This window comes from Embiotoca jacksoni, unplaced genomic scaffold (assembly GCF_022577435.1).
Source record: "Embiotoca jacksoni isolate LCO1_2020_lvr unplaced genomic scaffold, fEmbJac1.0.p SCAF_12, whole genome shotgun sequence".
Lineage (NCBI taxonomy): Eukaryota > Metazoa > Chordata > Actinopteri > Embiotocidae > Embiotoca > Embiotoca jacksoni.
In genome coordinates, this window is record NW_027185252.1 from 13,429,455 (window position 1) to 13,556,762 (window position 127,308).

A 127,308-nucleotide genomic window follows, 5' to 3' on the forward strand; every position below is an offset into this window, starting at 1 on the left:
ATCCTGGTGAAGAACGCACAAAATCTCCTGCAGACAGTCCTGCGTGGAGTCCATGCTGCAGAAACAGCCTGCATTACAGTAAATCTAACTCCACAAACACGCAGTAACAAATTTGCAATCACTGCAGGTCTTCTCCTCATGAGATAAAGCTGCAACTTATTTGTTGTCGTGTACTATTGCACTGTTATGTCAGGGTCTGAAGCAGCCTGAGCCGAACTCAGATGGTGCAGAGGCTACAGCTTTGTGTTTCCAGTGGAAGAGGAACCTGGAGATCCATCGAGCCCAGCAGACAACTAACCCAGAGACAGACGAGCTGGGTTTGAGGAAGACGTCTTCGCACCCTTTGGCACCCAGTCTCGCACCCCACGTTAATGTGCAGAACAGCTGCAAGTGACCAAAACACGTGTCTGAAGAAACACATAATATTACACTGATTGAGTGAAACCCACAAGACACATCAGCAGAGTGGATCCCATGAAGCATTTTGTATTACAAGGTACTTGATGCACTACTGGACTCGCACACTAAGATGAGGCTTTGAAACTTTGGTGTGATTTCAGAAATTATAACTTGTAGCCGTTTCATCTTTTTATTTCAGATATTTATAATAAAATCACTGAAATTATGGACATACGTGTTGTTAAAATGTCATACAGTATTTTTACAACCGTAACCACCACCGTACTGACCCATAGAGACATGGAGAAAAAAATAAAGCATCGTACATTAAAGCACTCAAAAACACTCTGTACATGTGATACAAAATAAGCATTTACAATGCAAATCTTGAAAACAATAATTAGAAAAGTAAATAGCTTAGTTTAAGTCAAGCAAGAGTAGAGCTCACGTTACGTCGCTTCAAACAAACTGCCAAGCAATATGCCACCTTTGGTCTTCAACATTCACCCTTTGTAGCACACACAACCCCCATATAAGCTCATCTACAGTCAAAAAGTCCAAATAAATGTCAACAGTAGAAAGAGTCAGAAAGGTCCCATTTGTTACATCTTTACATACACCTGCATGTCATCAAGATAATACTTCTCTCTCTCTCTGCACAATACTTTTCATTGATCTCATATACTGATTATTACACGTGTTGATAAATCAAATGAAATATTAATTTGTCCCATTAGTTCGAAAGGTTTCCAACAGTAACATTTTAGAAGCATTTAGACCAATTAAAAGCTAAAATTTTTCCAACAATGTTTTTAAGAAAGACTGTTATACTCCTCAACCTCAACATCAGCATATAAATGCGTTATATGCAGTAAAAAAAAAAAAAAAACGGGCTTGCAGAGATTCTGTTTAGATTTTCTCACCCGATTATGTCAGCAGTTGACAAATCACGATCTCATAACAGGGTGTGTGGTAAAAAAATTAAAATGTTCAAGAAAATCCCTCATCGTCGAGGTGAGCATAAACATATAGATCTCATCATATAAAAGTGTCTTAGAATAAATATGTAGATACAAAATGTCTCAAAGAAATTCTTACGTTTGTTGTTTGATTATTTCGCATCATCTCTCTGTATGTAGAGTGAATCAATTCTTTTTTTTGACAGGGCCCAGAGTTTAGTGAACTACATGTGGGTCAGTCCTCAGTGAAAACTATACAAGTGAACATAATTGATTGTTTAAAATGTGAAAATTACACAATAATAAAAGACTGTAACATACACACATTCAAAACACACATTTCAGCATTAATACAAGTAGTAATAAAAGCAACTACACTCTGTGTCTGTGCATATATCCCGAACTGATCCCATACTGACTACCATATGTCCATACTGACCAAAGTGTGGTGTGGTGTTTGATTCTATACAAGATTATATACAGAAATAAATAGATTCATGTAACGCTAAATAAAGATGAAAAGATATGTCCAGTCCATCTTCAAATCGAATGAAACTTCTCCACAGTAGAGTGTTTACTGACAAAAAGGGGAGGCAGTGGGATCAAAAGTCTTGAACACATCTTTAAGTGTCCTGTCGTCTTCCTCCTCTGCCACTTCCTGTTTGGCTTCGTCCTTCACCACCTCCTTCTCCTTCTTCTCCTCTGCCTCTTCCTGTGCTCCGGTAGAGCCCTGTCCTCCTGGTTTAGCCTGCCTGGGGTCAGTGTACTGGGGTCGGATTAGCCCGGCCAGTGCCTGGATAGGGAGGTTATGAACTGCGGGGGGTTTTACGGGCGAGGACGGAGGCACTGTGGGAGAAGTGGGAAGTGGAGTCTGATCTGAGGCCACGTCTGTGCTTTTCACCTCTTCGAAAGAGCCACTTCGCTGCATTGGTGAGAGTGACGGCGCCGAAGCGCTGTCTTTCTTAGCCGGCTGTTTCAGAACCCCCGTCTTTTTAAGAGGCTCCACCTGCTCCTTCTGAGCCTGCTCGGTCTGAGTACGAGGATCGTACAGGCTGATGCCCCCTAGGATCGCAGTGGGACTCTCCAGCCCTCCGCCAGAGGACGCCAGGCGAGGGGCATACGGTGGCAGCCTCTCAGGCTCTGGTTTGGCTCGGGCAGCATGAGGAGAGCAGCTGGCACTGGCCTTCTGCAGCCTGGGGTCCACAAGTCCTCCCCCCGAGGAGGGCTCTTTCTGCCCCAGCAGCTTCGAGTCCAAGCTTCCCGTGCGCTTGAGTCTGGGGTCCAGAGACTTCTGCTGTCGCGGATCTACAGGTCTCTCCGTGGAGGGTCGTGACTCCAGTGATCCAGAGGGCAATCGACTCATACGCTGCTCCTTCAAACGTGCAGCTGCCAGTCTGGGGTCAGACGGTGTGGGGCAGGAGACCGGAGGATGGTCGGGCAGGCTTGTTCGGTTCATCTGAGCATCGGCGATCAGGGGCGGAAGAGGCAGGTTGATGGAGTGTTCCTGTTTGGGCACCAGGGAAGGGATGAGATCCTCAGGGGCCCACACCACTGTCTGAGCGAAGGCAGGCCGCTGCAGCAGGATGTCCACCCGGATGTGACTGAACTGCTTCAACTGGCAGCGAGGATCCCGCAGCACCACGCCAGGACTGGCATCCAGAGGGATGAGAACAGCTCTGTCCCTGAGCTCCCGCTCTCCTTCCTCATCCTCCTCTCCTGTCTGAGGCTTTTGAGGAACAGGATGGCTCTGCTGGCGATAGGAACTTGGCTCCATTGGTCTCATCTTCCGGGGGTCTCTGGAGAGCCTTGGATCTGCACCTCCATCTGACTCTTTTTTCATATCTGGGGGTCGCTGTCTAGGGTCAGTCTTCACGCGGGGGTCACTGGGTGGAGCCCTTTCCTTCACAAGCCGAGGGTCGCCCAGTGCTGGAGCCGCCGGGGCAGCCTGGAGGGGCTTGGACTGAGACTGCTGCATCTCATTCTGCTTCTTCAGAGATTTAAGGATGGAGGAAACACAGCTCCCGTCCTCGTCATCGCTCGAGTACCAGTTTGTAGTTTCATCTGCAAAAAAAAAAAAGATTGAATCAACTATAAAGGTTTGTTCTCTCAGAGTTTGTAAATGATCTGTGCATCAACACCTTTTCAGAGCGGAGGCTTGAGCATGTTTACTGAGGTTTTTGGATAATTTTGTTTTATTTTATTCTAATTAAATTAGCACAGCTGCCGCCTTGCCCCTGGACACCTACCTCTGTTTGCACTGTTATCCTCCTGGCCGTCTGCTCTCTGAGGCTCACTCCCCTGTGGATGTGACTCTTGTTGCTGCTGCTGTGTCAGGTGTAAAAAGATGGCTTTCTGCACTGCTGGTGGTAAAGACTGGATCTGTGACTCTGCGCCCATCTGCTGCTGGAGGTTCTGTGTGAGGGCCACACTCGGGTCTACTATGTTGAAAATGAAGCAAAAACATACCATTTCAGTGACAATTTCAAAAGTACGGCACCTATTGGATAACCATGTGGCTATTTCACTGACCTCCTTGTTGACCGACGGCCTGGTTTCGGAGGAAGCTTCCAAAGAACTCTGCTGGGTTCTGACCCAGTGACGGAAAAGGGAAGAGACTTTGCAGCATCTGTAGATCTGGTAGAGGGGAGAATGGAGGTCTCTGCATGTTCATATTCGGTCGATTTCCGTGGAAAGGAGGAGGTTGACCTGGCGGGATTGGTGGCAGCATTGGAAATCCGTGCGGTGGGTGCTGTCCCGGGGGGCTCTGTGACATGGGTGGTCCAGTGGGGTGACCCATGGGAACGGGAGACCCCGGCGGAGGGATAGTAGGAGCCGAAGGGCCCGAAGCCACCAAGCTTCCACTTTGCGTGTCCTCCGAGCCGCTACTGAACTGAGTGGTGCCATCGCCTTGATTCTGGGAGAAGTTGGATCCACTGAAAAATAAAGAGTGCGATTAAGCTGAGGAGAAGATCCAAGCACACTTTAGAGTTTGATTGGAGTTTGATGACAGTTTTTTTCTGCTTACCTCAGACCAATTTTTTGTGCCAAATCTACTGTAGGTTGAACCTTGATTTCAAACAGGGAGGGGATCTTCTTCCCCGCTTGTCCACAGGCTCCATCGGTAGGACTGCTCTGACCCGGAGTAGGCAGCAACCCCACTCCAGGAGGAGGTTTGGGCAGCGGGGCAATACCCTGCTTTCTCAGATCCTCCAGCTCTAACTCGTCCTCGCGGGCGTTCTCCTCTTCGGTGTTAATTATCTGATAGATGAGTCCGAAACAAGAAACGAGATGACTGTTAAGTATCAGAGCTGAAAATTAGTGTTGGAAATCGACTTCACTTTTCTGTTTTTTACCTTATTGAGCAACTCTTTGGTCACATCAGTCAAAGCCTCGTGGGAGAATTTGCAGTTGTCCCCTTGATAACATTTGGCTCCAGTGTGAAAGAACTTGCACGGGTATTCATGTGCGGTCAGAGGTTAAGGAAGAGGACTAATTAAAAAGTACAACCTGCTGTCAGTTAATTATACCATGTAATTACACAGATGTAATTAAGAACACTCGGAGAAGGATATTATGCATGTAAATGCAGTTATCTCCTTTGCTGCAGTATCCTTGTAGGTAAAATTTACAAAGTTCTTTCTTCTTATCAGGTACAACGAGCTCATGTTCAAACTTGCACTGTTCCCCCTGAATAAAGACAAAACAAAGTGTTTTCATCTTTAAGTTAGTCAGGAAAGTCATTATTTTTTTCCCATAATTTTAGCAGAAGTATAACAGTATAAAAACAAGCTAAAGAACATTTATGCCACCATACCTTGATGCATCGACCCTCCAGGAAATACTTGCAGATGTATCTACCGTTGTGTTCGACCGTGTGCTGATTGATGAACTCCTTGCTCATAATGGGCCGTTTCTTCTGAAAACCGGATGAATTTTTTCCTTCCTACGACACAAAATAAACAAAAAATAATGAATGGTACAATTTAAAACTAATCCCTGTCCCTGTGCTTGAGCAAGACACTGACCCTGAAGTTGTTCCTGATGGCCTTGCATGGCTTCTTTCTCACCATCAGTGTGTGTGTCATGTGCAAAGGTACAAGAAAGACATTATACCTAATGCAAAATACAACGCTAATACAGTACATTGTTATGAATTTCCAGGGGCATGTTTACCGGCATCATGTCTTCCATGCCCTGGTCTCCTCCTCGACCTCGTCCACGTCCTCCCCAGGGTTTGCCCTTCAGCTTCTTGTTCTTGTTGAGCATCCCACGTCCTCTTCCCGGCCCGCTCCCTCTGCCGCGTCCCCTCTGCCCGACTGAAAATGAAAGAAGTGCTCAGACTCAGTTCATCCTGACATGCACGCAACACAGCAGTATTGACTCTTCGATTGAGGCCCTTCTCGTCACATAAAAAAACCCCACATAAATAGATCAATTACTGCAGGAACTATCTGGTATCAAAAGTGATTTTAATTTGAAAAGCATCCATACACTGTTGTTGCTTCATCCCCCTCATGCTCCCTCTGTTCATCTGGTCCTTAGCGTGGCGTCCCTTTCCCTGACTTGAGTCTTTTGACTGCTGGTACTCGGACATGTCCTCTCCGTAATCATCCTCCTCTTCGTCGTAGTCATATTTATCATCGCTGTAGTCGCTGTATTTGTCGAAGTCGTTGCTCTTGTGCGGCGGGGACTTCTGGGAATTGCCGTGACCTCCCTTTGAATGCTGACAGTCAAACCAGAGAGAATGATAATCAACAAATGACGCTCATATGAATATTAACACAGCAGCTGTGATGAACTCACCTGAGAGGACTGAGCGTCACACTCTCGACTGGACCCCTGGATCTTCCTGTTTTTGGGCCTTTCTGGTCGGTCGTAGTCAGAGTCATAACTGTCCGAGCTGGAGCTGCTGGAAGGGGAGTGATGCTGAAGAGAGAATTTTAATGAATTTACATTGTTAAGATTCATGCCTCCAGTAGCAATACGAGATGTTATGGTGTAATAACAAGTAGATTAGCATCTTACTTTCTGTCTGTCACGTCTCCTTCTTTTAGACCTCCTCTTCTCTCTGGTCTTTTTGTACCTTTTCCTGGAGTGTCTGTGAGCCTTTTCTTCTCTGTCTTTGCCTTTTTCTTTTTCTTTCTCCCTTTCCTTCTCTTTTTCTTTCTCCTCATTCACCTCTGGAGCCTCTTTGTTTTCCTCTTCGATTCCAATCCCTTCGTCATCGATTTCTCCATCCTCCAGTTCGCCATCCTCTCTAGAAAATAAAAATAGGGCAACAGTTGGTACAGTGAGTGTAAAAGAGTTCACAGCCTGTATTTTTTTCAGCGTCAAATACATGAGAAATTGATCAAGAATCACCTGCAGGAATAATATAATAATAAATAAAAAATATCATAGTGTCTTTCCCCTTTACTTAGAACAACCAACTATCATGTCAAACAGTTTCCAATACACCCTAAACCTTTCCTGTACTTATTTGCTATGAACCCGTGTGGAGCAATTTTATGAAACCCATATTAAATTCAACCTCAAGGTGAGTAAAAAAAATATGAAAACCTCTAATTTCTAGAAGCAAGTTATTTCAAATACTTTACATCGTGAAAGCCCGGAGTCCCATATGTTTCCTAGTCACAAACCTTCATGACAAAGGACCACTATTACTGTGAAGTAGAAGTAAACTATTGAAACATATCGGTGGCATTTCAACAAAATCTGTCTGGCTGAAAGGTCTGAGCAGTCAAAGGAATAATCACACTGAATAACTAACAAATAATAACCAGGGACATCATCACAGGAGTGCTCAAGCTGGACACTGCGGTCGACAGTGTAATGTTTAAAGACATTCTGTTGTGGTACGATCAGGTGCTTTCTTTCGAGAAGTCTGCTGCATCACTCGTGACTCCTGTTAGTGCAGACGAGTTGTATGACCAGTTATGACCAGGTTACTACTTCACAGACTGTACATGTGACTTTTATGACCAGTCATGTTTCAGACAAGGATGGTCAGGGTACATTTTGTTGTCCACACTACAGCTTGGCAGTTAAAAAAACAGCTTTTATAACATATAACATAACACCAAACTCAAATTTATGACAGGATTCACTGTGATTCAAATATTTTAAACTGAAATTAACCCACTGTGTTAAAGCAGATAACCAACACCGGTTACATATTACATGTAAAGCTATACTGTATAGATTTTTTTTAAGAACACAGTCCATATGAAACAATTTCCCATCAAACATACTGTATGACACTTGTATAAATATCCATTTCAGTGTTGATATTCCTATCATATCATGTAATGTCAGCTTCTTTAAATACGTGGGCTCGGCACGAGCGTGAAACAAAAACACCATGAAATGGGAAAGTCTGTCCATTCCACTGATCCCTGTCGGTTTTCACACACTAGCTACCTCTTCCTCTCACACCACAGCAGATTGGGCTTCAACGCGACATCCCACCACACCCACAGCTACCACCATACTGTTCATAAACTTTTAAAGCAGCAGACACCTTTAAGAATCAAACGAAATATACTATGAGGAAAAATGGCACACCTTTCACTAAACTATAACATTTGTCAGAAATGACGTACTTAAGTGAGGACTGACAGCAAATGAAGGAAAATACTACCATCGCTGTTCTAATGCTGTTTTTAAGAACGGTATACAAATAACTGCATAAATAAAAGTGTATTTTCCAGTGAAATCATAGCAATAAAGTACAAAAAAATGCAAATAGATCACAATCCTGTGCTCTTCAACCACACCTAAAGTCCTTATTGGCTGATTTTTCTGCCCATTTTAAGAACTTAAAGCAGCAGTCTAAGTCTGGAGAGGACACACACGTCTCAGAATGAGGCACGGGCAGTAAGCCATCAAGCTTTTTTTTCCACCACAACCAAACCCTACGCCAGCCTGATCTTCTTCTTTTTGATAGAAAACAGCAAACTCTTTGCCCTCTTTGTTCACATGCTCTGACATCCAAGGACACAGACATGGCCTCAAACCCAGCAGCAGCAGCAGCAGCAGCACATAATCTCAACCCTGCATGAACCCTGTATCGGCAGTACCAGCACGTGGCCGCCAGGGGGAGCACAGGAAGAGGATGGGCGTGGCGTTTACATCATCAGTCATTTGCATAGTCTCCTGCAGATGGCAACAATGAAGCCATGAATCCCACAACAACACGACGAGGTCTGCTACTTTGCATGGAAATGATCATGAATGTGTCTCATCGACGCGGCGATGTGAAATCTAGGCTATTTGAACCAAATTGCACCAAAAAGAGGCATGCAATAAAAAGCAAAAAAAAAAAAAAAATGTTTAGAGGGGGAGCCCGTGGAAATGTATCTTCACCCCGCAATTCATGGTTAAAAAGAGAAAAAAACAAAACAAGTAACACAAGCACCCACAGCACTGAAACGCACAGATGAGCGTATTAAGAATTGCATAAGAATGTTACTCGACCTTTCATCCCCTGCAAGCTCAGAGTCTGTCATGTTTTTGTCAAGAACAGGGGCTGGGGGACTGGAAACAAGGCTCACAGAAGCCATTGGAAAACGGATGTGCCTCCCTTCTCCCCGGTTACCAGAGTGAGTTAACTCAAGTCACTCAAGGAGACGTTGGTTTGTGAGAGATGCTGGAAGATTTCAGACTGGAAAAGACTCACGGTGTTACATGTCTCGACAGAGACAGTAAACAGATACTCTCCTCTTTCATATCAATGTCGTTTTAACTCTGTGAGCACAGCTCGGTACCCCGCTTTGCTAATGTCCCGTCGGTTGACAGCTGCCATGGTGAGATAGAGGAGACGGAGGGAGGAACAGACAGAAATGTAACCATGTTCGTTGAGTTCAGCATCTTCATAGGTTTTCTGAACAGGGACATCGTCTCAAAATGGCTTCTGAGTTCTGCAGCACACATTCCTCGATCATGTATTCTCCGCATATTTATACTCCCGTCGGATCTATCTAACTTGCACACACCAAACCCCGCTCAGCGATTGGTTTAACGTCACACGGGAAAAGAATGCTGCGATTCCTATTGGCCATCAGCACCGTCAGTCAAATTCACCCTCTGCAATAAGGAATTGCATATCTCTCTCAGTTTTGTCCTTCGCTGATGTTTTAATTTGGGACTTCGTGCCGAGTTTGTGGTATTTTTTTTTAAAGACAATAGAACTAAATGTATTTATCCATTTATTAACGTCATGTATTTCTTACCTCGCGTGCGCGCGCTTGCATTTCGCGCACAACCGTATGAGCGCGACATCAGGCGCTCTTGCAGCTTGGTCGTTGAACAGCAGATGTCGCTCCGAATCCACAAAACAAGCCCAACAAACACAATGTACTTTGTCTAGTCGTCTGTGCATAACAATAGACTAATATCACATATTGTTATTTTCATTTTACACATAGTATTTGGGGTATGAGCTCAGTCAATCAGACCTGTTTTGTAATGAATGTTCTGTTGAAGGTCTTATTCTAAGGATGATCATTCATTGGGTTTATAAGATAAAATAAACAACTATTTTAATGCTTAACAGACGCGTAACTAAATGTAAAAGCTACTCTGCAATTTGCCAGATCTAGCTGTATTGTGTGAAATTTCCCTGTCACCAGAGATGTAGGGAGAAAAGCTTGTCTCGGTGGGAGGGATTCTTGCTGCAGGAACCCTGCACTGGGCAGCGTGCAGAGCTCGGACACAACACTTTCCAAGAGTGCAGATAAAGAGACGGGGAGCGCATCTCTGTCTCAGGCACCTCATGAGCATCTTCCACGCTCTAGAAACAAGTGGACGGAGCTTCAAAACGGTCTTAGCGGGGATTTTATCGAAGCGCCCCAAAAAAAAAAAAGAATCCAACTGAATACTTGAGCACATTAAAAGGAAATAGTATTACTCTGCAGGACTTTCAGAGATGGAACTGTCTTTTCGACGCAGGTGTTTTCTTTTGCTGTGTCTGACAGCTTTTCACAGTGGTCATGCCACCGTTCAGGTAGGAGCACTTTACTTTACGCACGTCCAGTATGAACAAACTGGTTTAATAAAGTATGTTATTGTAACTCAAACCCTAACCAAACCATATTTTGGAAATATTCAAACATCTCGCGAAAAGTAAACAATTAATCCAATTGTCTACAGTGTCGCCCAACAAGCACTTGAAGCACTGGAGCAGTTTAATCCAGCTTTCATCCAGCATCATTTGTGATATTGTCTAGGACATGTGTGTCTTTTAAAGTTGTGCCACTTTTGTGACCACGGTCTACAGTTTCCACTGGAGAAATGACTTCATACTTTTAGAATTTTCAAAAAACAAAAAACTATTGCATCTGGATATGAATCCTCTCATGTCATATCAGCTGGTGGTATTTCCCCTTTGCCTGGGGCAGGTAAAGTGAGCACAGGACAGTCTTGCTGCTGCACAGGTCCAAACTATGTGCACTATGAATTTCAATGTATTGAGGTTAGTTGTTATTGTACAAAAGACCTCCAAATGCCAGTGCAGGAATTTAAGGTATGCTGCTCAGAGAAATTGTTCCAATGAGCATGTGATTAATAAACCCTCCTGAAAGGATTAGAGGCACTTTCTCCGAGGAACCTTGTTATGGCTTGACAAGCTTCTCCCCAAAGTAACTGCCTGTGGCACCCATGCTATTTTGAGTCTGCCCATTCAGGATTATCCAATGAGCGTGTGCCTTCCTACCGCCATGCAAAATATACAGAGGAACAGCATTTTGGACTTAGGTCACTCTGACATCTGCCAGACAGCTTTTGTCCAGCTGTGTCTGGTGCTGGAGGTGTGGTAGAACGAGTGAGAAGGGAAGAGAAGAAGAGAGATAGTGGGCCTTGAATATGTCCCATGTAAATGCAATGAGGTCTAACGGAAAACAGTGGAAATCAATAAGTAAAATAAATCATGAGGTGTTCCTGTATCAACAGGTACAGTAAAAAACATCTCACTAATATGTCCTGTTACAATTCAAAATGAGTGAAAAGTCTTTGTATCCATAACAATGTGCCCACCAATAACATGGTTTTAGTGACAATTACATCATTCTCCACAGCTGCACAATAATGTTTATTCACTTCTCATGTTTTACATTTTAAAACCATTAAACTGAGGTAACTGGTAATCCTGCACTCATTTTCTTGCTGGAAAGTCAATACATTTGGAAGTGTTTTGCCAGGCCTCTTTTACAACTCCTAATTCTTCTCATAATCCTAATGCTTTATTGACAGACGTGCATGGATAAGCACCAGGTGGTTGGAGTGCTGCGTCAAATGGAGAAGTTTCTGAAGGGCCAGGAGATGCGGTTCACAGAGGGCCTCAGGATCATGAAGTCAAAGCTGGCGACGCTGCAGAACTCTGTGTCCAAGTTACCTCAAGCAGATCAGTCAGCTGGTGAGTAAACAGATAACCAACACACACCAATTCATATTAATTATCATCATCATTTTAATCTTCATAGGTCCTTCAAAGACATAGGAGAGGCTGTAAGGCTGTTTACCATACATTTACTGTAATTAACTGGCAGCAGATTCACCTGCAATTTATAATTTTTACAGTTTCTTAATGTATTTTAGAATTACAGTATATTATTAGAAATAAATGTCCAATTCTTTACAATTTTTTTGTAAAAGTACAACACAATACTAGTCCCAGCCTTGTCAGTGAATGTATTTAAACCTGCTGTATGTATCTTGTATTTAAAAAGAATTGAAGAGTGTTATTATACTACTACTACTAGTAGTAGTAGTACTACTACTACTGCTCCTACTACTACTACTACTACTATGACTACTACGACTACTATGACTACTACGACTACTATGACTACTACTTCTACTACTACTACTACTACTACTAGAACTACTAAGGCTCTGTTCTATTCAAGTGTCCCAGTCAGCTGTGACAGAGTGACAGTGAGCCAACATGAACATTACCAGGAGTCTGACACTGAAACAGCTTAATGGAACTCAGCCAACAGGGAATGTATTATTTACACTTGTGCTTTTTGTAATGTAATAAGTAAAAATGTCCTCGGTGAAAGAGGAATTTTGTTCTTAGTCATCATCTTCATCAACTTGTTGTTCTATACAACAGAATCTACTGTGAATCTACTAAGTAGATGATGAGTCCTAAATCCAGCTTGTAACTTTATAGTGACATAAAAAAGTTATCCCCATCATTATGTAGCTTTTTTTGAATGAGAAAAGACTAATGAAAGTGTTTTCATACATATCCATTAGGTGTAAAAATCAACAGACTTGATAACAGGCAGCTAAAAATACAGTACAGATGTCAAGACTTTTCTCCACCAATCCTGTGTCACGTGGCATATGGTTGGCTGCTATAAGCAGGGAATCATTTCATCTGTAATTCATTTGATTATTTTACTCACCAATTTCACAGAAAAATTGTATTTAATTCATTTAATTTGCAGTACATGCTGGATAAAGTTCCCTATGCATGCATGATGTGGCTGACGTTTCTTTCAGTAAGGACTTTTAAGTTAAAACCCGAAAAAGTATCATATTTACAACATTTTGGAAAAATGTACTTGTTTGAAGTCGATCTTCAAACACTGTTTTCCTCAATGAGTGACAACAGAGAGCCAAACATGGCTTCTTTTATTATGGGATTATATATTCATCCAACAGTGCAAGGCCATCTCAGTTACAGAACTGGGTACTTGACAAGGGAAGTGGATTTGTGGAATTGTGTTGTTTGGCAGGAGACACCGGGACCAATTTGTTAGTGATGGACCAGTGCAGTCCATAACTCTGTGGAGAGTATTTGGCAGGACAGGAAGAGGCTGATGTCTTACATTTATTGCAATAAAGGCCCAACAAAATAAAAAGACAAAATAAAAATGTATATTATGCCACCTGCTTCAAATGCTCAGATCAGGATCAAATGATGTCAATTTTTGAATGGAAATATAATGATTCATTCCTTACTGCTATCTGACACAAAAACTGGACAGTAATTGGCTCATTGGGACAAGATCGGCGGTTGTTAGGCTACAAACATGAGCAGGACATGACTGAGGTCCGAAATTTGCTCTTTTTACATGGAGCAGAGGAAACATTTTCCTGTAAGTTAGAGGAAGTATAAAAGTCTCATAAAAGTAAAAACGTAATCCATTCTTAATATTATATAATGTAATTATATACTAGTCAATCATGAAACTTTCCAGAGCTTACAACATAGTACAACATTCGACTGTTAGTGCAATTCTGACTTATAAAAATGTCCAGTCCAACGCCGGTTGACTGTAAATGAGGCATTTGAACCGTCCTTTCCCATGAAGGCTCTGTACTGCCCTGTGACACGTGTATATCCCCAGGCAGAGAATGCCAGAGGATGTTGGGAGGCTTATTCCACATGTGACCAGCCTTCCTCTCGTGCTCTCTTTCTCTCACAGCTCCCACCACCTGCCCCTCCCTGGAAGCCCCTGCTCATGGAACCAAGTTTGGCTCAAAATACTTTGTCGGACATGAGGTCCATTTCACTTGTTCCCAGGGCTACCATCTTGTTGGTTCGGCCACTCGGGTCTGCCGGGACAATGGCACCTGGACTGGCATCCGTGCGATCTGTAAAGGTGAGAATCACTGAGTTGTTGAGAAAGATACAGCAAATCCAGACTTATTAACGCACCACAGATCCTCAGTTCTGACCAGAGACCAGCATTAGATTCAGGTGAGGAATGTCGTCTCACTTCAGCTACAGCTTTCATCACAGGATGTTTCACCCTTATGACTTTCTCCTCATAAAAACACATCCACGACCACTTATGTATATTTGGTGAAATATCTTTTATTTTCCTGGACTTCTATATTATTCACTGTAAAACAAAAACTTCCACACCCATTTAAGGTGACCTTCCCTCAGCAATGTCTGAATGTCAGGCTGAAAGCAACAGCAGCTCAGAAGCCAAACTGAGCTCCTCACACACACAGATAACAGGCAAAGAAAAGAGCCATTCTTTAAAGTGTCCAGAGCTCCTCAGTACAGTGAATGAAGCCCTCGTTAAAATGGCATTAAATGTCTCTGAAGACAGAAAAGCACCTGTACTGCATTCCACTGTGGGGTGCTTTCCCCTCCAGGTCTCCACTCCTCATTAACAGCACTGCTGTAAGATACCCCTCCTTCCCCTTGCTCATGTTTCCCTGGTTCTTTGACTGGAGTCCCACTGGACGGGGTTAGGTCCAGGCATTATACCCGCACCATGGTCTGATAGCACAGAAGTATGCTAAGCATGCTATTGATAGCCCCTTCAGCCTGCACTGGTGGCGCTCTTCCAAAAAATTCCTAGTGGCACACTCAGTTGAACATGTGCATACGTTTATTGACATTCATGGTTTAAACAACACGAGGGCTCGACTCCGCACAGTATTATCCCTGTTCAGTATTATCCCTGTTCGCATTCTTCGGCCACAGCAGAAGAGGTCTAAATTTAGTAATGCTCAAAAAGCAGTATTGACAGAATGTGGAAAACTTTAAAGCAAAGAAGAGTTTTAAAATATCTAGCAGAGTGAAGTGGGCCTTTTCATGTTATGGCCACAGGGGAAGCCAAATAAAAATTAAAGGAACTTGTCATCCAGTTTACCGTAGCCTCAGCGCTGGACCTCAAAGGGCAGTCTGTGTGTACATCTGCTCTCAGAGACAAAAACCAAGATCATAAGGCCTAATGCCTGTTTGTCCACTTCTTTCCTAACCATATAGCGACATGGCAAAATTTAGTTCTGTCAGGGTCATCCTACCTTCTACTATTGTCAAAACTTGCTTTTTTTGTATTTCTGTATCAAAATATTCATTTTCAAAATCATTACATACATTATTATCCTTACAGTTTGAGGATTAATAAATCTATTTGCCGCAAAGACTTACTGAGATGTCTCCAGTTAGGTACAAGTATTTTACCCAACCTTTTGCAATGCAATATTGGCCATCCCTGACACGACTGTCCTCTTACTCACAGCCACAGGCCTTTATAGCCATATCCGTTTTCATATTTTAGTAGAGGCAACAGAAACACTACGCATGAAAATATAATGAAGTTAGAATTTTGTGGGAGAGTACTAACATCAAAGTATTGATGTCAAAGGTTTAAAACAACAAAGGATTTCATGTCTTTATTTTTGTTTCACAATGCGAGAGAGGCACGAGTAAAACTTAGTATTTGTTCACGTAGTCTAACACTAATAATTCAGACGTTTAACTTTGAAAATGCAGATGGATTTTACAGAATGACACTTTAATAAGAACCATTATTAGATTTCATCAAGGTAAATAGTACTTTTCCACAAATGGAACAGATAAAAGGGCACCACTGACTTACTGGTGACACACTGTGCCCATAATTACAATACCAGCCCTCAATCGTAAGTATAAGTTATCAGACTGGGTGGACACTCATTGCTGCACTACAGAGAGTTTCAAACAGGTCCTTCTCTTACGATCCCTTTCTCCTCATGTCTCATAGCTCAGGCTGAACACATGATTTCTTATTTAGTCCTCAATGTCTTTGACTTGGTGTTGCATTGTACTATAAGCTTCATTATAAAACCTTTATCAATAGTGTTCTGTGTTGTCATCATTGAGAGAAGCATACATGTAGACTTTTAAGAAATCTCTGATTCAACTTTTCAACACTTTACGCAGCTGCACAGATCTTCAGTCTCGGAGAAAGATTATATTAGGAATTAAAACAGCAACATTAAAATTGAAAAAAGTTGTTTTGTTCATTTTCATCTCAGAAATATGTACCTCAGAGGGAAATAGTAATGTGCCCAACCATGTGTGTGCATCATGATCATGTGAAAATCTGAACACGTGGTTCAGACTGAAAATTACTTGACACTAGTGAAGAAGCTGCACATTTCTAAACATGATGACTACAGTTATGGTAATTCCCTCCTTCATCCACAGATATAAGCGAGTGTGCAAGTAATCCCTGCCAAAATGGAGGTACCTGTGTGGAAGGTGTCAACCAGTACAAATGCACCTGCCCCCAAAACTGGAGTGGCTCCCACTGCCAGCATCAAACCCAGACAGGTCTGTCGCAAAGAAGTCATGTCTAAGTCTTTTGATTTGTTTGCGTCACATTCAAGATTTTGCTCTCAGTCCAAACCAACGTTCATATTTTTTTCCCTCATGCAGCACCACCTGAGTGGAGTGTTATGAATGATCCAGCGTTTAGCCGGAGACCTCGCTGTGCCCAAGTCAACCAAGCCCAACACTGCAGCTGCGATGCAGGCTTCCACATGAGTGGCACCTCTGACAACAGTATCTGTCAGGGTGAGCTGTAATTATGCGTTAACTTAATGGATCCCCGGGGGGAAATTCTCCTTTTGCTGCTCCACCTCGTGGGGAGGTAAGGTCAGCCACGGAGCAGCTCCCTTGAGCCGGTGTGCTGCTCAAAGACATCTCCAAACAGCAGATGTTGTAGAAACTTTACTGCTGTAACTTTCCTGAATCTTTAAGTCCTCTGGTGATTAATAAGGTTGCAAATGAGAGTAATCTGTGGAACCAGTCTGTGACAAACAAAATAATCCTCTTGAGAGGTCACAAGATGATTAGCATCCATTTAGGCTGCAGTTCAGTTACTTTTAAGTTGTAATTGCTTGAGTAACATTTCAAAATGAGTGTTTTCGTACAGTTGCCCCAAGATTCACAAAGGGCAAAAGTGTGCAGCCTAAATACTCATGACGTCCTGGAGAAAGCAGTATATCATCACTGATATTCAGACTGCCTTGGCCTGGTCGCGTGATGCATGTCTAAGGCAGACTTGTATGACATGCATTTACTTTTCTCTTTCTTGACAGATGTAAATGAGTGTGAAGTTTACCGGCTAGACCAAGGAGGGAAACTGTGTATCTACGAGTGCGTGAACGTCCCGGGCTCGTACCACTGCTCTTGTCCCAGCGGTTACAAGTTGCTCCCAGATGGGCGGAGCTGCGAGGGTGAGTGACAAGGGGGAACGGAGGACAAAGGCTCATTCACAGGACCCTTGGCTGCAGATCTGGCTGGGTATGTAGCTCCACAGAGGAATACCTGTGATTTAGAAAGACGAGGAGCCTTCAGCTGCGGACATTTTAGTCTCTGCAGTGGTGTCTGTCAAGCCCCAAACCTCGCCACTACTTTGATTTTCACCCCTGAAGCTTACAATGCTTGCCAATGGAATGAATGACCTCACCCTTTCCCAGCAGAAGGGATCTTTAGGACATCAGGCGTTTGTGGGAGACTAAACTAAAAAACCAAATAAAGAGCAGAGCACCCCCCTCCCCCCGCCCCTGCTTTGACTGTGGTAACCAGGAAGCAGGGAGTCAGTCTGGCAAGTTTCTCTCCCTGCTTCTCATTCTTACATGCCTATGCCGGTTTGTCTTCCAGATGTGGATGAATGTTTGAGCCAGCAGCACAACTGTAGCCGAGGGACAACTTGTATCAACACGGGGGGAGGCTTTCAGTGTGTCAACCCAGAGTGTCCCCGTTCCCATGGCAACATCAGCTATGTCAAGACGTCTCCCTTGTAAGTGAATACACCCCAATGCGACCCAGTTGTTTTCTGCGTCATTTTAGAACAGTTGTAGAAACAGTTTAACTATAATTACATGTCTTTGCAAACTTTGCATACTAAATCAGACCCAACTGTGAGACACTAATGAGCCCTTGGTGGATGTTTTCACAAGCAAGAAAAGCTGAAGTCAAACAAATGATTGCTGTGTTCAGGTGTGCCAGTTACTCATGCCAGTGGGCCTGCATGCACAATAAATGTATCTGTGGGGAGAAATGTCTGTCACTGAGGAGGTACACTGGAGCAAGGTGTGACCACCTCAGAGTTCTCCAGCTAAACTAATTAAAAGGAAAACTCAGATTTCATACAAGTTGGCTTCACTGTTAGAAATAACATTAAACACTCTATGGTAACCAAGTTTTATTAGGAGAAAGTGAAGGCTGCCAGTGAAACCATTACTAAAACTGGTCACAGTTTACCTACCCGCCTCCTGGTTCAACTTAGACCATCTGTGCTCGCTTTTGTTGTGTGTTCATAGAATTCCTGCGCGGTGAGAGATTGTTACAAACAGTTTGAGTCCACTCTCTTTTCAGTTTTCCTCTCAAAGAAAGTGGTTTAGATCATCCAGCTAAAGTGTTGACTGGTGTAGTGATTCTCTTGTGTTCCCACATCTTACTTTTGTGAGTCCAATGTTATCATAACCAACAGAAATGGTGACGATAACAAAATAAGAGTTGTGACTAGATTTATATTACAGTCATTAAAAATCATGTGACAAAAAGAATTCATATTCAGCAGAACAACTTCATCAGATGGCTTTTTTTTCCTTTCAAATCTTGTCAAATGTCTCTGTATTCGGAGAAGTTACAGCTTTGCCGGTTATCATCAAGCTGCCTCATTTAAGATCATGAAACAATGCTCTGTGTGCTTCCACTGAATCATCAATGTGGTGAAAAACTGCTCCAATGCCGGAGAACGGGATGGAGAAATGTTTGGGAAAATACTTGTAACAAGGGAGAAAGCAGGGAATCGAGTAAGACAGTAGCTGTGTACCATTTCCAAACTACATTCTCACGATAAGCACACTTTGACTTTGTGAGAAAGTGAGTGACCGAATTAAGCAGAGGGGTAGATGTTTGTGTGCATATTAAATCTACTTGATTTTTCATATGTCTCACAATGCAGGGCTTAAAGGAAATAGGCACTCATGGCAGCAACGAATTAAAACAAATTGAATATAATGGTGAGACAGGTTTGGCAAAATCTCAGAGGCTAAAACAAAAATTTCAATTATAAATTTGGAAAATAGTTATTTTATTTTCTATAACATAAGTTTGTATTTTACAGCCTAATTGCTGTTTATTAGTGTATGTTTTGTATCATTTCCTGTTAGGACAAAATGGAAAAATGCTCTGATGTCTTGAATACTAGGTGCACAGCAGTATATTTTGAAAGTTATTGTATACTTTAGTACATTATTGTATGTATCATGGAATTGAACTGTGGCAAAACTACTGTTTGTGAAAGGGTAAAATTGTGACATACAGAGAACACAGACAGAAAAGTTTACAGGCAGGCTCTTGTTGTTCCAACATGTACTTTACACTACCGTTCACAGCTTGCTACAATCCCAGATCTCTGTGATCCTACTGTTTTCTGTATGTGTGTCACCTCTCTCTGTAATGAACAGAGGATAAATTCATTATGTAACTATTTCATTAGTTTCAAAATATCTGCATTTGGTTACAGCTGTCAAACACACAGAGAATGGAAAACCTTCTCATTTCTGCATGTCTGTCCTGCAGTCAGTGTGAGAGAAACCCCTGCCCCATGGACAGCCGTTCCTGCCACCTGGCTCCCAAGACCGTGTCTTTCCACTACCTGTCCCTGCCCTCCAGCCTGCAGACTCCCGCCACGCTCTTCCGCATGGCGACCGCTGCCGCGCCAGGTCGCGCCGGGCCAGACAGCCTGCGCTTCGGCATAGTGGGCGGAAACACCCGAGGCATCTTCGTCATGCAGCGTTCAGACAGACAGACTGGTGAGCTGATACTGGTCCAGCAGCTGCGCGGCCCGCAGGAGATCAGCGTTGACGTGGACATGTCCGAGTACACCGACCGCACCTTTCAGGCCAAGCATGTGGCCAAAGTCCACGTCCTGGTTTCACCTTATAACTTCTGAGAGGGAACCTTGAGAGGAAGAAGACTAGAGACTGAAAACTGAAGAGGAACAAGGCAGGGTGCATTGTGGGCACTGAGTTTATTGAAACAGTTTTTTCACCCCCTTCAGATTTGGCAGGTGCAGTCAGCATTTGTTCGATGGCAAAATTAGTGACATAGTGACAAGCCAAAAATTGATAGTGATAATATGAATCCAACAATATTTGGCAAAACACACCATAAATGAGTCAGTGTGGCCTATATGAATTATATATTTGGCTCAGTCTGTTCTGTTTTTTAAAATCAAGTTAAAATGAATGGGATGGGAGGAAGAGCTGGCTAATTGGTTGTGTTGCTGTTGTGTTATATTTGTATTTTTTATATCCATCATAGATAACGTCTGGAATGGATGCACTGCCCACGCTGAATCCCTATCAGACATTAGTGCTCCTGCGGCTCTAATTTATTGGAAATATTGTTTCTGGTTTTTACAATGTACCATACTGGACGCCACATGTTTATCTTTGATCATATTCTGTATATTTGTTTTTTGTACTAGCTTGCTTTTTTTAAGGCACCATTCATTATACTAAGGGAGTTTATTTTTTTTTTTTTTAAACAGTAGCTGCAATACTGTACCTGGTCTGTTTTCCTCTATTCCTTTTATTCTGTATGTCACCCAGAAATAGTCTTGTTCTATTTTATGATGATTTGGCAAGTTTGCCAATGTACTACACAATTTATCTGGAATTTTATTTGTCTCTACATAACTGAAATAAAGTCACTCCAACATTTCAGTATTTGTTAGACCCACCTCACTTGATACCGAGCAGTGGACTATTAAATGTCCTTGTAAGTGAGTTTTAATGGCTGAAATACAAACCCATGCATAGTTGACAAATGAACGCTGGATGGCTGTAAAAGGTTTTCTGAATGACAGGATGAAAGGGAAGAGGAGAAGAATGTGTGTTCAATAATACAACCCCTGGAGCAGACGTTCACGGGCAGTACGAGTCAAAGCATTTCCCACATGTCTCAGAAACAAAAGGATTCTCGTGGTATTTTTATTTGACTTTGATACAAGGAGCAGTAACTATCACATTTTAAAAACATATCTCAGTGTGTCTGTTTGGTAGAGGAAAAAAAGAGCCTAATGCTCCCCACATGTGTTGGTTTAACTTCCTTCACTCTGTCCTCCTCTAATGTCTCCATCCAGGGTTTTACGTTGCCATAAAAGGGGGCCACAAGAGTTGCATGCTTCCAGACAGGAGTGGATGGCAAGAATCCAAACACATGCCCTGATGGTACACATACTGCTCTGCAAAATGACAATGTGCCTTAATGGGAGGTGTAATTTCCTCTGGTAACCATACCAGGAGCATTAACATTGCAGCCTTTGTTTGATTCTTGTGCTCAGGCTGTTTGATGTTCAAATGTTTCATCCACTCTGAGGCAGAAAGATATCACCAGAGACAACAGCAGAGCAGTGAGCTGCATAACACAAGCCATTTGCCGGAGAGCAATGAAGATACACAGAAAGAGCCCTGAGGTAAAGTCAGCACAGTGTTGTTTACACTAGTTTTACATTAGAGACAGAAACAAGGTGACCTCAGTGCTGTGCTAAGTCTTCATGGATTATTTTAGCTCATGACCACGAAGACCACCTTCGTGGTCATGGTGAAATTAATGCACCATCCATAGGGGATGGACAAAATAAGTGTAATGGGAGATATGCACAATGATACAGTGGCCTCCATAAATATTTGATGTGGCTTATAATGTGTTCTTTTCTTATCTCATTTCACTTTTTGAAAGCCTGTTCTGTCTTCCTTTATTGTTGGTAAGAATCTACCTGTGACCATTGTTCACTTTTACCAATGCAAGTTTCCTGTGCCTTGTTACAGTCAATTCTGAATAGCTAAATTAATGAAAGGCACACAAAAACAACAACACTGTGGCAAGTCTCAGAAATCATAACTAAGCAAAACAGGTGAAAAGTAAAGACTCAGCAGCACTTACTGAATGACACTAAACACTTAAACAAAAAAAGATAGTCATGAGGTACATGGTACATGTCATATAATTAACCAAATACTGAAGAAGCTTATGGCAGTTTGACACTTTAAAAAAAGACAAGACTCTAAACATCATCTATTTTAATTTGATATGAAGTGATGTCCATGTTCGACCAGCAAAGACTGTACTTTAATTTACACGGGAGGTAAAATTAGTTCAGTGCCAATAATACTGCTGTTATGTTAATATCAAAAATGGTTGTCTATGGATTTGATGTTGTTCAGCCCTCCTTGTGTCAGGCATACTAAGGGCTAATGGCTTGGAAAAAACTCAAGGTTTATATTTTCAGAAACTGGACTTTATCCACTCTCCTCTCATTTTATTCGGTCATTACCATTCATCATAATTTTGCTCACAATAGCCCATTCATTCAACACTTCCTTCTCCTCTTTCTTGAATCTGGCATTTGCAAGACAGCCTTAAGAAGAAACACATTTGAAGTGATGTAACACATTAACAACTGTGGTAAAATAGGTATTTTTATTGCCAAATTAATACTGAAAATCAGATGTCAGGAAACAAACATTCTCCTGAATTCAAATAATATTTAATCTGAATGTACCCACTTCCTGAGAAGGAAGAGAGAAGAGAACCACCGTTACAAAAAGTTCAGACAGTTCTTCATGACACCCATGAAAAAGAAAAAGAGAGGAGTTACATTATCCAGACACCTCTCCACCTGTGGAATTATTAAATAACAGGAATCAGCTAAAACCCATCTGTACAAATAATCGAGGTCCGCTGTAAGTGTCTGCAGTTTTATATAACAGGACAGTCTGCCATCATAAGCACAATTATTCCAGCTTTCCAACCAGTAAAAAAAAAAGAATGGAGCAGTGACATTATAAACCCATTCAGGTGATCGGCTTGTACTTACCACATAACTCATCTGGCGTGTTATAATATTGGATGGCCTCAACATACAGCATTACAAGTCCGTCATACATTGACTGGAGACGACATGAACGAGAACGACGGTGTTCCAACTCCAAAACAACGCAGTCAGAAACAGGCCAGCCTTTTTCAAACATAATAAAAATATTAAGACTTATTTAAAAGAACATGAACATTATTAAGGTATCTGTGAAACCAAGAGTAATTTTAACGGTAAAGAAATAACAAAACAAGCTGCAGTTTTCATTGTGCGGGGTCCAAATGGTTAAAAAAAAATAAAAAATAAAAATGGAAGCACACATTGTAAACACACTTAGAGTAAACACACACTTGAACAACTTATAAGTACACTTGGAAACACAAATAAATAATAAAATGACTTAACTCCATATTAACAAACATATAGCATACTGCGCCTTGTTTTGGGCCCACCCACGCTTATACAGTAGATTCAAAACATGACTGCAAACCCTAATTCTATAAAGACTTAACTAACTCAGTTACATTTAAACTCTAATTGTACAAATGACGTGTTTGTGCTTTGCCCCACTCACACTCATTCACCAGTACTCAGGATGCCGGGTGGTTTCAATCAGAGCTGTGAACAACATTTCCATACATATTGTTCTCAATTACCGGAACACATTAGGCCGCATACAAGAACTACGTGGAGGCACAGCTTTGATCTTCAAAGTGCAAAAGAGCGAATATTCAAAGTTTACAGTGTTTAAATTTCATCTTTGTCTTAGATTTGAATGCTGCTGACAAAACAGTGTGCTTCAGACACTCACAGTTACATGAAAAATACATACTGTTTACTGAATTCCTCAACTTTTGCAAAATTCAAAATTCTGTGTGTATGTGTATATATATATATAAAAATCAATAAACCCACTAAGTCCAATTCTGTCTTCTGGCTGCAAAAATAACTGAGATAAATAATTTTCACATAATTACTTTTCAGTGTTTTCCTATCATATATAATTATCTTAACCCACCAATAATATCTAGATATTCTCCAAAACTAATTTAACATATATTTGTGAGTGTGTTCATGCATGAGGCCCACTGTTAATTCTCTGGTAAAATAAATTCATATAAACATAAATAAATACAGCACTCGATATAAAATGAAACATTCTCTTTGGAAAGACAGGCTCAAAACGGATCGTATGAAGGAAATAGTGAACCTGTTGGTCGATGAAAAGACTTTTTCTCTGGTAGTCCTTAAGAAGTTAAGGGAAATTAGCAGAGGTCCACCTGAAGTTGTGGCCTGCACCACCCTGTGAAGTAGCAGCCATCCAAGAGGATCCCCTGAAAAATTAAATGGCAATCCACCACCCGACTGGAAATCGTGGAGACAACCCTGCTTCAGGGTCAGGGACGGCTACCATGTCCTCCCTCCATGTCAGCAGATGACTGGAAATGTTCTGCCTCACTCCAGCTTCGACATCTCATACCTGGTTGTCATGATTTCCTGGGAAAATTATATGCATACTTAAACTACACATTTTCTTTCAGACACAGATTTTCTAAAAAACAATGCTATTGCCTGTTATTATTTTGACTGCAGAGGTCACAATAGACCATTTACTGAGCCTCACCTTCTTAATTAAGCCTGTCAAACTTTCCATTCAGCTGCATCACAAAAAATTAACTGTACTTTTTGAATCAATGAGTCCTTATTTGCAGACAGAGACAGACAAAAGTCGACTTCTCATTTCAAGCCAACAACCACTGGATTTTACCGGCTGAAATGAACACAGCCGTGAATACGTTTTATCAGCTGTAGCAAACTAATTACTTGTACTTATGACCCCACCCAGCTGTGACATAATGTGGTATTATAGTAGTGCGATACATCACTGCTGCACAGGGTGTGGAAGAAGCATATAGTCACCACTAGTTGGCAGGGCAAGCCAGATTGTTTGACTGGGTGCAGCGAATGCAGGGTATTACTCTTCCGTACGACACCAACCCACAAACACCATTTTACAGTTGGAGAAACCCAAAGTGGGAAAGCCCTGTTCAGGGGAAAGGTTTGGCAAATGGTCATTTAGTACATGCTTGATTTTTTTTTTTTTTTTATGTAGTACTATTATGAAAAGAACATATGCCTTAAATACACACAAGATTCAGTGTGGGTCCTGTCCTAACTCAGTAATGCTGAAACGAGTCCCTGACATCATCCAACAAGGCTTTGTTTCTTGTTGTTGTGCAAAGTGATCAAATCTCCACACAAGACTAATGCAAATATTGGTTGAACAAATATTATGTGAAAAGTGAATCCTGATTTTTGTCATGTAATTCATACCTCGTCTGAGTCGAGTAGGACTGGTAGAGCTCTGCAGTGACAAACGGACAAAGGAAAACTGTTAGAGTCACACTTGCCTCATATGAACGTATAGATTTTAGAGGATACTTACACATCACTAAGAGAGCTAGGAATGTTATCCTCCACCCATTTCAAGTCTTCATCCTGGAGAAGTAGAAAAAGAGGATAAACAGGGTAAACACTGCCATCTGCTGAAATTTGGACAGCTGCATTTTCCAAACTTAATCAAATGTACAGATTTAACTGATTAACACAAAGCTTAGTTGTGTTACTTACATGGTTTGGTTCTGCAGGTCTCACTGAGCCATTCATCTCAGTTTTAGTTGCTCTCAACTTTATACCATCAGCTGTGAGTAAAAAAAATAAAAAATAAATACACTGCTCAAAAAAAATAAAGGGAACACTTAAACGACACAATGTAACTCCAAGTCAATCACACTTCTGGGAAATCAACCTGTCCAGTTAGGAAGCAACACTGATTGTGAACCAATTTCACCTGCTGTTGTGCAAATGGAACAGACAACAGGTGGAAATGAGGCTATTATCAAGACAACCCCTATAAAGGAACGGTTCTGCAGGTGGTGACCACAGACCATTTCTCTGTCCTCGTCCTTTCTGGCTGATTTTTGGTCACTTTTGCATTTTGCCAGTGCCCTCACCACCAGAGGTAGCATGAGGCGGTGTCTACAACCCACAGAGGTTGCTCAGGTAGTGCAGCTCATCCAGGATGGCACATCAATGCACGCTGTGGCAAGAAGGTTTGCTGTGTCTGTCAGCACAGTGTCAAGAGCACGGAGGAGGTGCCAGGAGACAGGCCGATCCACCAGGAGACATGGAGGGGGCCGTAGGAGGACAACAACCCAGCAGCAGGATCGCTATCTGCTCCTTTGTGCAAGGAGGAACAGGAGGAGCACTGCCAGAGCCCTACAAAATGACCTCCAGCAGGCCACTAATGTGCATGTTTCTGCTCAAACTGTCAGAAACAGACTCCATGAGGGTGGTACGAGGGCCCGACGTCCACAAGTGGGACCTGTGCTTACAGCGCAACACCGTGCAGGGAGATTGGCATTTGCCAGAGAACACCCAAGATTGGCAGCTTCGCCATTGGTGCCCTGCGCTCTTCACGGATGAGAGCAGGTTCACACTGAGCACATGTGACAGTCTGTCGTGGAGAACGTTCTGCTGCCTGCAACATCCTCCAGCGTGACCGGTTTGACGGTGGGTCAGCAACGGTCTGGGGAGGCATTTCTTCAGAGGGCCACACAGCCCTCCATGTGCTAGCCAGAGGTACCCTGACTGCTATTAGGTCCCGGGATGAGATCCTCAGACCCATTGGAAGACCATATGCTGGTGCAGTGGGCCCTGGGTTCCTTCTGATGCATGACAATGCTCGGCCTCATGTGGCTGGAGTGTGTCAGCAGTTTCTGCATGATGAAGGCATCGATGCTACGGACCGGCCTGCCCGTTCCCCAGACCTGAATCCAATCCAGCACATCTGGGACATCATGTCTCGTTCCATCCACCGACGCCACGTCCACCACAGACTGTCCAGGAGTTGGCTGATGCTTTGATCCAGGTCTGGGAGGAGATTCCTCAGGAGAACATCCGTCATCTCATCAGGAGCATGCCCAGGCATTGTAGGGAGTGCATACAGGCACATGGAGGCCACACACACTACTGAGCCTCATTTTGACTTCTTGAGGAATTTCCACAGAAGTTGGATCAGCCTGTGATCTGATTTTTCCACTTTTATTTTGAGTATGATTCTGAATCCAGACCTCCATGGGATAATGATTTTTATTTCCATCGATCATGCTTATGTTATTTTGTTCTCAACACATTCCACTATGTAATGAATAAAGATTTTCAACTGGAATATTTCATTCATTGAGATCTAGGATGTGTTGTTTAAGTGTTCCCTTTATTTTTTTGAGCAGTGTATATACCAAGACTAAGACATACTCCATGTGTCCTCAATATTCTGCGTAAGTGTAGTGCTCCCAGGATGTTACTGTACCAAGGTTTGGAGACGCAATAAACTCCTCAATCTCCTCATCGTCAGAGTCATCGATGAGAGGTGTGAAAGCATACCTGTGGACATTGAAATTAAGCCAGTAAGTGCCCACTTCAGTTCATGTTGGTGGATCCAACAGTCCTGGTGGACTACTTGCCTTTGGTTGTTTGCAGATGGTCTCCATAAAAACATTATGACGAGCAGAATAACGGAGAAAAGGAACCTCCAGAAAGCATCCTCCACCCACAGCTCAATCCAATCCTTTAGTCACAGGCAGGTGCAGTTATCAATAAAACGTAAACCTGACACCATAGTTGTATACGTTGCTACTACTGATGATCATGCTGAACCATACTCACAGACTGGCACTCTGCTAACTGAAATTTTTTGGCCGTCCAGCCCATGAAAATGATGGAAGCTGAAGGAGAAAAGGACAAAGTGAGAAACTCATCGGTTTCCTGGTGAAACACTATTGGTTGTGATTTAGGACTTAAAATAACTAGAAATCATGAGCACTGGTGTGGAGGCTAATATATCATAATTGTACCACTTACCAATGACAGCAAATATGAGTGTGTTTGTAAAGTGTCTGTAGAGAGACAGCTTGACGGGGTTTCTCCGCAGCTTCAGAGTCTTGATAGTTTGTGCCAGGCTGACAAAGATGTTAGTGGCAGTCAAGGGAAACGCATAGCAGAAAGTACATAAAAAAATGAATGAATGGGACCTTTATACCTCTACGTGCGAGCATATACTTTTCTATTCATACACTGCACTCACAGAATTTCATGCTACTCGAACAAAGATAAATAAAACAAACATTAAGTGGTCATTTTACTCATCCATTGTAACTAAGCACTGGAACGGATGTGACAGCTTACGTGTTTGATTTTGAACGAGGTATGAATGTGGTTTATGTCAGAAACAGCCAATCCTGTAAATGTTTCTACCCTTACTCAGGTGTTTTAACCGTCTTTAAAATGAGGTTGAACAGCATTAATGTGACGCTATGCTGTTTATCCAGTTCCAACTTTGTACACTTTCTAATGGAGACAAGTGAAATATATGTACAGTACATGTTTTGATCGTATATATCGGTAAATTTAGAGGTATCCAAACAGAAGTTGTTACAAAATGTAACACCTTGTCAAAGCAGTAACTAGCATTGGGAGATATGACATTAAATATCTTGAAGAAATGTAAATATTTAATACTGGGGACTACTGCTTTAACAGTGTTTTAATACATTTGTTCATTAATAGTTTCTCAGTGGTTGTTTCAGATCCATTGATAGAGGAAGATAGATTTCCGTATCGCAGACCCTTGTGGCACCCATGCGTATCCAATCTTTAAAGTCTGGCAGATGGACATGCAAATCAATCACCTCTGCCAATTCAGAGTGCCCATTAAGATAGCAAAATGTCATTCATTGTGCAAGAGAAGAAGCAGTGAGGATGGAGAATTTTAAGAGCAGTTAAATCATGAACCAGAAAAAAAATGTGTTGATTGTAGAATGAATGATGAATGCTTTGCCGCGTCTTCTGAGAGGCAGGATGTGTCTCTGACAAATTGTACTTGAACTGCTAATTATTTGGGAAAGAAATGAGACAGCAGCAGATCACTGTCTCCTGGTCTGATAGGGACTTGTGTATAGGAGGTGGCAAGCAGAGGAGAACCACACAGGGAAAGGTTGTAGGTGCACAAAAAGGATATCCACCAGCATAAAGAAGAGTCAAGCAGAGCCAGGGGAATGCTGGCCAGCAGGGCCAAGTCAGAGTCTTTCGCCTAGAAGGGATAACGGAGCAGGACCAGAGGACACCAGGAAGAGGAGACAGATGTGCAAAAATCACACACAGGATGGGAGATCTTTTTTCTTTTTTTTTAAAGGCAGCACAGAGACTAAAATATAGAACCATTCACCTGAGTGCAAAGAAGATAAAAACTATCCAACCCAAAAGACAAGAATATTTAAAATCATTTCAATTCAATAATTAAAGTGTCCAAACGAGAACTTAAAAACTACAGATTATTGGTGCTGCTGAGGAGCACACTGGAAGGATATGAACCAGATGCCGACGGAGTCAAACACAGCCAGAACAATTGCTGTGATGAGAGTGGGGCCATTGTCTCGACCCTTGAGTTTTGGCCCCCCCAACAAAATCAAGAAAATACACAAAGTGTGACATCAACTTTACTTCAAAAACACAATCTGACACCAAACTACAGCTCTGTAATACTGCGTAATCTTTGTTATCTTTTCATCAATCGTGGGTCAGCTCATTGACCAACAGAAACTTAATCTAGTCAGCTTTGATCATCAAATAGCCATTTGGCATTTACCAGCTCACAGTGGCTGGTGTGAACTTAGATTTGTTTGTGTTCCTCTCCTTCAAATTGTTGTTTCAGGTTTTTTGACTCTTGACCAGATTAAACAAGCAGTTTGAATTTCGAAAATTGGGCCCTTCGAACTTCTGATGAGCATTTCTTATTGTTGACATTTGAAAAGACTAATCTAATTTAAAAGAAAATCATCAGTAAACATAACTCACCCCTGTAATTCTCAGGATGCCCTCAATGCTCGCAAAGGCAAAGTAGAGAACACCGAGCCCCACGACTCTGTGCATCACAGTCCCCAGTCGAGGCCTAAAAACAAAAGGGACACACAGAAAATAAAGAAGCTTATTTCTTAATTTTGTATTGATAATAATTTGGGGTATTTCAACAACCAAATAAGTAGCTGTGTAAACAGATATATGTGTGGACATACTTTACAATGCCGTAGCCGAGGCTAACGATGATGACAAGCAATCGAGCCAAAGTTCTCTTCAGGGCAGAGACCAACTCAGCAAAGATCAACAAGCCTGGAGCTAAAGCAAAAAATATATATTTAAAAAATAAACAACTCACTGTCTCACACGACAAAGGTAAAAAAATTAAAAAAAAACATACATCACATCAACACATCTAGAGGCACTTACAAGCAGAGCCAACAGTATTGGTGTTTTCATATTCAGCGCAGAAGACGGCCTTCTCCACCATGCCCAGAAATATGACCCCTGCGATCCAGAACTGGATCCTCAGTAGATCTTTCCAGTAGCAGGCTGCCCAGATAAACCACAGCAGGGCGTACAGGATGTACACTATGCACATTACCATGTAGAACTACAAACAGACAGCAAAGGATTAGTCTATAAACACGTCACATATGGAAGCAGTTGGTCTTCATGAACTGGAGACAAATTTCCAGAAAAACAGTTTATCCAAAAACATCTTGTTTTTCTCTGGTTTGGATCTGTAAGCTGTAGCTGACTTCACTGTTGAAATGCTCGTATGGATTTGGTTGTCAAATGTGAATTTTGAATCACATTTGAAGAGTTAGAAGAAACTTTTCTCCACAAATAATACAGCTGAACCCAACAAACCCTGCAGCTTTTTGTGTTGTAATAATTGGAGCGCAAACTTGATAAAAAGCAGCTGTAGTCACAGCGGGTTTTTTTTTTTCACAATTTACAGTCATAGTTTATTTTTATTTTTTAAAGAAGAAACCATGTCTTTATTTATGGAGTCAGATGTTGCTGTTGGGTTTATGAAATGCAACAGATTCAGTTCCCAGGAGTAGTTTGTACTGGGGTGACCAGAGCTAAAACTGTAGGATTTTTTTTAAGTTTGGGTGAACGGTCCCTTTAAAGCAGTAAAAACCATTGACCCTGTAAACCATATAAAATATGCACAGACCCAAAGAAAGACAACACTCCCATTAGATCCAGAGAATTACTATGAGAGCATAATATTTACATATAACATAATTAACAAATGGGTAATTCAAGTTTCTGACATAAATCTTGAAGTCCTGAAGTCCACTTACAATCATGAGAGGCCATTCTGTGACAGAAATGTAGCCGTGGCTTCCTTTCATCACCACATTAACTGGAGAAACAAAACCCGGACGTTAGACAAATGAGGCACGACAAGTGTTTCCCAACAAATTAAGGATTTGTTTGTGGTAGTTTTTAAATCTAAATACGTCACTCTCAGCTGCATTTATGAGCCATCTTCACAGTAATGAACCATTTTGGCAGACATTTAAACTCATGCAGGGTAAAACAACACCAATAATAGTGAAAATGCTGTTCTGTGCCAGTCATGCAGTAAATTAGTTGTTCGTGATGTTTAAAAGAGCCTTACATGTTAAATCCCAGTTGGACTCTGGTTTACTGGACATGATCTTGACAACCAGCAGGTAGGGCCCGTCCTTCCACGTGGTGGCTATGACGTTGTCTCTGACACTTACACTGCTGCTGTTCGTCGTGCTGCTGCTGTCATACTCCTCAGCAATCCATCTCATTTCATCCTGATGAAAGACACAAGTAATTCAGTGTTAAACACCTCTGATAAAAATATTTTCACACTATGTATGCAGAAACCATTTAAGGAAAAAACACACCAAACAAACACTTGATCAGTTAAAGACACTTAATATTGACTGATTACGTTGTGTTATTTTAAAATTTTTGCTAAACTTAACTTAAAATAATCTATTGAAATCAAGAAGCGTTTAAGTTCTCGTACTTGTTCTTCACTCTTGTCAGGGGGACTGACTGGACGTGGATCTGCTTTGGCTTTCTGCAAAACACAAATCATTGCTGGATGCCGAGAGATGATAAATGCAATGATGTTCAGTGTGTGTGCACCCTGAGGAGAGTGACAAACCTACTTTGAGCATCGGAAAGGAGCGCAGTCCACCGTTACATGTAATGGGACTGTGTCGGTGTTCAATGAACTCTCCTTGTCCGAGGGGATTTGGGTCCAGGCTCTCCCCACGACTCAGAGGTGTTCGCTCATACATTTCCTGCAGACAATGACAGTTACAATTCAACTCTGAGAAACAAGACAGACGACAGGCTGATCATTAGTGACATGTAACGTGGAGCATTTGCACTTACTTCGATGTTGTTGAATTCATTGTGACAGGGGTAGTATTTTAAATACCAGTGAATCGTGAAGGTCACCTCCTCAGGACAGCTAAAAGACACAACTGAAACACACGATGACAAACATTCAAAAAAAAAGGCACAATTTGTGGGAGAGGTCACAAGTACATTTTGTATCGTGTCTTACCTTTCAATTCAATATCAGTATCTTCATACATGGATTTTTTTAACAGCAGCGGTCTTGAGGTCTGCGGGGTAGTAAATAAGGTTTGTGAGCTCGAGTGCAACCGGGGATTATTTTTGCATTGTTATCAATATATAATAGGTTTGGCGAACTGATTAAACTTTCAGGTTATTGTTCTGCATTCAGGCCTTGACTGCGCACGTGAAGAGGAAAAAGACCTGCCAGGAAGTTGAACTGGAATCATCAATAATATTCTCTGTATTATTATTATTATTATTATTATTATCTAGGTGTGTTTGTCTGTCTGTCTGTGACCTGACTGGCAACCTGTTCAGACGGTACTTAATACTGCAACTAGGTAGAGAGCTACAGAAGGAAACTGAAACTTCTCAGTCCCTAAATTATTGATCGAGGCTCCCCAGTCGTCCTCGGACTAAATCTAGGATCTGCAGGACTTCAGTATTTGACTGAAGACCGACTTTCAGGGTGTGTTTGTAATGTATGAACTCCAGTAATAATAACACAACTCTGTGCGGCAGGACTCACACCAAACTGGGACTCTTAAAAGTGTTGGTCGAGAAGTGGTTCCGGGTGTGTGTGTGGGGGACAAAAGACGTGTCTCCGGTGTCCCCTCTCAAGAGCTCAGCGAGACAGACGAGACTCTTTGGAGAAAGCTAGTTAGCCTCCTGCTAACCTCGAAGTGCCCATCAAGTCATTCGCGAGCAGCTAACGAGCTAATTAGCCGAAAGCATGCTCTGCTCTTTTGGCGGGGTCACTTGATCAAAAACACGTCAAGGCGCACAGATACACAAGATACCTTTTTAACGCGGGACCAGTTACGCAGCTGTCACCGGACTCACAGCTGATAGCGAGCGACCATAACAAGGCTAATATGCAGCTAGCGTCAGCTAACCGTGCTGCAGTTGTAAAGTATGTCCAGTTACGTACTCACATTAACAACTGTGATTGTCCAAAGCCCCGTCTCCGGCGCTGCAATAACTTCATTTACAGTAAGGAGAAAAAGAAGGAAAGAGACCGCCCGCGGACAGAAAACTCCTCTGATCGGACAGCTCCACGTCCTCATCCTCGCTGCAGCAGCCATGTTCGCTTCTCGGGCTTCAACACTCGTCTGTCGGAGGCGCCGTGAACGCAGCAGCAGCAGGAGGAGGAGGAGGAGGAGCAGGAGGAGGAGGAGGAGGAGCCTCGCTCTGACTGAAGTGACCTGTTTCACCTGCTGCACCAACACAGGCAGCTCTGTATGACCAAAAACAAAGACACAACTCCAGGGTCACCGTCAGTCACCCCACCTTTTCTTCAGTGGACCACATAGAGTGTTTTTTTTTTTTTACTTTGCAGGAATAAAGGTAAAACAAACCCATCAAGTTCATCTTCCTTTTGTAAACTTTTCACCTGCTGAAATATCTTGAAGAGCAATCTTATTCAGTATTCATTAAACATAGAAATACACAAATGAGATCCACACATTATTTCATTTGAATGTAATTTTGGCAATTGCTTAATAAGGTGCTTAAGTACTTTAAAATGCCAAATCTTATACTTAAACACTTCTGCTTACTATTTAATTGCAGTTCTTTTAAATCAAGTCATAGTCAAAGTTTGAATAAGGTCCCCCCCCCCACTACTTTTTTTTTACGCAAGTGAATAATTTGAGCTTTCTTTTTTACACCACCAATAGTCATTACGCTCATTTCCGTGAATGTGTGAGGGAGTCCTGGCAAAATGTGTTCAACAGCTTTAAAAGTAGTCAATAAACCATTTATTCGGACAGTATAATACCATTTCATAAATGCTCTGTACATTTTCTATATTTACACATTGCAACACAGAATTCAAAACAGTAAACAATTTCACAGTTCAGTGTATTTTAAGCTTATGGAACATGTGTGAACATGATGATGTCGACACACATACGGTATTCCTAACACTGGCATGTAGACTGGCCACGTAAAGCATCAACTGCCTCTAAAAAGTCCACAAATGGAAATGGGAAGGTGCTCCCAGTGCAACGAAGCAAAACAATTAGCATGGTGAGAGTTTGGTCACAGTTTTGATCAGCTGGGTTCCAATCGTTATAGCAGGAAAGACGTGTCACTTGAGCTGTGATCTATTGTTGTCACATCAGTGTCCTCATTTGCTTGACCCAAAGCATCAGACAAAAGAGGAGTGTTTACAGTTGTAGATCTCAGGGAAGGATCAGAGGAGATCACCACCACATAACGATCACTGTCCCCATCATCCTCATCCTCCAGGCTCCCGTGAATGTCCGCAGTAACTACCGTATTTTCTGCTCCCTGTTGGCAGCAGGAAGGGGAGGAGCTAAACACAGGAAGGTTTTCCCCAGCAGGGTCATCTTCGGGGAAGCTGGTGTTAATATAAAGGATATCATCCTTGCTGGACGACTCTGGAAGCTTTTCCATGAGCTTTTCCAACATTGCTCGCAGTTGGGGAAAGACGGGTCGGTCCAGCGGATCGGCCCTCCAGCAGCTGTACATGATCTCATACCTAGAAAGGTAATAAAAATTATGACTTAATTAATACACCTTACTAATTTGTAGAGCCTTGTTTTGGGATAAAGCTAAAATAAGTGGAGGCTTTCATTCTGTAAAATTTCCACTTGTATAATCACTTTTTACTTTCCCCTTCTGCCCTGCAGATGGCAGTGATGAAGCAGTACAGATTTAAAAGGTGAAGTTTTTACAGACAGTTGTTTGCTGAAGTGGATGTAAGCCAAAATGAGTAGAACTTAAAAAAGCATTTGCTGTACAAGTTTTGCTTACAGTTTGCTGCAGCACAGGAAAAAAGACTACATATGAGAGGGTTCTGATACTTGCCAACATTTTAGCCACACATAAATTCAATGTTTTTAAAGCATCTGTGAAAGGATTGCTTCATATTTTTTAAAAGGGTTAATATCCTAAGTTTCCATATTATATTCTTCAAAATACACCCCCTCCACCTCTATTCTTCATTATTAAGACAAATAAAGATACATTCTACTTTATACTCTCTCTTGACTTGGATACTTTGGTTACCACCAAAACAATCAAACCCAACTTCAACATTTGTGATGAGAAGAAATAACACTCACAGTTCATCCAAACAGTCTGCTGGCTGTTTCAGTCTGTGTCCCTCCACAAGGTGGTCATAAATCTCGTGGTTCTGGACTCCTGGGTACGGAGTCATGCCTCGTGTAGCAATTTCCCACATGGTAACACCAAAAGCCCACTGCATGACACATAATATCAGCTTCAGATCATACTTCATCATGTCAAAAACATTCAGTATGTTTCACAAACTGGTAATTATTTCTGCTACCTACTGTCATTGATAATTAAAAGGATAATATGTATTTGTGTTTGCAGTTTATGACAAAATTGTGTGAATAGTAAATGGATCCAGTCTGTCTTTTCATTTTTAGATTTCATTTGCAGTTTTCATGTTATGTTACAGTAAGGGAGATTAAAAAAATAATAATAATCTATATTTCGCTGCATGATATTCTGCCTTTTGGCCAACAACACAAAAGACAGATTTTGTTTTTCATCTGAGAATCAGGAAATTATATTTTATTCTACAGTCTATTATTGTTAGAATCATAAAATAGTGAAAGTGGGGGGAAATAATCAGAGTCTGTTAAAACAAAACTTTACCACACTCTGAAAACTAAGGCTGGGAGTTAGTGCTGTGAAAATTCAGCTGACTGCTCTGTGTACAGTGTTGACAAAAGGTTTTCATATTCTTTTGTAACACAAGAAAAAGTGATATGAGAAGCAGATAGTGGACACACAGGGTCAGTTCTTCTTTTAGCCACTGTATAGAATTTTAGGGGAATTTTTGTTACTGGGAGAAAAACATTTTTACTTACCACATCACTCTTTACAGTAAAAACTCTGTCTGCCAGACTCTCCACTGCAATCCATTTTACGGGCATTTTGGCTATTCTGCCCTGCCTGTAATAATCTCCACTGTAGATTTTCTTAGACAACCCAAAGTCTGCTACACATACAGTCATGTCATCACGGAGCCTGTAAGACAAAAGAAAGTATGGAGTTTACGATAAACAGGAAAAGAAAATCAGAAAAACCTCCAAAGTGAGGAAAGGCTATTGCATGCGCTAATTTAGCCAGAAAATAAACAGCAAATCCAAACGTTCAATCGATATAAAATCAAAGGAAGCAACCTACATGCAGTTGCGTGCCGCCAGGTCGCGATGCAGAAAGTTACGACCGCTGAGATACTCCATGCCCAAAGCAATGTCAACCATGAGCTTCAGGAGTGTCTGAGTGGGCAAGAACTGTGGAAAAAAAAACACACAATACAGTAACAATTAGAAGTTAACATTGTTTAGGCCGATTATAATATATTCAATTAAACATGTATTTTAGTGATATCTTACCAATGGGTTCTCTCCCAGGCGTGAGCGCAGCAGGAAGCTATGTAGATCTCCATATTTCATGAATGGTAGGATGACCATGGGTTTGGGAAAATGTCCTGAGCCCATCTCCAAGCATACACCTAAAGAGGAAGGCAACGCAGACAAATAATATAAGAAAATAGAAAAGGAGCAGGAAACATAGTAGCGTGATTTTACAGAGTTTAAAGGGGTAATAAATCCTCCTACCCCGCAGTCTGATGACATTTGGATGGTGGAAATCTTTCATGCAGGCTGCCTCATTCAAGAACTCTTCAATCTCCCTGTGAGAGAAACTATCCACTGTTTGACAAGAAAGTTAAATATCTTTTTAGTTCTATTTGTTTTAAAGTTCATGAATATGTAAAGAAAGTCTCTTATTAATAACACAACACTCACATTTCATTGTCTTCACTGCAACTCTTTCTGATGTGCCATCTGGTTGTTTTAAATGCCCCTCCACCACTGAGCCAAATTCACCTGAGGAAAAATTAACAATCTTTTATATTATGTACATTGTGTGTATTGTATCTAGCAAGATCAGCATGTAAATATGAATGCTTACACATTTACATAATATAAACTGTTCACTCACCCTCTCCAAGAACTTTGCCTACTGAGAGCAAGTTCCTCATGACCATCACATCCTGGAGTTTGGCCTGGAGTTCCTCACTAATGCCAAGGTTCCCAACTGCAGAGAGGCGATATGAAAGTCATTGTATATTCAAAAAATGAGCAAAGACATTGAGAGATAACATAAATTACTATATGCATGTTGTTCATCCTGCAGTTATATTCAAGAACATACGTGTGATTCCTATGGCTGATCGATTGAAGGATTTCTGGTGTGTATACTGTATTATAGGCTGCAGCTTTTCTCCACCTCCAAACAGCCGCCTGCAGGGGGAGACAAGGAGAAAGAATGCAAAACAGTAAGTTGATACTCTCTCTAATGTCACTGAAGTTTGGCAATAATACACAGACTGAGATACCAGCAAAGAGTGAGGAAGCCCTCTGAAATATGTATTTCCTGACTTTGAGGTCAGATACGGTTTTCCTATCCGAGCAGTAGCCTGTGACACATTCCTACCCGTATCCTGACAGGCAGGAGTGAGTCACAGACTCCATAAAAACAAATTCCAGAGTATTAACAGCTGGTTGTTATACATCCCTCCAGCTGCACAGTTATTACTGCCCTCTGGTGCGCACTGCAGTGATTAAGAGGAAGCAAAGGCAGTTTATTAACACAATCCGGAAGTTTTCTGTTGTTCAAGTACTACTACTGAAGAAAAGATTAATTCAACATGGAGCAGGTCTAAAGTTAGCTGCCCCATTATGTGGTTTGTGGCTTTAAATCAAGGCAAAGATAGTTGGATCAAAAAAACAGTTGGTCAGTAGAAACTTCAAAGAAAAGATATCTAGGTAATTAGTTATCAGTATTGTCACCATACCCAAACCAGGAGTCAGAAGTCCCATTGCGCACACAGAGAGCCCCCCAGATGATAAGCAGCAGAAGACAGATGCCACACGCCACAGCCAGCACCGCATAGAGAGAGTATGGAACCCCGATATCAGGGCTGGGCGATGGGGATAAGACTGATTCTGAGACAAGAAGAAATTATTAGCATGATCAAAGTTTAGAAAAATAACATACAGCAAATATCCAAAATGTAATATTCAGGATAAGTTATCTGAATGACATTACGATAGCAATGGGGATATTTAATTTTTTAGCTAAGTTTTTAGCAACATATGCATGAATAGGTTGTTTCAATGTTCATTAGTAAGGCTATATAATTGATCCTAATGTGTTATTAATCAATTTTGTAGGGAAATATATTTTATTTAGCCTTCCAAACGATTGTTGTTAATCAGTGTGTTTCAGTTCTCCCTGTAATGTAAACAATCAGCTGATTTCCAAACTATATTTTTCTACAAGTTAATAATGATCCTGTCCAATCGAGTTGTTGAACAAATTGTGATTGAAGATACTGAGATGGTGTATTTTGAGCTCAATGCTAACAACAGCTTGTTAACATGCTCACGATGACAATACCAGAACACTGATGCCTCTATGACCATCTTAGTTGAGCGTGTAAGCATGCTAAGAATTCCTCATCAGCTGTAAACGCAGCGGTAAAGTACAGCTGCAGTGGGCGTTAACGTCATTACTTTTAACAAAAATTGGTCAAAAATCAAAGTATTGGACATGTGGAAATTTTGATTTGATGGCACTACAATACAAATCAGGGGAATCTAAGTCATCAAAATCCACTGTCTTCATGTGAATTCATTCAGGAGCCAAGATTGAAATGTTGGACCAAAGTAGTTGATGGACTGACCAAGTTTATCAGCCCAAGTTAGTGTGACTAGAAATACTGTGGCCTTAATAAATAATGTATCTATTCATAGGGCAGTAATGTTATTCTAATCTAGTAAAACACACCAGCTTAACTATAGTGGCCAGTTTATAAAGCTAACAGCTCCCAGATGATGAGATGAAGAGATAAATCAATAGAGCAGCTTACTGTCCTCTGGCACAAAGAACCAGACTCGTGGGCTGACCATGCCGCTGCCGGCCTGCGTGCACGCAGCCACCTCCACACTGTAGGTTGTGTTGAAGTTCTGCACAGCTACAAAGGCCATGGTGGTGTAACTGTGGACCTGAAACAACACACAACAACAGAGATAATGTGGATTGTGTCTCGTATCATAATTTGATTTGTCTTAGAAGCATACATCAAGGTTAATCATTATCTTTGTAGGGAGAAAAGTTCAACATACAGCTGAACATACAGCTGGTCAAAGGCTAAGTTTTAATGGTAGAGTAAGTAAATCAACTAAAAAGGAAGCAGATCTTCAAGTACACACAAAGACATCATATTTTGGGAACATTCTGCTGGCAAAGTAACCTGAGGAACATTCTGTACATTTGTGCAACATCTGAAACCCAGCTCAGCAACTTTGCTGCATCTCATGTCCTTTCTCTGACTTTATCACCTTTTAGTTTTTTTGTTTTTTTTATTTCCAAATTCAAAAAGAATGTAAAAGCTGCTTCATGCAGTCACTTACAATATTAAGTTATTTCTATTTGGGAAATCATGAGGAACAGCATATAGACCATTATCGTATATATTGAAAGTTCCCACAAAAAAGGGAAGGAGACAAACTTTCTGGATGAGTTCATGTGCTGAAGGAGCATGTGACAGACAGAATCCTGTATTTCACAACACCGTACGTGAGCATCTGGGGCTGCTCTGCTCTACCAAAGTGCTGACGAGGGATGCTGAACCCATGATTAATCCCGATCATGTCTGTGCCACCAGGCAGATAGTAACATGTGGTTAAATGTTCCCGTAAAACAATAAATAATCATCAAATTTTCTGGAATCAACCTCAGATTCAAAAGAAGATAATGACATCACAACATCTCCTGGGAAATAAAGTAATAGTATTAACTAATTTATTATTTAAATCTGAGTTGTTTATTTCTATTGATTGATTCTTACAGAAACAAGTCTGGGGATTAAACATGTTGCCTTTGCACATATTTCCAGTCCCTGCTATTGTAATGACATCACTACCTGACTGGACAATGCGTAAGGAGCCTAAGGTACACATCCCATTGTATTCATACTTCATTCTGTTTGCGATGACTCATGGGCACATGCCAGGAGGAGAAAAATACTGATGGCCAGTTTTCACACCGTCAGCTTCCTTTCACCGCAAAACCGACAGGAAAGACGGGAAACACACTATTGTACTCGAGAAGCATGACTACACACAAACAGCATCAAGGACTAATGCACTGTGCATGTGATGTAAAAAAAGACTGACATTAAAATCAACTATGTGATTTCTTAGAGAGTGTATCTAAAAGGAAGGCCTTTCTTGTTGATGACTTCCCCTGTCTTGTTGATCCTTAACACAAGTGGAAACAATTTCCACAGATAGTAAGGAAGCTGACCTTTGGATAAGTGGGCAGGACAAAGGGAGGATCAAATATTCCCAATCTGCAAAACTCATAATTTTCATATTTGTCATACATTAAGCACTGCTATCAAAAATGTCCAAAAAAGAAACAAAAGACAGCCCTTAATAAGAGTTCTTAAAGCTCTTAATACTGAAACATCACAGATAACGTCTCCTGTTTTTCATATTACTTCATGTATATCATGTGTACAGGTTAGTTAAATGCTGTGCCAGTGGTAGGTTAACTACATATAATCAGAATAGTGGACTATAACTTTCAGTTTTCTGCTACTGCAGTACTCTGTGCACACTGTATCTACTGCATGTGGGTATGTGGATTTATATAAATACTCATGTGGTTTTATATACTTCATACAGTAAGTGTATATAAATGTATGTAAATATCCTTAAGATATTCATAATTCATATTTTTAACTCATTTTTGATACAATTTATGTTTGTCCACAGTGGACATATATTTATATTCTGTTATTACCTCGACTATATACAGTAGTTTCCGTTGTTGCAGAGGTGGTAGTGGATTCTGTCATTCTCGCACTGAATTTCAATGTTCTTCCCACACACAAAAGATTTACAGAAAATGATACATACATGCTTATCGTAATTTCATCTCAATTACATCAGCCTGACTGTATTAAGCAACAATGTAAACTGAGGAGTTCCTTCTGCTGGATGAGTTTTTGGGTGAAGTATTGTGAGTATGCTGTGTATTAATCACTGCTGATAGGAGTAGTGTTACGGTAAGACCAAATTGCACTTTATTCCTACAAATATTCACTGCGGATGCTGTTAACTTCTGTTAAAGCGCGTACAATGAAAAAAATCAAAGCAACTGTTTCCTGTTTCAGATTTGCATAGGTGGTCAACAAGAACACTGATGCACTACAGACTTCAATGTCACTCATACACGCTGTGTATAGTCTGTAATCATTCTGATCCAAACCTATTTATTACCCTCGTAAAAAATATGATGTGATGCTCCTTTTTCAGGGGCAAAGTGTCAGGCAACTTCATAAGATGGAAATAGAGAGCACAAGCACAGGTGTTGCCAAGTCACCCATGAGTGAAATTTTAAGGATTCCAACTTTAGATATGTACAGTATGTGTGCATTTTTTTTCTTTCCCTTTTTTCAAATTAATATTTTCTTGACTTCTACATGAAGAGGAAATTACTAGATAGAGGTAAAGGATAACCTCAAAAATAGAAGGCTAAATCTTTAATCACTGTGTTGCAGACAAGCTCACCTTCTTCTCCTGTGTGCTGTATTTGACAATAACATCATAACCACGCAGGATGCCATTTATCTTGTCATCTGGCGGAGCCTTCCACTTGATCACCAGCCATGACTCATTCAGCTGTACGGTGACATTTTGGGGATAAACTGATGGCACTGAAAAAATACAAATAAATGGGAAATAGTGTTAAAGACATAACCGAAAGTCACAAGAAAGTCAAAATACAGCAAATCAAATGCCAAACTACGAAAGAAAATGAAGTGAGACTGCCATTCCATTGAAATATTTGATTACAGTTTGGTATGCGGTCACTTCCTGGCATAGCATAACAAATCTTTCAATTAAAATATCCCCTGTGGTGGTTTTAGGAAGGAAATTGAAAGCAGCTCCACCCAGTAGGAACTTTTTGTTTTCTCCGTGAAACCACTCCTATTTCCTGTGACCCTTTAAGAACACAGCAGACATTTAGACGATACAACATTTTTGTGAGGCGGTATCGCTGTGGGAAGGTAGTTTTGCAACTTCTAAAAGAAATACAGTTATTATATGCTGCTACTGCATGGAGGCTTACATTATGCACATTTTGGATGGAAAAGCAGCAGGCTAATCATATAGTGCTGTAATCCTGAAACCTAAACAGGAATGATGAGAAGGAGGCAGGAACATAACACAGAGGTCCTGTGAAGCAAATACACAGGCTAGTTTGTAAAAGAAATACAGACTTAACCCTCTTAATTCTATAAAAAGGTACATTTGTAAATGCTTGGATGGATTTAATCCGGTTTTGGATTATTTATTTCTGTTGCAGCCATTAATCTATGGAGTCAGCTCAATGTCAATATCAATGAATATTTCAGGATTTAAATGACTCTCTCTAGAAATGTGTTTTTCAATGCACAAAAAAATATTTACTATAAATGTAAAAAAAAAAAAAATCACGTAAAAAATAATAAGGTTCTTGAATATATTTATATTGCAGACACACACATATTTACTCATTTGAATATACAGTATGTAATTATGGACTTAAAAACATTTGAAATGTTCAGAGATTCAAAGATTCAAAGACATAATGCCGAAATAAACTTTTGAATCCCGTGTGTATTCACTGATATTGAGACCGATGGGACTTCATATATATCTGTAAAAATGTCTCCCCTACAATTGCTGGTTTATCAGCAACCGCCAACAAAATTCTACTTTTAAATGTTTCCATGCTTCTTTCAGCATTAACGCACCTCCCTCGGTGGTGTTGCTCTGGATCCACATGGTGACAGGAGAGGCCCCGACCTCATTGGTACAGGAAACACTCATGTTGTACCACGTCATAGCCTGCAGCCCGGGGACTTCACAATAAAAAGGCGGCACCGTGACGTTGATAAATCTGGTGGTCATCACCTCCCCTTTCCTTCGACTCACCTCTTTTACCTTAAATGGAACAGAGCACACGTGATCAACCTGACAACATTAAAAGATGAACTGCTTGTTCAGACGTGGGGCTTACCCTGATGTGGCATTTGGTGAGTGGAGAGAATCCATCATGTCCAGGGCTCCAGCTCAACATCAACTTATTGGACTGCCTCTCCGTCACAGTAACATTAGACACAGGACTGGGAAGAACTGCAAAACACCATAAATACCCTTATTAACTCCCAAACCTAGAGTCAGCTTGTAAAGCATGTAACTCTCCTGGAATGTTGTTGGACCTGCAGGGTCTCCAAAATGATCTAGTTTTACCTTTGATGTTGACATTTGCCTCTCTGGATGTGGTAACACCCTTCGTATTGTGAGCTTCACAGCTGAACTGAGTGTATTTGTTCACACCTGCAATTGAAACATTGGAGTGAACAATGTACCACTTCAACCAATCCTCAAGGCCATGATAACACTGCATATTTTGACAAATCAACCTCAACTCATGTGTTATTATTCTACAATACTGGGGGGAAAGTACAAACCATCATGGCCCATTATCACCATTCTCTACATTTTGTGCAACTTATTTCTGTGTCAAAGTTGAACCTGGGGCAAAAGTGCCATCTGAAATTGAGGTAAAAAACACATTTAGGGATAACTCGCTTCTTTATTATACCTCAGAAGTTCACACAGCAGTGCCTCATGCAGTAAGCTCAAATTGAGCCTCTCAAATATGATGTACTGTAGTAACAATCCTTTTGCCGGGTCTCTTTTCCTGGACACATTTTCCATCTTTCAGCAGCCACAGAGAACAGAATAGGACTGTGATATCTGCGAAATAATGTCCCTTTTGTCCTTTGTTTCCACAAAGCTAATCACAGAACGGCCTATGAGAGACGACTGGAACCAGCTTGGGATGTTTTGTTTACATTCTGCAGAATATCACAACCTCATTAGTTTATCTTCCTCTGCTTAGGAAAATCAGGGTCAAGAGGGCTTCACTTTTCACCTAAATACTGACTACAGTACGTTTGTTTGCACAAAGATAGAGAGCCTTTTCCAGGTCTGATTGAATCTTCAATGTATTGAGTTCCATTCACATGGAAAAAAAACATGAGCACATGAAACAAAGCTGCAACATAAAGTGAAATGTGTAAATATATCAGTACATTACCAGCCAAGCTTTGCAAATGTAATTACCACATGCCTCACTGCAAACTGCATGGCAAACAGATGATTGGAGCATATTGGAAACAATTTAGCAACTTTTGACTGGTGTCCCAAATGACACTGGATTATGCTGCAGGAGTAGTTTCATGAATTAAAGCCTATGATTAAATATTAATTCAAAGTTAAAGACTGTGTCTCAGTTTGTGACTTAATAAAGTCAGAAATTGTTTTTAAGTTCTGTAGTTGTTGGAAAAAGGAAATGAGTAAAAGTTCAAGAACTGTAATTTCTGCTTTCACTATACTTGGCAAGTAAATCAAAACAAAAGCAAAAACAAAGTACAAAAATAAAATGGTTTGGCCACTCCAATGGAAACAGGGATTGAAAGAGAATTAGAGCCACTAAAATGCATCATGTTGAAGTCCTGCAGTGTGGATCCAGTACCTTCTAATTATCAGGTTTGGAGTTGGTCCAGCTCACTGAGCTGCCCGAGATGTCTGTTATTTTTCCATTTTCTATTCAGAGAGCAAAAATAGCCATGAGCTACTCCATCAGGTTACAACTAAACCCACAACCCTTCGCTCCTTATTGCTTTGTGTGCCACATTTGCTCTTTCATTTCTTGTATTTTCAAAGCTGAAGTGCCAAACCTGTGTCCACATTGGCACCATAGACTGGATTTTATGCTGTTTCTTGCTGCTGAGCCAGATAAAGTGATGAAGCACATGTATAAGTATTTTCATAAACTCCAATCAGCTGTATTTGCCTAATTTTAGTCATATGATTTAAAAGTGCATGCTAATGACTTTCCACAAAAAAAAAAATAACAATAATGTACTATCCCAACAACAGGAGTCTCCTAATATCATGCAGTCTGACATTTAGTGCCCAGACTCACAGTATGCATGAGGTGAGAATGCAGAGATGTGGGTTTACACTGTTCTGTTGTGCCAATATTTGGTCCTGCACAGAGCTCTGGTAGCTTGCAGCCTGCCAGCCTCTGTGTCCAGCCCCTCCCTGCTGGGTAGTGGGCAGTCCTGTGAATGAGCTCTTTGTCCACAGAACCAACCCCCGAACAGCCTCCCTGTGCAGCCCCCCCATCCCCTTACAGCCGGGGCCCTTGCACATGCTGGACCAAAGCACAGCTCAAAACCTTTAACTCCCTCAGCTTCTGGTGCTTAGCCTGCGGCGAACTTAAAATAAGGGGTTAGAGCATACAGAGCAAAGGTTACGCTTCTAATAACAAATGTTTGCTTTCAAAAAGAGGGCAGCTGAGGCTATAAAGGGAGACTCCACGTTAGAAATAAAATACCCTGCCAATTTTTCTAGTTTTTCAAAAAATAATGCTATTTAATTTCAAGAAAATTCCATGATCATCTTCAAGTATAACATCAACATAAAACTCAAACCTGACCTGATCTTCTTACAGTTAGTCTTGACTTTCACATACAGTATAATCATGAAAATGAATTATGTTTACTCTGATGTTAACTTTAATGTAGAGCTGAAAATGCAATGGTCAATCTACAATTTATTGCTAACAATAGTTCCTTTACTCTTGAAGTCATTTTTGTGATGAAATACCTGTTAGTTATGTGGTTCCAGTTTCCCAAATGTGAATATTTGTTTGTTTTCTTAAGCTTCTATATCATTAAACTAATATCTTTGAGTTTTGGACTGTGAACTTGGGCATTGAGAAATTATGATGGTCATTGTCTGACTATTTTACATTTTGTAGAATAAATCATGAAAAGAATTGTACACTGTTGCTCTTTTTTTAAAGTAACAGTTCAAAGTTGTGGCATATTTTGCTTTCTTACAAAGGGTTAGATGAGAAAACTGTTGCCACTTTAATATCCTTTAGTTTAACATAAGGCTCCTGTTAGTTGCCTGTTGGCATACTTTCGAAGTAAACTAGAAACAGAAAGAAGGGCTGGCCTGGCTTGGTTCAGAAGTAACAAAATCCACCTGATGGCACCCATTAAGCGTACCAATTAACATTATCATAGTCCATACAAAAATGGAAGTGTGTGTTGTCCAGCGGCCGAAACGGTTAAGGTGCATGGCTGCAACATCCACAACATCATTCTATGATGACAAATGTAAAAAAAAAAAAAAAAAGAGAAATTTTCAAAAGGACAATCTTTTTACATTTCACAGGTACAATGTGGTTCAAATTGTCAGTCTAAGCTATGCTAAGCTAGATAGCTGATCGCTCCATCTATATATTTACTATGAGTGAGCTCATTTCCCAAAATGTTGAACTATTGCTTTGAAGAGTCTCAGAGGTTTGATTTTCCACATTTAACTCATTCTCCAGTGTTGTATTATAGTCACTAAACAGCTAGCTGTGCAATGCCACAAAAAGCCCTGACCATGCACAAATGACTGCCATTAAACTTTCAGCAATGCAGCGGGCAGCCCAACTGACTCTTAACATGGTGACAGACCTGATTGCAGTGAGCAAGGTACAGATGCTGAGGCAGCAGAGACGAGGCAGAATAGAAACCACCAACAAAGCGATGACAGCTGAGTAAGACCAACTCCACACTTTGTTCCCATCAAAGAGCCAAATATCTCTTTAACTCTGCTGATGAATGTTTCCACATTAAGTCACAGCAGGAAGTCAAATAAAGTGAAACTAGTTCATTGGTTTAATTTAATTATTCTATTTTATTTTATTGTATATACTGTGCATTTTTATATTTAATATTTTTTACCGTTATTTTATTGCTTTCCTGTATCTATAAACGCTGCTGTGGCGAAAAAATTTCCCCTTGTGGGATTAATAAAGTAACTATCTATCTATCTATCTATCTATCTATCTATCTATCTATCTATCTATCTATCTATCTATCTATCTATAAACTGTAGTGCTTGTTGTTGTTGTTTTTTCTACAGCACTGCTTTTACAAGACTTTTATACACGGCAGGTGTTGTGCTTGTAAAAAAACATCTCTCTTCTCTTGTCTCTTAAAAAAAAAAAAACACAATTAGCGCTTGACCAAAAAAGACCTTTCAATAAATCCACGCATATGGATCAGACTTTAAAGGAGCACTTTTAAATTCAACAAATAAAGTATTACTACCAGAAATAATGACCTCTTTAGTTCCTTGAGCACACTTCAGACTGATGAAGGAACAAAGCATGAGTGTGATGAAGCACAAAGTACATCTTCAGCTTGTTTCTGTCTGCCTCAATGTGTCATTCAGGCAGAATCATATTCCGATCATTCATTCAATTGTGTGTAAGAAGAACAGCGGGAAATTACACTTCTCTTTAGAGGTCTTCACGTCTCCAGAGGAACAGGCAGAGAGAAGGAACTGTTATGAGGTGAATCATTGTGAAACACATATACTCTGTAGGCTGTGTGTGTGTGTGTGTGTGTGTGTGTGTGTGTGTGAGTGTGTGTGTGTGTGTGTGTGTGTGTGTGTGTGTGTGTGTGAGAGAGAGAGCAAGTGTGTGAGAGAGAGTGTGTGAGTGTGTGTGTCTCACCTGACACGGTGTAGTTTCTGAGAGGGTTATGAGAGACATCAAGTACTCCATCACGAAACCAGCGGATTTGAACAGGGTCTGGAGGTCCGACCGCATCACATGACAGGGTGAAAGGTGTGTCTCTTGTTATGTTCTGGTCCTCTGGTTGCTTGATAAATGTTGGTAGACCTAAAGATGAATCAAAGAGGAGTAGAGGAATTACAAATAATGTAGATAAAGGAGCTTCTAACACTGGTATCATATCAACACTCACCTTCTACCTCAATAACGACTGGCTGAGACTCCACCATCATGTTGCTGATAGTCAGTCTGCAGCGATACTCTCCAGCATCCACCCTCTGCACATGGTTTAAACTGTAACACAGTACACAAGCACTCATCAGTCTGTGTTTTCAGCCTGTCATATATTTTATCATCATTCACCTTTGTGTGTTTACATACAAGACTGTGGAGAGGAGAGTCGTGACCCCGTCTGTGACGGTCCGGAGCTCGTTGAACACCACCTGAATGTTTCCCGGCAGGTCCTGGCCGTTCTTCAGCCAGATGATGGTGGGCTCCAGCCTGGCATCAGGGATGTCAATGGAGCAGTTGAATTTTGCTTTATGGCCCTCTGACAGCTGGATGGAGCCTATGGTGGGCTTGAAGTGCAGTCCTCTCAGCTGATCTGGGCTCAGATAAATCCTTGAAACATGGACCGGTATCACAAGAGGCTCTGAGGTCCTGGTTGATCGGTGAAAGTGGCTCCCAGACTGTTGAGCTGTTTACAGAGGGAGATTGATGTTTGGTTATGTTATACTGATATATCAATGTAACATCAGCAGTGTACTGGATGAAAATATGGCTTTGAGTATACAAACCATGTAAAATCCAGTTAAACTTTAAAACAAACCTAAATGATTATAGCACGAATAAAAATTAAACATTAAAATCAAAATCCTGAACGGGAAGTTTTCTTTCTGGCTACAATAAGTTCTGATTGTAAAAACAAAAATTTAGGTTTTACTCTTTTCAATAAATGTATTTTTCCAAAAAGGCATGACTAGTACATATAAACCACAAACAAACAAAGATAATGTATCCACAGATTTTTTTTTTTTTCAAATGCCTCATCATTTATGAATTATGGCTCTTTACCAAAGGAATATTTTCAAGACACAATATGCCACATTTCATTAAGTAATTTTTTAAGAAACCTACATAAAATACATGTTTGATGCTTTGAAAAAAAACAACCATCCAGGATAAATTAACAGCCGTCTTCTTTTTTTGGAAAAAGTAAAAAAAAAAATTCTGCTATAAAGCAGTCTATTAAGTCTATAAAGTTTTCCCGCGACGGATCCCGGCTGCAGTTCATCATGCAGAGATCTGCTCACCGCTATATATTACATCGAGATCCGACTTTGACGGACATAAAGTTAGTTGGAAAACACAAACAACTTACCGCTGACCGGACTCCCCACCAGAATGGCTACGGTCGTTGCAGAGAGAAAAATTCCGAACCAGGCAGTAGTTGTCTTTTTTGCCATGACCGATCTGAACTCTTTAAACAGCTTCTCTCTTTCAGTCCCTCAGCAGTCTGAAAAACGTGTGAAATCTAAATGGATTCTGCAGGAACGGACAACTCAATCTCGACAACACCAGACATCACCCGCCACGGTGGCTTCTGCACAGCTTGTGTGACGAGTTTGTTGACCCAGGACCACACGTTTGGAGGGGGGAAGCAAGTTTGGTGTTTGGAACGTCACAGCTGAAGGATCCCATGAAGGCGGGACTGAGTGTGAAAACACTGAAAACCCTTCTCTTTTTTTTTTTTTTTTTTTACTTTATTTTTGAGCTGTTATTTTCCTAATTTTTTTTTTTTAAAAAAATTAATTTTTTTTTACAGAATTACAAATATTACTTATATGCACTATAAACATCCGTGAACTACAGACTAGCTTAGTGGGGAATCTCTTTAACTGCCACAAGAACTCAAACAACAAAAAAAAACAACTTTAGGTTTGAGTTGTCTGTGCAACTCCCCCACCACGTGGTCACATTTGGCTACTGAGCTTTCCATATAGACATGAATTGCCAGAATAAAACAAATAATATGTATTACATAACTGCATTTACATTTGTATTTGGCAATCTCACCACAATGTCCAGTTAGTAGTTACTGTTACTACTTTTTGAATTTTAGGCTTTCAAAAGCCTCTTTTTGGAACACTTATTGTCCATTTTGTTCATAGACCTAAAAACTGAGATTAAAGTTAATTCTTGAGAATAGTTAGCAAAATAATCCATCAAGGTTCATCTAGTAGCCGCTCTGGAGCTTCTTCTGTAGATAACTGTTCATTCACAGCACACATGTTGACAAATTATAAGGAGGGAAAATGAGTGGAGTAATTAATAAAGACCACAGACCTTTTCCAGGATCATTGCGATATTTAACTTTACAGAACCATCATCAGTGTTGTTAGATAGGCTACTTGTGTTTTTTTTCAACCATCAACCTCCTGTGAAAAAGACCTGTTCAGTGGGTTAAAGTGATATCACATTTAAAGACATCCAGTTGTCAGACTTCTGTTTGACTCATTGCAGTTTTCAGAATTTACACAATAATATTTTTCTTAAACTGTCCAATATAAATAAAACACACTCGTCTCCAACGATGTAGCTTTTGTCTTGGTCAGGTGATCGCTCCCTCCTCTTTCCAGTGCTGGTTCCGACGTGGCATAGTAGCCAGCCTCACTCCGCTGTGGCATCCTTTCTTTTTGTGTCCCATGCTCCTCTTGACTGCATTTTCTGGGCAGCATTCCTTCATGCGATAAACATTAGCCTTGCTTTTACAGCAGCCCATAGCACTCATGAGCTGATATGCATCCTTTCTGAAAGCCTTGGTGAAGATGGCGTAAAGGAAAGGATTGGCACAGGAATTGATGGGGAAGAAGAGCACCAGCAGAATCTTGGAGTTGGTAACTGTGATGAGGGGAAATTTAAAGGCAGCAGAGATGGCGAAGAAGGAGATGGGTGCCATGCAGAGAAAATCTGTGAAGATGAGCACGGCCATGCGCTTTGCAATCCTGGTGTCAGCGCTTCTTCCGGGAAACTCTGGGTTCTTTATAGTCAAATAGATGAACACATAACAAACACACACAACAATGAATGCGCTTACATTGAAGAGCAGGATAATTATGATGAAGGCCTGAGCCAGAGGAGTCTCTATGTCCATCGGTAAGCACATGCTGACTTTGGTGTAGCTGCTCACACCAAGCAGGGGCAGCATCCCCATCCCCAGACAGAAGAGCCAACCTGCCACCATTATACCCGCTGCTTGTGAAAGAACCAGGCGGCGCTCTACCTGCAGAGCGTTGGTGATGGTGTGCCATCGCTCCAGGGTGATGGTGGAGAGCGTGTAGACTGACAGCTCCCCACCAAACACAGACAGGAAACCTGCAGCACTACAGCCAGGCCCTGTCTGCCATTCAATGGCATGCTGACTGTAGTGTCCACGTGTTCGCAAGTCCACTGTGGCTATCATCAGAAGGTAGACCCCGATGCAGAGGTCAGCAAAAGCCAGGTGGCACATGAGGAAGCGAGGCACCGTCAGCTTGTTCCGGCTGGTAAAGAAGACCAGCAGCACCGTCAGGTTACCTGCGATAGCCAGGATATTGATGAACCAAATAGCCACTCTGAGGAAACTGAAACCTGTGAGGTCCTCACAGGGATTGAAAGCATCGGCTTCAGGTGTGCAGAAAATGGTTGGCCGGGTCTGACAGAAATCCAGTTCTGGATAGTGGAAATTCACATCTCCAAAGCTTTCGGCCTCCATAGACAGGTCCACTGCTGAGAAAAATGGCACACCCATAAGTAGAGTGGTGTCCGCTGAGCCTCTGATCACATGCTGAACCCTGTTTATGAAGGAGATGAAAAAGGAGAGAAAAATTGTTCTGGTCAGCTGATCTAAAACAACAACAAAAAATCAGAATTAAGAGTTAATAAGATCTCTGTGTGGTAAACTAAATTTGAGAAGGTGTTGCCAATAAAAGTTTTCATGAACAACTAAGTCTAGAGACATAAAGATAAATTTAACCAGAACAAATGTTTTACCTTGCGGATGGGTCACTCTCATCACATGACGTAGAACCATTATTCCATGGAGGATGAGTTGAAAAGTCCCTGGAGAAAAATAAGGAAATTAGCCTATATAAAGATGTGTCACCACTATCTCTTGAATTTTACCTGACTAGCATTGACTGACACATTTCAGATACATACATCTGTGAAATAGCCTACTCGAAATATATTGTCATTCAATATCATTTAATAAGCAAGTGACCAAGTTCTCTGAATAGGATTCTGATTTTCGTGTACTAAGTGAGTGAAAATCAGACTAGCTGAGGGCCAGAGCGTGCTGAGATAATCTAATAAATTTAACCCTGATTAACCCATAAAATGCACTGTGTAAATTACCTGTGATTGTTCCAGTTCAGCAGTGCACAACAGTGGCTGTTGTAGGTGAGATGAGCCTCTCGCAGGCTCCACAGTCCCTGCAGAGGAGGCAGACTCTTCAAGGCGTAGGCCGACTGAGCTGTCAGGACCAGAACGGACTCCAGTCCCTGAGATGGTAACTTTGTGAGAGCTGTTGCAGAGACGTCCCTGTGAAATACCACAGACAACAATATGATTTTTATTATCACTGTGCTTGTTGCTCTTAGAGTATAAAGTTGAGCAAAATCACTGCTCCTCCAACCTATAGTAGCTTTCACTTAGTCACTCAGCTTGAACTGCATTTTTGGAGACATAAACAGTCTACAATTATAGTGGTCAGTTTGACAAACTTGTTCCTCCTCCTGCTTCTCCCAATAAATCAAAGCAAATAAACTTAGCAGTGAATTGTCAGCAAGTTTAAAAATATAACTTACAAGACTCCAGGGCCCGTGGCTCCTTTGAAGGCATCCCTGTGGATATCTCTAAGGTTTCGATTGTTCTTTAATACCCTAAACATAACAGAATGTGGGGTTAAGGAGCAAAACTTTAATGTTGTGAGACCATAAATTCAACTGACTAAATTTAATTAGAAAAAAAAGGAGCCAAAATACAGCTTATCTATCTTTGTCCCATTGAAGGCATTCTCGTGTATTTCTGTGATGCCGTTGTTGTACAGGTACCTGCAAATGTAAGTTACAAATTATGTATGTTTAAAGATCTAATTGAATTTCTGCCATCAAAAATAACATTTATTTAAAAGTAAGTGACAAAGATAAAACTGTCAAAAGCACCAATGCACATACACACTTACATTGTAACAAATTCTTTTGTCATTCCAGTGAAAGCGTTGGGAGGTACTTCCAGTAGATAAGGATTGTCACATATATCCCTGTAACAGTGGTACAGTTCAAACCAGAACAGGTTAAATTATTACAGACTGCTAACTGTCATTAAGCACTCTATAGAAACGCAATGTTAAGTATATGTCATTGGTGAGTTTTTATAAGACATTAACAGCAGACATGCTTACAAGATAAATTCTGATCCAAGAGAATTGATTGACGTAATTTCAGGAAAAACTGTTATACCAGTATTAGAGATGCTCCTGGAAAATATGAAAATGTGTTAGATATTTTTTGGAGAACTTTTGATATAAACCAAAGGAAAACCATTTTTGAATTGTTATATTATGTGTCTGATGTTGGATTCAGACTGACAAACTAATATGTTCTCATTTTTCAGGTTACCAAAATTCAAAGCAACCAAGGTTTCTTGGAAATTGAAAACTGAAAATTTGAATTGTAACTTTGGAAGTTTCTCATTTGAATTGTAACTTTGGAAGTTTCTCACAAGTATCGCAGTCTGGGAAGGTTGTTAAATGACCCTTTGTCAATGTGCATCAGACTCCTTGTGTTCTTGATTGAGCTGCAAAACAATATAAAGCAGGAGTTGAGATAGTCTGCACTACAGTAATCACAACTTTAATTGATTCAAAGAAACCTACTTACATTTCAGAGAGGTTGAGAAGGTTGTTAAATGCTAAAGTCTCAATGGCTTCCAGGGTTACACTCTGAGCAATCTCACTGTAAACATCAGGAACAAATGAACATTTACCTTTAAACTGTAACACTCAAAGAAGAGACAGATAGCTCTTCAGTGTAAAGACAGTGTCTTCAAACACCATGATGATAACCTAATCTCTGACCAGATTTATTAATGAGATTATGCAACAATGGTAATAAACATCTAACATGATAGTATGCATAGCCCCATTATTTGTATATTCTATGGTATATATTAGAGAATTGGCAATGCATACATTTTTCATATTGCACCTAAATTGGGGAATAGCATTACTAAGTTAGTCAGTGGTAGAAAGGTGATACGTACATCCTCTGGACTTCCCTCAAACTCTCAAAAGAATGGCTTGAAATAGTTTGCAAAGACAGGTGATTAAGAAACCTGGGAAAGGAAAAACACAGGACCATTTAATTATCTGATACATAATCATGGATTTCTTTAGGCTAGAATCAAGTTGCAGTTTGCATCCATGTTTGTCAGACTTGTATATAAAGGCTGTGAAGGAGTCCTTCTATGTGTTCACATGGTTTGCCAATAAAGCTGATTCTGATAGAGGACAAGGTTGTAACCATGACTGCAGATAAATATGGATGCAGGCTTCAAATATGAATGTTGCTGCAAAGAAGCAAATTCTAAAACATAGATGCTTCACACACATCTTCAACTGACAGCACAGAAGATCTGTGTATTCACCACACTTTCAAAGTGGACCCCCAAGATTAGTGTCACCAATTCAGTGTCAAACCAAATGTGAAATATGGTCGCAATCACTCCTTGTTACTGACCATTTGCAAGAATTGGATGGACGTGAGATAACAGTTACATTCAACTGCCAAAATCTCATCGGTTCATCCTTCAATCCAAGTGAATGTTTGTGCTAAATTTTAAGAAATTTCCTCAAAGTGTTCCTGAGATCTCTAATTCACAATAATGGGGCAGGTGTGAGGTCACAGTGACATTGACCTTTGACAACCGAAATCTTATCAGTTCATCCAAGTCCAAGTAAATGTTTGTGACAAATTTTAAGAAGTTTCCTCAAGGTGTTCCTGAGATGTCGAGTTTGCAATAATGTAACGCAGAGGTCTTCAACAGGGGGTCCGCGACCCGTAGGGGGTCCGCAGAGGTACTGCAGGGGGTCGTGAAATTTTTGGTTGATTAGACAATTTTTCATATTTCTTGAATACTTTTTCCCCCCAATTTTTTTTTCCACAAATCCAACATATTGTAGTTAATGGATAAATGGAGGCAGAAGATGTTATCTTTCAGTCAGAAATGCACACATTCAGCGACACACAGGAGCTCTCAAGCTGGGCTCTCAAACTCAGCAAAACCAAATAAAAACGTGTAAAATAAGATTAATATTGTCATTTGACAAAACACAAAGTTCTTACTGTAAGTGTGTGTGTAGATACACGCATGAGGCTGTCAGCCTTGGTGTTCACTGACACTTATCAGGAGAGACTCAAGGTTGTGTGATTTACCAGAGGAGAGGTCCAGATTACCTTCAAGGCTTTGTGACAGTCAGCTGAACTCTACAAGTGAGCTCAGAAACCATATAGACTGAGAGGATGTCCTTAACCTTGTGAAAACAACTTGACATTTTCTTCACAGGTAATTGAGTTGGACCCATGCAGGTTACTCTATTGACCAAAAATAGGGTGTGATGTGCTGTTGCTACATTAGGTAAAACATCAAATAAGAAATGTGAGCAGAATCTGACGCCCTTCAGTCTGAAATGTAAGTCTATCAAGTTTAACTGAAATTAGTCACATTTCAAACATAGGAATATACAAGACTGCTGCATACTGTCAATCAACATTAACTACAAGAAAACTAGAACACAGTTGTCTCCACAGTAGGCCTGGCAGAGCAGGTACCTGCTTCTGGATAAACCAGATACTCTCACTTGACTCTTAACACCACTGATGTTTTGGTCCATACAGAGATAAGTTCTGTAGCTGTTAAACTGTTTGTCAATTGGCTGATATCAGGGCACCTCCAAGAAAGTAGCCCTGCTACCGTACCACTGTTGTGGCTGAGATCAAAAGCATCACCTGAGATTTTATTTCCCACAAATTATATTGTTGGAACTGGCAACAGGTTCTGTTTTATAACTGTCAAACTAACAAATACCCTTCCGACAAAGTAACCAACCACTGGCTGTTAAAGTAAGTTGTTGCACGTCAGAGTGCTTTTGCTCCGAAATAACTTGTGCCGTATGGCAGCAGAAACCAGAGAAGAGGCGGATACATCACTGCTGATTCTTCAAATATTACCAAATCAGTTATAATAAAAAAAATTTACATTTACGAAGTCACTCAATCAGAACTGCATTTAACTTAAAATTGAGCTCATTTCAGCACGTAACCAAGAGAGTGGTTTCTGGTGGACCCTCGCTCCCTGCTTAAATACTTCTGGCAATGGCTTTATCAAATTGATGTGCTGCTCAAAAAACACAGTGAGCGTAAATGCACCATATCAATCATACAACACCTTACAAACATAACTGTCGTAAACCCACATCTGTGGGGAACTTACAGTCTTGTATCCATGTGGCCCATCATCAGAGCCGACCCTTGCGTTTCATTGTTGCACCTGATTGTGTTGGAGAAACAGCGGCAGATTCTCGGACACACGAAGCTCGTGCATCCACAGGACAATAAACTTGACAGGAGCAGCAGTACAAGCAGCGATGGCCACATTGTTGCTGCTCTCTGGGAAACGTCCGAAATGAAAGCTGCGCATTGAGATATTTGAGCCTTCCTTGAAGTGTCTTCTGCTGCAACTGCAACAGATTGTTCTCCTTTAACCGTGCAAAGAGGAATCTCAGCCACCTGATACTCAGCTTCTTATCAAGTGGCTCATGTGGCGCAAAGCGGTATCATGTGAAAAACAACTACACTTTATAATAAAGTCAAACGTTGTAAATATTTTCTGACGGATATGTGTTCCTTTACAGTAAATTTAACCATGGCACATATATATAGTTAGCCTTAAAATGTCCAGTTTTGAGTGCGGGAGGTTTTTAATGAGATTATTTGTTGGGTTATTCAGATTTATACACTTCCAGTGAACCCAACTATAAACAGTTTGGATAAATTGAATCCCCCACTTGAGCTTGTTATGGGTTATTGACTGTGGTTAAAGATGCATACGTTAATTTATAGGACAGATGACCTTCAAAATGAACAGTTTTATTCAAATCTGACCTTGAGGTGAGGAGAAACAGGGGCAAAACAGTAAAATAATGCCCCAGTCGCACCTTTATATTGGGGACAGTTATCTGCAGCTATGGGAGGGACCATTGAGCCATTAAATGTCAACAGTGCTTTTTAAAGAGTTAGCTCCATTCAGCCAAATAGACTTGTGAATTTGAAATTCTGCGCAGATCAGGGGATGATTAAGTGCCCAAAGTTATTAAGATATGAATAACTCTTAAAATGCTTGTCTCCATGATGTACAAGGGACACCGGCCTATATATGTTCATATTCAGGAATGTAATCTCACTGTTATGTCTCAAAATGAAAGCTCATAAATTGTGTTCCTTTACTGTGAATGCATCAGGTCAACTTTATGGTCTACAGTCCTAATAGAGATAGTTTTAAGACCTAATTGTATGTCTGGGATGGTCTACATCTGAAAATATGCAGTAAACTTTGAAGTAACAGACTAATGCAATAACTTTTTTGATTTTCAAATGCATCATCAACATTTACTGGTAAGGATTTTGCTGTGGTTAGTTGTTGTCAGTGCCCTCCTGTCCTTGATGTTGTGTTTGCTAACTCCTGTGTGTGTAATTGGAGTGTATTTAAGGATAATTAAAATTAGGATTTCTGCAGGCATACACATGAAGAGCCAAGTCAATGACTGTGTCCCTCAGGAGGACAGTGTGACCTGAAGTAAAAAGCCTCCCATAACTCTGTCTTGCTTGGCGCCAGCTATATTGTTGATAAGGGCAATTATATCGCCTTGACACACAAGATGTTTTAACACGTTATGCTGAAATAGGATATTCTACTCTAAAATTTAAAACATGGCATCTATAGGCCTAAATAACCGATTAAAATGGATAAAACAAGAAATTAACAAACTTTTAAAAAGCTGACAGATGCCAGACAACTTAAAATCACATCTGCTTGGACAAAATTTATATTTTAACAATGACACTTTTTCAACCTTTTCTGCCTCAACAACTCATTACAATAAATTTGTTTGACACCCAGTATCTTTAGGCATTGGTTGACTAATGCTAAAGTTATGTATGGGATTAGTCAAAACACTGTCTGCTCGAGATAAACAAGTAAAACTACTGAACATGGTGTGGCCAGGACAGGTTGTAGCTACTCCTCAGTACTGATTGTGCCAACTGTTTTCTGCCCTGTCGATTTATCTCCACTAGGTGGCGACAAAACAACAGAAATGCAGAAAAGCTAAAAAAAAAAAAAAAAATTAAAAACAGCGGCCAGGCTTTTACTGTGTAGCCTATGTGAAACAAATTAATAAACTAAAACAAGCAAATAAATACTTTGGTTTCAGAAGACTGATTCAAGTCATCCTTGTTTGGTTGTTTAAGCTGTAAGAGCGTAAAATAACCTACTTTGCTTTAATACATTAAATAAACTTTCTTGTTTCGTTCTTTCGTCTGCATCATTAGCCAACCATATTTCTAAAGCCCTCAGATTGTAAATAAAATCTCAAAAAAAAGGGTGTTCGGTTGGTAAAAAAAAAAAAAAAAAAAGTTTCGTAATCCCCTTATTTCCGACAGCACTGAAAGGCAACAGGAAGTGACGTTTGTGGAAGTTGCGTTTACAGCTGATCTGCGGTCTGTAATTTGAAGCGCTGTTACAAATACAGGCTGCTTTCAAACCGATTTCAAGTCAGCAGTTACGGAAAACATCGTCCAGGAAGTCGGGAAGTCAAACTTGCAACTACTGGGGTAAAAAAAAAAAAAAAGAAAAAGAATTGTAGCCCTAATACGTAGTGGAGATATAAAAACCGGACGTCTCTCTTACTTCGGACCAGTTCTCCAGCTTGCAGCGATGGACAAACTTCGTCGTGTGTTAAGCGGCCAAGAAGAAAACGAGGAGCTGGGTCTCACTGCACAGGTAGCTAACTTCACACTGCTAATGCTACCCGTCTGTCAAGGCTTTAATAGAGGAAATAAAATAACACTGATAGCTGCTCTGTCTGCGACAGACAGCTGATGTTAATCTTCATGTTGTTGTTTTTTTTATTTTCGTGGAGTTTGCAATACGTATCTGTTAATAAACGTGTCAGTGTCTGCTAGCTCTGTAACTCTGCAACAGGAAGCGTTTGCAAAAAAAAAAAAACCACAACAGGGTGTATTTAACCCTCATGAGCAACCTGTCATGTACTTTTGTTGACACTTAAAGTTAATAAATTGTGTTTATTTGTACTTTTTACACGCGTTCACGACGAGGAGGAAGTGAGGTAAGTTGCTGACTTGAACCTGTGAATTGGACTTTGTACACGAAATCATGTTGTTGTTTTTATTTCAGTTCTTTGCAGACTTTACTTAACAGTTTAGTTTAATTGGTTTATGATCCTGGAGTCTGTGCCCTTTTTAAGACGAAGTGTACCGGAGCTGTCTGAAGCTGGTTGTTATGAGCTTGGCTGCAGCCAACATGGTTTAATCATCAGTAGGAAGTCTGTGGCTCTTTTTTAGGTTTGCCTTGTGACATCCTCCAATTGTTCTCTCCAGGTCCTCGATGCCAGCACTCTCAGCTACAGCACCAGGGTGAAATGGTTCGTCATATGCTTCGCTTCAGGCATCCTGTGTTCAATACTTGTGAGTGTCTCTGTCGGGTCTGAACTGAAAAGGCAGCATTTACTGTCTGCCTGGCTTTATGCTGCATGTTGGGAATGTGGAGGACGCAGTGCAATTGTAACACCGTTAATGCTATTTGCAATGATTACTTTTGAGCAATGGTTTGAGTTAGTTTTTCATGCACTATGTTTAGTTTGTATTCACTATAAAGTGCAGGCTTTTAACAACAAGACAAATTCATGTTGTGTCACACTTGCAGTTAAAGTCACTGACTCCTACTACTTACAGTTACAAACTCGAGGGTTGTTTTTCATCCTCTTTGGTGGCATCGGAGGCGATAAGCTGTAATTGCAGCTTCGTTTTTAGACTTCACTTCCCTGAGAGCCGAACGCTGTCGCCCGTGTGACCTCAGTCAGTTTGCAGTTGAAGAGTTGGGGAACAACCACTGCTGGTTGATGAAATACACGTTACTAACTTGTGGTTTTTCCTGGGAATGTCGCCACCTGCACCCAGTTCGCTCAGTTCGTAATGCTGTAAATGCGAGGGGCCTAAAGCTCAAGCACTGTTTTGTTACCCTCTCTGCATTAGATAGAGACTTCACAGACATGGATGCCCCGCTCTGCTGACCAGCACTATGCTCACTGAAAGAAATCTACACATGCGTTTACAAAACTATACACTCTCTGGTCTGGTGGTGTAAAAACATTAGAATTTGCTCCTTTTAGGAGATGCAGTTATTAGTTGAAGGTTATTTGAATGTCCTCACAGAATCCTATAATATTTAAGTAAATTGTGAGCTGCTCAATCTTATTAAAAGCTCAATGCATGGGTTTTTAAAAAGTTATAAACAAAGCTTCATAACTTATTAACAGGTTATAAAGGTAAGGATGACATTGATGTTCTCTAAACTCATCTTTCTCAGGGTTAAATACAAACATTTACACTCAGTGTGACACCAGTCATCTTTCCCACAAGTGATCTAAATAGTGAAAATGTACAGTATGAGCCAAATGCCAACCAAGCAATGATTCTTAAATGAAACCTGGTGGTATTTTACCACTAGAGGGAGTCAACTGTTTCAGTAAAAGCACAAGACAGTCCACAGAATCTTTTGTTTTCTCCCAAAACAGAAATAATAAAAGATCAGACCCCTCAGTCTTATTAAATTTCAGGATTCATTTAGCTGTTTTATTTTATTTCTACTCTTTAACCCTCATAGCCCAACAGATGCTCCAAACTCGCTTCTTTTTCTCACAGTTGAAAATGCTGTCAAACAATCACAGCGAGAAGGAGCAGATATCAAACGAAAAGGCATTCCCTTAATTTTCCAAAAATAAATAGTTGCTTGTCTGTGTTGTGTTGGTGAGAAAAAACATTTTGAACAATGTACATGCAGGTCTGTATCGATCTTCACACCCACTACTTTTGTTTGAATCACTAATGATGTCATGATTGCATCGATATGGAACATGTCTCGCAAGAAAGAGCAGAACCAGAGCTTCGTAAAGATGCTAGTCAAGTATTTGTACCGAACTAATTGTGTTATGAAGACAGATCAAACATCTGCAAAGTAATATCATCTTTTGCTTCTCAGTCCTAAGTCTTGAAGTGAAGTCCCAATTGCTTTACAATGTACCACATATGAAAATAATTATCAGAACTTACCTTTTTCTGATGATATTAGTTGTTTCTCAATGCGACAAAGTGTTGTCAAGTGTCCAGTTTTGATATCGCAACACTTTTCTGCAGCCAACATACGGCTGGCGTTGCATCATATGACTGTATGAAAAGAAACACAAAATAATGTATTTGCTTTTCATAGCAAAACATCTGCAAGTATTATGTCAAATTATGGGAGATGTGGACTGATTTAAATAATAATAAAAAAAAAAGATACAGCATGTATGGCTGGCCCTTATAATGACTAAGATAAGATCATACTATGAAAATAGCCTGAGGTTCAGCCTTAATGGAAACATGGTGACATAATTCTGTGTAGCTGATGGACTGTTGTGCTTCTTTATTAGGGCTCAGCACTGCTGTTCCTTCCAAATGGCATCAAGCTTTTCGCTGTTTTCTACACACTAGGAAATGTCGCAGCTCTTTCCAGGTAAGATTTTTTATCCCAGTTCAGTTCAACAGGTACAGGTTTTCTAATGTATTCATATAAATCATTTTTCTCACCAGTGTGTCACAATGCTTGGAAAATAACAAACGATGAGCAGTAGCTTCATCCACTCAGAAATCCTTTTGTCTTGATGTCTGCTTGACCTTCTTATAGTCATCTTTGGCACAGATACACATTTCTCAAGGGTTGCATGATACTATCGGCACAACATCGGTATCAACTGATAAAGTCTTTAAAATTATCAAAATAAAGCTTTCTGCTGATAAAGCAATGCTTTATTACACCGAGTATGCCTGACACTTGACTAAATGCTTGATGCCATGTCCCTGGTGTGAGGGTGCTCTTGCGTCGAGCGTGCAACGATATGTCTGCGGTGTGGAGGTTCTTTAAAGTGTCCAAAATAGACAGCAAAGTTGCTTTTCTCAGTGATGGCTCAACGTCGATCATACGGGAAGGAGCCTCATCGCATTCCTTCAAAACTACTAATTTATTTGTCCATTTTAGGAGCTGTCATCCCGGCCATAACAATGAATCTGTGAAGAACAAATGCAATATGTTGATACACCTGCCATCAGCCAAGAGTTGGAAAATATTAGCATTTAGATATAGGCAGGAAATCTAATCTAGTGCATCCCTATATTTCTTCAAGTTTTGCTTTGAAGCTGCAGTGTATCTATCTTAATATACTGCTTTAGTTAGATTTGAATTGTATTTAGACTTCACATCAGCAGGTTTAGTGGATTGTACAACATTATGGAATATTTAATCTATATCATCCAAAGTCTATATCCAATAACGATGTGTTTGACAGACAGCGAACCATTGATGAGGGGTTTTCTTTCAGACAGGACGGGCTCTATTTTCAGGTATCGAATGTCCCGAAGGTTTAGATGCGTCAAGGAACTGGGTCACTTTCTTCATAGGCTTGGTTAACAATGCATTGCAAGGGAGTATCATATTTTAAGGAGCTTCAACTGCTTTTCATCTGTGTAAGACTTTGATGGCAATAAGAAGCATGAAAACCACTGGTTTCACCATTTGAAGCCACAGTTATGCAAACTTGGGTCAAAAATGGGAGCCAGTGTCAAACAAAATAACAATATGTTGTGTTATTTTCCTGTCAATAATATGACAAAGTCAATTCAGTCTGATGAAATCAGTATATATTGGTACCACTGTAGGCTTGTAAAATGTTTCTTTACCTGATATGTAACCAGAAAAAGCTTCTTTTTTTTTTATTTTTTATTTTTATCAAATCAAAATACCTGTCCAGTAATTAAGCAAAAACCCAGCACTAAATGCGTTTGAATTACAGAATCAATTTGGCTGTCAGTCGTATACTGTGAAGGTGACAGATTTCCTTCTCGGCGAGCAGCATGTGCGTGGATATCACGAGTGTCTCGGTCACATTGAGCAGTTTAAAAAAAAAAACATCCATCTCTCCCTCAGCAGACCAGTAGAAAGAGCATGAGTCAGCACACACTACTCTCCTATCTCATCTAACAGATGTGACGCTCCACAGACTCCCTCTACCCACGCAGCTCTGCTGAGCCCAGAGCTGCGTGCTTCGTCAGTGGGGAAAGCCTTTGTCTTGTTAAATTTACTGACGTAACACATGCATCATGTAGGAGGTTCTAAATGTGTCATGGTGTTGGGCATGAAATATTTAACCCCTAATAATTACAACATGTAGCCCAAATGTGATTATGTTGGCCACATAATTCTGATGTTACTCATTCATCATACGTGTGTGTGTGTGTGTGTGCGCGCGCGCGTGAGACTATCATGTAATAATCCTCAAACTAACATCTACTTCCACTTAAAAATTTAAGAAGTTATGAATATTCAAATATTTATGCACATTTCATTTCTAAAGTTGAACTGCTATACACAACATGCAAGAAAAAAAAAATTGAATGATGGAGGACTATTCACATTATATTGATCTGGAATTGGCAGCACCCTTCAAAAGATCATTACTGCAAAGAGCAAAAAACAAAACTGATATAAAGACTAAACAATGGCAAGAAAATTTTCCAAATAAACATTTTGAGCATCACAAGCATGTGAACAGCATAACTTATGTTGTTTTTGTGTTCTTCTATAGCACCTGCTTCCTAATGGGACCACTTAAACAGCTGAAGCGCATGTTTGAACAAACAAGACTGATAGCCACCATTGCAATGCTGGTAAATATAATGCATGTTAATGATATTTTGAACCTTAAGTTTAGCTAGATGCTTGAATGGACAGTCATGTTTTATCTTGCAATATAATCCATACTTACTTACAGTAGAGGTTGGAGGTTTCTGAGTTTGGATTAGAAGACCAGGTTCAGTTAAAGATCTGGTACCCCTCAACTTATGTTCTGATTATAAAGTAGTTTACCATGACAACACATTTCAGCTTCACTGTGTAGCTGTTTTCTTTTGGTATATTTAGTGGCTTATTTGATTCGAATTTTTCATTTCCTGTCAGATCGTAAATGTTATTCTGCAATAATACAAGAATGTAACTTCCTTTTCTTCCTCTGCCAGCTCTGCCTCGTCTTAACACTTTGTGCAGTATTCTGGGTAAGTATGTAACAAATGGTTTTAAAGTCAGTCACTTTATAGTTTTAGAAAAGGGTTTTCAACTGTTTTAATAACACCTTTATGTTTTATTTTTCAGTGGCATAAAAAGGGATTGGCCATCATCTTCTGTATTCTGCAGTTTTTGGCAATGACATGGTAAGTGTGGCCTGCCAGTTGAAGACATTTCTCATCCACAGTGCAGTTAACAATTAACTCATCATTCACACCTACTCGGATGAAGCCATCTAAACACGATAGAGAAGTTTGTCCCAGCTGTCTCGCCTTGTGTCTGTGAGGGGAGTTAATAATGTTGATGGTTTAAGCTTGTTTACGGCTGTAGGCACATGGCAGGCTGAAACTAAATGGTTACATGATCATTGTCACAATGCACTTTGAACCACACTGGACCTGATTTTATTTTTAATTGTTTCAGCAGCAAAAGTTTCAAACCTAGTTTAAGCTTTTTCAGTTCAAACTAAAAAAAAAAAAGCAAGTGGCATACCATACAAGTGTCCGACAATGTTAAGATGCGCACACTGTATATTGATTTAATAGATTTGCCCTAGTTTGCCAGAGAGACACGTGTTTGACATATAGGTTGCGATAGTGTTATAATAAGACTGGTAGGCAGGTTGCCAGGTGTCATTGTAGGTCAGTATATTTTCGGCCTGTATAGGAAGAGGTGTAATACAAGAATCGCTGTGGTGCAATGTATTCAGACCCGCATGCGTGGTCTCTGCCAGCTGTCTCCAGGGTCATGACCTAAAACTAACATCACAGGTGAATTCCCTCAGATCCCCAGGAGAACGACTTGCATGTCTCGCCAAGTCGTCTAGTAACCTTAACAGATTACATTACATGTGCGAAAAAGGGTTTGTTTGGCGATAATATTATGACAAAAATCACATGTCAGGTGTATTGTCAAATATTTTGGTGAAGTTTTTCATTTTTGGGGGGGGAATCAAAACGGTTGTGCATTTTGATAAAGACTTGTGGAGTTATAGACGTTAATTGATTTTGCATGCTTTGAAAAATATCGAGTAATAGTTTTCTCAATTGACCACAAGTTGCAGTAAGCCAAAGTTTTGTCCCAATGCAGACAATGTCCTGAAAATATTTCAGCTATGTAGGACGTACAGATGATTTTTTTTTTTTTTTTTGAAGGTTGGATTGTGAAATGGTTAAAAATATAGATGTTATAATAAGCCACGCCCATTTCATGCAATCATTGCCAAATTTTAGGCACCAACTCAGACAAGACCCTAGATCACGTCACCCTAGTTTTGTACGAATCCATGTAGCGGATAAAGAGATATAAACTTTTTGTGTTTGTAGCGCCACCTAGGGTCAAAACATCTTGAGACGGATCAATGGAGCTAGGAACGAGCATCCAAATATGTGCACCAAGTTTGGTTACATTTGGGAAGGTCCAAAGATTCTCCTGCCAAAGTTTCGGGACGATTGGCCCAACGGTCTAGGGCGAGTTTGCAAAAGTGGGGTTTCGACAAAACTGAAAAAAAAAAAGTCACAAAAGTTGACATTTTTACAGCAGAGGAGTACTGGAGCATAGATGAAGATACATTCACAAATTCGAACTACGCCGCTTGGACCCCTAATAAAGACCAACAAGGCTTTCATTTATTGTACAGAATGCAGTTAAACAATATAAGCGCAAAATGTGTATAATGTCTAATGTGGTATCTTTGTTATTTAAGATGAGATCAAATAACGACATCAATTTCAAGTGTTACAGCAGCAGAAAGACGGGCGAGAAAAATATAATACATAATAGTATAATGTAAAAAAAAAAAAGCAATAGACAAATTAGATTTTAATTTAGATTTTCTAAACTTCTTTAGCCCAAAATGATTTTATTTTACCGCCTATCGGAAGGCTTTTATCAGCTCTATTTGGTTAAAGCAAAAACATGATTTTGCCGTAAAATGTTCAACCATTTAGAATGTTCACTGACGGATAAATTAGTTCAGTTGTTTACGTGTTGCTTTGTTGATTATCTTCAGGTTTTGGACTAAACACCGTCTTGTGTGGGAATTTCTGATGATATAAATAATTGTTAGTTCCAGGCCTCGTGTTCACACTGGTTTTAAATGTGGCTAACTAGCTAATTTGAGAAAAAAAAAAAAACCTGGTCTGGTCCTTTTATTGCGACAACCACATGGTCGGTGGGGTTAAGCTTCAACATAGCAGTAAATAATAAGACTGTGAGCATTGTGTGTTTGCATGTCAGCACTTGTATGTTCATTAAATGGAACATATTTGCTCAGCACTAACAAGAATTTCGGTAACTCGGGAGAAAGGCAACAGAGGATTTCAGTGCATCACTGAGCAGGACTGTTGTCAGATTCGTAACCACACTGCTTTTGCACCTACACGTTGTACATTAATTTCCGCTCTGCCTGCATCCTCAAAGGCATCACCATGGCAACCACATGTCACACATCCCAAGCTCATTCTTAACAGACGGGGGTGGGGTGGGTGGGGTGGGGGGGGCATAGAGCACTCCCACGCAGGCACGCCGACGTCTGCGCGAAGGTGGTGCTGTATGAAGACGTTGCTGCTGTCCCACACAGAGGAGGACAAAGTCCACTCTCCGGCTGAATCCTCTGAAGTGACCATATGAAGAGTCCTACCACTACTGACTGACACAGACGCAAGAATGTTGAATAACAAACATCACTGATAGTTGTTACCTAACTAGTTACTAGTTTAAATATTCACAACATGCACTTGAAACATTTTACAACACTTAAAATAACTGTTGAGCTCTGCTTTTACAGGACAGATGAGGATTTGCTGCTGTCAAACTGAGACTTGGGCTGAAGTTAATCATTCAACGGCTGTACCAGATTCCTCATGTTTAAGATATACGAGAAGGTTCACTTGGGGGCTTTTCAAGCTGAACTTTAGATGTAATTATTTCCACCACGGGGCTTCATGTTTTACTTGCATTTGGTGTTTGCTCTGCCAGTCTGTCCACAATCATTAGTGAGAACATTACAGTGTATCCAATTCATTCCCAATCACGTTTAGTTAATCCCGGCTGAGTGACAGTCCAATGACTTCTTGATGGAGCATTTAAACACATATTTTACATTTTGGTATGTTGCTCTTCAAATAGCCATTATTATTCTTTGATCTAGTCCTAAATTGAAGGGAAAGGGAAAGACCCCGGGGTTTTCAATGATGCCAGATATGTCGTGAAATTTACATTCCTAAAGTCATTTGAGATTAACCTAATGGAGAAATCCCTTTCAATATATAATAGGAAATTAATATTAATGTTACTCTCATATAGATGTAGGCTCTTCAGCTCATATTTGAAATGCTCAGCCTTATATTGATGATAAATGTCTCCTACAGTCATCGTCTGTCTTTGACATAACCAGTAATCATCCCTTATCCTTTTTTATGTGTTTTTCTCTCATAGGTATAGCATCTCTTACATTCCATTTGCCAGGTAAGAAAACAAGGTTATACCATTTATGTTTTGTCTGCCTTAAACTTGTAGTGATATGCTTATGTCCTTTTATGTTGTGTTCAGCTGAATGTGTTGCTTACTGAATTCAGTCTATCTGTAAGAGTGCGTCTTTTACTTGAGTCACTTCTGGAAAACCAGCTGCTGTCAAAGGAAACATTTTAAAGGTTAAATATGTAGGATTTCTAATTTTAAAGTATTCAAAAAGGAACTCAAACTATCAACAGAGTGTGAAGATATAGATCGAATATCATAGTACCACCCTACACCTCGGCAGGTGAGAGTGAGTCACTGTAGGATCCAGTTTGCCTTCAGTCCAACATGAGACGAAGACGTGGCGTAATCTAACCTCTTTTAGTATGAATAGAACAGTAAACAACAACAGCTAAATTTTTTTTTTTTTTTTTTTTTTATTTTTTTATTTTTTTTTTTAGTATAAGCAAAGCAAGAGTTAATTTTGGTGTTGGTTTCCACCGTTGGAGACAGGTCTTTGGGAAAAGAATGAAGTTAATGCCAAACTCGTACCTTTTCTTCTGGACTGGCGAGTAAACAACTATCATGTTCATTTTGGCTATATGACTATAGCTTATTAAGACAGCTAATTATATAACATTGCTGACAGTTGTTTTGTTGCTGTTTGTTTACATTATATTACATCGTTCAGAAAGAATAGCTCTATGTATTTAACTTAGTTATCTAGCTAACAGAGAGACCATTATTTGTAGCAAGCGAACCAGGAGTACCGAGCTTGTTTGGACACTTCAAAACGAGTGCAGCTAATGACGACACAAATTTTACTGAAAAACATTCCAAATGGCGTCGATATTTGGTTTTACTCCGGCTGTTTTCTTGCTGGTCTTGAGATAAGCTTATGCTATTTAAATAATAGATTAAACGGATCACGGATTCTGTTGATCTACTGCAGGCTGTATTCATTCTAATTTTACAGTCATGAGTTAGAAAAATCACCAGAGCTAAAAAAAACAACAACAAAAAAAAATATTTGACCAAACAACCGACTGCGTCTTTCAAATGTGCAATTTAACACACGCTGTCCATTTTGCGTGTTTGTCTGCATACATATGTAATATTGGGTGTTTCTACTTGAAGGTGCAAAATACTGGGAAGGAACATGCAAATAGAACAATTTAGCACCCGCAATGATATTTACTAAACCTGAAAGTAGAAACAGGAGAAGTGATTGTCGTGTATTTTAGTACGACTGAAGGAGCGTATTAATCAGATGCGCAAATCTGGAGAGACGGCTGCTCTTATTGTGGTGAGAAGGAGACGCAGGGAACTAAAGAATACGTAGAGATCGTGGTTTTACACCCGTGGAAACATTTTTGATGCTAGAGGCATAAATTATTTAGACATATTTTCTGTCCAAAGATGACATTTCTGAGTTATTGAGTGAACTGAATGATGATTGTTGGAAAAATTACTCAGAGGCTTGGTTCAAAATCAAACACATCGGACATTTATTCTTGCAATTCCAGCAGTCATTCCAGCGTATCGCTGCTTGTATATCTCACCAGTCCTGTTATTCAGGTGAGCTGTCAGAGGTCCTGAATGTGTCCCGCAGAATTCACAAGTAGCTTCATGAACACGAGCACTCGCGAGGAACTGAATGAAAAGTCACCTGCTCATCACAGAAAGATCTGGACCTGCTGATCTGTGTTTGTTAGAGGATCTCATCCACCGTCCCTCCTGTTTTATTTGCTGACGTTTTCATACAAGTCGTTTTTTTTTGTTTCGCCTAATATCTTGCCATCTTTGATCATCTATTGATCTTTTTGTTTTTCCCACGGCATTGACTTCCTCGCTGATAATCTCCTATATAGCGTTTTGTTCTTGTTATATTAATATTTATTCATTTCAATTGGATCAGATTTCCTTTTGCGGTCGTTCCGTTAGAACGGCTGGAATCACTTTCACACGTGCAAATACCTCATTTTTAAACAGAGCGATTTTCACCTGATATCAAAGAAGCAATTCCTCTTAGTAAATCACCCGCAAAACAGGTGCAAAATAAATGTGCAAACTTTTGGAATGAACACGCAATTTAGTTCCCTTTATTTGAGATCTTGGTAAATCAGCCCCTTAATGTACTAAATGGTTTTACAAGCTGGGATGTAAATCTTGCATATGGCACCTTTTTAAAGACATTTCCAGCTCACCTTGATATTTTAAAAATGTCGTATCTACAAATGACACTGCACTGACCACAACAAACTGGCGGGGATACGATAAGCGACCATTCAATGAAAACATGTTTTTATTTGCCTCCTACCACCGTTTGCCTCCACCATATGGCTGTAATCCCCCACTATGACGAGTGGAGGCTCTCGGTGTCAAACAAATGGCAGCTTGTTGTTTCACACTGCTCTGCGCTTTAGCCCTGTGACACTGTTTGCTTTGTCCATGATATCAAAATGAAATGATTTGTCGTGGAATAATGCTCTTTCAGGCAGATTTACCAATATATTTCTCTCTGATTGAAGGTTTTCCATTGCATGTAATGAGCTTATGTTAAGCTCTACAGGGTTAAAGTGCAATGCACATTTTTTTTGACTAGATTTAAATAGCCTGTCCTTCGTAAAAGACAAGGATAGAAAAATATCTCCTAGTAACAGTCTGTCACACAGGTTGCTTTGTCTTTAACTGAAGCCAAACAGCCTTGAAATTTCATAGCATTCAAGCTGTTAATTTTGTTGATTTGTACACCAGAGTATGGAATTTTAAATGAAGGAAATACTCCCGTACACTCAAGTGTTCACTTTTGAAATTGTCCCATATGGTGTACCACCTCCAGTGCTTTCCCTGAGCCGAGCATGAAGTGTGATGTTGTTTTGTCAGTCCAGCTGTAAGTAGGGTTATACTACTGCCCCCCCTCCCAGTGCCTTGTGTGTTTGGGCGACCCTATAATCCATCCCGACAGCTGAGAGACGCCCTATGACCACCGCAGGCTCCCCCTCCCCCAGCCCAAATGCTGACAACAATTCAAAGCTTGAGACAAAGACCTTTTCCTGTGTCACCCTCACAGAAACCCAAATTCCGATGAAGAAATCCAAGTTTGACAGCTGGTTTTCTGACTATTGAAATCGTGATGATCAGTTATTTATTTGTTACTCCGTTGTTATTGTATTTCCTAAACTGTTTGTCAAAACATTATAATCCTGTCTCCTTAAACCTCTTGCTTTAATCCATTTTTCATTCAATTTAGATTTGATCACTTAGCTCTCCAGTGTTTACAGTGATTAGACTGCAGTCCTTCTCATCCCTCTCTGTGGCCAAAGAATCTGTGATACCTGGCGAGGCACCACACCACACCACATGGCCAATGGACTTGATCCTTTAATGTATTTTACCTTGTTACCTATTTATAAACCCTCACGCCAGCATAACGAGGTACTAAAACCTGCTGCATTGGCACTTCCCACAGCGCTTTAATGCAACTGTTGCTCATATTTTAAATGAGAAAGTGAGGAAAGCCTCTATGACTGATTTTGATTCATGTTTCAGGGAAGCAAAAATAGCATCAATGAATTAAAAGAAACAAACCTCAGGCTGTATGGGAGGAAGAGGATGAGGACGCTGGTGAATATTTTTGGTTCTCAGACCGGGGGGACCAACCAGAGCCTGTGAAGGAGCGAGTCTCCTGTCCGCCCACCGACCTCTCCTCCTCCCTCTCGGACTACTCCTTCTCCTTTTTAACCTTGACAGGGGTTCACACCTCCTCCATCAAATTTGACTGTGGCTGCAGGCGAAGTCTGCGTAGCAACACACTGATGGCAAGAGCAAACTGTGCAAAGGGAAATAGAGTAGGCAACGGTCTGCGGTTGCCATGGTGATCGCTCGTATTGCATCATCCTTCGACACAGTGTACCTGGAGAAAGGGAGCCCCCGTCGCTCTGAACATGTGGCGCTCTCCCCGCCAAAACACACTCACTTATTCATGATGAGCCCCACCCAAATCATCGTAACAAAGGATGGGAGTGTTTTTTTTTTTTTTTTGTCACTCTTAATTTAGTACGCATGAGAGAATTTTTGTCTGGTCTGTATTTATTTATCCCTGGATCATTATAGAATAACACTCGAGCAACATTTCATTATTCCTTTTTTCTTCTGTCTCCTCTCTTTATTTTATGATTTATAATACCGGCTGTTGTATATTTTATATGCGTTTTATGTATTCTTTTTCTTTTTTTCTTTGTACAGGGACGCTGTGATAAAGTGCTTCACAACCTGTCTGAGTTAGGACTCGGGAGTCCACAATTTCATCTGAAGACTGGTCCTAATATGCAACCTGCGAGAACAGTAGCTTTGTAAAATATCCTTTATACAGTTTATGAACCACATCTCCAAATTTTTACTGTGCTTGTTTCATACTGTGAATTCTTGCTTTTTAAGTCTAGCTAAAGGTCTGTAACTTGAATTAGTTCATAACACTCAGTCTTTTGCTTTTGTGGTGAGGTTAATGCGTGCCTTTAATGCCTAATATATTGAAAGATATTATTGTATTTTCGGAGGATTTTATACCATTTAAGTGCAGGGAAATGATTTTGACTGTAATATACAAAGAAAATGTAACCGTTTAAAAAAAAAAGTGCCTTAACATTATATACAGATAACTGTTGATACACAGTATACACCAAACATATATTTACATCTTAAGCAATGTAAGATTGAATTTTTTTTTTCTGGATTTAAATGGTGTTCTGGCTTCTTGCACGCAAACATGATTAAAAAAATTGTCTATTTTCTGTCTATGTTTGAGGCACTGATGCATAAAAAGGCTCTCTGATGCTATTCCATGTTTCTACGTGATTATTTTCCCTTTGGCATTTGAGTCACTGCTTCACTGATGATGCACTGCGATATATGATATCCACTGGTCTTTTGAGGTTTTTTTTTTTGTTTGTTTGTTTTTTTTGTTTTTTTCCCCGCTAAAGAGATTAAAAATAGCAGCTCCTGTCTGGTCTGTCGGTCTCATTCGTATCTGAAGACACCTTTCTTCACCCTCCCCCGCTGCTCATCGAATTGCATTAAAAAAATGCTTCTCCTGTTTTACATTTGATTTTCTGCCAGATGTTGCAATGACCCAGTTAATTCCGCTTTTCTGAGCATCTTGATTTTGACATGACCTAATAACCCAGTATCGCTTACATCGTGCTCCCTATATTGCTTCGGCATGATGCCATAGCCTTTGAGGATGTGGTTGTCATGGCAACCTCCTCCGTAACATTCATAACCTCCGCTTACCCCCATCTGTGGTGCAGATGTTCGCATTATCCTGACCAAAAGGTGTGTTTTATTTTATAGAAGCAGCGGCTACAGTTGCGAATATCGCAACATATTTGATTTGACTGAAAATATTTAGATATATCATTTGGCTGTAGATTTTCCTGGAGAACATGCTTTAAGGTTTTGTTCTGGCTTTATCTGACTAAATTACATGCACCCTCAAAGAGAGGTGTCCAGCATTGCTCCTAGATCTCCTCCATAGGGCAGCTTTTAGTGTGACAAACAGTTGACAGTCACCCCCATTCCCTTTGTATCTCAGTATGGTAATACTGAGTTGGTTGTAGGTCACAAGATAAGGACACAGGGGAGTCGTCAGTTAGATGCAGAAAGTAAAACGAAAAGGGATCACTTGCAAGTAAGAGAGAGAAAACAAAAGAGACTTTTCAGAGCCACAATGCAAACAAGAGGAAGAGACAAATATTTGTTTCCATCATTATTAGACGCTTGTATAATGTAGTGGATTAGCATGGACAAAATCCCCCTTCAGTACTACTTGTTCAACTAACTTGGTAGCGGTCCAGCAAATCCCTCTCGAAGTAATCTTGGGATAAAATAATTATTTAAAATGAGAGGACTGTGGTTGTTTCTGTTATCGGGTTGTTGTTTTTTTGCCCACTATTTTTTTGGATTATGCCAAAGTTTGAGGATGAAGGAGGAAGCACCCTGACCTCTGCAATCTGTTAGTGTCCCAACTGTTTCCTCTTCATTACATCTAATCCGTTGTTATGTCAGAGAAGAGGGATCCCACGCCACAGCAACCACTGAAATTAACAAGTTTATGTGTCAGCTCCAGCTTAATGATCACATCATCTTGCTAAAATGAATAAAAAAAACTTGGCCTCTGTTGTTATAGGTATAATTTTCATGCTGTTTATTGATTCAGTCTTGAATGAATCAATGGACTGTTAGGCCTAAATTGATTTTTGGTTTTGTTATATGAATAAAAATGAAAGAAAAAATAAGTCTTATAATATAGTTGTATTTCACAATCATCGCAGCTACTAAACAATAATTGTTTGAATGAGTCCGTGACAAAATATTTCACAGACTAAAATCTCAAAATCAGCAGGCGATATCAAATAAGCAGTGTAAACACTACAGATTTGGAAGGATGTATTGATTTCCTCTTATACTTCACACTGAGTGGGGAAATCACATGGACTCTATTGTGCAACTGTCAGGCTGAAAGTGCAAATAACAGCAGAAACAAAGAAAAAAATCAATACTACAAACTATTTGTGTATTTCCCCAGATGTCTTTCATACGCATCATGGCTGCAAGAAAAAACTTGACCATCTATATGCTTCAGATAATTGACATTTGAGACTGTATTGACTGACTGAAAGGATAAAAATCAAACAGCATGTCACTGTGCCAGTGACATTTTTGTTGGTTCAAGGACAGACAGGGTTAATGTTAAACATCAAGGACCAAAAAGTATGTATGTTCATATGTATAAAGGGATGTATATTAATGCCTGGGGAAACCTTAAAGAATGTGAATTACACATGAAAAAAAATACATTTTGTGTTTCTCAACTTTTCATGGGCTAATCATGTTTATTGGCTGTTCTTTCTCAGCATATGAGACAGTACAACCTTTTATTTTGCTTTACTTGTCGCACTAAAAGAGCTGTTGTAAATGGACGTCCTTGCCATGTTTTCTGAAAGTGTTCTGATAATGAGCTAAACTTGAGATGTTGAGGGACTTTATATGGCTTCTTATCCAATTAATTTGTCATTTAAAGTTACAATTAAAAAAGTATTTTGAGAAAACAAGATGAACCCACACTTAAGTTCAAATATATGTCTAACCCATGATTATTCCACTCTTTCCTGAAGATTATTCATGTGTCAGGCTGGTTATCAGTTTCACAACTCATGTTGTGTATGAGAATGTGTGAGCACTGGTCCAGTGACTGTAAAACAGCAGAGCGGCGCTGTGAAAAGAGATGAGGGGAACATGAGGTGGATGTGGCTCCTCGCTGGAGGAAGTTGTTAGAAATTATGGAATGACATCACCGGTTTTTTCATGGCTTTGTTTGGTGCTTCTGTTGGCCACGCCTTCCTGCCAGCTCGACCATAAAGCAGCCAGGCTATGTGTGTGCACCAGTTGAACTCGAGTCAGTGTGGACAACAGGTGCACCACTGCCCCCCCGCCCCCGCCCCCCCTCCACTTCGCTGTTGGATAATGCCCGCAGAGCGCCGCTCGTCGCTTTGCGCAGGGCTTCCTCATCTGCAGTTATAACATTTGCACGTTTTTGTATCCTGATCACTTCCAGCCACAAAGATGCCTTTTCCACCCATCAGCCTCCACCAGCGGATCTCCTCGCCTGGCAGGGAATTATTCGGGAAAAAGAAAGCCAACGGAGTGCCTCCTGAGCAAACCAGCAAATCTGGCGGAGAGAAAGTGGGATCTGACAAGGAGAAACAGTCCACTTCTTGGGCATCGGCGAATTTAAGGAATTTGGGGCGAAAAGCCCACCAAGAGAAGACAAAAAGCCCATCTCAGAAGCCGGGAGCCGGGCAAGAGACATCAGGGAAGTGCTCCTGGCTGACGGTGCCCAAACCTCAGGAATCATCCGAAGGAGTCAGGCGCTCCAGCTCCATGGACTCTGCCAGACAGCTTCATGGAAAAGAAGATGGGAAGAAGGAGATTCAGTTTACCCTCAGTCTCACCCCTGAAGCCATTCTCGTCATCCAAAAACGGAATCTAGAGAAGCAGATGATGGCAAAGCAACAGAAGTGCTGCGCCTCAGCCGACTTCAGACACCGGCGAGTTTTTCCATCCAAAAAGCCGCACGGAGGGTCCAAGGGATGCGCTCCTGTCGCCAAAGTGGAGGGCGACGAGCAGGACATCACCGCCATCGTTAAAATATCTCTGCTAAATGATCAATACAAGTACGATGACGTGGAGTATGAAGAAGAGGACGCAGATGTGGATGAGACTGTTGTAAGGAAATGTAAAGAGTGGCTGAAAGGGGTAGAAAATGCCTCTGCTTTGGGAAAAGTCGACAAACTTTCCGCACTTCCGCACCTTAAAGGCTGCTAACACTTGACGTTTGATCTTTTCAAAACTTGGACTGAAGATGTGATGCGAGATGTGTAAACTGCGAACAGGCCTGCTGCGGTGACTTCTTACATTTGAGTCATGTAAACATTTGCAAATGAGGGGAGGAGATCCATTCGTCTCCACAAGAATGTCAATTTGTTTCGGAATGATTTCTTAAACTAGATGTCACTAACTTAAAAATGTCAAGATAATAAAATAGATGAGTAAATTACATTGGAATAAGAGGAAACATTCACCTGCCTCAACAAAAATAAGATTTTAAGTGCAGCCTTCATCTCTTACAGGAAGCTTTTTGTGGTTCAGGGACGTTGATTTGCGAGTTTAATGCCTATTCAATGTTTTTTGAAGTTTCTGTTGAATTGTCGTTCATTGCACATGGTTTTTGTTTTCGGTGGGGCGCCTGTGGATTGGCAGAGGGGTTTGCGTAAAGGCACGCGAAACCGTTCCTTTGTGCTGGAGAACAATAAACTGTCAACAACGGGGCTTTATGTGCGCCTGCTGCTGAAACCAAACTGGATTGTTTATTTTTCCTCTAATAAGAGGGTTATATCCTTTGTAGGGATTTATCAGTGATGTACAGTATTTAATATTTACTAAATATTTGTACTGTCAAATGTTTTCTCAGCTGATGATCTGGAGCCATTTGAAGTAAAATGTTTTTTTTTTTTTTTTTTTTAATTATGCAAGTGTCACTGACCCTTTTAAATCCTTTAAAAAGCTGATTTGTGTTGTGCCTCTGCAATAATTCTGTTACATGATGCTGATTTGCAGTTATTTAGATTTCCTTTACACTTCTGGCCAGTTCCCAGACAGCATTTTAAAGGCTCTTTGTTGCCACTGTAGCTACCTGGGGCCATTTGGGCATTAGTGTTTTAAGCTTCTTAGATTTCCTGTTAAGCAGGGTTGACCAGTGTACTGTACAGCCCAGGTGCATGATCCCCTCAGGAAATGAACCCGAGTCTGGTTCACTTTTGTAATATCAAACAAAACAATGCTTGTAGCTACAAGAGATAAATAGTCTTAGTACCAAAATCTGGCAGATTTGTTCACCCAAAATATCAAATCTGAGTTGCTCGAAAGGTATTACCACTTCGGACTGAGAACTTAACCCTTGACATTCTCGTACTGCTGTGGTACTCCATAAAGAACCATGTTTTTTATTCTATGAAGTGAACTTCTCTGCACTAATAGGCCAAACCAGAATATGACTGTTTTCTGATAGAAAAAAGTTATAATAAATCAAACGTTAGAGAAAAAGAGAATTTAAGCCATAAAATGACTTTTGGATTTTTTTTGTTGATTCACTTGACCAGATTGTAATGTACTGATCATTAAATGAGTAAAACAGCAACCGGATGCACGCTCTGGACAAAAAGTCAGTTTCTACGCATGGTCACAGACGTACATGTTTGTGTGTCCCGTGTGGAGCTAACTTCTTCTACAGTGGGGTTGAACACTTCTATTGTTCTCTGTAACTTGGTTACCAGAGTTACCAAAGCTCAGCTACAGCTTATACATACGTTTAAAACTCTACAGTGTGTTTGAAGGTCTCTCACACATCAACAACTGGTAAGATGTATTTTAAAAGCACCTCGAAATTTTGGTAGCCTTTTATTTTGGAATATGATAGAAAATCTTTTCTGCAGTAACAGAAATCATCTATTTTAGTGACTTGCCTGTTTTCGCTGAAGGTTACCTTGATGGTGCATTTGCCATGAGATTGGAGTGCAAAGATCTGCACCAATCAAGCACTCTTCCTCCTATTTCGGGTGCACACTTATTCCCTGTTGTTGTTAAAAAGGTATTATAACAACACTCATCAGCAGTCAGAGTACATATTTTGTTCTGCTGTTATTCTGTTAAATGGGATTTAATCAGGAATGGATAGCATTAGAGTAATTTGGTGCCAAACCTGTATCCTGGTACATCTCTGTATATTTTGTATTACAGTACATGACATCACAGATTTTCATATATATGTCATGTGGGTAAACAAACAAGCTGCTACAATAAAGCATCTTGTCCTTAAAGAGATGTTCCTTTTCAGTGTCACACGTGATTTTATTGTGCAGACTGAGATCACGGCTGGGTCAATACAGTGTGTACCAAGACCCGTTTGGTTCTCCACAGCTCCTGTAATGATATTATCAGCTGGCTTGGTGACCAAAAGTTGTGTAATCCTCTTCTATTATGTCATTTGAATTGTGGCCTTGTTTATGTGCCTCGTTCATTGCTGTCCAATTCAGGCACGAAGCCAAGCTATTCACGACTGTCTGTCCTGCGGGTATGAAGTACTTTATTATGTCTGAAGTAGATCAAATGCTTTATAAGGAAAAGTAGAATTTACAGAAGCAGGAACTGGCAAGTTGGGACGGTTGGCAAGTGGAAACACTTTTGGGGTTGTTAAATCCAGCCCATGCTGTAGATCCTGTCTTTTTATCCTTTGCCACAATTTGTTTGCCACACTTGCAGCATCTAAATCTCATTATTTTCTCATTTTGTCTGCACTGCTAGTCCAATTGGCACTTTAAAAAAAAGAAAAGAAATCCTGTCCACCTCATTGCAGTATCATGTCTTGGAAAGTGACGTGGCACAGCAGGGGCAGCTACATTATCCTCAGTGGATTTGTAGTGGCAAGGAGCGCAGATGGATGCTGCCTTCACCCTGTCACTGTCACACTTTGCACACAGCAGTGAGAGCAAAGAACATGCAGGTCCCTTGCTCTGCTGTGACAGCAGTACTGTGGCAACAGAACTGATAAATCCTGTGTCTCCAGCAGCTTTCGTGAGAAAAGACAAAGCAGACACTTCCTGAGCAGAATTGACCCATAAACTTCAGTAATGTGGTCATTCAGTGGCAGCCCGTTAAGAACGGGGCATTTCCCAGGGACAGGGCGACCTCAGGGAGAAGACTGAGATCAGAGAGCACAGTCCTCTTATAAAAGCTCAAGCATAATCTTTTCTTCATTTAAGGATGATAAAAGATACAATGCAGCTCTATGATTTCCTCTGTAGTAATCTGCTTTGGCATGCATGCTCCAACTCCCATTAGCCTTTCATTTTGTGTCACATACACCACAATTTTCAATCCTATTCAGCCTATATTTTCTCTTTATACTCTTAGAGGTGCATTTGCTTCAAGATAGTAGATGACATCTCTCTAAAACAGCCACATCTGTGAGGTTTCATTCATCATAAGGATTGAATGAGGACACTGTGCTTGTGTTTAGGGCAGATCATAGCTGAAGATCAGGGAATAGGTTTAGGGATTTGTAAGGAGGTGGACATATTTCTGCTGCATATATTTTTTATTTCTGTTTTATTGTTTTTGGCTATGCATTGCAAGAACACAATGTCAGGCTGTTGTGTGGGAGGATGCTCTTGGCAGACGAGAGGGATTACCAAAAAAAATGCATTCTTTTTTAATCTTCAGGCAAGCTGACTGATTCCCTCCCACACAATCTAAATTTGGTTTTCACTGTTGATAGGCAGGGGATGAAGTAAGAACTGAGCTCTGGAGGAGTAAGGCAATTCAAGATCCGGACCAAGAGGCCAAGGCCCGCCGTCAGGCACAGCGAGAGTAGGTTCATACAAACTGATGCTGTAAAGTTCAAAACACCTGATAATGACTAAAACAGTTATTCTGCAGAGAAGGTACAACAATGCAGTGAGAGGACAGAGTAATTCATGATTTTAACATGTCCCCATCTGTAGTCAATACCAAAAAAACTGCTCTCCTCTTTCATACTCAGGTAACCCTTCTTTTGAGTTCATTTCCTTTCAGTTGGTGCCCTTAATCGTCTTGGTTTATCCTATAGCGCCATCTAGAGGCCTACATGAACATGCATCGTCTCAGGGATGCTCTCCATCGTCGCTGTGCTGCCCTGCTCAATGCCAAGGTCCGCTCACAAAGATTACAGCTGCAACAGAGAGATGAGGCAGCCAGAGCAAAGTCAGAAAATGTAATTAATCAGGTAAATCACTCAACCTTAACGTGTAAAGCAAGGGCTGCTTTTAATGGTGTCATGTGCATGATTTGGAGAGGCCATAGTCTGACATTCATGTTTAATAGTTTCAGATGACAGTATTTCTATGATGGCAGAAATATTATATATCATAGATTATACTATTTAGTATAAGTAAATTACTGTCCCTCATAATTACCTTAATGAGTTTTTTCCATCTTATTGTCTATATTAAAAGCGTGTGTTCACACCATTTCTATCCCATATAGCCCACAATTAGATGAGTTGATGGGAATTTAATCTGTACTGTGCTTCTATACAGACAAAATCAGGCAATAATTCAGGACAGGCCTGAATTGATATAAAAACTGACTTTAATGGTGCCAATTTGTAACATTCCCAACAAACACCTTAAAAACAATAACCATTAGACATAAAAAAAAATTACTTGATGATTTAGAGACCCTTGGGTGTATCGGGCCACTTAGCAGCTGCAGGCTTGGTCGTCTGTTATGCCTTTACTGCCTGTCTTTCTCTATGACACACTCAACACCAGGGGTCAGCAACAACGAAAAAGAGGCTGCTCTGTATATTTTTAAATAGGTTGATTTTTTTTTTTTTAATATAAAATAATTAATTTGTAAAATTGTTTCTCTTTGGTGAATTTTTTTTTTTTTTTCCCCAATCAGTAGGCTATTTGGCTGCAGGAACTTCAACATGCAAGAAGTCACTCATACGTATATGTTGCATTAAGAGACTGGAGATGTTATTTATATATAGCTCCATAGCAAATGGCACCTACCCATCAATTTTTAAACATGCTATGGTCCAACCTCTTTTAAAGAAATCCAAGCTTGATCCTTCTGTTTTCTACAATTTTAGGCCAATTTCTAAACTTCCATTTTTATCAAAAGTTTTAGAAAAAATGGTTTCAACACAACCCTTAGCTTTTATGAATCATAACAACATCTTTGAGAAATTTCTGTCTGGTTTTAGAGCACTACATAGCACAGAAACTGCCCTCCTCAAGGTAACTAATGACCTCCTTTTAGCAGCAGACGGGGAGAGTGCCGTTTTAATTCTTTTAGACTTAAGTGCAGCTTTTGACACCGTAGATCACACAATCTTAATTGATCGCCTCAAAACCTGGGTTGGCATCAAGGACGCTGCACTTAGCTGGTTTTAATCTTACCTTTTAGAAAGAACCTACTCGGTCACCATAGGTAATTACTCGTCTTCCACGACACACATTACCTGTGGTGTACCACAAGGTTCAATTTTAGGTCCAATTTTATTTTCTATCGACATGCTTCCACTCGGCCAAATTCTCCAACGACACGATGTATCTTTTCATTGCTATGCAGACGACACACAGATATACCTTCCGCTGAGACCTGGTGACCCAAAGAGCCTGGATGCTGTCTTAGATTGTCTCTCTGACATTAATTGTTGGATGGCTCAAAACTTTCTTCAGCTCAATAACTCAAAATCAGAAGTCATATTGTTCAATTCCCCAAACAATAACACCAGTCTCATTGAGAGTGAACTTGGTGCCCTGTTTGCTTATTTAAAACCTGTTGCCAGAAACCTGGGAGTAATGTTTGACTCAGTTAAGCTTTGAAACACAGATCAAAAAAATTGTCCAGTCCTGTTTCTTTCAATTAAGAACCATCTCCAGAATCAAACCCATATTGTCACACTCTGACCTGGAAAAAGTAATTCATGCACTCATTTTCTCTCAATTCGATTACTGCAACTCCCTCCTTTCTGGCATAAACCAATAATCTATCTCCCGCCTCCAACTAGTCCAGAATGCAGCAGCTAAGCTTCTTACTGGTTTTAACAGACGACATCACATTACTCCAGCTCTGGCCTCTCTCCACTGGCTCCCGGTTGGTTTTAGAATTGATTTTAAGATTTTGTTGATCATTTTTAAGGCCTGCCTGGGTCTGGCCCCGAGCTACATTATTGAAATGTTAGCCCCATTTGAGCCAACTCACAGCCTTAGATCCTCCGGTGGGGCCCTTCTGGCCGTTCCAAAGTCGAGGCTTAAATCAAAAGGTGACCGTGCTTTTGCCATCAGGGCCCCTCGACTTTGGAACGACCTACCTGAGGAGATAAGGCTTGCAGAATCAATAACTACTTTTAAATCACTTCTTAAAACCCATTTTTATAGAATTGCTTTTAAGTGATGTCGTCCTTTTATGCCCTTTTATGCAGTTCTTGTGTTCCCCTGTTTTTGTTTGTTTATTTTATGTATTTATTTATTTGTTTGTTTTCTATTCCATTTGCCCATTTTGGTTATTTGTTTGGTTTTATTGTATTCATTCATTCATTCTTGTATGGTCTTTTTGCCCCCTGTTTTCTTAAATGTTTACCGGTATTGACGATATGTATGACTATGCTTTGCTTCTCTGTAGAGCACTTTGTAAACTCTGTTTTTAAAGGTGCTATATAAATAAAGTTATTATTATTATTATTATTATTATTATTATTATTATTATTGAGCAAACAACAAACAGTGACCTGCTTAATTTATGGCCAAATTCATTTAAATGAAGTGGATTGTATCATTATTGTTGTTCATCTAGTTAGTTTAGATTTTGTTTCATCAACTCACTCTGTTTGGTAAGCCTGAAACAGTTTGTATGGCTCTTTACATTATTAAATGTGACAAAATTATGTTTGTATTTGTATCTACAGAAGGAAAAGTTTTCATACAAAGTAAGAAAGTGAAAACTTTAAAAATATTTGGGCCAGATTTGACCCATAGGCCTCTATTTGCCGACTATTACATTACACTCAAAGCCTCTCTGTTTTGACAACCACACCTTCACATTCTCTTTTACTCCTGACATGCACATCATTAGCATAATTTTAGCTGCAGTTAACCACTAGATCCTACTGTCCTGCACGGTCAGGGCAGTTTAGTGACCTAACTTCAGAAGCAACTGCTACATGACCATGAAAATAATATTAATAAAACAGATAAAATAAGCAATTTACAGCGATTTCAGATTTGTCAATCCAAGTGTTTTTGGTTTATTCTGCAGAAGCAAAGGAAGTTTGAAAAGTAGTTTTTATTAAGAATATTTCCATCTGAATTTTACCAATCCAATTTCAGTAACATGGATTTTACTCGTGGTTTGAATATAATGTGACCAATTCATTTTGAACAACTGTAGTCAAATTTGTTAAACATTCAGTCTAAAGTGATACTTCACAATTATGTTTTCATGAAAATGTTTGAATCTCTCTTGCCTTTGTTATCCTCCAGAAATTCCTTAACTTTTAAAAAGTTAAAAATTTCATTCTCTATTGTATATAATTTTCCGTGCTCTGTGGCTCCTGTGATTGACTTTGATATTGACTGTGTTGTCTCTCTTCTGACTGGGTGTGAAAAGAGCAATAAGCACCAGCATAGAGGTGGTCTTACATGAGAGAGATCCTGTTTTATCTTCCCCTCCTGTAAAAGTAGAGCTTCTTGAAGAGGGTGTAATTGTCCTGGATGTAATGACTTGCACTTGGGGGAGAAGGGGTGGAGGGGACAAAGAGAGCGCAATAAAGGACTTTAGAGGCCCTCCAGTAGGAATCCTTTGCTTTAAATTGCTGAGCAAATGAAACTGCCCCGTTGTTTCCTCAGCTCAGATCGAGGCTTGGTCAGAAATGGAGTTAAGGCAGGACCAAAGCAGGCAAAGGCAAGATCACCTGCTGGGGCCTAATTGGTCCCTGCTGCAGTTAATGGCTTCCTGTGGCTGCATGTTTACTTCTCATTTGTTCAGTGTGCTCTGTTTCCCAGCCCCAACAAGGGAGGCTCACTTTAAATTTCTATTCCCACAACTCGCTGTCTCTGACTGTCCATCTGCCTCCTTTCTCTTTACTTCTGTGCTCAGAGACAAAAGAAGTTGGGATTCATGAAGTTGCAGCACAATGACTCATACCTGAAGTCCCTCCCCAAAACCAGTTACTACCTGGTAGGTTTTGCCCCAACACAGAAATTTGTACATCGAATGTGAATGTAAATAACCCCCAAACTCTTCTATCTATCTTCTATGATCCATCCCTCATGATGACATTAGACTCTGTTCTGTCACATCTTTTTAATTTTTTTTTTTTTTTTTTTTTTTTTTAAATCTTTGACACCCAGAAAAAGTTAGCTGAGCATTGATGTCTGAAAACCCACCAAGACTTGGAGGACTTTTATCAGTCCATCCAGTATAACAGTCTCCCGTCACAGCTACAGAGAAACCTGCAGGATGTCAGAAAAAAAGAGTTGAGTCACACATGTTTTTTTTAAACACGAGTAGTTCTTTCTGGATTTATTATGAACACACAGTAGATGTGACCATGTCTTATGCATGTTTACAGAGGTGGAAAGCAGATCAGTCACTGATTTGATCACTCAGTACAAGATATCAGAAAAACATCCCTGCACGGGTGATAATAGAAGACACGACGCTCACACTTCCCTTTCCAGGTTGTGAAAATCTAAAACTTCAATACGTCTGCATTTGTATCATATAAAAACTGTAAGTTCTCAATGATTAAAGTGACAGAACATGAACTTTATTTGTCTGGGATAAAATCTTTTCAGCATAATGTTCGTCAAATATGGTTGAAGTGGGTTCCCTATGAGCGACAGTATGTTTGAGGTTTCCCAGATACAGCCAATGTTGTGGTGGAGGGAGATGTTACTCAGCTGCAGAGAGTGCTCCGGGTCTTGTTTGTGCTACCTTCAAGAACAAATAGCCGCTCCACTGGAAGCTTGTTTAGCACGGACCCTCCTGAAGGAGAGCGCTGATTACTCACGTAGAAATGAGACGACCAAACACAAGCTGACCCCTCTGTGGTGGAAACTAGGCTCGTCTGACGGCCGCGTTAACTCTAACAAACATCATCCAGGGGAAAATGTTGTAATTATGTGCACTACAAAAGAAATATAGCAATTGGGCCGGTGGTGTCACTTCATGCTGGCACTGCGAGCAGATGTTGAACTGTTGGGAGAGTTTCTTCCCTCTTTAAGCTTTATGGGCTTCCAGGCAAACAGCTCTCCGTTTACCAAAAGTGACAGAGATAATCTGAGAATCTGTTAGAGTTATTGTATTGTGGTTTCACTCATTACTAGTTATACAAGTATTATCACTATATATATTCTATATGGTTAAGTTTTAAGAAACTTTAGTGAAGATTTTGCTTCAGCGGACATCCTCTTTCAGTTTATGACACAAATTCCTTCAATACATCCGCTTCAACTGACACTTCCAACTTTATTTTTCACCAGATATCAGCCGACATTTCAACATATTACAGTTATTGGACTTCAAGCTTAAATTCCTTTGGGTAGTTTCACTTTAGCTTAAGTTTATTTCAAATTATTTCAACACTTCCATTTTAACTGATGTTTCATTTTTCTCAATGATTTTATCTTAAATGGTTTTCAGATAATGAAACTGTTAAATTCTGGGCACACAGACATAAATATCTCTTCAAATTTAGCCTTTTACTCATTGAAGAAGTGGTAATGCCTTGAAAGCACTTACTACATAAGAAAGGTACTGAAAAACTTCTCTTGTTTTCTAACTGTGACATTGTCGCTTGGTATACTAACACACAACAGCTGTTGATTATCTAAAGTGCAAAGTTTCAAATAAAAATTTTACTAAATCTTCTACCTGACTGTTTTTAATTTCAGTCTAAATCAAAATTTGTGCACCTGCTCATATCACCCTTGGTGTCCCTTATGAATGTGTAACAGAAGAGCGTCGGCCGCTGTCACCCTTGTTGTTAATTAGGGATGAACCCCGTTTAGTAGGAGCGTGTATGATGTTTGTACGAGGTTGCCACCAAGAAACAGCACATTGGCTTGAGGACATTAGGAGCATGGTTAGAAGGCGACTAAAGGATTGAACTGACAAGTTCTCCATCAGTGTGAAATCTCAGTGCTCCACAGATAAACATGGCGAGACAGCAGCCCCCTCCTTCCCCCACAGCCCGGCTGTGCCATAAGCACATTCCCCACATCCATGAGAAATACCCAAAATAAAAGCAATTACAGCTGAAGCCAAAATATGGACTCGGCAAAGTCCCTGGTTATGTTTTTAAGTCATGAGCCAATTCATCCAATCTGTCCTGTTTTGCAGCTATTTATATGTTTATTATAAGCTTCTATGATTTATTGGACAGTTGATGGAATAATTTGCTATCTTTGTGGACATCTGGTCATGGTCTCTTCAGCATGTTGAATTTCACAAGTATGCATTACAGGTCTGCAAAATTAGATTGACCAGAACATACCGTGTCTGTTACTATAAACTGACCTCAATGAGTGGAAAGTGTACCTAAGACAGGGCTGGTCGAATTAACTTTTATTTTGTTAAATCCTCCTTGAAAGCATTTTAGTTGTTGGAGTTTTTCATGTTTATATACTGTGAGCCTAATATTGTATATATGAGTTGCAGAGGTCCACATCCTCATTCCTCCAATTGCGTCCTCTGCAGCTCATGGGGTTTGTATAGATCTGTTACCTGCTGCACTGTCCTGTGAGTAAACGCTGCCTTGCTCAGGAGTCCTCCCTGGAGCCAGTTTGCACCCAGCAGACAAAGTGTGTTGTCACCCGAGTGTGCAGTGTTATCGGGTGTCAGCTGCACCACACTTATGGCTACTCTTGAGAAGTAGCACACCATTAGGAATATATTAACAACACAACATTTTGTGTGCAGGTCACACATCACAGAAAGCGAGTTAACCAGGTGTTGTTGAAAGATGTTTTTACACAACTTTAAAGGGATGACATTGTTTTCCTCAGGATTAAAGAATGACTTCCTGTAAATTGACTTTTGACCCTATAGCTTCAATATAAAATGGATTAATTTCCCATGTGTTATTGTGTGTAGGTTGTTTGAGCAGCGGTCCGGTTCAGAGGAGAGTTTGGCGGAGCTGATCTTTGATGACAACCAGGAGAACGATGAAATTGAGCCAATGTTTCTCAAGGTTAGTGTGAAAACCACAGGGGCAGTATTCCCACTTAAGAAGGTCAGTGAGAAGCAAACACACCTGCAACAGCGATCAACCAACTGCCTCTTCAAACCAGCATGCATAAACCCACTGATAGAATGCACTCAGCAGTGAAATGTTTTACCGTGGGCCTAAATATATCCATTTACTTTATGTAAAGCATAACTTTACTTTTGGTTCCTCAATTTTCTCCCACCATGTGTAAGTGTAGCTACAGTCAACAAAGAAAATATTCTTATTTGCTCCTTAGTCAAGAGTTCATTGAGAAGACTGATACCACTCTCACATCTGTATAAATATGAGGCTATGGCCATTCCTCTTTGATATGTTAAAAAATCAAGATGGAAAGTCTACAGTTTGTGGTTTTCGTGGGTCTCCGGTGGTTGCCTGGCAACCTCAGGTGATGGAAAGTCCCTTACACGGCAACATTTTTAGACTTTGACTCGTGTATGGATTAAACAAACAACATATATTGTATTATATTAGTTATATTAGTAGGTGGCAGGTGGATTTTATTACCTTTGGACAGTCAGGATCACTGTTGTCCCATATTTCCGCTTATCATAAACCATGCGAACTGTCTGCTGACTATAGATTCATATTTAATAAACTTGACTTCTCATCAAACTTCCAGTAAGAAAGCAAATAAGTATTATTTCTCAAAATATATAATTCTTTTTTAATATATTTTTGTCCTGGTGTAACTGTAGATTGTGTCGATGAAATGCTTGTGTCTTTGCCTACATAGCTCAAAGAGGAAACAAAAAAACTGGTTTATTGATTGAATCATGAAATTACAGCTTTTAAAAAGGGCAAAAAAAAATTATATTAAGAGGTAGTAGAGGATAGAGAGCATTATCTCAAATATTTACAGGAATGTCAGAAATCAGGAGGTTGGTAAAGAGACTGAAAAATGTGAGAGAACTGGAGACGAGGTTATGCTCAGGTGCTGAGATGAGCATAAACGGGCAAGCATGCAGGACTCATCTTTTCTCTCACCTTTGTGTTAAAATGGGCCGAAGCAAACAGAGGATGAGCCTGGCTGGAGAGAGAGCAGGGGAAGGCAAACAGTGACTGGTCAAAGCCAGCAGGCATGCAGGAGCATTACTCACCACAGCTCCACACTGAAACCTCAGATCTGCTGCTGGTGGGGAGACCTGTCACCCCTATTGACACTCTCAGGGTGTCAATCCAGGGTTAAAGCTTGGTGTGATGCACCTTAAGTACCAATGTGTGGGAACATATTTTATTTCCTGAGCTCCAGCTACAGTGTTCTAATAAGTAAAACTTTTGTTTTTGTTTTTCTTTAGTTCTATTTTGTAAGGTTACAGTTTGAGTGGTAGTTTAGTTGACCTGAGGTAGGCTACCTGATATTAGTTCCAATGGGTCCCCAGTATACTCTATTGTTTACCCCACAATACACAATTATATGTACATCGAGGTATACAGTTCATTGACTCTGCAACAACTCTCAACTCAATGGTAACTTTTTGGTAATATCTATGTTTTGTTCTATCAAATAACATTATATGGTTATGGTTTATAATTGTTTATTCCATTATGGTGGGATAAGTTCATGAGAACAAATTAAATGATAATTACAGTGTTTCCATAGTGTTTAGGCCACTTACTTTTATCTGAGCAAAATTTATATGACTTCATAGCTACATTAGATGTTTCCGTGTGTTTATCACAACTTAAAAGCCACATTGCTTACATCTATTTCTATACAAAAATCAGCTTGTTGAAACTTATTTGTGTTATCTTATAGATTACAATAAACATTAACATATCTACCAATGGTTAATTTGTTGTTGAATAAAAGAGATTTTTCCAGTCAATCTACTCTTTAAGACTAGTTTATGCAATGATGTCAAACTGTAGAAGTACAATTAAAGCAGAAGAAGATTTGTGCCTTTTAAAGTTAATTTTCATTGTCTACTTGGTAAAATGGAAATCAGAGGTGGAGGTTAAGTAAGTCAGAATTTAAAATCCAGTCCATAACATGCTATGTCAATAGTCAGCAGCAGTAAAGGGACTTTTAGTAAAAGGGTTTAAATACGTAAAACGAGCTTGAATGTGTTGTCAGAGGTTTATATGAGTTTCACCTGCATTTTATCCTTTGAGGATTGGGAGAATGGGCTGCGGGATCTATGGCACCATATAGATCAATAACATTAATTCACGGGGCTGCAGACCCACATCAGGAAGTGGTCTGGTGTGACAGTTAGCACCGGGCGGGGTGTTGGAGGAGAAGAGATAGGCGCCAAGTGAGACACAAGGACTGTGGGAAATGACACTGGTTATAACACCTCTGAGTTTTATACCACGGTTATCTCAGCTCACATACAAGGGGATGTCTCTTTTTAAATCACAAAAACGATTAATGGACGAGGAAATGATGAATAAATGTAATATGTGCCACCCACAGATGAAAGCTCCCACATTTGCAACCCTGCAGCCAAACTTTATGAGGAACTTCCAGAGCAAGATGCCTGATTTGGCAGGTCAGTCATTAATGTCACCTCTTAGTAGCCCAACACAGAACAACACGGGAAAATTCTCATGTTCACTACTTTTTCTCAAACCAGATAATCTCCAAGATTCCTGAGAAGAGCAGGAAGCAGAGCACTTGAAACATTTGAGACAAATGTAAGATCTCTCTTTAACCGACATGGCTTTCGCCCAGAGGTTGGTAATCAGGCAAACAGACAGAAACATATTTATAATGATCATTTTAGATTTTTCTTCAAGTTCAGTGTTGTTGTTTTTTTTTTACTAGCATTCAGTAGACACAGAAGATCTGAAGCGTATTGAAGAAGTCTTTCAACTGCTCTTTAAACAAAATGGGGTTTGTTTTTCTCTGCTTGCTGTGAACTCTGGTCCAGACTGCTGGACAGAAAGACAGACTCGCTGTGCTGCTGGCAGGAGGAACGAGGCGTCCGAGATTTGGTTAGTAACACAAAACCAGCCACAACACAACACCACAGAGCAGTACGGAAGCTAACACATAGTTGTCACCACATTATCTGTTTTTAACGTTTTTATTTTTTGGGAGCCACCATAGCAACAGCATTAGCAGCATACAGTTAGCTATTTGTGAGAATGACACTGCTGCACTACATGGATGTAAATCACTTCGTAGGTTTCATTTACTGAGTCATCAGTGACAGTGTATTTCCTCTCCTTTTTTTTTTTTTCGCAGGTCCTTCCAGCCATTGACTCCTAACCAGGGAAGAAGAAGCAAACCAACCAGCCACCTCTCTGCTCTCCAAAATAACCAAGAAGTGTCCAAATTCCCAGACCGTTGTGTCCCCAAGACCAGAGCAGAATGACCTCAGACAGGTGCATGAAATGAAATACACAATACTTAATTTTTTTCATTTATTTGTTGGAGACAAAAAAAACGGATTGTCATTTGGCATTGTGCATGTGTGGGTGTTGTTCTTGGCAGACATCAATGTTTTGAGACTCCGGTTTGGGACACAGCAATGAGCTGTCATAAAACATCCGATCCGCTGTCTATTGAAGTTGTGTCAACGAAAGCATAAAAAGGTAAAAGTATTTTTCAGAGTGAATCCATTTTTTTTTTAAATAATCTATTTTTCTTCTTTTTAGATAATTAATAATAATAATAAATAAAATTGTTACCATTAAGGAAAGAATTGTGCAGACCCTTCCTGCCACTGTCACTGATATGTTGCTAAGCACAGCAGCCCTGGAAGCGACCGTGGAACCAGATTTATACTTTGAACATTTCTCTCCTGTTGAGCTCTATGAGCTAACTGCAATTATTTCCTCATCTGGATCATCTACCTGTCTCTTGGATCCCATCCCAACAAAACTCCTCAAGGAAGTCTTCCCTTTAATTAATACTTCCATATTAGATCAGATCAACCTTTCTCTTTTAACCGGCTATGTACCACAGGCTTTTAAAGGGGCTGTAATTAAAACTTTACTTAAAAAGTGTACTCTGCATCCAGCTGTTTTAGGAAACTACAGACCAATTTCTAACCTGACGTTTATGTCTAAAATCCTTGAAAAGGTTTTTGTAAATCAACTTGTGACCATTTACAAAGGAATGGCCTGTTTGAAGATTTTCAGTCAGGCTTTAGAGTACATCATAGCACAGAAACAGCACTGGTGGAAGGTACTAACGATCTCCTAATAGCCACAGATAATGGACTCGTCTCTGTACTTGTTCTTCTGGACCTCAGTGCTGCTTTTGATACAACTGAGCGCACAATTTTATTACAGAGATTGGAAAATGTTACAAGGATTAAAGGAACTGCATTAAACTGGTTCAAATCGTAGTTATCAGATTGATTTCAGCTTGTTCATATTAACAATGAGTCTTACAGACAAACACATACTTAGCTATAGAGTTCCACAAGGCTCAGTGTTAGAACCAATACTTTTCACTTTGTACATGCTTCCATTAGGAGATGCCATCAGGAAGCACTGATTAAACTTCCATTGTTATGCAGATGACACACAGCTATATCTTTCTATAAAACCAGACGAAACAAATCAGTTAGTAAAACTTGAAGAATGTCTGAAAGACATAAAGGTCTGCTTCTAAATTTAGACAAAATGGAAGTTATTGTACTTGGTCCTAAACACCTCAGAAACTCTTTCTCTAATCACTTAGTTACTCTGGATGACGTTGTCTTGGCCTCCAGCACCACTGTGAGGAACCTTGGAGTCATCTTTGATGAGGATTTGTCCCTTAGCTACCATATAAAGCAAGTCTCCAGGACTGCCTTCTTTATACTTACTTATACTTATCTTTATCTATGTAATATTAATGAAATCAGGAAAATCCTTCCTCAGCATGATGCAGAAAAGCTAATTCATGCATGTGTTACTTCCAGGCTGTATTATTGTAATTCCTTATTGTTAGGATGTCCAAATTACTCATTAAAAACCCTGCACTTGATCCAAAATGCTGCAGCAAGAGCACTGACGGAATTTAGCAAGAGATATTATATTTCTCCTGTTTTAGCTTCTCTTCATTGGCTTCTTGTTAAATCAAGAATAGAATTTAAAATTCTCTTGCTGATTTACAAAGTTCTTCATGACCAGGCTCCATCATATCTTAGAGATCTTATAGAACTATATAATCCTAGCAGAGCACTTCGCTCTCAGTACACTGGTCTACTTGTGGTTCCCAGAGTTTCCAAAAGTAGAATGGAAGGCAGAGCCTTCTGTTTTCAGGCTCTTCTCCTGTGGAGCCAGCTCCCAGTTTGTGTTGGAGGGGCAGAAACCCTCTCTGGCTTTAAGGCTAGACTTAAGACTTTCCTTTTTGATAAAGCTTATAGTTAGGGCTGGCTCAGCTGGCCCTGAACCATCCCTTAGTTATACTGTTATAGGCCCAGGCTGCTGGGCAACCTCATTATGCACTGAGCTTCTTTCCTCTAAGTCTATCACTCTCTATACACTTATATCTCACCATTACATCTCCCATAGTTTTTGCTTATTGTCTGTTGCCTTTTCATACAGTTCCCTAGCTCGCGTAGTTTCTGTTCTTTTTTTTGCAGATGTCTCCCCTCACCCCAACTGGTCGAGGCAGATTGCCGCCCACCTTTGAGCCTGGTTCCGTCAGAGGTTTCTTCCTGTTGAGAGAAAGTTTTTCCTTTCCTCTGTTGGAGGTTTTTCTCCCTTGAAGAGGAGTTTTTCCCTTCTAGCTTATGTGGGAATTGTTGAATTGTTGGGTTTCTCTGTATAGTGTTGTAAAGTTCTGCTGTAAGGACTTTAATGTTCATTACTTTCTGTTATCTCAGAAGGATCCATTATACTCCCTCTTTTTACATTACAAGTGTTTAGTTTACATCACACCAATTAACCTCTCATAACTTTAATGAAATTATTTATTTGTCAATTTTTTTTATTTTTGTTACATTTACTGTAAAATCTCCATACGTGTCATTTTTCTGACCAAAAGGTTATAATACAGAATTTTTAAACTGCAACTGGGTTTGATGTGATGATGAATATTTACATCAAGAAGCTTGTTTTATTAATACTTAAATGTCTTTTTGTAATACAATTATTAAGGATGTGATTATTGCACTTGAGTGCATTGAGTAATTTGTTTGTTAATGTTTATTTATGTAGTCACTCATTTATTAATTTTTTTTTAACAATATTAGAAGGCATTCCTCTTTCTCCTCCTGTAATGGGCACAATCTTAACCTACTAACACAGGATAGAAAAGGTTTCATATCACATGTGAAAAGTCTAATTAAATAAGCCTCAGTCAGAACGTTGTATCCGTAGAAACATTTAAATCATCTTAAAAAGTTGAAGAAATAAGAAACTCAACTGAACTAAAGTCTTAGCCACCCACAGTCAGCATACAGTGCCCTTTTCTCTGTAAGTGTGGCTTTGATCTAAGTGTCAATATTTACAGGTTGATGTAATAAAGATGGTTAAACTGCTTTATTCAAAATGCCGTAATCCTGCGGGCAGCAATGATATGGCCGCTCCCAGCCAATCTGTGAGAAGCCCGCAAAGATCAAAGAGGAAAGGAGCCAACCATCTCTGCTCCAAACACCCATCCTGAGATAGAGCGTCTCTTCAGCCTATATATTTAGGAGCTATTCAGCCTCCTGAGATAAAAGTTGTTGTTGTGAATACACAAGAGGAGGAAAGAGATTTTGGAGGTTAGTTTTCGTCAATAACCCCTTAATTACAACTTTTCAGCCCTGGAGCTGTTGGACAGGATGGCGACAGGCGCTGGCGATTGTGCCAGCAAGACCGTACAGTACCGGGTGGATCACCTCCTCAGTGCGGTGGAGAGTGAGCTGCAGGCCGGCAGCGAGAAGGGAGACCCCACGGAGAGGGAGCTGAAAGTGTCCTTGGATGAGAGCGAGCTGTGGCAAAAATTTAAGGATCTTATAAATGAAATGATTGTTACAAAGAATGGCAGGTGAGCTTAAATACACACAAACAATTTAGATAGATAGATAGATAGATAGATAGATAGATAGATAGATAGATAGATAGATAGATAGATAGATAGATAGATAGATAGATAGATAGATAGATAGATAGATAGATAGATAGATAGATAGATAGATAGATAGATAGATAGATAGATAGATAGATATTACATTTTCTTCTTAATTCTTATTTATGCGCCTTGGTTTTTTTTTTTTTTTGTCAAGGCGCATGTTTCCGGTGATGAAAGTGAACGTGTCTGGATTGGACCCGAACGCCATGTACTCTTTTTTGCTGGACTTCGCATCCGCGGACAACCACAGGTGGAAATATGTGAACGGGGAGTGGGTTCCTGGTGGCAAACCCGAACCTCTGACTCCCAGCTGTGTGTACATCCATCCAGACTCTCCAAACTTCGGGGCGCACTGGATGAAGGCTCCCGTCCCCTTCAGTAAAGTCAAACTCACAAATAAACTCAACGGCGGAGGTCAGGTAAGTGGAGGATGTTTATCATTGTAGTTTAATTAGTTTTCCGTGTTCCTTCTATATGTTTTAATAAAATACACTTTGAAATAAGGACTCTGGTATACAGTACCCTATTAAATACACAATTTGTTTTGTGATGTTTTTGTTCAGATAATGCTAAATTCCTTACACAAGTACGAGCCACGAATCCACATAGTGCGGGTTGGAGGCCCGCGGAGGATGATCACCAGCCACTCCTTCCCAGAGACACAGTTCATTGCAGTAACAGCATACCAAAACGAAGAGGTTTGCGGTGCCATTTTTTTGTTTGTTTATTTTTTATTTGAACACAAAACAGTTTAAAAACTATTATTATTATTAGAATTAATTTGAGGTGAAAGGTGTTTAGTGAATACGCCCAAAATGCGTGCGTAATTTTGGCAGAGTATTTACACACGCTTGGATTTATCCTATCTGCTTTTTATTGATGCTAAACCATGATCCTATGTGTTTTTAATTTATTGTATATTTGTATTTTAGATAACTGCATTGAAAATAAAGTACAACCCTTTTGCGAAGGCCTTTCTAGATGCAAAGGAGAGGTAAGAACATGTGAAGTTTAATTTCACAACATTTACAGGAACTGATGTGAAAAGTTTAGTTCAACAATATGATCAGTGGAAATACAGCAGTTTGTATTCTTGCAGGAGTGATAACAAAGATATAAGGGAAGATGCCAATGAAAACCAACAGTCAGGTTATTCTCAATGTAAGTACACAACACTATTATTTATTTCACTTTTTTTTTTAATGGCTGGTAATTTATTGTGCTCATCTAGTCTCATCATGTTTTTTCTCCTCTGTGAAACCAGTAGGTAGCTGGTTTATTCCGGGTGCAGGCTCTCTCTGTCCTCCAGCCAACCCTCACAGCCAGTTTGGGAGTCCCATCTCCCTCTCGCCGTCCCAGGGCTGCGAGCGTTACTCCACCCTGAGGAACCACCGTTCTACCCCATACACCAGCCCATACGTCCATCAGACCAACTCGCCCAGTGAGTGTCCTCCTCCACCATTTACCTTCACACATCCAGGAATCCCACCACTTCCTCCCCCGACTATTAACAAGAAACTCAAACAAATGTTGTTGAGCGGGGAATGTTTTGCATTCCTCTGGCTTTTGTGTTAGTGGAGCCACAGAGCTGTAAATGGTTGGGCTTCAGACAAGGAATGGAAAAGATTCACCCCTTTAACTGTCATACTGATATCAGGGGGAGAAGTCCTGAAATATATTGAGGATGCAACGTGTTCAGTGACATCATTTAAGTTATATATATCTGAAATCACTAAACCCCAATGTCTCTGTTTGTGTTACAGCCGGTTACTCTGATAACTCTTCAACTTGTCTGTCGATGCTCTCAAGCCATGATAACTGGTCCAGTCTTCAGATGCCAGCACATTCAAGCATGATTCCCATGGCCCACAACTCCGCCTCTGGTAACAACTCGAGGTTTGTATTGTCCTTGTTTTGATTTTAGTGAACCTACTCAGAAACATAACCAAGATGAAAATGACAAAGAACAAAGAACAAAAAAAAAAAATATCCATGGGCTCATGTTCTTTTTAGGTGCAAATAGCGTCTATTTTACCACAAATATGTCCGTTTTCAACTTTTTTTTCATTGCAAAATAGTCTAAGAATGGTACAAACAGGCGTCACAGGTGAAAAGGGTGTAACATGCAGATAAAATAATAAACATACAATTCGTAAACTAAAGCAATATTGCTAAAAAAAAAAAATTAAAAAAAAAATAAAAAAAAAATTAAAAAGACTAAACAGAAGTACAAAACATGAGGCTAAATATTGATTATAAATCAAATCTTAGTGGAAAAAAGTTTTGTTTTATGTATGCCTCATTTTTGAGCAGAGTAAATAACATCTATTTCTGCTATAAAAATTAAAGCTATTTGGTTCTTCCTTCAGCCCGTGTAAAAAGAATTTTGCATTTAAAAGAAAAATTAAATTAACTGCATCTGAAACATTTACTTTAGATTTTTCCAAATTGTCTTAGTTTTTCCACATGGCTACGAAATTCTAAATCCTTAAAAAAAAAAAATAATAATATATCGTCAGAAATGTATAATTTTTCTTCTGTATGTTTACACATACATTTGGCTTACCTCTTTATCAGTTTTTACCATATTTTATGTAAACATTATCTTTACGTTCTCTTTGTAATGTGTTGAAACTCATTGATCTATTGTAAAAATTCAAGACACTTCTAAAAATACTTTATGGATGCCAACTTTGAACTTTTGCATGAGAAACACTTCTAAAACATTTTGAGAGAAGATGAGTGAGAAGTTGTCTGTCCGTCTCTCTGTGCAGTCAGTACACCAGCCTGTGGTCTGTGAGTAACTCACCCCTGACTCCAGTGTCCCAGAATGGGGGGATAAACAACTGCCTGAGCTCCCAGTTCCTCCGAGGGTCCAGCAGCCACTATCCCAGCCTGTCTCACTCAGTCACAGTGCCCTCCTCTGGCTCTCCCATGTACGACAGCGGCATTGTCACAGAGGTGCATGACACTGCTCAGTATGACACCTCACCACACGGTCGACTACTGTCAGCTTGGACCCCTGTTACACCTCCGTCCCTTTGAAGGAAGTATCTCTGCAAGCCGAGCGAGACAGACGGCCTTCAACTGTTGTCTGCAAGGTGTTTGATCAGATGTGACTAAAAAGAAGAATTGGCACTCACATTAATTGGTGTTATTTTAACCCAAATTAAATTTCACAAACAAATTACTATTTTTTAGCTTTGGTCTGTTTGGATTAATTCAGGATGTTCACATTCCAAGACTACTACTTTTCCACTGGTGCTAATGAAAAGCAGCAAAGGCTAAAATTCAGCTTTTTAAGAGACATTTGTATAAATGTATGTCTTTTAAAAACAACTTATAAAACAAGACTTAATAAGCAAATTGTTAAAAAATGTAATGTTTGTGAACAAAAATCTATTTTATTCTGCTTATATTAAGCATAATGCATGGTATTTACAGCAGTAACCAAAAAACATGTACAGATGACAAATGTTAAATGAGTTTAAATATTGTTAATAGTGTAAATGAGAAAGCACTCAAGGCGTTTGTACTGTAAATAGATATATGAAGGATTTGGTGACACTGTTTGAGATAGTTTGTTTAAAAAAAAATTAAAAGGTTGAACTAATGTCAATGTTCTGCTATGCAGATGATATACAACTTTCCATGTCATTAAAAAAAGAACAACACGCCTCTCATGTCTTGCACTTGAATGTGCTGTTCATTGCACAATACTGCTCTTTGTTTAACTACTCCAATGTCATCCCCCTTAAAGTCACAGTGTCCTTTTCCTTTTCTACATATCAGAAGCATAAAGCCAACCTGATTTAATAATAAGAAATTCCACAGAAGCACCACGTGATTTAATTCAAAGATAAATCAGACCCAACCAGTCCCATTTATTTGTCCTTACATGGCTGGCAATGGACCGTCCCCTAGTGGGCATTTTTGGAATTGCTAAGTGGTTCATATCGTCATATGCAGCGACTTACCAGGGTTCATTTAAATTATGGCAGGTCACCAGCAACATAAGGGACTGTTTGAGTTTAGAGTTCTTTGTTTCTTTTGGAAATAAAACTTGGTTAGTGAGAGTAAAACATTTGATTGGGAACAGCCAGTGTTTTTATTTCAACAGAAGTTGTCACTACTTTTCTATAGCGATTAAATTAATTACATTAACTTCAAAATATGCTGTACAAGCTAACTCAGCTCCTTCTCCTGCACCTTCCTTAGTGTAAAAAGAGTGTTTTGCACACATGAGTGAGGAATTATATCCGTGTGCATCTGAAGGAGGGGGTCTGACTGCTGACAGGATAGATGCCAGGGACAGAAATGAAAACAACTTCAGCCCCTACACCCAATTTCCATTCATATCTCTCTTGGCAGTTTTCTTGGTCACATTTTGGTTGGGAATATTATGTGAACTGTATTTTCATATGCAAAAATGTGCCCCATATTAAATGTACAGAATGGTACTCTGCTCTATCTCCCTTTAAGTATGTACAAAGGTATTTAGCATCACGCTCTCAGAGTGCGAGCCTCGACATGTGTTTTGTTAATTTGGTTAGAAAAATGTATTAAGTCATGTCAGTGCAGGCACGAAATGATTGCAGTGGGATTTTTGTGGTTGACCTGTTATTGAACTGAAACCTTTGACACATATTTAAAGGTTTTCTAAATAAAAATGAGTTCACAATAATATTCTTATATATTGTTTATATTATAAAATTTCTAACTTATAATTGTTAAAACCAACAACAAATTCAAATTGTTAATTTTTTCTTCCTGCAGTCAGAAAATCCCCTTTACCCTCACTGTCGGAGCTGGTTTTACACCATGTTGGATTTGGGCAACTACATGATGACACCAACCGAGAAGCTCCCCTTCTTCTCTGACATCATAACCAAAAACAATAACAATACACGCGCCTTATTTGCTACCGTCGACAGGCTAACAAACCCTCCAGTGTCAGTAGCTGCTGAGCTCCAATCCACTTGGGCATGCAATCAATTTGCCTCCTTTTTTACTGACAAAATACAGAAAATTAGACAAGCAGTAAGTGCCTCCACACCAACCAGAGGATATGTGTTGTCCCCGTCTCTAAATAATATCCATTCAAATACCATGACACAATTTCATTCAATCAACCATGGAAGTCTGGAAGACATTATACAACATCTGAAGTCCTCCTCCTGCAGCTTGGATATTATACCAACACCCTTTTTCAAAAATATTTCAAACTGCATGACCACTGATCTTTTACGAATTGTAAACTCATCCCTTCTCTCAGGTGTCTTTCCTCAGGCCCAAAAACTGCAGTTATCAAACCACTCCTAAAAAAGGCACCAGTGCAGTGGTAGACACCTCGATAATGAAAAATTACAGGCCAATATCAAACCTCCCATTTTTAAGTAAAATAATTGAAAAGTCGTTTTTTTCAACAGCTGAATAACTTCTTGGCCATAAATAACTGTTTTGATGTTTTCCAGTCAGGCTTTCGACAGCACCACAGTACTGAAATTGCTCTTGTTAATGTTTTCAATGACATCCACTTAAACACAGACAGTGGTAGAATTTCAGTCGACACGGTCAACCATGACATACTACTAGACAGATTAAAAAACTGGGTGGGACTCTCTGGCACAGGACTAAACTGGTTTGAATCCTACTTGAAGGACTGAGAATACTTTGTGTCTGTAGCTAATTACACATCAGAGCGGACTAAAATGACATGTGGTGTTCCCCAAGGTTCAATTCTGGGGCCTCTTCTGTTCAACATCTACATGCTTCCACTAGCTCAGATTATGGAAAGAAACAAAGTGTGTTATCATAATTATGTAGAAATCTACATAACTATATCGCCATGGGGACTATAATCCCACACAAGGGTTAGGTAAATACATTGAACAAATCAACAACTGGATGTGCCAAAATTTTCTTCAATTAAACAAAGATAAAACAGAAGTAATTGTTTTTGCGGCCAAGGAAGAACGATTGAAAGTCAGCGCTCAGCTTCAATCACTGATGTTAAAAACCACAAACCAAGCCAGACATGTAGGTGTAGTTATGGATTCAGACCTCAATCTGAACAGCCATATCAAGACAATTACAAAATCAGCCTACTATCACCTGAAGAATATATCAAGGATTAGAGGACTTATGTCCTATGTCCCAGAAAATGGCCCTCCACTTGTCCTTCTCGGTGACTTTAACATCCAGACTGAGAAGTCATCTGACCTTTTGCTCTTATTGTCTTCCTTTGCTCTCTCACTCAGTCCTTCCCCTCCTACTCACAAAGCCGGTAACCACCTGGACTATATTTTCACCAGAAACTGCTCCACATCTAACCTCACTGTAACTCTACTTCATGTCTCCGACCACTTCTTTATCTCTTACTCTCTCCCACTCTCTCAAACTGACAACCCTCCCACATCAACAGACTCTGTACCTGTCTGTCGCAACATTTGCTCCCTCTCTCCCTCCTTTCTGGCCTCCTCTGTTTTATCTGCCCTCCCTTCAACTGACTCTTTCTCACTCATGCATCCTAACTCTGCCACAGACACTCTCCTTTCTACTCTGTCTTCCTCTCTTGATTCTCTCTGTCCTCTTACATTACGACAGGCCCGCAAGTCCTCCCCAGCTCCGTGGTTGTCTGACTCGGTGCGTGCCGAGAGAGTCACTATGAGAGCAGCAGAAAGGAAATGGAGAAAATCTAACCACCCTGACGACCTGCTCACTTATCAACCTCTCCTCTCCTTTTTCTCTGCCTCTATCTCTGCAGCCAAAAGCTCCTTCTCCCGAACCAGAATTCAATCCTCTTTTTCAACCCCAAGAAGCTATTCTCCATCTTCTCCAACCTCCTTGACCCCACCTCCCCCCTCCTCCTTCCATCCTTCTACCAAGCCACTTTGTCAACTACTTTACTAAAAAGATAGATGACATACGCTCCTCATTTTCAAACCCAGCTTCTGTAACTACATGTCCATCACCTTCATCTTCATCCCCTTCGCTTTCCTCTTTCACCCCCCTGTCTCCCAATCAAGTTCTCACCTTGGTAACCTCCGCCCGCCCAACCACCTGTCCCCTTCACCCCATCTTATCTCACATTCTCCAGTCTATTGCTCCTGACCTTCTTCCTTTTCTCACCCATCTCATCAACACTTCTCTGTCAACTGGCTGCTTTCCGAACTCTCTGAAGGAGACAAGAGTGAACCCTCTCCTGAAGAAACCCACCCTCAACCCGTCTGAAGTAAACAACTACAGACCCGTCTCTCTCCTTCCCTTTCTTTCCAAAACTCTCGAATGAGCTATCTTTAATCAATTCTCCTCCTATCTCCACCATAATAACCTTCTTGACCCTCACCAGTCTGGCTTCAAGGCAGGCCACTCAACAGAGACTGTCCTCCTTGCTGTCTCTGAGCAGCTTCACACTGCTAGAGCAGCCTCTCTATCCTCTGTCCTGATCCTTCTTGACCTTTCTGCTGCATTTGACACAGTGACACCAGATCCTTCTTTCCTCCCTTCAGGACCTCGGTGTCTCAGGCTCTGCTCTCTCCCTGTTCTCATCCTTCCTCAACGGCTGCACCTACCGGCTAACTTGGAGAGGATCGGTGTCTGAACCTTGTCCTCTCACTACTGGTGTCCCTTAAGGCTCCGTCCTGGGTCCCCTCCTCTTCTCTCTGTACACCAACTCTCTCGGCTTTGTCATTCGCTCGCATGGCTTTTCCTACCACTGCTATGCTGATGACACCCAACTGATCCTCTCTTTTCCCCGATCTGAAACACAGGTAGCCGCACGAATCTCTGCCTGTCTGACTGACATCTCTCAGTGGATGTCCTCACACCACCTGAAAATCAACCTCGACAAGACTGAACTGCTCTTCCTTCTGGGGAAAGACTCTCCCACCCTCAACCTGACTATTACCTTGGACAACTCTGTGTTATCCCCGACCCTGACTGCTAGGAACCTCGGCATGACACTCGACAGTCAACTCTCTCTTACTGCCAACATCGCTGCAACGACACGTTCCTGTAGATACATGCTGCACAACATCAGGAGAATACGTCCTCTTCTCACTCAGAAGGTGGCGCAGGTTCTGGTCCAGGTTCTGGTCCAGGTTCTGATCCAGGTTCTGGTCCAGGCTCTGGTCAACTCACACCTAGACTACTGTAACTCCCTCCTGGCAGGTCTACCTGTTAGTGCCATCTGACCTCTGCAGCTCATCCAGAATGCCGCAGCTCGACTGGTCTTTAACCTCCTAAATACACTCCCACTACTCCGCTCCTCCGCTCCCTTCACTTGTTACCAGTAGCTGCCCACATCCGTTTCAAGACATTGGTACTTGTGTACCGCGCTGCGAACAGATCGGGTCCAGTCTACATCCAGGACATGGTCAAACCCTACATCCCAGCCCGCTCCCTCTGCTCTGCTTCTAACAATCGGCTTGTTGCTCCCTCGCTGCGAGCTAAACACTCAACAAAATCACAACTGTTTGCTGTCCTGGCTCCTAAACGGTGGAATGAGCTCCCCACTGACATCAGGACAGCGGAAACTCTGTACATCTTCCGCCGCAAGCTAAAAACACATCTCTTCCAACTTTACCTTGAACACTAGAACTTTAGTAGCACTTAAAATGACACTTACTGACAGCACTTTGTAGTTTGGCTTACTTGAAGAAATTGTATTTTCTTGATTCCTGTTGTTCTGGGTTTTGTACTCTCATGGTTGAAATGCACTTATTATAAGTCGCTTTGGATAAAAGCGTCGGCTAAATGAAATGTAATGTAATGTCTCAACAGGATTTGGAAAAACTTGTCCATGCAGTCATCTTCAGTAGACTCGACTATTGTAATGGTGTGTTCACAGGTCTCTCTTAAAAGTCAATCAGACAGCTGCAGCTGATTCAGAACGCTGTAGCTCGAGTCCTCACTAAGACCAGGAAAGTGGATCACATCACTCCAGTACTCAAGTCTTTACACTGGCTTCCTGTCCAACAAAGAATTGACTTTAAAATCCTGCTGTTGGTTTATAAAGCACTGAATGGTTTAGGGCCAAAATACATTTCTGATCTGCTGCAACCTTATGAACCCTCCCGACCTGTCAGGTCGTCTGGGACGGGTCTCCTTTCTGTCCCCAGAGTCAGAACTAAACATGGAGAAGCAGCGTTCAGTTTTTCTGCTCCACATATCTGGAACAAACTCCCAGAAACCTACAGGTCTGCTGAGACTCTCAGCTGCTTCAAATCAAAAGTGAAGACTTTTCTGTTTGCTGCTGCCTTCAATTGAACCAGACTCAAGGATGTTGATCAATTTCCTACATTTCTGCATTTTATTACTGTATTTTATTTCTTAAACTGCACTGCAACTTTTATTCTATTTTTACCTTGTTTAATGTTTTAATGACTGTTTTTAAATTTGCTTTTCCTTTGCCTGATGTTTTGATGCTTTTAATAGTTTTATGTGAAGCACTTTGAATTGCCTTGTTGTTGAAATGTGCTATACAAATAAACTTGCCTTGCCTTGCCTTGCCTAGGTAAGAGATCTCCAAAGTTATGACCATGGTTTCACAGACAGCATTCCCCCGCAGGCTACACATCATTCCAGCTTCCCTCTTTACACCAAACCACTGACCTGTTCCTTGTCTGAACTACATTTATGTTTAACAGACTCAATAGGGACTCTACACAGCTCTGGACACAGTGTGGATGCTCAGTTCAGGACAAGATACTCTCTAAATTCATCCAATCAGCATCGTTGTCATCTGAAACCTATTTCTCTTCATAAAACACGTGCATATTCATTATTTTTTTGATAGCAGTCAGGGCTCCAATGCTCCACCCATCAGGCTTCTGTTTCACAAGCATCTCCTGCTGAGTCAATAACCACATCATTTGTACGCTCAGTGCACCGGATAGATATTAATGTTGATATTACTATTTATATGGTAAACAGAATAAATATGCACAAAGTAATTACTTGTAAACGACTAAATAAAGTAAACTTCAGTTGCCACAGGAAGGACATCATGTAGAGGATGTTCATGTATATTGTTGTTGATGGTGGACCTCATGTGACCTGAAGTGACTCAGCAATCATTTCTGTTCAGTCACTGGTTTGCATATGGAGATGATCAGGACAGTAAGTTTATAAGTAAACCAATGATGAGTTATTTTCACCCTGTTATATTCACACAGTTAATTTCATTTGCTATTTTTAAGTTGGAACAACTTTGCAAAATGAAGTAAATATAACTACATATTGTGGATGTAAAGTAAACTTAAGACTAATAATTACATACATTTTTCAAGGTAGTTGGTCTCCTGATTGTTTTAAGACGATCTTGTCAGATTTTACAGTGTAATCCAGCTCCCACTTTTTGGTAATACCATGTGAAATGAGGCTACTCAGCTTTACCAACAATGAAGCCCATCAGGTTGCAGTCAAATTCATGTATAACAAGCTTCCTGCACTGTCAGTATTTTGCCGATATCAGCTGTTTGGATTTATACATTGATTTCCAAGCAGAAGTCTACAAACAAGGTCCACAGCAGTCTAGCTGACATCTCAGTTTATGCGAGCTGTAGTAAGGAAGTATTAACCTGGCATCTCTTATGATAGTATATGTATTTTATCAAACCTTGGTAGTTTTCCTGAACTCTTGCTACTAAACAAATGTTGGTGGTAAATATGTCAATACCGCTCTTGTTTGCTTTATTTTTATAGTGTTCTTGCTTTTCAAATTTAAAGACAAACTTAATAGGCATCAGTTTCCTGAAATGATATCTTTATTAAAACTAGATACTAACAATGATCTTTCAGTGGATTTCAAACTAACATGCATGTGAGGTAGAGTCCGACTGATACTGGAATTTGGGGGCATATACTGATACTGATATCAAGGAAGAAAAAAATTGGAATAATGATACAGTGCATCCGGAAAGTATTCACAGCGCTTCACTTTTTCCACATTCTGTTATGTTACAGCCTTATTCCAAAATGGATTAAATTATTTTTTTCCCTCAAAATTCTACACACAATATCCCATAATGACAAAGTGAAAAAAGTTTGTTTAAAATTTTTGCAAATCTATTAAAAATGAAGAACAAAAATATAACACGTACATAAGTATTCACAGCTTTTGTTCAATACTTTGTTGAAGCACCTTTGGCAGCAATTACAGCCCCGAGTCTTTTTGATTATGATGCTACAAGCTTGGCACACCTGTTTTTGGGCAGTTTCTCCCATTCTTTTTTGCAGGACCTCTCAAGCTCCATCAGGTTGGATGGGGAGCATCAGTGCACAGCCATTTTCAGATCTCTCCGGAGATGTTCAATCGGGCTCAAGTCTGGGTCACTCAAGGACATTCACAGAGTTGTCCCGAAGCCACTTCTTTGTTATCTTGGTTGTGTGCTTTGGGTTGTTGTCCTGTTGGAAGATGAACCTTCTTCCCAGTCTGAGGTCCAGAGCGCTCTGGAGCAGGTTTTCATCAAGGATGTCTCTGTACGTCGCTGCATTCATCTTTCCCTCGATCCTGACTAGTCTCCCAGTTCCTGCCACTGAAAAACATCCCCACAGCATGATGCTGCCACCATCATGCTTTACTGTAGGGAAGGTATTGGCCAGGTGATGAGCGGTTCCTGGTTTCCTCCAGACATGACACTTGACATTCAGGCCAAAGAGTTCAATCTTTGTTTCATCAGACCAGAGAATTTTGTTTTTCATGGTCTGAGAGTCCTTCAGGTGCCTTTTGGCAAACTCCAAGCGGGCTGTTATCTGCCTTTTACTGAGGAGTGGCTTCCGTCTGGCCACTCTACCATACAGGCCTGCTTGGTGGAGTGCTGCAGAGATGGTTGTCCTTCTGGAAGGTTCTCCTCTTTTCACAGAACAACGCTGGAGCTCTGTCAGAGTGACCATCGGATTCTTGGTCACCTCCCTGACTAAGGCCATTCTCCCCCGATCGCTTAGTTTAGCCGGGCGGCCAACTCTAGGAAGAGTCCTGGTGGTTCCAAACTTCTTCCATTTACGGATGATGGAGGCCACTGTGCTCATTGGGACCTTCAATGCTGCAGAAATTGTTTTGTACCCTTCCTCAGATCTGTGCCTCGATACAATCCTGTCTCGGAAGTCTACAGACAATTCTTTGGACTTCATGGCTTGGTTTGTGCTCTGACTTGCACTGTCAACTGTGGGACCTTATATAGACGGTGTGTGCCTTTCCAAATCATGTCCAATCAACTGAATTTACGACAGGTGGACTCCAATCAAGTTGTAGAAACAGCTCAAGGATGATCAGTGGAAACAGGATACACCCGAGCTCAATTTTGAGTGTCATGGCAAAGGCTGTGAATACTTATGTACATGGGATTTTTTCATTTTTTATTTTTAATTAAAAAAAAAACTTTTTTCACATTATCATTATGGGGTGTTGTATGTAGAATTTTGAGGGGGAAAAAAATGAATTTAATCAACTTTGGAATAAGGCTGTAACATAAGAATTTGGAAAAAGTGAAGCGCTGTGAATACTTTCAGGATGCACTGTGTATATTAAAATATAAAATCAAAATATTGATATATAAAATTGGTCAGGCTCTAGTGATAGGTAGGGTCACCCTCGAGGTCACCGCAATAGTTTAATCCTGTTTGCACTTTAAAATAAAAAATAATATAATTCAGTGTATATGTTTTGGCTCAACCCTTGGCCTTTCTTGTAAGATACCCTTCTCTTCCAATTTTGTGGCAGGGTTTTCGTTAAGGGGTGGTGATTGAACAGACCCAAATGCACACACACAGCAAATTATTTGATGTAACAGGTTTATTTTCAATGCAGAGCAGGAGAATAGTCCAGGGGATTATGCGCAAGTACAGAGGCAAGTCCAGAATGGCTGTAAGCCAACAGTCACTACCGACCCAGGATCCATCCTGATCCATCCCGTCGACCGACACAGGACAGCAGGCAGGTTCCACTGTGTGTTTTCCCGTGGACTGACACAGGATTGCCAAGACACGTCAACTGGTGATCTCCGAGGAACGACACAGGATGGCTTTTTTCGCTTGGTGTTCTTATGGCTGGGGAGGTAGGTGATGGTGAAGTTGAACCAGGTGAAGAACAACACCCAGCGGACTCGGCGGGAGTTAGAGATGTTTGGCAGCCTGTATGTACTCCAAGTTCTTATGATCTGTCCAGACAACGAAAGGGTACACCGCCCCCACTAGCCAGTGCCTCCATTCCTCCAGGGCTAGCTTCACTTCTAACAGCTCACGGTTTCCGACGTCGTAATTCCACTCTGCCGGGGAGAGTCGACAGGAGAAGAATGTGCAGGGGCGGAGTTTAGAGTCTGTTCCAGAGCATTGTGAGAGTACAGTCCCTACTCCGGTATCCGAGGCATCAACCTCCACCAAAAACTGGCGAGTGTCGTCAGGTTGAACGAGGATGGGGGCCGATGCAAAACGCTCCTTGAGGGTTCGGAAGGTTTGGTCGGTCCATGTGAATGTTATTTTGGAGGAGATGAGACTGGTGAGGGGCACAGCAGTCTTGCTATAGTCTCTTATGAATCGTCGGTAAAGGTTGGCGAAGAAACTGTTGGAGTTGTTTGCAGGTAGAGGGGTCAGTTCGGACTTGTCCTTTCTTCATGATATAGCCAAGAAACTGGACAGAAGAGATGTGAAACTCGCATTTCTCAGCCTTGATGAAGAGGCGGTTCTCTAGTAGGCGCTGCAGGACGAGACAGATATGGTGGCGGTGTTCTTTGAGATCAGACGAGTAGATCAAGATGGCATCCACATATACGAAGACAAACCGATTGAGGAAATCCCAGAGGACGTCGTTCACCAAAGCCTGGAATATAGCCAAAATGTCTGAGGGGTGTGTTGAAGGCTGTCTTCGACTCGTCTCCCTCTTGAATATGGACGAGATTGGTACGCATTGTGGAGATCCAGCTTGGTGAAGACGGTGGCACTGGACAGGGACTCAAAAGCTGAGCTGATGTGAGTTATTTTTTACAGTGATGCTGTTCAGTCCTCTGTAGTCGATGCAGGGGCAGAGACTCTTGTCTTTTTTGGCCACGAAAAAGAATCCGGCTTAAAGAGGGGACGAAGAGGGGCCAATGATCCCAGCTGCTAGCGAATCCAATATATATTTTTCCCAACACTTCTCACTCAGGTTTAAAGAGGTTGTAGAGACCATTGGAGGGGAAAGATGTGCCAGGGAGCAGGTCAATGGAGCAATCATAGGGGGGAGCGAGAGTGTGCGTTCCTTGCTGAATGCTTCCTTGGGGTCATGATACTCCAGAGGAACAGATGAAACACTTGTGATGGGTTCAGGATGTCCAGGGAGGGAGTCCATTAGCGGGAGAGCCGAATGCAGACAACAAGAGTGGCAGGAAAGGCTCCAGCCCGGGATCCTTCCTCCAGCCCAGACAATGTGTGGGTTGTGATCGGTGAGCCAGGAATGACCAAGAACCACAGGTGTCTTTGGTCAGGGGAAAATGTAGAGTTGGATGTTCTGACGGTGATTTCCAGACATGAGCAATGACAGGGGCCAAGTATGGTGAGTAATTTTGGCCAGTGAGCTGCCATCGAGTGCACCTCTCCTCTGACAAGTGGGCTGAAGGGGAAGGGTGGGGGAAAAGGGAGCGAGGAAACACTGGGCTGCTCTGGTGCGACGAGACCGGAAGCAAGTAGTCGAGAATGCCGGAGGAGGGGGTGACTGGGCTCTGTAGTTCCTTTCTCTCCTGCGCGCTCTCAGACGGTTATCCAGCCTGATGGTGAGGAAAATTAGGCCATCTAGCAACTCCGGTGTGTCCCGAACCGCGAGTTCGTCCTTAATAGTGTCCAAGAGATTGTACAGGAAAACCACCATCAATGCCTCTTCGTCCCAGCTGGACTCTGCTGCCAGGCTCCAGAAATCCACACAGAATTCTGCCACACTGGAAGGACCCTGACAAAAGCGAAGCATGCGTTTAACCGCGTCACTGGCGTAGACCTAATGAGCGAACACCTTCTTTAACTCCAAAATGAAGTATGAGTAAGCGGTAGAGCCGGCTATGCGTCTGCTGAGCACGGCCTCCGCCCAAACCAAGGCTCTACCACATAGCAGCACCACCATATAAGCCACTCTGGCATTGTCTGATGTATAGGTGCGGGGCTGCTGGGTAAACACATGCATGTATTGAAACAGGAAACCTCTGAACTTCTCAAGGGCTCCATCATCATAGGGTTCCAGAGAGGGGGCATAGGATTCCCAAGATGGGGGGGTCTGGAGGGGGTGGCCAGGCAACTGACAAAGGACAGCAGGCCGGGTCGACTGTATGGTTTCCCGTGGACTGACACAGAAAAACGGGCAAGGTCGACTGTGTAGTTTCCCGTGGACCGACACAGGATTGCCAAATAAGGTCAACTGGTGATCTCCGTGGATCGACACTGGACTGCAAGTATGTACCACAGAGTATCAGGCAGACACATTGGTAGGACTGCAGCAGGCGGGAGACAGACGGGATCAGAACCGGAATTGTAGAACATGCAAACGTACTTACGGACAGACTGACACAGGTGGAGTGCAGGACTGGGGTTGATATACTGCCAGGTGGTGATTACTGGAATGAGAACCAGCTGTGCCAGCTGAAACAAGGTGTGATGACTGGAGGCGGGCAGTGGAATAAATTCACACCCTCCAGACACAGAACAAAACATAGAACACATGACAAAAAAACAAACAGGGGAGAAGGATGATCGGGGTAATAGTTGGAATGACAAACAGGGACAGACCAAGATCATGACAGTTTTGTTTTGTTTTTAATAATTTTTGTGACTTCATGAGCTGTCTCTTCTGTTTTTCAGTCTTTCAATTTGTATTTGCACCAGATTGAGCTCTCTGTGGGTTACCTTTCCTCAAAACTTTCTCTAGCAGCAGAACACTTTTACTTAAAGAAAAAACTTAACAACATTAATATCTACAAAGACTACAGTTTGAATATTACAGCAGCACAAAGGGCAGCACAACCGAGAGCAAGAGCTGAGGAAGTGTAAAAAAAAGAAAGAAAAAAAGAAGGCATTATGACTGAAGGGAAGCGAGGCCAGCCAAGAGGCACAAGAGCCCATTCAGCTCAGAAGATCAAGGTCAGTGTATAAGGACATCATGACATCCTCCCCCTTGTACAAGCAGCAAACACAGACGGACAGGAAGGAAAGAGAACTAATCTGCTAAATCAAATACACAACTGACTGATTCACTCATGTCTCTGAGCATCTCACTGCCAGTCCATCTGAACAGTCTCTGACTATAGAGTTAATGTGTCATCATTTATACATTATATATATATATATATATATATATATATATATATATATATAATATATATACTTTATGCTCTTTTATAAACTATCACAAATGTAATCGAAAACCCAAAGAAAAAGCATCACCGTTATTAGATTGTGGAATGATATACAATCATTCAGTCTTCACTGTAAGAGCCAATTATATTTCTCATGTCCTTTTCTTATTATAAGGAATAATATGTAAAGCAAGAAAAGATAATGGAACATCTATCAAAAAAAAAAAAAAAAAAAAAAAAAAAAAAAATCTAAAAAGCCATGAAGGCAGGGTATTTCTCTAAGCCTAATAATCCCATTATGATCCCAATGAAAAAAAGCTCTGTCAAAGCAGGGAGCATTGACGCAAGCATGTCTTGACGTCAGTAGCTGCAGTGAAAGAGGGATGGGAGGGGGGGAGCGAGCGCGAGAGAGGGAGAGAGAGTTTACCTTCAGAAAATACCACGAAATACCAGCGTCAGAGGCATGAACGCAACTGGAGCTTTATGCAAGGAAATCTATCTTTTTTAATTTCTGAAGTATTCGCCTTGACATCCAAGCATGCACATTTTGGAGACACAGTAGATGTGCTGCACTGGAAATCTAAACCAGATGTAGTAAATGGAATATGAGCCCCTGACACGGGAGTGTTCATAAATAAATCAGCAAATGAGAGAATGAAGAGAGGCGGAGGGGGAGCTTTTGCTCAACTGGTGTCAGGCACCCATGTATGACTCTGTGTGTGAAAGTAGAATTCAGTGATAATCTCAGAAGCAGTTTTATCCAACTGCATGTAGGCCACCTTCAAAATCTCCAAGCATGCACAGTCCTTTGTCGCTATAGTGAAAGAAGGGCGCAGATGTCTTTTTTTTTTTTTTTTTTTAATTCTCTGGCATTCAGAGTTGAGTCGACCGGAGGGGAAAACTACCATCAAGCAATTTGTAAAAGCCAGACCGGTGGCGTCATCGCCTCTTCTATAGTACGCGCAGTACGACTCTCCTGCTGCATTTATTCAGGACTTATTCTCAAATTGCTCTGTGTGGCTCCCGCTCACTCAAGTGAAAGCAAACCTGTTAGTCCAAGACTGGTCCTTAAAACACAATGCGTGTTTGTTCGATTTATGTTACTCTGGCACTTGGATTAGGAGGTTTTGCGCAAGACGTGTCACAGACAAATACAGTGTTTTCTGCTCGTCGCTGGACTCATGGTGTTGTAAAAGAGAAGGTACTGTACCGCGCGCTCCCCCTACACCACTTCTGTAGTAGTCTTGTCTAAAATTTTACCCGGGAAGGAATCCTCCCCTCCTCAACTGACATTGCTGGAGATAATTTTCTTCCCGCAACTTAGTGTGCAACTCAGCCGCTGCCAAAGGGACACATGCTTTGGTGTACTTTAACGGGCAAACTAAACGTCCAGAGAATCTCCGTTTACATTGGCCTTTACTCTTGAAGACACCCAAGAGTTGCCGTTGTGCCGGCTGTGCGTCATCCATGCCTGATTAGACTTGTTGTCTGACGTCGCCCGGGACCATTCAAGCAAAACACCTCATACAACGTTGAAAATATAATGTGATTTTTTTTTTTTTTCAAACACCATCCAGAGTGACGAAAAACATTTTTCATACTGACGTGGCTCAACAAGTTGCCTCTAGTGCGTAATTTCCATCTGAGCTGGTTTCAAGCATAATCCGCGACGCACGTGATCGACAAATCACTTCAGCTTCAAATATTTCTCATTTGTCAAGAGACATAAGCCCCGAACTGTCCGTGGAGACACATCTTGTCCGAATACGGTGGGAATGAAGCGCTGACCGGCTCCATGTCTCGCTGCGTCTCCAGATGCTCGGCTGGCCACCACATGGTAACTTTGCGCACACAGCACGCTGGAAAGGGCACATATAGAGAAGGGATCTGAATGAATGGGACTGAGATTTATTCGCATTTCTCTTCTCGCCTCCCCCAGACTGTTGCATGCGTTTTGTATCCCGCCGGTTGAAGGTGTCTCACGTTATCAGCAGATATCGATTCAGCGGTGGATAGATCAATCACTCGAACAGGGAGCAGCAAATGTCGAAGAAACGGAAAAGTCCTGACGACCAGGGCTTTGAGGAATCTCCGCCTGCAGGAAGCAGCGACTCAGGTAAGTGTCATGGTGAGAGATGACAGTCTGAAAGTTGAACTGTTGCCACAGTGTAGGTATGACATTCCCAGGGGTTGTTTGATTCTCAAATTCTCGTGATTCTCTGATAAATTTATCAGATTTATGCAGAGCAGTTTTGAGTAATTTTATTTCAAACTCAGAGGCACCAAGACTTGGTCATCCTCTCATGATGCACAGTCACTCCTTGTGTATTAACTCTACGAATCCATACAGTATTAATGGTGTAGCGATATGGCCACGTTGCTATGCAATGACGTCTTCACTAAAATAAGAATTATCATCCCTCGAAAACAAAGTGTGTTGCTGCAGATTACTTTTTATAATCTCCTATAAATCCCCAGTGGGGTCACTTTGTGTGACATTAGGTTGCAGGACAGACTTTAATATTCAAAGACAGAAGGAAGTATAGGACATGCAAAGTGGGCATCAGAGTTGTAGAGGCTGCTTAGCCGGTTGGTCGCATGGCTCGCATCTCTTAGGCAAAAGAAGACCTGTTGATTCAGAAACTGGAGAAAGTACAATGGTAGGTCACTCAGATTATTATTTTCTCTCTGGTTGTAAACGTGGAATTGATCTGCTGTGCATTGTGTGCGTTTAGAGGGATAATCATGGCTGAATCTTGTATCTGTGTCCTGGCTGAGGAGCCCTGCATGCTAATAAGTCCTTTAATGTGCACAGAGATGCTCGTGTAAGATCACATTTGCTTCTCTCTTGGTCATTGTGTTAGTCCTTGTGGCTGATTTATGTCTGCATAGTCATTTTGAGATTCTTTGTGCTTATTTGACTGACTTTCAACACCTGGATTCTGTCTGGGGCCTGCACCACAAAGCATGTTCAACCTAGTCTAACTCTCTTTGGGTTACCTGAATGAGTGTAACATTGGTCATCCTGAGTGACCTGTGTCTTAAAGCTGCCTCTGATAACTCTGTTTTCCTTTCCCACTATGAGCATGTTCACGTCAAAGAGGAGGAGTTGTTTATTATGTCAGTGACATCATAATAACCATGAATAAAATACATCACATGAGATACCAGCCAGAAAGTTAGGTTTCAGCTATTACACTTTCATACAAAGTTTAATTAAAATATCGTTGACTATTTTTGTGGTGAAAAGCAAAATAATATAAGTACTTCACTGAATAAAAGCATAATGTACAACAGAAGCCAGTATAAACAACGATTAGCCCTGTTTCTAGGAATGTGTTGGTTTACTTTCCTTAAAGTGCCTGTGTTCTCATGTAACTTGAATCACTGTGATACCCCTCACTGATGTAAACCCGGAGTTTGCATATTAATGACTTATATGGCCAAACTGAGCACAGCTGGATTTGGTTTCTACTGCATCCCTGGTTCTATCGTTGAAAACACTGGCTCCGCTTATCCTTCAGCTCAAAATTTAAGCCTTCCTCCTTTTCAAGAGGCAGCTTTTGAAATATCTCAATCTGCAGTGTGGCTGCTATTATACTGGCAAACACATGACAGGAGTTGTAAGTTCAAGGCCAAGAACAGCATCACCTTCAAGCAGGGAGTTGTGCCTGCCTGCCTGAATAGTGCTGTAGCACTGAAAGTGGCTTGCACGAGGACTAGACTTGTGTGGCATTTTCCTTTACATAGTCTTTGTCAAGACTTCTTGATATATATAATCATTAAGGCTGTATTTGTTACGTTTAAATTTGGAAAATACTTGTATCTAATAAGGCATTTATTTTACTTTTTTAAAGTCTCCTTTTGAAGACTGAATCATTTAAACTCACTGCATCCACTTGTTGTGCGACATGACACCTTTTAAATACAACTTTTAAAAGGATCAGTTCACCTGAACTACAATAAATATATATATTCCCAGTTACCTCTCAATATCAAAACATCAGGATGGTTATTTATTAGCTCTACTTCAATAACAAAGAGGTGAATGGAGTTAGGTTATTTGTGCTCTAAATCTTGGAACATTACATCTAGAAATTTTATCAGCAACACGTTTCCTGAAACAATGTCTAATGTAGAGTGGACAACAGTGCTTATGGGGACTATTTCTTTGAAACAGAAGAAAGTAGTTCCAATCAAACCTGCTTGCAGTGAGATTTGTGAATTGTCACTATTGATTACTGTTGATTTTTTAAATGTAATTTATAAAAACTGTGAGTCCCACATAATAAATAAATTTACCTCCATTTTATCAGGATACATTTAGTGAACTGACCCATTGTGTCATCAATACAAGCTCGTAGATGTAGTGAGGGACTTGCCATAAACATTATTGATCTTCTGGCCTGCAGATTTTTTTTGTTTGCAGTGAAGATGTGACCTCTTTGCATTGCGGTCTTTTGCTCTGTCTGTTTTTTGGGCCCATGCCCAAATAAGTGTTTCCCTTGGCTAGCGCAGAAGGAGAGCCGGGCGCTTCCTTCCCCGACTGCGCCTGGCATCTGTGACTACTTAGGGGGTACACACCCACAGAGCTCCTCCCACTTAAGATTTTGCCATCCTGAATGCTTTGATGAAGGTTTGGTACAGTCTGGTTCACCAATACAGGCACATTGTTAGCGCAAATGCAGATTTTAAACCAAATTTAAATGTTCAGTTTTTGTAAATACTAAGGAATGATTTATAAAGCCACTAGAAAATATACTGTAACTGAGATGGATATGGTTGTAAAGTGCATTCAGTCAGTTAAATGTTTTAAGCAAAATCCCCTTGAAATAAAGGACAGTTTTGTGATGGTTGTTTGTTCAAACTGAATAGCTGCTATTACAAAAAGAAAAGATAAAAACAAAGCCATGATATATTTGTGCATCTTGAACAGAACCTGAAAACTAGCACCAGTCACGGGGGTGCATTACTGACGGTGCGCCATTCACCGTCGCCCCAGAGTGCTCGAGCTCGTACTTTCTCATGGAGATCGTTTTTGTCCGCTCAGATATCCACAGTGAGGCCAGGAGAGGAGGTGTAGAAACAGGGGCATTGAGATTCATATCAGAACCACAAAGCGTTTTTTGTCTTGCCTCTTGTGCGGCCCAAACCTGTCAATTACAGGCTCACCCAAAGGTTACTGATAAAATGGCAATGAGAAAAAGTCAACCTGTAACAAGGATTAATGTTATAAATAAATGTATGTAAATTCAATATTGACTGGGTCAGCACAGTACGTTAACAATTTTTTCTTTGCAACGAAAAGTCCAATATGCACTCATCTTTTAGCTTAGTTTTGGTCCACACCACGTCCTGCTAAATGCCCCACTTTTTTCTAGTCATGAACATGATGAATTTACTGCCAGCTGTAGAGGAAAACCACTTTTAGGGCAAGTTTTGTTGTCGTAAAATTAAAACAATGAGCTAACAATGTTAAAATGCTTCATAGAGCTGCCGGGAACTGCAGAGCTGGATGATAATACTGTACATCAGTGATTCTTTGTACGTCTCCTCTCACATTACAAATAGTAATCTGAACTATTGTCAAGTAGCTTTAGAGTTTTTTTGTGTCACTGGATGTGTTACACATTATTTATATCATATTATTAAAGTTATTTTTGACAAGTTTATAAAAAAATCAGATATTACAGTTCATCCTAATAATTTTACCAGCGGGTCAATAAAACCAGCAGAATTTTTTTTTTAAAGGAAGTTTATATGGTGGGTGGCAGGATTATATCTAAACTGTTCCATCAGTTCCTGCATCACAGCTATTAGACCAAATGGTTGCCATATATCCTCACTGTAACAATGATGGCTCTCCCACCTCATTAACAATACGTCATGAAGAATATTACAAAATGGCCTCCACTCACAGGAACAGAAAGGCCCTGTTATGAGACGGGATTTCAGCACGGACAAGGCCAGTGAGAGTTTCTCTTTTGTTTTAAATTTAGACTGTTGAGAGAATAGTTCCAGATTTTATGGACTGGTTTGTCCTAAATGGAGCTGCTACTCAGTGTCATACATTGGGATGATTTTCCAGCAGCGCTCCATGTGTGCTTCTTTGGCTTGGCTTTTTGCCCAAGATGCTGAAAGACAGTGGCCAGGCTCACAGGGCAGTATGTCACTCCTGTGATGCCATGGAGCACTTGTTGTATAAACCATATTCACAGCACACACACATGTCTTTACAAATGTTCTTATTAATGTTACTCTCTTAAGACAAAGATGTACAGATGCTCACAGCTTCAGTCTTCGAGGGTTTATAGCTGCAGACAGTTCGGAAAGATCAGCTTGTACAAGAATACCACTTAGTGGTCTTAACGTGTACTGCAGCTCACAATATGTGCACACAATGATTTACACAAGGTCATTATTAAAATTTACTTAATTTCATATTGTTTGTTAACTTTTTGAAGTTCTGACATTTGCCCTCTCTTTATTTTGATAATAACTTTGGTAGATGCTTCATTTAGTCTCCTTAGACAGCCAGGCAGACACTAGGTGGGGCTAAAGTATAAAGATGAAATTCTGGGAGCGGCATCAGGCTAATTCACACTGGAGCAGACTGTCAGAAAGTCTGGATTAAGTCTTTTAATATTTTTATTATTTGCAGATTTGACTGATGAAAGGTTCCTAAAAATTTGGATTTATTTTACCCTCTAGGTTTCAGCGTCACAGTTTTTGATAACTTGCGAAATACACAAAAAAAATTCCATTTAATAGTTGAAGTGAAATCACTGTCACATCCCATTGAGGTTATTGGTTTTCAGTTTGATTATACAAATTGAACAAGGTTAAGTCTTAGATAGAACAACTGAATTATTAATTAAAAATAATTGAAGACAATTGTACAGCCCTTGAAATGAGTCTGAATATCATACTAGTTTCACGTTGAAGAATTAGTAAGGGATAAGGCTAGTGGTGTGTGTGTGTGTGTGTGTGTGTGTGTGTGTGTGTGTGTGTGTGTGTGTGTGTGTGTGTGTGTGTGTGTAAGCATGTTTAGTTCTAGTTATGAATGAACTGTCCGTGTATTATCAGTAAACACGCGGACCTGACGTCTGGCTCCGTAGCCATCAGTTAGATTAACAGGCCCGTACGTCAGCACCCGTATTTCTCACCTATCATTCATCCTGACTTTGTTTGGTTTCTGATGAGGGCTGCAGGCAGCGAGCAACCCGCTCACTCCCCAGAGCCACTGCCCAAATTCTTTCTTTCTTTTTCTTTTTTCAAAAGTATTTTTTTTATTTTTTTATTAATTATATCAATTCATACAAATCAACTATAATATCAAGCACGTTATAGTGACTATGTTTTATTTTTGCATGAGTGGCTGTATTTTTTTCCCTTTTTTTGGGGGACCACATTGTTTCTGTTAACACTAAATAGAAATGAAGAGACAATAAAGCTAAAAACCACAATTGATGATACTTTATTCTTTATTTTTAATTGAAAAACTATATTTGCACATTTTTCATAACAATGAAGAAGGTAGATATTTTCTAAAGACTTTATTTGTAATGACATACTTAATGTGTGTGTGTGTGTGTGTGTGTGTGTGTGTGTGTGTGTGTGTGTGTGTGTGTGTGTGTGTGTGTGTGTGTATATGTCGTGTGTGTGTGTGTGTGTGTGTGTGTGTGTGTGTGTGTGTGTGTATTGGGTTTTATCATTTTTAAGATCATTTTTACTTGGTGTGTCCACATGTAATGCTTGCAGAGTCAAACAGTCAGACAGCAGTGCCTCACTGTACACACACCGTACACTGTCACAAGAATACACACTGACAGGCTGTGTGACATCACTCAGCTGTAAGTAATGATCCAACTGTGTGTTTGTTTGTTAAAAGGCCTCCTCTTAGTCGGGACATTGTTAGCAGGTCAGCGTGTGTGTGTTCAACAAGCAGAGCGGTAGCATCGTATAACTCTGAGGGAGCGGGCTTGCCTTTTGTAAAGCCAGTAGTAACTCATCATTGTGTGTGTACGTGTGTGTGTGAGGTAGAGTGCAGACTGATGGTTTGATGGCGAGCCCATGAGGTCATGGCTCACGTCTTCTGCTTGCGTCATCACCTATAGGATGTGACTCCTGCCAGCAGAGCTGCAGCTGCTGCTCTCGGTGTTGTAACAACCTGGGAAGCAAAACAAAAGAAGCCATAATCTGAAGCCCAAATATTAACGAAAACCACCAGCATACCTTTGGTGGAAAGCAAAATTTACCTGATGAAAAAAAAGGGACCACAGGCTAAAACTAAATAATTTATATTTTTTTGCATTTTAATTTTAAGTGGAGAATATTTGCAGTTATCTGTGTGTTTTTCACAGATTCTCCAAATATGACTGTGTGTGTCTGCGCTCATGTGCACATCTGAAGAGGCACATCTGACCTGTTTTTCCTGCAGTTTTACAAGATTGCATAGTGAAGCGTTTTACATGGCTGAGTGACGTCAGCAAAGCCAATGAGCACTGTTTGTTTTGTTTTGTTTTGTTTTGTTTCCGCTTCTTCCCCTCCCCCACAGACCTATGACCACATGCTCATCATCATAATCATCCTCTACAATTACGGATGTGATAATCTAGGTCAGAAGTGGTGCCAACCGAAACACTGCCCGCTAATCTAAATAACCAAGATTAGCATATATGAGAAATATATGAGTGTGTTTGTAAATGTGGGTCCAAACGAACATTTAAAAAAAAGATATGTTGTTATTTGAATATTTTCTTCAGTTTTTAAGGAAATAAGGCTTTTTTTTATTCTTCTTCTTATTATGTATTTGCATTGCATCATTTGATGCTGACACAAGACAGTCATTTGGTTTTAAAATGTCTATCAGGCTATATCTTGCATTTACCTTACCTAAATACGTGAACATCATCTTGATAATGAACCGCTTGATGTTATATAAAGTGCAAAGAATAATGTATGGAAAACTGTTGCTTTATGAGAAAATGAAAAAAATCTTCCATTTTCAGCATCTTCTATTTTTTTCAGGAATGGTATTTCAAAGTAAAATCTTTCACTGTGGTTTTGCTTTGAAGGGAATAAAATACATGCTGCTGAGGTCATTTAAATGTCGTTGAATGATACAGGATATGTGTGTAAAGCACCTAAATTATATTTTACTGCGTGTGTGCATGTGTGTGACAAATGTTCAAGCAGGCATAATTTGTGCCAGCTCTGTGACGTAGAGGACATGAGGCCCAGGCGGGTGCTGTGAGTGGCAGTAACAGCATCTCCTGCTCGAGCCTGCCCCATCTCTGACTTCATTGGCTCTGGCTCTGACGCAAATGCACCCCCCTCCCCCAGCACCACCATCACCACCACTGCACACTTCTTTCATCATGTTTTTTTTCACCCATTTAATTTTTTTTTTTATTCATGTGCCTTCTGCAGTTCCCTCCACTGCAGCGCTCCACATCACATATCTGCACCACCTGTCCGTCGCTGAGCTCTCTGAACATGCTTTCTTTCACGCATTGATTGAAACCTTATCAACATTTCCTTTATTTTTTTTCTCTCGCCATATTATCCTCGTTAATCCTCTTTGATTTTGAATTTAATTGTGCAGTGCGAGGTTCTGAATCCCAGGGAGCTACTGAGAGGCATTAGAGGTGTTACACGCTCACATTAAATTTGCATGTGGCGCATAAGCAGACGGCTTTTTTTTTAGTCAAAAGCTGTTTCAGTCAACTTCTGTATTAAAACTGTTGACATGTGCAATGAAATATGTTCATCACAGATCACACACCAACTACACACAGTGCAATCATATGCAGTGTAACTGAAATGTAAGAGTTTTCTATATAACTGAACATCCATTACATTCAAGCCCTTACCAAACAAGTTCACACAATGCTAATGAAGCCTAACACCTCCAGGTAAAACTCTCTATATTTCACAGTATAGAGTTTTTAAATTTGATGTCTGGTGAGACATTCCTGTGCTAGTGGTAGAGACTTATCCAGCTCAGCGGGCTAAATTCCAGTTTAGCCAAATGCTGACTTAAATGGGGAAAAAATTATTCAGTCATGTTGTAACTCTTAGACTTTCTGGATGTCAGCAGACTGAGTGGATAAAATTCTATTAGTGAAACCTGTCATTTAGCAACTGTTTTATAGCTGCAAAAGTAGCCACACGTCAACAGTATTTGTGTATTTAGTCTCACTGACAGAAGAGGGAGACAAAAATTCTGCTTTGCAAGTGAAAATAACAAAACATTGAAGACAAATAATTAATATTTTATTGGGACTGTGCTTTATTTTTTTTTTGATAAGGGTTCTTTTTCAAATTTTATAAAAACTTTTCCTTTTAGGATAAATCTGTCTGATCTAATAATTTGCCATTGACCAGTGGTGGAAAGTAACTGTAGTTCAAATGATCCAATATCTCACTATCTCGCTCCAAAAACTGAAAAGAGATTTGTGAATCAGAACTTTGCTTTTTTTTTTTTTTTTTTTCTACCATCTCCTAGTGATCACCTTGCAACTAATATAAAGAACCTGACTATGACCACATAAAGCATCTAAAAAAAAGATTAAAAGGTGTATGCTGTAGAAAGGAAAGATAAAGATGAAAGTTGACACTTACATTTTTGTCAGTCTCTACTTAATATGTACATATAATAGTAAATTATTAGGCAATGGCAAGTTTGATTTATAGAACTGTGTTTCCATACTGTAAAAAGTTATAGTACAAGGGTACATTTGACCAATCTGCTCTACAGTGTCTACTAGCAGTGTTTGCAATACTCTGAACTGATTTTACAAATGCTTTGTATGTATTTATGTTCTGCTGCTTGAAGTGCTGCCTTGCAGATCTACTCTACGGCTCTAATGTTTAACTGTTTTTCTGCTTCAGCATCAGCAACAGTTTTCAGATGGTCTGTCCTATTCTCTCGAAAAGGATATCTCAGAAGTGCCTAGAGAGAATTTCTTTCAATTTGGTACAAATGTTCATTTGGACTTGACAATGAACTGATTGGATTTGGTTAAAGGTCAAAGGTGATAGTAGAAATCCTGTATGCTATCAGGTTTAAGGTGTGTAAACTTCTTTGCATCAAAATTAATACTTGAAGAATTGTCTGCTTTAATGGCTCCAACTTTTTTCAGAATCAGCTTTATGACAAATTTCTTTAGTCTTTATCTTAAGTCTTTATAACATATTATATTATATGAGTGTGGATGGATGTAAACCATGCCTTGACTGGTTGGCGGAGGCCTTAAATTGTGAGGTGGTAATCTTAGTTTGATTTTTTTTTATATATATCTCTTGCCATTGATTCTCTTGGTTATAGTAACATTGTCCTCCCACTTATTGGCTGCAATGAAACATTCATGTGATTTTTAAACAAATCCCTAGTTTAGCTGAAATAGCATGGAAGAAAAATAAGACTGAGCAGTAAAATCATTGTCCAAACTGTCTGCTCTAAACTTCTTTCACAGTTTATACATGATTTCCTATCAGTTTCCCCCAGCTCACTGTATGAGCATTCACAGATTTGTCCTGTGTAATGACAGACTGTTGCTGACATTTTAGGCATGCTCAGTTTAATGGTTTACCTCCAAATAGATGGTTTAGATAATCAGGCTAAACATCTGGTCTGTCTGTAACTGCTCATCTCTTGTCCTGTCAAACTTTGCTTTGGTAATGTTGCTGTGCTCCTGGGTCTTTGCACATTGGTGAGTACAAATAATTGAAACAATGGCCAGACCTACAAAGCTGTAAGGGTGCCAAGACCAACCAGTTAGAGTCTGTATAGCAGTGCGAAGAATAGGATGATTCACCATTATTGATCAGATTAATTTAGTAGGGATCATATTGATGAGTGTTAAGACCCTACCGGGCCTGTGCTAAAATATAATAAATCTTTTTTAAGTGAGATGTGGGCAGCTTTCTTCGATGCAAAGATATGTGGTAAATTTGCAAAAGAAGTACTGTTCCTGTTGTGTTTTGCGTTGGCCTCACTGACTAGGAATTGACCAGATAATTGCAGGATTTGACTTCATCAACACTTCAGCCCCACAAGTCCAGTTGTACACAGGATCTGTTTAGTTCAGATTACAAATAGAATACCTCAACTGCACGTTTGCGTTGCAGCTTTTCAAAGAGATCCATTTAAAAACATGTCTCTGCAAAATGTGCATTATGGAATGAAGACTAGTGAAACAATGTCTAGCTTTAAAAGGACTCTGTAACTGACACTGTACATGGCCTGCACCACATTTTGTTGGATTATCCAGTTAGTCAGTCCAATCAGTCTGCATGTTGACCACCAGCCATGCAGTTTCATCATTCCTTGTCTTTAAACTTTGAAGATAAAGAGTATCATGCTCTGCCATTTTAGGGACTCAGACAGCCGCTCTTCGTGCTCCCTACTGTGCTGTTAGAGAAACGCAGCAAACGTCTTACTCTAGATGCAAAGGAATTTCCAAAGGGAAGCTGGATTGTTATGTGTCTTCGATATCTGCAGAGGAAGCACAGCAGACAGCTGAATCGTACACACAACCATAATGGAAAGAACAGGGCTGTGTTTCATTTGATCAGCTCCACCCCAAATGAAAATTAAGACCATCTTCCTCCTCAGGTTCCTTGGACGTACGATTAATGTCAGTGAGTCCATAAAAGGCAACCCTCACCAGATCAGCCTGTTTCCTGTTGACAAGCCAGGACTGAGCCTCTTCTGGAGGGATATGCAGGCAGATGGAGAGAAAAGTTTTATCAGTGGACATGTAATTCATGCTGTGTTATCTGCACAGTACTTCCACCGATGCAACAGTGTTGACAAAATTTGCCCTCCTTAATGGTTCCATTGTGCTGGATTCTTAATGTCGTGTCACCATGTTCTCCACATGGAAGTAAAGTCCTCCAAGATACAGCCAACTTACTACATGTGACAAATACACATCACAAATTGTGGCCTTATGAGTACGTAAACTAAGACATTTTTTCAGAAGCTAAGGGAAGCTTCTGACTTGAGGAGAAGGAGCTTTGGGGAGACTTTGAACACAGTCATCTGGACAAGTCAGCTACTAGAGAATGGACTTAATTGCTCTACTTTTCATTTGGATTGGCTGTAGCACTGAAAAGAGGTGGACCATCAACTATAAATGATATTAAAGTGTGTCATTAAGAGCTTGGATCCAGATAAAAATGTATAGCAACAAGGAGGAAACTGTCAGCTTCTGTTGGGCAATCGGAAGATTGAAGAATTATCTGGTTCAGCAAAATAAGTGTTTCACACTTCAGAGGAACAAAGGAAATAGAGGTTCAGTCAACTAAAAGCAGCCTCTACTTGTGCTACTCACTTCCCTCTATTCTCACTGCAAAAACATCCCAAAGTTGAAATGCCCACATCACATCCCTATGGTAGTTCTTTCAGGGACTCATAGGTGCTTACCCTGGACTAGAACCAGGAGAGTGGCTGTCCAGGTAACCTCTCAGGCAACAAAGGTTATAGTCATGATTTTACTTGCAGGTACCAATACAGGACTTTTAAAATGTTTCTCTCAGTGGGCTATGCAGTCTTTGTGGTCTATGTTAGCAGTGTATCTCATGAAAGCACAAAGACATGGGAAATGTATAGCCAAAATATATGCAATTTTTACCGCAAGTCTATCATCATTGTAGTATTGAACAGTTATATTGCAGATTTTCCTCATATCCCGCATGCAAGCTGAGAGAGGAATAACCTCAAAGCCTTTCCACTTGTACTCTCCATTTGGATTGCAGTTGCCATTTTCTGTGAAAAATAATACCTCAGAGGACACACAGCTAAAAAATAGTGAACAGCTCTGACAAGTGTGAATAAGTGAGATGTAGTATTGAGGTACATTTATGTTTGTTAATGTTTGCTATTACCTAATTCTATGAATTTTAATATCATTCTAATGACATACTGATGATTCTGTAAGCATTGTTTAATTGGTGCCAACGGTGCCCAACATTATAGGGCCCGTTGTGTATTTTTGAGTAGAGTGCCGTAATTAGAAATTTAGCTGAATCTTTGACAAAATTTGTGTGACAAAGATTTTTTTACTTTGGAATAAAAATCCCAAAGTATCTTCAACTGACAACTTCAGTGTATTCTTTAATATCAAGGAATCCATATACTTTTATTCATGGTTACTGAATTCACAATGTGATCGTGTTTAATTTCTATTTGCCGCCTGCTATTTTTCTTAACATACTGTATATGCACACACAAAAACATACATACTCCCTCAATGTCATGAATCTCCTACTGCATCACAAACATCACCTGAAATAACCTAGAGGGCTCACAGGCCAAGATTAAATTGGACACATTTTAGATGCATATATGTATTTTTTTCTTTTGCGTAGGATAATAATTTTAAAAAAAAAAGAACACAGCTAGGACCACAGCAGAACATACTGTATTTGGTTGCAAACAGTAGCTCTGCCTGTGACAATCTCAGAAAAAGTGAGAGGAGGAGAATGAGAAAACACAATGAGATTAATGGCCCTAATGTCCTAATGATGTCTCAGAAGAAAAAAAAAAACAGAACGAGTATCAGAACATTGAGCGATAAACAAAGATGTCATCTTTTCTCCTGGGACTGTGAGGATGTCTGAGCGAGCAACAAACCTTTCCTCTGGGTATGTCTAGTGCACTACAGTCTGACAGCAGTTATTCAAAATAGCAATGATTAAGACGACAGAGGGCAGGTAATGATGTGCTGTGATTTGTATGTCCATTAACCTAAATTATGCACCTATCTCACATTTGTCCTAATGGATCACAGTGCAATGACGTCCATTGACGTCATGTTTGAGATGAGCCGCATTGCAGTCGCATGCAAATTTGTGCATGCCAGGCTTTGTGTAAATGTGGACCTTTTTTTTATTATTGCATTTTCCGACAAATAAGAGTAAACAGAGGCAGTAATATGCTCTTTGGTTGTTGAACTAGTTGCGAGCCAAGCTGTGAAGATGTGCATAACTCCCTCAGCCCCCCAGGGACCCTGTATTTTCATGGGCCTGCCTCTGACGTCAATGCTCCGGCTGTCCTGTGGATTGTCAGAACAGACTATTCAGTTGGGGGGAGGGGACTGGAAGTCTCTGTGGTGTGTGTCTGCCGCATGTGATGTGATGTGTGTGTGTGTGTGTGTGTGTGTGTGTGTGTGTGTGTGTGTGTGTGTGCGTGTGTGTGTGTGCGTGTGTGTGCATGCGCACGCCTATGTAGATGTAAGTATGCTCCTGCGTGTGTGTTTTGCGTGTGTTTGCATGTGATCTGTAAATGTTTCACTTACATCTGGGTCTTGTGTGTGTGTGTGTGTGTGTGTGTGTGTGTGTGTGTGTGTGTGTGTGTGTGTGTGTGTGTGTGTGTGTGTGTGTGTGTGTGTGTGTGTGTGTGTGTGTGTGTGTGTGTGTGTGTGTGTGTGGTGTGCAGAAAGCTTGTACAGTGCCTTGAATCAGAAATGTGCTTAAGTGGATGAGGTCTGTAATGTGGGGGTTGGGGGTAAGGCTGCGTGTGAACAAGAACACACATGTCTGAAGATGTGCAGATCTTATGTCGGGAGACAGGCCGCAGTCATCAGGAGGATGTTTGCTAAAAACAGCCGAGAGGGGAGAACAGTTAAGCATGGCTGCCGACAACTCACTCTTCAGTCAGCTGTTGATCCCCCAGCGGACAATAGTAAATCCGTTCTTTCACCAACAGCCATAGGAACCTTTTGCGTGCAACACACACATCCCATATTAAGACAGATGAGATTTCAGCTTCTTTCATCATCACCTTTTGATTTCCATGAATTTTTCTGTAACAGACATGCTATCCATTCACAGATGGATTTGGGATTTGGTGGCAGGATAATGTTGACAGAGAAAAGAGTGTGCAGTCCTTGTCTAAATTGATACAGATCAAACCAGAGAAAGCCCTGATGGACTATTTGAGGTGAGTCTGTGGTGCTCAGTTCAGTTATTCTAATTGTATCCAAATAAATACAAAAGTTAATGTGATGCCGATTTAGCCACAAATGCATCTCTTGACTTGTCTGTCGGCCTGTGTTCTAACCTCTTCTGCAAACTGGTGTTTTTTTACATGACATTCAGTAAAACCAGTGGCAGAATGGAACGAAATGCATTTACTTTCATCAGATGATTCAGACTCATGGTCCTAAACACACGATACAAATGCAAGTACAAAACCAAAATCAAGGAAGGAAAACCAAATTCACCAAAACCAAACACACACACACACAAGGGAGAACTTACCTCCACGCCCATTGTACACAGTTTTGCAATGTTTTGAGGGAACATGATGATGAAAATGTAGGAGCTGGAAGGACAGAAAACAAAACCTGTTAAATTT

At 40.4% G+C, this 127,308-nt stretch overlaps 8 protein-coding genes across 13 annotated transcripts; 4 read left to right on the plus strand and 4 right to left on the minus strand.

Moving 5' to 3' along the window:
* Window positions 1–580: 580 nt before the first annotated feature.
* Window positions 581–9,310, minus strand: LOC138195480 (zinc finger CCCH domain-containing protein 6). Of its 2 annotated transcripts, XM_069144950.1 has the most exons (13): window positions 8,835–9,310; window positions 6,384–6,615; window positions 6,162–6,284; window positions 5,850–6,081; window positions 5,532–5,674; window positions 5,384–5,416; window positions 5,173–5,301; window positions 4,929–5,045; window positions 4,712–4,819; window positions 4,384–4,616; window positions 3,888–4,291; window positions 3,605–3,796; window positions 581–3,419 (listed from the first exon to the last, which is right to left on the minus strand). In XM_069144950.1, exons 1-13 carry the CDS (start codon window positions 8,918–8,920, stop codon window positions 1,933–1,935), a joined length of 3,519 nt encoding a protein of 1,172 aa, XP_069001051.1. In that variant the 5' UTR covers window positions 8,921–9,310; the 3' UTR covers window positions 581–1,932. The 2 variants fall into 2 exon arrangements, with proteins under 2 accessions (XP_069001051.1, XP_069001052.1); XM_069144951.1 differs by lacking the exon at window positions 5,384–5,416 and having other exon boundaries at window positions 8,835–9,309.
* Window positions 9,311–10,103: 793 nt separating this feature from the next.
* On the plus strand, window positions 10,104–20,834 carry LOC138195481 (fibulin-7). Its single transcript, XM_069144952.1, has 8 exons — window positions 10,104–10,362; window positions 11,607–11,769; window positions 13,796–13,972; window positions 16,303–16,428; window positions 16,534–16,671; window positions 17,199–17,336; window positions 17,764–17,902; window positions 19,693–20,834. Exons 1-8 carry the CDS (start codon window positions 10,285–10,287, stop codon window positions 20,063–20,065), a joined length of 1,332 nt encoding a protein of 443 aa, XP_069001053.1. The 5' UTR covers window positions 10,104–10,284; the 3' UTR covers window positions 20,066–20,834.
* Window positions 20,835–22,580: 1,746 nt separating this feature from the next.
* Window positions 22,581–33,582, minus strand: tmem87b (transmembrane protein 87B). Its single transcript, XM_069144953.1, has 19 exons — window positions 33,427–33,582; window positions 32,478–32,538; window positions 32,303–32,394; window positions 32,074–32,208; window positions 31,929–31,982; window positions 31,545–31,710; window positions 31,225–31,286; window positions 30,338–30,521; window positions 30,127–30,226; window positions 29,909–30,002; window positions 29,071–29,144; window positions 27,917–28,023; window positions 27,722–27,780; window positions 27,520–27,623; window positions 27,366–27,439; window positions 25,625–25,695; window positions 25,440–25,492; window positions 25,328–25,358; window positions 22,581–24,490 (listed from the first exon to the last, which is right to left on the minus strand). Exons 1-19 carry the CDS (start codon window positions 33,574–33,576, stop codon window positions 24,449–24,451), a joined length of 1,713 nt encoding a protein of 570 aa, XP_069001054.1. The 5' UTR covers window positions 33,577–33,582; the 3' UTR covers window positions 22,581–24,448.
* A 646-nt stretch (window positions 33,583–34,228) lies between these two features.
* On the minus strand, window positions 34,229–49,934 carry mertka (c-mer proto-oncogene tyrosine kinase a). 2 transcript variants are annotated; one of them, XM_069144954.1, is made up of 19 exons: window positions 49,656–49,934; window positions 48,656–48,971; window positions 48,468–48,568; window positions 48,215–48,382; window positions 43,873–43,959; window positions 43,640–43,755; window positions 43,374–43,593; window positions 42,145–42,290; window positions 39,435–39,570; window positions 38,358–38,508; window positions 37,715–37,803; window positions 37,502–37,597; window positions 37,306–37,386; window positions 37,117–37,209; window positions 36,892–37,010; window positions 36,680–36,789; window positions 36,361–36,520; window positions 35,584–35,720; window positions 34,229–34,997 (listed from the first exon to the last, which is right to left on the minus strand). In XM_069144954.1, exons 1-19 carry the CDS (start codon window positions 49,738–49,740, stop codon window positions 34,565–34,567), a joined length of 2,844 nt encoding a protein of 947 aa, XP_069001055.1. In that variant the 5' UTR covers window positions 49,741–49,934; the 3' UTR covers window positions 34,229–34,564. The 2 variants fall into 2 exon arrangements, with proteins under 2 accessions (XP_069001055.1, XP_069001056.1); XM_069144955.1 differs by having other exon boundaries at window positions 43,374–43,563; window positions 49,656–49,933.
* Window positions 49,935–50,885: 951 nt separating this feature from the next.
* lhcgr (luteinizing hormone/choriogonadotropin receptor) lies at window positions 50,886–56,970 on the minus strand. Its single transcript, XM_069144956.1, has 11 exons — window positions 56,807–56,970; window positions 54,578–54,649; window positions 54,196–54,270; window positions 54,038–54,112; window positions 53,718–53,792; window positions 53,499–53,576; window positions 53,299–53,367; window positions 53,122–53,196; window positions 52,670–52,855; window positions 52,307–52,375; window positions 50,886–52,107 (listed from the first exon to the last, which is right to left on the minus strand). Exons 1-11 carry the CDS (start codon window positions 56,968–56,970, stop codon window positions 50,886–50,888), a joined length of 2,160 nt encoding a protein of 719 aa, XP_069001057.1.
* Window positions 56,971–59,092: 2,122 nt separating this feature from the next.
* sft2d1 (SFT2 domain containing 1) lies at window positions 59,093–73,231 on the plus strand. 2 transcript variants are annotated; one of them, XR_011178017.1, is made up of 9 exons: window positions 59,093–59,374; window positions 59,992–60,078; window positions 62,085–62,167; window positions 64,293–64,374; window positions 64,723–64,758; window positions 64,856–64,914; window positions 68,207–68,236; window positions 72,476–72,587; window positions 72,883–73,231. XR_011178017.1 is itself a non-coding variant. In XM_069144957.1 (8 exons), the coding sequence occupies exons 1-8, from the start codon at window positions 59,309–59,311 to the stop codon at window positions 72,513–72,515; spliced, it is 483 nt and encodes a 160-aa protein (XP_069001058.1). In that variant the 5' UTR covers window positions 59,094–59,308; the 3' UTR covers window positions 72,516–73,231. The 2 variants fall into 2 exon arrangements, 1 of the variants encoding a protein (XP_069001058.1); XM_069144957.1 differs by having other exon boundaries at window positions 59,094–59,374; window positions 72,476–73,231.
* Window positions 73,232–75,660: 2,429 nt separating this feature from the next.
* On the plus strand, window positions 75,661–77,989 carry prr18 (proline rich 18). Its single transcript, XM_069144959.1, has one exon. The coding sequence runs from the start codon at window positions 75,851–75,853 to the stop codon at window positions 76,610–76,612; it is 762 nt and encodes a 253-aa protein (XP_069001060.1). The 5' UTR covers window positions 75,661–75,850; the 3' UTR covers window positions 76,613–77,989.
* A 16,347-nt stretch (window positions 77,990–94,336) lies between these two features.
* Window positions 94,337–97,671, plus strand: tbxtb (T-box transcription factor Tb). Of its 3 annotated transcripts, none has more exons than XM_069144077.1 (8): window positions 94,337–94,542; window positions 94,781–95,045; window positions 95,190–95,324; window positions 95,559–95,620; window positions 95,726–95,787; window positions 95,891–96,067; window positions 96,390–96,522; window positions 97,401–97,671. In XM_069144077.1, the coding sequence occupies exons 1-8, from the start codon at window positions 94,337–94,339 to the stop codon at window positions 97,669–97,671; spliced, it is 1,311 nt and encodes a 436-aa protein (XP_069000178.1). The 3 variants fall into 3 exon arrangements, with proteins under 3 accessions (XP_069000178.1, XP_069000179.1, XP_069000180.1); XM_069144078.1 differs by having other exon boundaries at window positions 95,894–96,067; XM_069144079.1 differs by lacking the exon at window positions 95,891–96,067.
* The last annotated feature ends 29,637 nt before the right edge of the window (window positions 97,672–127,308 follow it).

Coding starts and splice junctions, on each gene's coding strand:
- tmem87b (XM_069144953.1), bottom strand. CDS start 33,576: ATGGCTGCTGCAGCGAGGATGAGGACGTGGAGCTGTCCGATCAGAGGA. Junction 28,024..29,070: donor TCTTCTTTATGCTGGTGGAT/ATCCTTTTTGTG, acceptor TGCCACTAACAT/CTTTGTCAGCCTGGCACAAA. Junction 27,624..27,721: donor AGTTAGCAGAGTGCCAGTCT/GTGAGTATGGTT, acceptor CTGTGACTAAAG/GATTGGATTGAGCTGTGGGT.
- LOC138195481 (XM_069144952.1), top strand. CDS start 10,285: ATGGAACTGTCTTTTCGACGCAGGTGTTTTCTTTTGCTGTGTCTGACA. Junction 13,973..16,302: donor CATCCGTGCGATCTGTAAAG/GTGAGAATCACT, acceptor CTTCATCCACAG/ATATAAGCGAGTGTGCAAGT. Junction 17,903..19,692: donor TATGTCAAGACGTCTCCCTT/GTAAGTGAATAC, acceptor TCTGTCCTGCAG/TCAGTGTGAGAGAAACCCCT.
- tbxtb (XM_069144077.1), top strand. CDS start 94,337: ATGGCGACAGGCGCTGGCGATTGTGCCAGCAAGACCGTACAGTACCGG. Junction 94,543..94,780: donor ATTGTTACAAAGAATGGCAG/GTGAGCTTAAAT, acceptor TTTTTTGTCAAG/GCGCATGTTTCCGGTGATGA. Junction 95,788..95,890: donor ACAGTCAGGTTATTCTCAAT/GTAAGTACACAA, acceptor CTGTGAAACCAG/TAGGTAGCTGGTTTATTCCG.
- lhcgr (XM_069144956.1), bottom strand. CDS start 56,970: ATGTGGCCATCGCTGCTTGTACTGCTGCTCCTGTCAAGTTTATTGTCC. Junction 54,271..54,577: donor TTGAGGGAAGTCCAGAGGAT/GTACGTATCACC, acceptor TGATGTTTACAG/TGAGATTGCTCAGAGTGTAA. Junction 52,376..52,669: donor CTGAACTGGAACAATCACAG/GTAATTTACACA, acceptor ATTTTTCTCCAG/GGACTTTTCAACTCATCCTC.
- prr18 (XM_069144959.1), top strand. CDS start 75,851: ATGCCTTTTCCACCCATCAGCCTCCACCAGCGGATCTCCTCGCCTGGC.
- mertka (XM_069144954.1), bottom strand. CDS start 49,740: ATGGCAAAAAAGACAACTACTGCCTGGTTCGGAATTTTTCTCTCTGCA. Junction 38,509..39,434: donor GTTCTTTGTGCCAGAGGACA/GTAAGCTGCTCT, acceptor TTCTTGTCTCAG/AATCAGTCTTATCCCCATCG. Junction 37,387..37,501: donor AGGCAAAGTTCTTGGAGAGG/GTGAGTGAACAG, acceptor ATTTTTCCTCAG/GTGAATTTGGCTCAGTGGTG.
- LOC138195480 (XM_069144950.1), bottom strand. CDS start 8,920: ATGGCTTCTGTGAGCCTTGTTTCCAGTCCCCCAGCCCCTGTTCTTGAC. Junction 5,675..5,849: donor GGGGATGAAGCAACAACAGT/GTATGGATGCTT, acceptor TTTCATTTTCAG/TCGGGCAGAGGGGACGCGGC. Junction 4,617..4,711: donor CCAAAGAGTTGCTCAATAAG/GTAAAAAACAGA, acceptor CTCATCTATCAG/ATAATTAACACCGAAGAGGA.
- sft2d1 (XM_069144957.1), top strand. CDS start 59,309: ATGGACAAACTTCGTCGTGTGTTAAGCGGCCAAGAAGAAAACGAGGAG. Junction 59,375..59,991: donor AGCTGGGTCTCACTGCACAG/GTAGCTAACTTC, acceptor TGTTCTCTCCAG/GTCCTCGATGCCAGCACTCT. Junction 64,759..64,855: donor CACTTTGTGCAGTATTCTGG/GTAAGTATGTAA, acceptor TTTATTTTTCAG/TGGCATAAAAAGGGATTGGC.